Genomic DNA, 144,179 nt, shown 5'->3' with positions numbered 1-144,179 from the left:
AGTCCAATAAGGGTAGGCAGGCGGGGGTCGTTCGGGTCGATTTGGCTATATTAATCGAATCGAATAGTTTCATAATATCCTAACCCGAACCCGAAAGTAAAACCGAAATTTAATATCCGAATCCGACCAACCCGACTAACCCGATCGGATAACACTAAAAATTCAAAAAGCCCAAAAATATATCCAAACTCAAACCCGAATCCGATGACTGAACCCGAATCCGACCGAATAAGTAAATGGATAAAAAGTGACCCAAACCCGAACTATTCAAATTTGGGTTGTCGGATTCGGTCAAACCCGACCGATTCCCCGCCTTTAAATAAGGGGATATATAGGGTGCTAAAGGCAAATATAGCACCCCAACCACAAAAATGTCATTCTAATGGGTCGGCTAAAGGGTCTTAAATTTGGAAGGAGTCAAAACCCAACCAAAGTTAAGACCTTCGCTAGCAACCGCTATAATAAGTTCGGGAGACGGACGACATAGTTTTGCCGCCATCCGGTGTTAAATTTCGACTCGGGACGGTAGAAATTGTGTCGCCTGCGGTAAAAAATTCAACTTAAGTTACAAAATAATGGATGGACGGCAAAAATTATGTCGTCCAGATCATTTAGCACTTCAAAACAGAAATCGCATTGGATTGGTTTTTATCTTGGGGTGCCAAATTTGGTCAAGTGTTAAAAGACCTATGTGGCACCTTTTAGCAGCTCTCTATTGGACTTGCTCTTTATACTCGAATCGTTGAGTAATGCATATATCTAAATCTAAACTACTTTAATGTCCGGGACTCATCTCCTATTTTTTTAGTAGATTGACGATATTACCCTTTGATGCTTTAAGGAAAACGCACAACGTGCGTGCATCAATCTAGTAAGTAGTATATGCATGGGAAGCACTAGTAGCGGAGCCAGAAATTTATTCCAGGGTGAGCACTATAAGTTTTCAATAGAAACTCAATTAAACGCACACACATTTTTCTTGTTTTTCTCTTAGTATAATATTTTTAGTCTTTTTTTGCAGGCAAAATGTGAATATATTAATATTAATATAAGGTTACATGATGAGACATCATTAACATGTTACAGAATAGGATCCCACCATATTGCAAAATGAGTGAACATACTCTAGCTAAATCTAAAGTACACCTGATCAGGACTCTCGATTTTGGGTACAAAAGATGGTCGTGATCCACTCCATTCCGATGCATCTAAATCCAAAGTCGCCCCATGCTTTGTTGCCGAGTCAGCACTAAAGTTAGCTTCTCTCCAACTATGTGTTATCCTGTAGGATATAAAGTTTTGAGTGGCTCTTTCCCATCTAATCTTCAGTTTGCATGAAATATGACCATTTGCGAAAGAATGAGCAACCGATTGGGAGTCAGTTTCTAGCCATGCGCAATTGCTATCTCTGCTGCTAATACAATTGCAATGCTTTCTGCCACGTAATTGGTGACCACCCCGAGACCATGTGCCAGAATACCAAGTAAGTTGGATTGGTAATCTCTGAATGTTAAACCAGTGCCTCCTCTTCCCGAATTTCCAAGTGAACATCCATCACAATTGATTTTAATTTCTCCTTGTTTAGGCGGGTACCAGCTGACCTGTTGAATTGCACTGAGCGGCTTTGGCTTGCATTCGATATCTAAAGAGTGTAGAATATCAAGTTCGGCAGCAGTGTTGTACATGTGGTTCTTAGACAGACGCCCAGTGACTTGAATGCCCTTCCTTACCTGGTTCCTTATGTGTCCGGAGTGAATCTTAAGGCCATTGTATCTTTGACAATTTCTCATCTTCCAAATGGCTACTAGCATGCTTAGAACTGCCGTAGTCCACAACTCTCTGATCAAAGGACTTGCAAGTCTTTTTGCTTTGATAAGTCCCTTTATTTCTACCTCTCCTGTTACTAATTGCGGATTCAAATGAAATAATTGCGTATTCCCAACAAAAGTCATAGGGATGATTTTGCCTGAAGTTTGCAGTCTCACTACGCTTCTGCTAAGAGCATCCTCCGCAATAGCAAAAAGGAGAGGGGATAGTGGGTCTCCTTGCCGAAGGCCTCTGCCAGTGCCAAAAAACCCACATGGTCCACCATTTATCAAAATAGAAATCTTCGCGCTGCTGAGGATGTTCTTGATCATTTCACGGAACTTTGGGCTGAATCCAAATCTCTCCAGCACCATAAGAAGGAAATCCCAGCTTAGAGAATCAAATGCTTGAGAGATGTCCAATTTGATGACTGCGTTCCCACCCCATCTTTTTATGTGCATATCATTAATGAGTTCTGAGGCCATTGCAATTGCCGTACTTCCCGTCTTCTCCCCTCAAAAACCATGTTGCTCACAACAGATGATGTTCATGACAATAGAGGTTAGCCGGTTAGCCAAAATTTTAGTAACAATCTTAAAAAGGAAGTTACTTAAACAGAGTGGCCTATACTGACCAATCTCCTGGGCGTTTTTGCATTTCGGAATCAGTACCAGAAAATTTGCGTTCATTCCTTGCGGGATGATGTGATCAGTGAAGAATGAACTAATGGCTCGACCAACATCAGTGCTCACAGCTCCAACATTTCTGGAAGAACATGCGTTGAAAGCCATCAGGACCTGGGGAGCTTTGTGGATCCATACCCATGACTGTGTCTGTTATTTCTATCCTACTGGGTATAGCTATGAGCATGTCATTTTGTTGTTTTGTAACCGCCTGTGGGATGAGGTTCAGAAGGGGATGGCCTCAAACTTGGCTTTGTAGGCTTGCACCATGTACTCCTTGATAAGACCTTGGTCATGCAATATAGTTCCTTCAGCTGTCTTGATCTCCTCAATAAAATATTTGGACTGCTGAATTCGTGCTTTAGCCTGGAAATAAGCCGAGTTTCTATCCCCTTCGAGCTCCTCTTTGATGCATGCTCTTTGTTTCCACATAGTGGCTTCCGTGTGCATGAGGTTTGAGATGAGTTTCTCCATTTCCATTTCTTGTAAGTGCAGCTGGACATCAAAGGACTCTTGCTCTTGCTGTTTTTGGATGTCTTTGAGGGATTTGTTTGCCTGAGCAATTTTATCTCTAGTGCCCCAAGATGTATCTTTATGCCAGGCCTTTAGTGTACCCTAGAGTCTTTTGAGCTAGCGCATGACAAGATGAATTGGACCATCACACATTGGCTTACTCCAGCTTATCATTACCATATTCATAAACTGATTGTGCTCAAGCCAGATCTTTCTAAATTGAAATGGAACATTTTCCGGCTTAGTGTTTTTGTGACACCATCCCATTACTGGTGAGTGGTCAGAGAACTTGCGTTGCAATATCTTGCATCTCCAGTTAGGATTCTCTATCAGCCAGCTGTTGCTTACAAGAGCTCTGTCTATCTTTGCCAAAATCCGCTTCTTCCCTATTTGCCTATTGCACCAGGAGAAGCTATGCCCCAGAGTAGCCGTGTCCAAAAGAGCATTATTGTTTATGAAATCCACGAACTCATTCATTGCTCTTTGGTTCGAATACCTTCCACCTTTCTTCTTAGTTCTTGTGGTAATGGAGTTGAAATCGCCAATTACAAGCCAGGGAGTGTTTACTGCACCAACAACCCCAAGTTCTTCCCATAAGGCTCTTCTTTGTATATAGAAGCATTTGGCATGTACAAAAGAAATAAAGTGCTGATTCATATTTACAGTTATATGCTAATCATTAATGACAACCACATTCACTGTCATGCCATTCTTCCTATTTTGCTATCCGAGTGATTATGCGCAAAATTATTAATGTAGCCCCTGTTAATCAACCATGAAGGAGTAACAGTGGGTGCTATGAGCGGCTCTTCCAAACCGATCAAGTCTGGCTTGTACTTCAGATGATGTCTTCTAAGTATAACTTAGGAGATGTTCTTCTCATTCTGTGAACATTCCAGAATAGGACGTTCGTCATTGATTATGCTGAGTTATTTTTCCTCGCCCTTGTGGATGGAGGAGAGTACTCCTGCAACATCCATTTCGGCTTATTCTTTTTCTTTACTATCGTCTGCCATTGCTCTTCCCGGGACTCTTCATTCTCATCATCCACTAAGTCAGACCAGTTAACTGATCTCAACAGTGAATTTGCCTCATATCTTAATTTGGACTTGTTTCCGTCACCCAAGGATGTATTCTCAACATGTCCTATCAATGTCGATGATTCTAAGTCAAATCCTCTGCCATTCGAACCCTCATCTGCTTTGGCTCCCCCCGCCGAAATGTTAAGTTAATGCTCTTTTGATTCGTTCAATAGCTCCATTTTACAACCTGATCCTCTGTAAAAGAATTTGCCTTAACAGCCTCTTCATGAGTGAAGTTAGACACTATGTTGGAGGTAGGGCCATGTGCCAGTGGAGATGCAAAACTATCGCCCATAGACTTGGTGTTCACCACTTGTAATCCAACAGCCTCTTCAAGATTTGCGCAAAAGTTGGGCATTAAGATAGAAGGAGGCTCTTTATGTTGGAGCGATGCCGGCATCCCCGCTACTTCGAAAAAAGCGATGCTACTTCTGCAGGTACCTTAGCCCCATTATTTGCCATATTTTGCATCCCTCTTGCCACACTGGACTTTTCTAGAGGAGCCTCTGTTTCAGACCTTGCCTTATCGGTCATCTCACCTGTTGCTAGGTGACCTAGCACATCCTCAACTGATTTCTCTGTTCTACATCCCACCTGATCATACCCATACATTGACTTCACAACAACTGAAATCACTTTCACACCCTCAGTATAAGAAATCCCCGTCATGCCATCTGAAGTGTGGTTCTCAGGGACCCCCTCTAGGGATAAATTCACTGCTGTGGACTGCTCGTTCACACCCTCTGCATCACCTTTCGATGCTGTGTTACCCTCTTCAGATGGTAACAGCTCCTTCGCACCTGTTGCATATGATAACCTCTCCACAAAAACTATCTTGTCTACTGTAGAAAGCTCCTTTGCAGTGGATAGCGCCATTGCTTTCCCCATGTTATTCTCTGTAGATTTCCCTACTGAGAAGTGGTTTTGAGCCTCATGGGAAGCCACAATCTGATCATTGTCCTCTACCGTGTGTATCTCATCCAATTCAAGCCCCTCGAACCGGTTTTGCGTCTGAACTTCTTTGGGCTTGTCAGTGCTTTTCACTTTCCACAAAGACTCCCCTTGCTTGCTGGACTCTCCAGTGTTCTTTTTCTTTCCGTGTCTTCTTCGTCTTTTTTCTCCCACCGGTTCCAAGGGGGGGGGGGGACATCCACTACTCCCTCCTTATCCTTGTTTCCATTGTTTTTATTGTGCCTCATATCGTTTCTAAGCCTCCGGCATTCCGTTACCAAATGTCCCGCAACTTTGCAATGTGTGCACATATTTGGTAGTTTGCCCACCTCGACAGTTTGCCATAAGTTGGTAAACTTCTTCCTAACATAAATTTGATCCGGCAGCGGTTCGGATAGGTCCACATCAACCAAAATATTGGCATAGTATCCATACTCTCTGTTGAGGGTTTTCTCATCTATTTGCATAGGATACCCACTCCCCGAGCTATGGACATCAAAGCCTCCGGCTCCCAATATTCCTGACCAAGTCCAGGCAATCTAATCCAAACCAAACCATGTGATTGCTTTTGGCTGTCGGGATTGAAGTTTGTAGTCCATTGGCTGATTCTCATAGGCATTTTGTCAAAGTCCCATGAGCCTTTCGTCCAAACTCTGTTTAGATCCTCCGTGATTCGAAAATCGAAGAAACAAAAACCTTTCCCAATGGGTGTGATCAACCATTCCCCTGATGGATTCTAAATTTGTGATGCAATGACTCTAACTCTCTCCAGCGACACTTTTTTCAAATCGATCCTTCCCACCAAACAATGTTTGCAAAATGACAACCCTTTTTCATGAGCCTTCTCTGGGATAGTGATTGCTAGGTATTCCCCCATCTTTTCAGGGATTGGTAGTTCCTAAAATTCCACCGGTTGCCTAAGATGGTGCTTTGCGGCATCTGCGTAAGAAACTTTCGTATTCTCTGCTTGAACTGCGTCAGCACCCTTCTCAGAGTGGGATGACAAATTATGTTGTGACATTATGATTGTCAACATCTGATTGGGTTTCTCAAATTCATATAGGTCCACAGTTGTATGCCTTGTTAGAACACGCACTGTAAATCAGTGTGGGATTGCACCTGATAGGCAATGGAACCTGCGAAATGAGGAAGTAGAGAAGTAATACCAATTTCAAGCTTTTGGAACTCACACTGTGTTCAGCGAAGGATTTGACCCAAAAGCTTTGGATTAACTCGCCTTCCAGAACTCTCACTGTTAAGCAGTGGAGGGTTTTACTTGAAAAGGAAGGTTTAGCGAAGATGAAGAGGATAAGTTTTTTGTCTAAATTTGGTTTTAGCTAAAAGCGGCAAACTAGAGGAGTACCGAAACATTGAATTAGCTTAAGTTATCTCGCACCCTATCGCCCCACTAAAGGACCCCATTTTCAAAAAACCAAGTCCAATTCGATCTGTTTGTTGGTTTATTAATATTTTTAGTCTATCGTTTTATTTTTATTTATTTGATTTTTACTACTACTATTATGCAAACAACCAATTTTTACTTTATAATTTCAATTTTTAAAAATCAAAATCTATTATTGTTTAGGAAATGAAATTTTCAAATTTGAATTACAAAGCTTAGCTCATTATATTGTTTATTTTGTTAATTGATTTAATTTTCAATGATAAGGTGCATCTAATTGTCTATTCTCTTCTTTGCCATTTTTTTTCTCCCTGTATAAAGGGTAAATGAAATGCCATATGGCTTTGGATGGTTTGAGGAGCATGCTTACATATCTATCTAATAAAAATGCTTGGTGTGGGTCCCACAGATCCCCTATTCGACAGTTACAAATATTTCTCACAAGTTATGACATGGCAGATTCAAAGTCTTATAGGGTATGTGCAGTTTAAAATGTTAATTTGAAAGAGTACTAGATCATTGTTGATTTAGTCAACATTAAATCATGGCTGTTTTGTGGGCTGAGCTTTTATCATTTGGCTGATTAGGGTTCTTTTGGGCCTAATTTGAAACAATGCTATATACTTACCTTTAATGGTGAGACCTAAAAACACCAAATATTTTTTAGCAAACCAACACCAAACAACTCTAGTGGAAACATCAAAGAGTGAGCACCAAATGTGCCTCGCGGTTGATATTCACCTTTTTGCTTTGTTAGAGATTTGAATCTCTTCTTTGGCGAAAGTGCGAATTCAAAGATATTTTCCTTACTCATGATCTTCGTGTTCATATAGTTGGAGTAAGGATTCGAACCAACCTAAATTCTATGACCACTTATAACTTTATTTTTACTCTTTTAGGGAACTAGTGAGTAAGTTTAGCTATGATTATATTAATACTAAATACTTGGTTTTTTTTACTACAAAAATTAAAAACATTAAGTTACGTAATCATGCAACTAAGACACAATAAAATTTTACTAAAACAAAAGTGGAGAGTTAATTTTCCTCATGTGAAGATAACTTTCGTTATTTGATTTTAGTAAGTTCATTTTTATCTTCCTAGAACTCATAGACAAGTCCTAATAAAGGAAAACATGATCCCTAACATATATGACTCATCTCTAAGCTTATACATGCTAGCATGTAGAACCAAAGCAATGACTTATCTCTAAACTCATCACTTGATCCCTAACTAGACTCTACACCAACTATCATTTTGGGATAGGGTGTAGGTCTAGTTGTTCTTCCTAAACAACTTACCAAACCAAATAACAAGAATTTTCCCTCACATGAGTGTTATTAACTCCCCACAAAGGGAAAGTTAGCTCATGGTCGTCCTTGGGCTAAAAGATGACTAATATAAAATGTAAAATAGAGGGAGAGAGAACAAAAAGAAGAAAACTATCAATAAAACTCACTTGCATTTAGATTTTATTTCCACTAGAAGAAAACAAAGTTTCCTCCATTAAAACTATTACAAGCTTTTGTTCAAAACTAAAAACTAAATAATAACTAAGACTAAGGAACTAAAATAATACATGGTAAAGGAAAAGAAGTCAAGGGAGTAAATGGAGTGTCCCCCCCTTGTTTTGTTTTCTTCTCCATTCGAGAGAAATCTCATTTCCTCCCACGTGGAACATCAAACCACATTTACTTCATTTTTATCCACCACATTAAAACAAAGTGACACCTTGCATTTTTTTTTCACTATTAACACCTAATCTAATTAATTACATACAAGGTGTCAACTTTGCACCAATAATTTGTCATTTTTGTCTTGACATGCTCCATGATTGATGACTCATCAAATCTTATGCCCAAGATAGTGGGTCCACATGCATCCGATGGCATCCCGGTCTTTTGACAATTTTACAACTTTCCCCCTATGCGTAGAGTTCATCCCCCTGATTGTCTGAGCAACTCACTTGTCGCATTCGGAGTCCTGGTTCAAGAGGTAGGAGCTTCGGAAAGTTTGATTCTTCTGTGCGGATTTGGAAGAATTCATATATACGTCGTTCCCATGCTTTAACGTAGGTTTAACCAATGTTTTCATGTTTACTGCGAATACCTGCAAAAGTACGAAAATATACTTATTTCATGATTATTAAACACATAATTGACCAAATTTATATGTCTCAATCAGGTTTCATATTACAGTTTTGGGTGCTTATCACACTACCCCCAAATAGCACTTTGCTTGTCCTCAAGCAAAGAAGAGACATTAAAACGGATAAGTGGCCAAAAATGTGTAGTCCTAACTAATTCTCGTTTCCCAGAGTGCGGTTGCATTGACCATATGCAACAAGGCCTTAAACCACTAGGAATTCCCTAGTGGACGAGTTATAGCCTCGTGAGAGTTTTCCAGAGAAGATACTCACAAACTTCATTTATACTACAACGACTCAGTGATAAAACTCATTTCCTAAATTAATCTCAGATATCTATACATCTCCTTAGCAGGATTGATTTCTTTGAAACTCAAGTTAATATATAATTAAAACATCTACATATGATCATGCATGCAGTGAACTTTTCATTGAGTGTACCTAAATGGGTTCTCACAAGTATGTGTCGAAACACAATTTCACTCAAAATTTTACCACTCAGGTTTCGTTAACTCCAGTGTGTAGTGGGCACACGTTTCCTCACATCTCAATGACAGTCAGAGGAGATGAGGTCGATCAATCACGTCTACTACTTATTATCACACCTTCCTACTCCTAATTGAGCTAGAGGTTTTTATTAGGTATTGTGGGACTTAAGTGATGGTGTAGAAGACAATGGAAATAGGTAATCAAAATTGACGAGTATGAGAGAATAGGGTCTTTAAGATATTTATACTAGAGAAATCCTTGTTTTCTTTCCTACTTCTAATCTGAGTTTTCCAACCTTGCTCTTAAGCCTTTGGATATAGATATATATATATATATATATATATATATATATATATATATATATATATATATATATATATATATATATTTGTGTGTGTTAAGAACATGATTCAATTTTTCTTTCCTGAAGTAAGTAACTAACTTTTATTTGGGACAAGTCTTTCTCTTTATTTTTCTACATTTCATCCTATTTCTCATACTCATCACTTAGGTAGGTTCTTTTATTTGGCTTAATAGATGGGTAGGATTTTTTTTTTTTTTTTTTTTTTTTTTTGAAAGTGAAAAGTCTAATGAAAGGTTTAGTGGAGTGACTAGAGGTAAAATTTGTAACAGGTATGAATTTATGGCTATGTCGATCCAAAGAAGGCCTAAATTCTCGCCTAGGGTTTGGATGGTGATCAAGTAAGTAGACGCGTGATTTTCTCTATTCGAAAAAACTACTCCTCTGTGTCATCACACACATATTACTCATGTCGAGGCTTTTGGTTAGATTCTCATAGGATTGATAGTTTAAGTAACTAACCGTTGGTTCCAGAAACTCATTGCTATGTACAATCGATGATACTCAGTACATGAATGTTCATGAAAAGATGTATAAACTATTGCATACGTATTATCTTAAGTTTCTTAAAAACAAATCCTAATTCATATACTAATGTGAGATTTCTAAACAATTTTCATCATTGAAAAGGAAACAAGACTTTATCACTAAGTACCATTTTTAACAAGAAAATAAAAACTATCTACAGGCTACAATTGCCTAATTTTTGCTACAGGTTAAAAGCACCCCCAAACATAATGATGCTTAGTCCTCGAAGTATCAATAGATAAAGAAAGAAATTACCTGAGAATCGTGAGCAAAATTAGGGCTAGATTGCTGGAATAGAAAGGTTGGAGAACATAATATATTATTTAGAAAGAAACCATAAAATGTTCAATAGCACACGAAACATAGCACACAAAACATAATTATTTAGCTAGATATATGTACAATGGCAAGCTCAAATTTACCATCCTGCAGGATGTGAAGGTCTGGCGTCCTCAATAAGGAAATGAATTTCCTTATCATCGCGCCAAAAGATAATAGTCTGCCAAATTTCTGCCCATTCTTTGTCTCCAGATTTCCTCAAATGTTTCTTCATATTTTCATCCTTCGGGTAACAACGAACATGCCTCAGGTACCGAGTGGGACACTTCCATTGCCTAAACCTTAATGAACGAATGATTCTGTTTGTTGGGCACATAGAATCTACCTTGACCCAATCATGAAAAGTAGCTGCAAATTGTGGGAAATGTGTCTTCATGATTCGGCAAGCGGTTACAGGTAAAAGTATATACAAATCCTGAAAAGTGCGAGCTCGTTTTAGGTTGGAGATAACATAACCTAAGATGTTAAATAATGTATGACCTTGAGCCAGTGCACTGAATACGACCCAGGCAGCCTCATTGCAGTAGAAAAATGCCAATCTCCCATAATGTTCAGTAGTATAAACAACATCGCAGTCCCCATGTTCATGGTCATGCTTGCTAAGGGAATGGTGATGTTGCGCCATGGCACATGGCCATTTCCTTCTCGTGTAATCCCAAGACCATCACCGTAAGTTTCGTGAAACGCTTGCCACTGAAAGAAACGGTAAGAATTATGATAGATGTAATGCCATGATGCAGCCGGTTCATGATATGGAAGATCCAAAGTTAGGGCAAGTTGTTGTTCAGAAAAGATATGATGTGTGTCACCAACTAGGATTGTGAACCCGTCTAAGTTGAAACCATGTGCATGGTTGAATGCTGGTGTGTCTTCCATATTAGCATAAAAGTATGCAGCCAGACTCGGAGAATAAGTTTGGTCAGGTTGAAGAATTAGGGAAGACCACCCAATGTGTGTGATGTAGTCACAGAAGAGATGGCCATAGGTATTAGAATCCATTATAGACTGAAATGATTGCTCAAGAATGAGTTTGGGAGATATCATGTTTGATGAAGATGCAATGTTTGATGAAGATGCTATGGTGGGTGAAGTAAAGAAATGGGTAACGATACAAGTAAACTGGATGGATAAATGAGTATGTAAGAAAATAGTGTAGGAACCGTTATTTCAGAAAGACTATTTCTACAAACCGTGAACACCACGCGCAGCGGAATTAATGGGTGTCCACGATTTGTGATTGGAAAACTTACCTTTTAGAATCGGTTTAGATCTAATCTCTGAGAATCCAAGCTATGAATCCGAATAACAAATCAACCCCTTGATCTTCTGTTGTATTTCTTTAGAATAGATTGGACGTTGTGTGGACAACGATCTTCCAACCCTTTTCTTTCTCACAAAGTTAGATCCAATTTTGGATTTATCTTTCCTTGCCTCTTTTTCTAACACTGTGAATAGTGATTTTGGCCAAGAGAAAGAGTATTCTATTTATAGGCTACAACAGGGACCATGAGGAGAAATTAGGGTTGGGCCTCCCGACGGGCTTGGACTTCCCATGTTCGCCCAGAACACACGGCCCAAGTCCGACAACAAATGGCTTATTCCACTAAAGGCCATTGTTGCACTACCGCCCTAATCCCAAATTACGTGTCAGCGTTTATGGGTTCCATATTATATGCTCGTTGATCTCCCCATGTTTAAGATATTGAATGTCTGTTGATTAAGTCAAGTTATTGACAACTACATTAATCAACTTCTTATGTCCTTGAGTAGTACCACTCAATCTCATTGTCATGTCGGAATAAATCCACTTGCAGGGTTTACATGACAATCTTTTTAAGCTCCTCAAGGGGACATCATCCACCCGACTTCCTGCGGGCCACGGATTCCTTCTATAATCAATAGTACACCTTACATACAATGTCATTACCCAATTCATCGAGTTTGTTGATTCACAAATGAATCTCACTCATTGATGATTTAAAGTAATATACAATGCACATAAGTGCCCACTATTATATCTGGATTAAGAGGACAAACATCCATAATAACATAGGTGTTTGTTCTCTTATATAGTTAGTATAAGGAGAAACAACCTCACTTGGTCATGTTCAATACACACAAAGTGTACTAGTGTAATCATATAGTCAAGATAGACTAATACCAGATTATACTACAACCGTACCAATGGTTTGTCCAAATCCATTTAGGTTGTGAACGATTACTTATACTTTATAAGGTACTGATGATATGATCCTCTGTGTGTTCACACCATATCATCTACAACATAAAGTATTAGACACATACATATAACTAATAACATATATAATATGCATAACATTTGCCCATATGATTCTCATTCAAAATATAAAGAATTAGAGTTATTACAAAAGTAATGTTTTTAGTATATAACCCTATCAAAGACCCTCCTGTAATCACATGTTAAAATTATATTAGTCACAACGTAAATGATGACCATCCTAGTAAGCATTTTTTACAAAAGAAGACACAAAGATAAAAACAAAATTCATAAAAAAAAATGTAATAATATATACGATTATTTATTTATTTACTTAGTATTATTAGAAAACCATGGATTATTATGTTGATTTTGGAGACGCATATCGTGCACCAGACTGTTTAGTTCTTCAATTTGTTAGCCGAGCTACCTCTGAATTTCCCCTTGGCTGGCAGAGAATGTAGTTTGATTCTCCATTAGGATAGCGTGATTTTGCAAGGACTGAGAATGATTTTCCAAGATTTCCTCCTGTTCAACATCATGCATTGCTTGACGTTCTTGGAAATCCTTAAGAATTGTAATGATGATACTCTGACGAGCGTGTAGTTCCCGCATGCCTTGATGAAGAAATTGAATGCCTTCCATGGGATTAAAAAAATTTAGCATAGCATTTTGATCAAAGAAATGGTCAAGGTTTGAGCTTGGGTCATTCCGTTCATCTGTCAGAGTATCAGGAGTCCAAAAACCAATGGAGTAGTCTGTCTGGAGTACACTAATATGTGCTCTTTGAAGTGGTGTTTATGGAGAAATTACTGGATAACCCTAACGCATCATAATTTGCGTGACTAAAGTAGGTAGAGGTGCTAACTTTCTTGTTTTCCTGGTGATCACGTTCCAAAGGTGTTGGATTAGACAAAATTCATCCCTTTGAGTCTGCAAAATCCAAAGTAGGTGAAGTTGAGACTTTGTGACTTATGATTGGTGAGATGTACCTACCACATTGTGTCCCAACCAGTGGAGCACAACTCGTTGATTATGTTTCAAAGAGCATTGAAGAACAACGTGATGTCTATTTCCAACTTCGCCATGAGATACAGTAGCTCTTAGTAAAGTTTTAACGGAATCAAATGATGACTCTGGAAAAAGGAACTCCTGGGTATTCATTGGGATTTGAAGTATGTCGGAGATAATTTCCCTAGTCAATTCCAATTGTCGTCCATAGGCATTGAAGTAGAATTTTCCGTTCTCAGGTCTATATATTGGTAGAACATCAAAACCAATTCTCGGGAATACCAGCAGCGGAATGATATAGAAGAGGCATCCATCTTCAACGAATAATTTCGGTGTCAAAATAAGGAGAAAACTGGCCATCTTCAAAAACTTTTAGGTAGTCTTTGTCAGGCATTATTTTTCTTGGTTGATCCATTTGGTAGTATTACGGAGGGAAGGATAGTGAAGAATGTTTGAAATGAGAATGGCTGAAAAGAAGAGATTTATAGCCAATCTATGACTCTGTACCAATCTGGATTCCAAGTGTAGTTAATGACCCATGTGATTATGAACAGCAACAATGGGGATCCATAATAAGTCTTGTCATGTCAGATTTCCAAAAACAATTAATGAGATGTTTCAATGTTAGAAAATGTTAGGAAAACACGGAGGAAAGTTAGACTTACACGTAATTAGACTTGATGACCATACCTCAGTAATAGAATATGGATAGAATAATCGAGCTGCGTGTGTGACAAGTGTTATGCGTACCGTGTAGCGTGCGCGATCTTCTCTGAACACCATGAATATCGATTTAATTATTTTTGTGAGTTTTGGATGGTATTTTCTTTGTTATTGTTTTATTTTATTTTATTTTTTTTTTTTATTTATTTTTTTTAGAGGAAAAGACAACTAATACACACAAATATTTAATACGGAACTTCTCCATTTAATACGTAACTCGTACAAATGTGTGAGAATTATTTAACACGCCATATTATTATATAAAACGACAGATGGAAAGAGAGATGTCGATTACATAGATCTAGATGTACTGGATCATGTTATGCATGAGTGACAGCATAACAATGATAAACATTGTTATCACGAATACTGTGATAGCCCATTCGCGTTGCTCCTTTTCCCATTGCTCGATTGGATTCATTATGTTCAAGAAAAATGAGAATTTGTGAAGAGGAATTTGTGAAGGGTGAGAGAAGGGGATGAGTGAAAGTGGAAAAGGAGAGTTGTATTTATAATTAGAATTCTAACCGTTGGGCATCTAACCGTTTGGATCAGTCTGTTGGGTTCTGACCGTTGGGCTTTGAGAGTAAGCCCAGTGCATCAAGGAACAAACTAATATATTAAGAAGTACAATAATTGCATAACATAAATAATTTCTCATTCAAACCGTCTGGAGATACAAAATTATGAGAAATCAAACGATATATAATTTTTTATCACTAGAATCATAAAAATGCAATGCATAAGGGAAATAAATGACATAGTCATTTCTAAGCCAAGGAAAAAAAAACAGCTATTGGGAATCCTCTGGGTTAGCAGAAGATGAACCCGGGTTTCTACGTCGTCGGCCACGATGAACTTCTGGCTGAGCTGACTAGTCTGGAATGTGGCCTATAGACTGTAGCAGTTGATCTTGGAATTGCCGCTGATTTTCCATCATCATTCTCTGGAAATGGCATTGGCAATTGCGCATTTCTTGCTGGAAGTCATTTTGGGAAGTAAGCATCTCTTTCTGACGAAGAAACATCCTGCGCATGCTAGTGTTCATATGTCTCAAAGCTTCCATGGGAGTGCTGATTCGGCGCATGATATCTTCATTAAAATAGTTGGGTGGTGAAGGAGGAGGAGGAGGTACATTATCAAGCTCAATATCATTTCTAGCTACTGGGTCCCAGTGGTCCAGAACACAAGTCTTGAAAATTCCAAAATTCTCGAAAGACCTTGTTGGAATGAAAGGAGTAGCAAACTGAAATCCTAAGTTAACCATAAGCTGAGTAACAAGTACAGCAAGAGGAGTTGACTTGTTAGACGCAGTCGTAAGAACATGTCCCAGGAAATGGACCATACAGAAAGTATTCTTTTTCTCCTGGAGGATCCACAGCAGGTGCAAGAATGTCTTGTTCACGTCAGACGTCTTTGAAGTTCCAATGACGTTGTAAGCCAGCCATTGAGTGACGGCTAGTTGGTTTTGTCTGAGCGAGTGCTGGTACACGCAGTTCAAGCCATTATTGTACTCTCCCTCGAAAAGTGTGTCAAACATTAAGTCCATCGTAGTCGGATACTCTGACAACAATAGGGTTGAACTATCTGAGTTTATCGGAATCTGTGTTGTATTCGATATTAACTCCAGCGTGAGTTCACGTTCCAACCCATCCGCCGTAATCCAAAATTCATCACCCCGAAAACCACCATTGTTGTAAAACTTTAAAACTAAATCTTCCGAGTAATTAGCCGGCACTTTGTGCAACAGATACTCTCACTCCCTATTTGCAATTTCTTCATCGAAAAAGGGATGAAACATGCCTAAATCGAATAGATTTTGAAAATTCCTCTCAACTGTGATTCGGCGGCGTGCTGCCATAGAGAGGTCTAGGCGTCTAGCTGTTTTTCTGAGGGTGGAAATTGGTTGGAGTGATGGAGGAGATGGTGCTGGAGCAAGGGGGTTTGAATTGGTGGAGTTGTGCCCGCGTGCACTGGTGAAATGTATGCTTGGAATGCTACGTGCGCGAGGGAATTTTATGGGGGACCAAGATCCGGATTTTGGGGGGGAAGAAATGTGAGGGGCTGACGCGTGGGATGCCCCGTGTGTGGGTTTTTGTGACCGGACGCATGATTTTGGGTCAGGTCTAATTTTTGGCCCAGGCCCATATGATTTCCAGAAATTCCCCTTATGTCCCAAAATTTCAAACGTGGAATTTCGATTCATTTTAACTCCAAATTGAACGGATGAGATATCAAAACGATCGGCATTAAAAATGCCATCCACTAGATTATGACAAAATGACATTCAAACCTTTTTATTTTTATTTAGGGGGGTGAATCTTGTAGAAACATAACACAACCCCCTTTTTTTATAAATTTAATATACAAATGTACAAGTCGAGAGGAACGTGTCAACAACATCGGCAGTCCCACACAAAAAAACAAAACACCACAAACAGCTTAAATTAGGCAATTTTCATGTCGGCTCTGGGGTGAACCCAATCCAGCCAGACTGTGGCTTAACCTTTATGTTTTGGGGGCCTAGGGTTCAGGACGGTAACATCCCTGACCAATGTGCAATAGTCTAATAATAATATTACCCTTAGTACATATGGTATAGCCTCAAACCGCCCCGAAATACAGTCACATAGAAAACCAATCGGGGTTGGCCTAGGTGGAATCCATTGCCCGCACGAACTAGGAAATATCTGATGTTGCATATCACGACTCTCTTTGGGTAACATGCTTGGTGCTAAGGGAAAAATAAAAACGAGTATATACATGTTGAGTCTTTTTACATCAGATCCTCAAGACGAATGTGAGTCTTTTAACGTCAGATCCTCAAGACTAATCCCAACCTGTGGGAACAACGGGGCGACAATGAAGTTTATCTTGCTGCTGCGGTGTTAGACAATAATATACCTTATACCGGCTCATCTCGGATAATAGATCAAGACCTGGACAAAAGCGTTGTTGACAATTCATACACCACCCCATCCTTCGCGCACATCGCTTTCGAGCAAAAGTACTACGACCATTATCTATCCGAGATGGGTGAGATTTACACCAAATAATGAGTTTGAGTTCGCGAGGAAGAGAATAGAAAAGGGAGAAGAAGGAAGGAGTTGAAATTTTTTGTACCCATTGTTTTCCAGGAGGCACGTTTGCTCGATTATCAGAAGACATTTATACTCAGTTCTGAAGTAGAGTTTTTGTGGACTAAGGTTCCGGCTCTTGCAACCACACACTCTAGGGATTATTAGAAAAGAAAATAGAAGAGGGCCTGGCTACCCTAATGGCGTACTTTTCATGTTTAAATCACATGGAAAGAAGTACACCAGCGAATCTATTAGTCTGTGTAGACTGGATCTTTGAGAAGAGTCTCTTTGACATCTGGAGAGCGCAACTCATGATAATGTTTAAGGCGTTGGCCATTTACTTGAAATTCGCTGTCATCATTTACGTTTTTCAAAGAGATAGCCCCATAAGGGGTGATAGCAGAGACAGTGAAAGGACCAAACCATCGAGTTTTTAATTTTCCTAGAAAAATGTGTAATATTGAGTTGTACAACAAAACTTTTTGACCCACTTTAAAATCTTTTCTCAATATGTGCTTGTCATGCACTCTTTTCATGTTGGCTTTATAGGATTTCGAGAGATCATAGGCATAACTCCGAATTTCCTCAAGCTCATTTAACTACAATTTTCTCTTTGCGCTTGCCGCGTTAGTATTATAATTGAGGCTTTTGATGGCCCATAGAGCACAGTGCTCAAGTTCAACCGGCAGATGACAAGGTTTTCCAAAAACGAGGTGATAAGTAGACATCCCTATAAGTGTCTTAAAAGCTGTTCTGTATGCCCACAAGGCATCAGATAATCATAGAGACCAGTCTTTTCTAGATGGATTAACAGTTTTTTCCAAAATGGATTTGATTTCTCTATTAGAGACTTCTACTTGGCCACTGGTTTGAGGATGATACGGAGTTGCCACTTTGTGCGTGACTCCATATTTCTTTACTAATGATTCAAAAAATTTATTACAAAAATGTTTTCCCCCATCACTAATTATAGCTTTTGGAACACCAAATCGAGAGAAAATATTTTCTTTTAAAACAAACGACCGTTTTATGATCATTAGCACGACATGTCAATGCCTCAATCCATTTTGACACGTAGTCAACTGCTACTAGTATGTATAGGAAGCCATGAGAATTTGGAAATGGACCCATGAAGTCGATGCCCCATACATCAGAGATTTCCACTATTAAAATGGGATTTAAGGGCATCATATTGCGTTGAGTAATCGTCGCCCTAGTCTGCCGGCAGCAACATTGCATGCTTTGCAATGCTCATGTGCATCTCTAAACAATGTTGGCCAATAAAATCCACATTGTAAAACCTTGGCCGCAGTTTTCTTACCACTAAAATGACCACCATAATATTGTTCATGGCAGAAGGATAATATGTCAGTGTGTTCCCAGTCGGGAATGCAACGGCGGATTAGTTGGTCAGAACAATACTTGAAGAGGTAGGGATCATCCCAGAAATAAAATTTCACAGTGGATAAAAACTTTTTTCGGTCATTACGAGACCAAGATGAAGGGACTTCCTCTGTAACTAAGTAATTTACAATGTCAGCGTACCAAGGGGACGAAAAAATAGAATATAAGTGTTCATCCGGAAAGGAATCACAGATAGGTTCGGTATCAGTATCAACATCACTGACAAGTCTTGATAAATGGTCGACAACCACATTTTCGCAACCTTTTTTATCTCTAATTTCTAGAGTAAACTCTTGCAAAAGGAGAATCCTATCAGATCAACCTTTGTTTTGCATCTTTTTTGCTAATAGGTAACGAAGCGCCGCATGGTCAGTGTAGACAATTGTGGAAGAACCTACTAGGTAAGGAAGAAACTTATCTAAGGCATATACAACGGCGAGAAACTCTTTCTCAGTGGTGGTATAGTTACGTTGAGCTTCATTAAGGGTTTTACTCGCGTAGTAAATGATAATTGGCTTATCTTCTCGGCGTTGCCCTAGTACAGCTCCAATAGCATAGTCGCTCGCGTCACACATTAATTCAAAAGGTTTAGACCAATCAGGTGGTTAAATTATGAGAGAGGTAGTTAAGGCGGATTTTAAAGTGTCAAAAGCTTGTTTGCAATTGAAACTGAATTCAAAAGCGGCATCTTTAAGTAGGAGATTGGTTAAAGGTCGAGCAACCTTTGAGAAATCTTGAATAAATCTCCTATAGAAACCTGCGTGTCCTAAGAATGTGCGAATGTCGCGAACTATTTTTGGTATAGGAAGTGAAGCAATTTTTTCTATTTTAGCTTTGTCGACTTCGATTCCGTCCTTTGAAACGATATGTCCTAAAACTATTCCTTTTGTAACCATGAAATGGCATTTTTCCCAATTAAGAACAAGGTTTTTCTCTTCACAATGTGTAAAGACCTTTTCAAGATTTGATAGACAGCTATCGAAAGAATCTCCATATATTGAGAAGTCGTCCATGAATACTTCCATCAAACGTTCAACCATATCACTGAAAATGTGAAGCATGCAGCGTTGGAAAGTACCAGGTGCATTGCAAAGGGCGAAAGGCATTCGTTTATATGTAAATGTACCAAATAGACAAGTGAACGTGGTCTTTTCTTGATCAGCAAGGTCTATAGCTATCTGAAAATAACTTGAATAACCATCAAGAAAATAGTAATATGCATGACCGGCTAAACGTTCGAGCATCTGATCGATGAAGGGAAGTGGGAAATGATCTTTACGAGTGACTGCATTAAGTTTGCGATAGTCAATGCATATTTGCCATTTCACTGGAATACGAGCGGAAATGCATTCATCTTTATCATTTCGCACAACTGTAATACCAGATTTCTTGGGAACCACGTATGCGGGACTCACCCAAACACTATTAGAGATAGGGTAAATAATACCCGCATCGAGTAATTTTAAAACTTCCTCTCATACCACATCTTTCATGGTAAGGTTTAGTCGACACTGCAGTTCACGCGACGTCTTAGCATTTTCTTCAAGGTGTATACGATGGGTGCACACAGTAGGTTCAATGCCTTTAATGTCATCGAGGGACCATCCAATAGCAGAACGATGTTGTTGAATGACATTAATTAAACGAGCTTCCTAATCATCAGTCAATTGTGAAGAAATGATAACTGGGTGACGACCATTTGGATCAAGTTGTACGTATTTTAATTCCGAAGAAAGAGGTTTTAAGTCAGGGGTGGGCGGAGTGGGTATTAAAGATTCTTGAGGAAAGTCATCGTCCATGGAGTAAACAGATTGATGTTCATCCAAGTTACTAGACATCACAATTGTAAGATCAAATAATGGTATTGACTCTAATAACTCATTTACTTCTTGTGTATAATCACCGTCCTCAAACTCAGATTCGCTAAAGGAAAGAAATTGGTATACTTCATCTTCAGGAAAAGAGTTTGTTAAATACTCTTGCGTAATGTTGTCAACCCTGTTCACCTCACCATCAATGTCAGGCTCTGGAATTTGTTTCATCAACTTGAACACATTCACCTCGACCGATAAATTTCTGAAGGACATGGTCATTGAACCATCCCAACAGTTAATAAGAGCATTAGCAGTTGCTAGGAACGGACGTCCTAAGATGATAGGAATGGAATCACATGCAACTTCTGTATCCAAAATAATAAAGTCTACAGGATAGTAAAAGTCTTAGACTTTTACAAGTACGTTTTCCACAATTCCTTTTGGATACTTAATGGAACGATCGGATAACTGTAGAGTCATGGTGGTAGGTTTAAGCTCATGAAGACCTAGTTGTTTAAATAAGTAATATGGAAGTAAGTTCACACTAGCTTTTAGGTCTAGTAGCGCAGTAGCCGTATATTTGTCACCTAAGGTGCATGGAACCGTTGGTCTACCAGGGTCCTTGTATTTGACTATACCATTGTGTTCGGTGATGGATGGAAACTGTTCGGTGAGGAACACTTGTTGAGGAACATTAGTTCTCCTTTTTGTGGTGCACATATCTTTCAGAAATTTTGCATATTTTGGCAATAGTTTTATGGCATCGAGAAAAGGTAAGTTGATTGTCAAATTCTGAAAAGTTTCTCAAATTTCAGCAAAATTCTCATCAGGTTTATTCTTTGCCAAGCGTGCAGAAAACAATGCCTTAGGGCGGAATTTGGCAAAGGGGTCCACTTGCTTGTTTCCTAAATTCTCAGATGTTGACTTTGTTGGATCTGGTGAATCCTTCGTAGGTTCATTATTATAAATAGATTCATTGGAACCTTCGGATTCCTTTGGTTGATTATCTGGCATACGTATTTGATTGTCTACAGTTTTTCCAGATCGTAGAGTAGTGATTTCATGCACCTCACCTTGGTTGGGGGTGCCTGAACCAGGTGCATTGGTGAGTTCAAAGGCTGTGTTTGCTGGTTTAGGGTTTAGAACTGCTTGTCTAGAAAACACGCATTTCTGACTCTTTTCTTGCGCCAATTGTTGAAGTGATTGTTGGATAGACATTAAAATTTAGGATTGTTGGTTCATGTAAGCTAAGAAAGTCTCGTTTGTCCTATCCGTAACGGGTGGCGCAGGTTGTGCAATAGGTAGTAGTTCACGATTATTGCTGAGAAGTTGTTGATTATAGTTGGGATATGGATTAGCTGGAACAAGGCTGTTGTTGGTTTGATAGTTAGCATTGGAATTATTTTGAAATTGACCTTGTTGGTATTGCTGATTATTTCCTTGGCGGTATGGAATAAAGTTGTTGGTTGGTCGAACAGGTGGGTGAGCGAAACCTGGAGGAGCCCCCATCTGTTGGTTATTTTGGTGCCAAACGAAATTCGGATGCTGTCTCCAAGGTGCATTAGGAATGTTGAATGCACATGCCTCCTCCGATTGTTGAGTAGGGGAAGCATATAACAAGGGACAATATGCATCAGGATGGTCATGACTAAGACAAAGAACACATAGGGAGGTGTCAACGTTCATGACCTGTTTTGGTAGTTGATCGTTTACTTGAACTGCAAGGGCATCTACTTTTTTAGTTAGGGATTCTATCAAATTTTTTTAATTCGGGATCGGGTTTTACCTTAAAAATAGATGTAGCCTTTGTAACAGTGTCCTTTGATGACCTAGACGACTCAGTGTTACCCCAGTGTGTACCTTTTTTCGCTTGTTTTTCAAGAAAAGTATAAGCTTCAGTAGCTCCTTTGTCCATGAAGCAACCGCCGTTCATTATATCAAGAGTTTCTTTTTTATGATCAGAAAGACCATTAAAGAATGAATGAACAAAGACAGCTTTGTCTAGTTGGTGATGAGGACATTCTAAAAGAAGATCAGTAAAACGACTCCATGCTTCCGTAAAGGATTCATGAGGATTTTGACGAAAGAAGTGAATTTTCTGAAGCATTTTAGTTGTTTTCTTCTGAGTGTAAAATTGAAGCATGAAAGCTTGAACTAGTTTATTCCATGTGTCTATGGATTGTGGTTGTTGTCCTGCTAGCCAAATTGACGCTTTCTCCGCTAAAGTGAATGGAAACAGCCGAAGCAAGAGTTGTTCCTTAGAGGCGGCTGGATGGTGAAATGTTGTGGCCACTTGTTGAAGCCTACGAAGATGATTGTACGGTTTTTCGTGATCCAAACCATGATACACAGGTAACAAACTAAAAACGTTTGGCGGAATTCGAAAATCACCGACAATGTCCTCAAGTTTGATGCAGGAAGAAGGTCCTTCCTGTAATGCAATATAGAAGTCCAACAGAGGCTTCTCAGCTGGTGGAGGATCGTCGGCCATAACGACAGAAGTTAATGGCGACGAAGGATATTGATGAAGGTAATTAACAGAAGAAGAACAATTTTTAGGTGAGAACTTACGCAATTGCTTATCGTATTTTTTTCGACGATAGGTATGTTCAAATTCTTTAGTGGAACCAGACCGTAATCTCATGTAAGCATAAAATTAGATCTAATTAACAGAAGGAATTTATTATTACTTAAATTTTATTATTATCTTTAAGCATTAGAGTTGAAAAACGTAGGCCTAAGCTGCTGCTAACGTAGCAGTGAAGCTAGGAATACGTGTGTATAAACCAACAGCCAGGTCACAAGAGAGATATGAGGGAGGCTTTTCGTGCAAGCACGGTTCTAATTAAGTAACCTCAATCTTTCAAGTTTCCTAGACACCGTTGGAATATGATTATGATTAAGATTTATGGAATTAAAATTTATGCAAGGGCTTAATTAATTTTATTTTTTTTATTTTTTATGCAAGGGTGAAAATACAAACATGCAAATATGATCTACTCATACAATACTAGATGCAGTAGCATGTGAAGATACTCTACTCATTCGTATAGCTATACGAATAGGCAAGGTTGTGTCATCGATAAATACTTTCATACGTATAGACAAATATACATCAGTAATACGTATATGTATGTTAATTTGTAAATTGATATTATGTAGACGTATATCAACAGTAACAGGCAAATTTGAATCACTCATATGTTTCGAAATACATTAGCATACGAATATAGTATACGCATATAAATACGACAATGCTAAAACTAAACATACAACGTATTATACATAAACTAAAATATGACTCTTGTATGGCATAATAAATCTATTTCGACAATACTCATTGAGATTGCGAGTGTCATATAGAGAGCAGCTTCACCCCGTAGGGTTTAGAAACAACTTATCCAACTCAGATTTTAACCCTCGTTGGAATGTTCTCCTCTTTCTTGACAAAATCGAAGTATTATACAAGACGTGTACTTATACGTAGAGAAATACTAAACATGCAACAATAGACACTTATACGTAGAAAGACATATAACCATGCAAAACGGTACCATTTATATGTATATATACATTGATATGCAATTCATGCCCAATTAAACGGATATAAATATTTACAGGTGTATGAACATGATTCATGCATATTTCTAGGCTAATACGTAAATAATAATCCATAAACTAATTCATAATAACTACGTACATGGCATTCATGCAAAAAAAAAAAAAAAAAAAAAAAACACACACACACACACACGCACACACACACACACACACTAAAAATTTGGAACCTGTAGCTTCCCGCTAGTCCGCCAAATAAATGAAACAGACGTTTCAATCCATCGACGTGATTAATCCCAGAAGATATTTGAATTTTCTGTTACAGTTCCAGAGAGTTAGGCCTGGATATGGATCAGGATTTATCAGTGGATGTTGGAGGTAGAATAGGAGCAGGAAAAGAGAAAATACACCCATGACGCTGGTTACTGCAATCCAAGTCCAATACAGATAAGACATGGCGTGTCGATTATGCCACAATGAGTTCAAATTTTCACAGAAACCTTAGAATCTTGTGTAGTTTACTTTTCCAGTCCTAACTTTTTATCCCTGGAAGTACAACAAAAAAATCGAGAGAGGTCAGGTCTTTTTCGCGACAAAAATCAAGAAATAAAACAAAAACGTAGAAACCGCAAAAATGAAGGAAAGATAAGAGTAGGGGTTCCCCTTTTGAGCAATTTCCAATCTGCAGCACCAGTCTTTGGTCTTTAGAATGGCAGCGGCGCCATTTTGATATTCATTATTTTGCTTTGTTAGAGATTTGAATCTCTTCTTTGGCGAAAGTGCGAATTCAAATATATTTTTCTTACTCACGATCTTCGTGTTCATATAGTTGGAGTAAGGATTTGAACCAACCTAAATTCTAGGACCACTTACAACTTTATTCCTACTCTTTTAGGGAACTAGTGAGTAAGTTTAGCTATGATTATATTGATACTAAATATTTGGTTTCTTTACTATACAAAAATTAAAAACATTAAGTTACGTAATCATGCAACTAAGACACAATAAAATTTTACTAAAACAAAAGTGGAGAGTTAATTTTCCTCATGTGAAGATAACTTTTGTTATTTGATTTTAGTAAGTTCATTTTTATCTTCCTAAAACTCATGGACAAGTCCTAATAAAAGAAAACATGATCCCTAATATGTATGACTCATCTCTAAGCTCATACATGCTAGCATGTAGAACCAAAGCAATGACTTATCTCTAAACTCATCACTTGATCCCTAACTAGACTCTACACCAACTATCATTTTGGGATAGGGTGTAGGCCTAGTTGTTCTTCCTAAACAACTTACCAAACCAAATAACAAGAATTTTCCCTCACATGAGTGTTATTAACTCCCCACAAAGGGAAAGTTAGCTCATGCCTCATGGTCCTTGGGTTAAAAGATGACTAATGTAAAATGTTAAATAGATGGAGAAAGAACAAAAAGAAGAAAACTATCTGTAAAACTCACTTGCATTTAGATTTTATTTTCACTAGAAGAAAACAAAGTTTCCTCCATTAAAACTATTACAAGCTCTTGTTCAAAACTAAAAACTAAATAATAACTAAGACTAAGGAACTAAAATAATACATGGTAAAGGAAAAAAGTCAAGGGAGTAAATGGGGTGTCCCCCCCTTGTTTTGTTTTCTTCTCCATTCGAGAGAAATATCATTTCCTCCCACGTGAAACATCAAACTATATTTACTTCATTTTTACCCACCACATTAAAACAAAGTGACACCTTGCCTTTTTTTTCACTATTAACACCTAATCTAATTAATTACATGCAAGGTGTCAACTTTGCACCAATAATTTGTCATTTTTGTCTTCACATGCTCCATGATTAATGACTCATCCAATCTTGCGATCCCGCATAGTGGGTCCACGTGCAGTCCAGTGGCGGTCCGGTCTTCTGGCAATTTTACAACTTCCAGCCTATGAGTAGAGTTCATCACCCTGATTGTCTGAGCAGCTCACTTGTCGCATTCAGAGTCCTGGTTCAAGAGGTAGGAGCTTTGGAAGTTTGATGCTTCTGTGCGGATTTGGAAGAATTCATATATACGTCGTTCCCCGTGTTTTAATGCAGGTTTAACCAATGTTTTCATGTTTACTGCAAATACCTGCAAAATTATGAAAATATACTTATTTCATGATTATTAAACACATAATTGACCAAATTTATATGTCTCAATGGGGTTTCATATTACAGTTTTGGGTGCTTATCAGCGATGTTTCCAAAACCGCGCCAAATAAGGCCCAACATAGCCGCTGCTTTTGAAACACCGCGAGAGAAAAGCCCACAATAAAGGCTTGTTTTTGTTAAGAAATGAGAAAGTGATTTTGCACACGCGGTGTTGGAAAAACTGCACAGTTTCGTACATTTGGTTAAGCACCAAAGCAAACACCAAATTTGAGCCGATTTGCTGTTTGGTTTGGTATTAAAGAGATCTCGCTATTAAAGATGGAAAACACCAAATTTTCAAGAATTTGAAAATTTGGTGTTTGGTGCTCAAGAGGTCTCACCATTATAGATGCTCTTATATAATATAACAAGCTTACAATAGCAATACCAAATGACTATCTTTCTCTTTGGTTGAAATGCCTGTACAACCCATGTCCGCTGGTTAGAGACTAACTAATAAACTGAGAAACGAATAAACGAAGACTAATCAAGCAAAAGTAAAACAACTCGTCACACAGTAAGGTCCCAAAATTTTCAACTTCCCAGGCTGTATTCATGCAAGATCTAATTAATTAGCTATTGAATCTTTAAATATAATGTTTTTTTTTAACAATAGCTATGGGTTAGGCAGACCCCTACCTGCATTCCTTAATCAAAATCTTACATAGATTGTTCCTTTTATATCCTCAATGATTTTAGACAATTGTTCCTATAGAGGGGGTATAAAATACAAAATCTTTAAATAGAACGTAGTAACATAATATCCCATCCTCGTCATCACGATACCCATAATAACTCGGGTTAATCCTTTTAAAAATATCATACCTAGACCTCCTCTTCCTCAACTCAGGCGACTTCTCAAACAACTATCTAACACCAGGCAACTTCTTCGCAACACCAAAATACGGATACCCAGGACCTCTACCACTAGGATTGGGAATATCAACAATATTCCCATCCAAATCAGTCATCTTCACAGAATGCCTAGTATAATTCTGACCACCCAAGTCAATAATCCAACGCTCCCAATGCCTAGTATAATTTGGGTCGGGTCGGATTTGGGTCAAACCCAACCCGATTCCCTGTCCTAAATTGGGGGCTATATGGGGTGCTAAAGGCAAATATAGCACCCCAACCACAAAAATGTCATTCTAATGGGGATGCTAAAAGGGTCTTAAATTTTGAAGGAGTCAAAAACCTAACCAAAGTTAAGAACTTCGTTAGCAGCTGCTTTAATAAGTTTGGGAGACGGACGGCATTGTTTCTGCCATCCGTGTATTAAATTTCGACGGACAGTAGAAACTGTGTCGTCCGTCTAAAAAATTTCAACTAAGTTAGAAAATAATGAATGGACGGCAGAAACTATGTCATCCGTATCATTTAGCACTTCAAAATAGAAAACGCGGTTGGATTGGTTTTTTTATTTTGGTATGCCAAATTTGGTTAGGCAAGCTAAAAGGCCTATGTGGCACCTTTTAGCAGCTCTCCATTCGACTTGCTCTTATACGCCCCCGGAAGCGTTGAGTAATGCATATATCTAAATCTAAACTACTTTAATGTCGGGACTCATCTCCTGTTTTTTAGTAGATTGACGATATTACCCTTTGATACTTTAAGCAAAACGCACAACGTGCGTGCATCAATCTAGTAAGTAGTATATACATGGGAAGCACTAGTGGCGGAGCCAGAAATTTATTCCAGGGTGAGCACTATAAGTCTTCAATAGAAACTCATTTAAACACACACACATTTTTCTTATTTTTCTGTTAGTATAATATTTTTAGTCCATCGTTTTATGTTTATTTATTTGATTTTTATTACTACTTTTATGCAAACAAACAATTTTTACTTTATAATTTCAATTTTTAAAAATCAAAATCTATTATAGTTTTGGAAATGAAATTTTCAAATTTGAATTACAAAGCTTAGCTCATTATATTGTTTATTTTGTTAATTGATTTAATTTTCAATGATAAGGTGCATCTAATTGTCTATTCTCTTCTTTGCCATTTTTTTTTTCTCCCTGTATAAAAGGTAAATGAAATGTCATATGGCTTTTGATGGTTTGAGGAGCATGCATGCTTACATATCTATCTAATAAAAATGTTTGGTGTGGGGCCCACAGATCCCCCATTCGACAGTTACAAATATTTCTCACAAGTTATGACATGGCAAATTCAAAGTCTTATAGGGTATGTGCAGTTTAAAATGTTAATTTGAAAGAATACTAGATCATTGTTGATTTAGTCAACATTAAATCATGGCTGTTTTGTGGGCTGGACTTTTATCATTTGGCTTATTAGGATTCTTTTGGGCCTAATTTGAAACAATGCTATATACTTACCTTTAATGGTGAGACCTAAAACACCAAATATTTTTGAGCAAACCAACACCAAACAACTTTAGTGGAAACATCAAAGAGTGAGCACCAAATGTGCCTCGAGGTGTTTCCAAAACCGCGCCAAATAAAGCCCAACACAGTCGCTGCTTTCGAAACACCGCAAGAGAAAAGCCCACAATAAAGGCTTGTTTTTGTTCAAAAATGAGAAAGTGTTTTTGCCCACGCGGTGTTGGAAAAACCGTGAGGTTTCGTACATTTGGTTAAGCACCAAAGCAAACACCAAATTCCAGCCGATTTGGTGTTTTGTTTGATGTTTTTTTGGTTTGGTATTAAAGAGATCTCGCTATTAAAGATGGAAAACACCAAATTTTCAAGAATTTGAAAATTTGGTGTTTGGTGCTCAAGAGGTCTCACAATTATAGATGCTCTTATATAATATAACAAGCTTACAATAGCAATACCAAATGACTATCTTTCTCTTCGGTTGAAATACCTGTACAACCCATGTCCGCTGGTTAGAGACTAACTAATAAACTGAGAAACGAATAAACGAAGACTGATCAAGCAAAAGTAAAACAACTCATCACACAATAAGGTCCCAAAGTTTTCAACTTCCCAGGCTGTATTCATGCAAGATCTAATTAATTAGCTATTGAATCTTTAAATAGAATGTTTTTTTTTTAACAATAGCTATGGGTTAGGTAGACCCCTACCTGCATTCCTTAATCAAAATCTTACATAGATTGTTCCTTTTATATCCTCAATGACTTTAGACAATTGTTCATATAGAGGGGGTATAAAATACAAAATCTTTAAATAGAATGTAGTAACATAATATCCCATCCTCGTCATCACGATACCCATAATAACTCGCGTCAATCCTTTTAAAAATATCATACCTAGACCTCCTCTTCCTCAACTCAGGCGGCTTCTCAAACAACTCTCTAACACCGGGAAACTTCTTCGCAGCACCAAAATACCGATACCCAGGACCTCTACCACTAGGATTGGGAACATCAACAATATTCCCATCCAAATTTGTCATCTTCGTAGAATGCCTAGTATAATTCTGACCCCCAAGTCAATAATCCAATGCTCCCAATGCCCTTTCTCTCTAATAAGTTTATTAATCTCGTCATTAAGGTCGCGAAGTCGATGCTGCTCAATGCCCAACTAATAAGTTTATTATCGTTTTGAATGTCGTTTTGAATGCGTGACTTTCCGACCAATTTCACGCATTATCTTCTGCCTCCATTTATCAGCATCGGAAAGATCACGGCATTCGAAATCGAGAAAAGGGCGGCGTTCTTTAGGTTTCTTATTCTCTTCATTCTTTGCTGTTATGTATCTATTTAACATAGATTGTGCTTTCTCTTCGTTTCGTGCCATCTTTGATTAGTTTCTAAACAACGTCTCCAATTAACCCTAAAATTAGAATTATTGTGATTCAATAAATAATCTTATAAACAAAAAGTGGCGAGAGAGAGAGAGAGGTGTGTCTTACTTGCGTCTATGAAGCTCTAGTGTGGTCTGTTGATTAAAACGCTCTTTATACCACGTTTATTGTTTTCAGTTACTTATTTTCTTAAGTCCGAGGTCCACAGTCCAAAGACCCAAGTCCAAAGTCCAAATTCCAACGTCCGTATAATCGTACATTTTAGTCAAGTTACCTTACTCACGTGGGTTTGGTAGGATAGGTCATGTACGGGATCGTCCAAACCTTAGGACTCGGAAAATGTTCACAACTGGAATTACAACTCTTGGTGAGTAGGATTTTAGGTTTTTTAGTTGGTTTTAATTAAATTAACGGTAATGCAAATAATGTAAATTACTACGGTGATTATATGTAGGTAAACAAAAATAGAGAAATAGGGAGAGTTAATCATACTCATGCGAGGAATCATTTTTAACGGTTTATATTACCACATCACTACATCTCTAATTCGTCTCGTGTTCGGAGACGACGTCGAGTATTGATTCCTAGCGCATGCCCACATCTCTGAGAAGCATCACACTAGCATAAGGAGTTGAACTAATATTTCATCTCTGGAATATCATTTCAGCTCCTGGCTCGATTTCACATCAGCTGGACAAATTGGAGAGTCATGCGACGACACCATTAGTCGTCGTCGCGAGACATTTTGAGTCGCGCTACCGAGGCTGATGCGAGCATCAACACTCCAAATTTGTACAGTCTCAGTCATTTTGGGATCGGATGTCTAATCTATGCCTAATTCCTAAGTAGCGATTCTAGAATATTAATGAGTCAATCCGGATTCTCACACGAGCAGCATAACCCTCCCCCTGAGGGGGGGGATTAGCTCATGGTCATTAAAGGAATAATAAAACTTGCTGTAGACATTAAGTAAATAAATCCAGGACAGGAATTAAACTAGAAAAGAAATGACTGTTATTAAGGGTAAAATGACTTACAGTATTTAAGCTTGCTTTGGAATGAAAATGACGGAATGTAAGTGTTGAATTAAAACTAACTACTGCTAAGCAGAAGCTAGAGCATAAAATGTTGAAGGAAGAATAATGAAGGCTACCCCCTCATTTATATAGGCGGAAGACCCTTTATGTGAAATCCAAACATTTAATCAGGTTTGTATGTTAGCTAATTGAAACGTTCAAAACTTTGAGAATCAAAGTTTTGTTTTACCTGTTTTAAATTTTGTCCTTTAGCTTTATAAGGTTTTGTCTTTATATGTTTTAGTTTTGTCTTTTAGCCCAATTCAATTCAAACATTGAATTGGTACGTGTCTTTCTCATTGCAAGGTGGCACAAATTTGTGACCATTACTTGCCACCTGCCTATGCTGACTCATCATACCTTTTGGGCCCTGCAGAGTGGGTCCACTTAGTATGTTCAGTGGCGGCGCCAAATTTGGCGTTTTTACAACTTTCGTCTTTCGTGGCGTTTTGCATGTCAATCGTCGCTCGGCGGTTCACTAGCCAACGTCGACACCCCGATTTATCCGATTTGAGCTTCGGAAGTTTGCTGCTTCTTTATATGTGGACCCATTCTGCACTGGTTTTGTTCTTTTAGAAACTTCGGCTCTAATTAGGCTCTGTTAGGCTTCACTGGGGTTGAGTGGGAAACTTCAAATATTCTAGTATTCCCGTACTTCATGCATGTTTTATCATTCTATTCATTTTAAATGCGGAAACCTGCAAAAGTACGAAAATATAATTATTACATGATTATTAAACACATAATCAATCAAAATGCTATGTGTCTCGGGGTTTAATATTACAGTTTTGGGTGCTTATCATCTGTGAAGCTTGAAACAACTATCTATTCCCAACTGGTCAATTCGTTGGTGTGAGGATGAAGATGTAATAGAGATTTTTTGACCGAATATCGGTGTGATATATACCGTCATTGTTGATACTTTTCTTCTCCGGATGTGAAAAGCCAAGTATGTAGATGTCGTAAACCCTTATAGAGTTTCGGGCCCAGCCCACAGTGAAAATTCAAAGCGCTTGAAAGCAAGTCCAATAAGGGTAGGGCAGGGAACGGGTCGGGTTTGGGTCGGATATGACTATATCCGAATCCGAATCCGAATAGTTTCATAATATCCGAACCCGAACCCGATTAAAACCGAAATTTAATATCCGAATCCGACCCGAACCCAACTAACCCGATCGGATAAGACTTAAAATTTAAAAAAATCCCAAAATATATATCCGAACCCGAATTCGACAGACCCGAACCCAAATCCAACCGAATAAGTAAACGGATTAAAAAATAGACCCAAACCCGAACTATTCGGATTCGGGTCGGGTTGGATTTGGGTCCAACCCGACCAAATTCCCTACCCTAAATTGGGGGCTATATGGGGTGCTAAAGGCAAATATAGCACCCCAACCACAAAAATGTCATTCTAATGGGGCTGCTAAAAGGGTCTTAAATTTTGAAGGAGTCAAAAACCTAACCAAAGTTAAGAACTTCGTTAGCGGCTGCTTTAATAAGTTCGGGAGACGGACGGTATTGTTTCTGCCGTCCGTGTGTTAAATTTCGACGGACGGTAGAAACTGTGTCATCCATCTAAAAAAATTTCAACTAAGTTAGAAAATAATGGATGGACGGCAGAAACTATGTCGTCCGTATCATTTAGCACTTCAAAACAGAAAACGCGGTTGGATTGGTTTTTTGATTTTGGGGTGCCAAATTTGGTTGGACAAGCTAAAAGGCCTATGTGGCACCTTTTAGTAGCCCAATTTAGCAACTCTCCATTGGACTTGCTCTTATACGCCCCCAGAAGCGTTAAGTAATGCATATATCTAAATCTAAACTACTTTAATGTCCGGGACTCATCTCCTGTTTTTTAGTAGATTGACAATATTACCTCTTTGATGCTTTAAGCAAAACGCACAACGTGCGTGCATCATTCTAGTAAGCAGTATATATATGGGAAGCACTAGTGGCGGATACATAAATTTATTCCAGGGTGAGCACTATAATTTTTCAATAGAAACTCAATTAAACACACACACATTTTTCTTGTTTTTCTCTTAGTATAATATTTTTAATCTTTTTTTGCAAGCAAAATGTGAATATATTAATATTAATATAAGGTTACATGATGAGACATCATTAACATGTTACAGAATAGGATCCCACCATATTGCAAAATGAGTGAACATACTCTAACTAAATCTAAAGTACACCTGATCAGGACTCTCGATTTTGGGTACAAAAGATGGTCGTGATCACTCCATTCCGATGCATCTGCTAAATCCAAAGTTGCCCCATGCTTTGTTGCCGAGTTAGCACTATAGTTAGCTTCTCTCCAACTATGTGTTATCCTTTAGGATATCAAGTTTTGAGTGGCTCTTTCCTATCTAGTCTTCAGTTTCCATGAAATGTGACCATTTGCGAAAGGATGAGCAATCGATTGGGAGTCAGTTTCTATCCATATTACCCTCCAGCCATGCGTAATTGCTATCTCTGCTGCTAATACAATCGCAATGCTTTCTGCCTCATAATTGGTGACCACCCCGAGACCTTGTGACAGAATACCAAGTAAGTTGGATAGGTAATCTCTGAATGTTAAACCAGCGCCTCCTCTTCCCGGATTTCCAAGTGAACATCATCGCAATTGATTTTAATTTCTCCTTGTTCAGGCGGGTACCAGCTGACTTGTTGAATTGCACTGAGCGGCTTTGGCTTGCATTCGATATCTAAAGAGTGTAGAATATCAAGTTCGGCAGCAGTGTTGTACATGTGGCTCTTAAACAGACACCCAGTGACTTGAATGCCCTTCCTTACCTGGTTCCTTATGTGTCCGGAGCTGAATCTTGTGTCATTGTATCTTTGACAATTTCTCATCTTCCAAATGGCTACTAGCATGCTTAGAACTGCCGCAGTCCACAACAACTATCTCGATCAAAGGACTTGCAAGTCTTTTTGCTTTGATAAGTTCCTTTATGTCTACCTCTCCTATTACTAATTGCGGATTCAAATGAAATAATTGAAGAATCCATTCCCAAAGTGCTTGAGTGGTGGGATAGCTCCATAACAAATGGTCGTAACTCTCCTCCTCTTCTTTGCATCCATCACACCTGGAAACAATCGGAATGCATTTACTTTTCACCTTATCATCCGTCGGGATGATTCTTTGCAAGATTTTCCATGCTATTCCAGCTGTCCTGGGGTGCACATAGCTGTTCCAAATGATTGTTCCCCACCAAACAGCTACCCCCTTCTCTCTGATGGTGAGGAAGGCATAGGACAGTGAGAATTTGCCTTCCTTATCCGGTTTCCAAATTCTACTATCCTCAATTCCGGTACTTGGAGGTAGCAGAGAGTTTAGATCCATCCCTAGAAGAGCGAAAATATTGATCAAACTATCAGGAAAGCTCCATTGATTGTTCACTATCAAGTCTCAAACTTTTGAAGAATGATTGCTCCAGTCAAAATGTGGATGCAGGGCTATTGCCGAGTTTGGACCAGCCCAATCATCTCTCTAGACGTCTAGAGATCTACCTAATCCAATAGACCAGCCCATATGCCCTTTCATTTCTTCCAACGCCCATTTCAGCCCTTTCCAAATGGATGAGCATTTGTGGCTAGCCAACCACCTTCCGTGCTTCAATTTGTATTTCTACACCATATACTACGACCACTGGTTGTCCATCGTGATCATTTGCCATGCCAGTTTCATGAGCAGTGCAAGGTTCAACTCCTTTAGTGGTCTAAGGCCTAGTCCCCCTTCTGCCTTTAGCTTGCACACTTTCGCCCATTTTAGCGTGATAGTCGTTCTTACTACTGGGTTTCCAGACCAGATGAAGTTTCTGATAGCTTTTTCCCTTTCCTTTATGCTTTGTCTCGGCCATTTGTAGATTCTAATGTTGTACACTAGTATGCTGTTCAGTATAGTCTGTGCAAGAACCACTCTCCTCTGAAATGAAAGTAACTTTCCTGCCCATCCACTTGATCTCTTTTTTATCTTGTCAACTAGAATTTGCATGCTGGATTGTGTGACACGACCTTTGAATAACGGGACCCCCAGGTATACTTTAGGCAAGGAGCCTTCCTTCATGTCAAAAATTGCTTCCACCTTTCTTCTTTTGGTGTCTGTCAAGCTTCTGAGGAACAACTTACCTTTTTCCCTATTTATGAAGTTGTCCAGCCGCTAGTTGGTAGTCATTTAGGCAATTTCTCAAGAATCTGAGTCCTTTTAAACTTCCATTTGCAAATAGGATGATGTCGTCCGCAAATAGAAGATGTGATGGAGAATATGTATTCCCAACAAAAAGCCATAGGGATGGTTTTGCCTGAAGTTTGCAGTCTCACTACGCTTCTGCTAAGAGCATCCTCCGCAATAGCAAAAAGGAGCGGGGATAGTGGGTCTCCTTGTCGAAGGCCTCTGCCAGTGCCAAAAACCCACATGGTCCACCATTTATCAAAATAGAAATCTTTGCGCTACTGAGGATGTTCTTGATCGTTTCACGGAACTTTGGGCTGAATCCAAATCTCTCCAGCACCATAAGAAGGAAATCCCAGCTTAGAGAATCAAATGCTTAAGAGATGTCCAATTTGATGACTGCGTTCCCACCCCATCTTTTTATGTGCATATCATTAATGACTTCTAAGGCCATTGCAATTGCCATACTTCCTGTTCTCCCCTTCAAAAAACCATGTTGCTCTCAACAGATGATGTTCATGACAATAGAGGTTAGCCGGTTAGCCAAAATTTTAGTAACAATCTTAAAAAGGAAGTTACTTAAATAGAGTGGCCTATACTGACCAATCTCCCGGGCGTTTTTGCATTTCGGAATCAGCACCAGAAAATTTGCGTTCATTCCTTGCTGGATGATGTGATCAGTGAAGAATGAACTAATGGCTCGACAAACATCAGCGCTCACATAGCTCCAACATTTTTGGAAGAACATGCGTTGAAAGCCATCAGGACCTGGGGAGCTTTGTGGATCCATACCCATGGCTGTGTCTATTATTTCTATCCTATTAGGTATAGCTATGAGCTTGTCATTTTGTTGTTCTGTAACTGCCTGTGGGATGAGGTTCAGAAGCTCCTGGTTTTGCAGTACCGGGATGGCCTCAAACTTGGCTTTGTAGGCTTGCACCATGTACTCCTATATAAGACCTTGGTCATGCAATATAGTTCCTGCAGCTGTCTTGATCTAGTCAATAAAATATTTGGACTGCCGAAATTCGTGCTTTAGCCTGGAAATAAGCCGAGTTTCTATCCCCTTCAAGCTCCCCTTTGATGCATGCTCTTTGTTTCCACATAGTGGCTTCCGTGTGCATGAGGTTTGAGATGAGTTTCTCCGTTTCCATTTCTTGTAAGTGCAGCTGGACATCAAAGGATTCCTGCTCTTGCTGTTTTTGGATGTCTTTAAGGGATTTGTTTGCCTGAGCAATTTTATCTCTAGTGCCCCAGTATGTATCTTTATGCCAGGCCTTTAGAGTACCCTTGAGTCTTTTGAGCTTGCGCATGACAAGACGATTTGGACCATCACACATTGGCTAACTCCAGCTTATCTTTACCATATTCATAAACTAATTGTGCTCAAGCCAGATCTTTCTAAACCGAAATGGAACATTTTCCGGCTTAGTGTTTTTGTGACACCATCCCATTACTGGTGAGTGGTCAGAGAACTTGCGTTGCAATATCTTGCATCTCTAGTTAGGATTCTCTATCAGCCAGCTGTTGCTTACAAGAGCTTTGTCTATCTTTGCCAAAATCCGCTTCTTCCCTATTTGCCTATTGCACCAGGAGAAGCTATGCCCCAGAGTAGCCGTGTCCAAAAGAGCATTATTGTTTATGAAATCCACGAACTCATTCATTGCTCTTTGGTTCGGATACCTTCCACCTTTCTTCTCAGTTCTTGTGGTAATGGAGTTGAAATTACCAATTACAAGCCAGGGAGTGTTTAGTGCACCAACAACCCCAAGTTCTTCCCATAAGGCTCTTCTTTGTATATAGAAGCATTTGGCATGTACAAAAGAAATAAAGTGCTGATTCATATTTCCAGTTATATGTTGATCATTAATGACAACCACATTCACTGCCATGCCATTCTTCCAAAAAACCCAGATATTTCCTATTTTGCTATCCGAGTGGTTATGCGCAAAATTATTATTGTAGCCCCTGTTAATCAGCCATGAAGGAGTAACAGTGGGTACTATGAGAGGCTCTGCCAAGCCGATCAAGTCTGGCTTGTACTTCTGTATGATGTCTTCTAAGTATAACTTAGGAGATGTACTTCTCATTCCGTGAACATTCCAAAATAGGACTTTCGTCATTGATTATGCTGAGTTATTTTTCCTCGCCCTTGTGGATGGAGGAGAGTACTCCTGCAACATCTATTTCGGCTTATTCTTTTTCTTTACTATCGTTTGCCATTGCTCTTCCCCAGACTCTTCATTCTCATCATTCGCTAAGTCAGACCAGTTAACTGATCTCAACAGTGAATTTGCCTCACATATTAATTTGGACCTGTTTCCGTCACCCAAGGATGTATTCTCAACATGTCCTGTCGATGTCGATGATTCTGAGTCAAATCCTCTGCCATTCGAACACTCACCTGCTTTGCGCTCCTCTTGCTGAGCTATTAAGTTAACAGCTCTTTGATTCGGTTCAGCGCTCCATTTTACAACCTGATCCTCTGTAAAAGAATTTGCCTCAAAAGCCTCTTCATGAGTGAAGTTAGACACTATGTTGGAGGTAGGGCCATGTGCCGGCGGAGATGCAAAACTCTTGCCCATAGACTTGGTGTTCACCACTTGTAATCCGACAACCTCTTCAAGATTTGCGCGAAAGTTGGGCGCTAAGATAGATGGAGGCTCTTTATGCTGGAGCGATGCCGGCATCCCCGCTACTTTCGAAAAAAGCAATGCTGCTTCCGCAGGTACCTTATCCCCATTATCTGCCATATTTTGCATCCCTCTTGCCACACTAGACTCTTCCAGAGGACCCTCTGTTTCAGACCTTGCCTTATCGGTCATCTCACATGTTGCTTGGTGACCTAGCACATCCTCAACTGATTTCTCAGTTCTACATCCCACCTGATCATACCCATACATTGACTTCGCAACAGCTGAAATCACTTTCGCACCCTCAGTATAAGAAATCCCCGTCATGCCATCTGAAGTGTGGTTCTCAGGGACCCCCTCTACGGATAAATTCACTGTTGTGGACTGCTCGTTCACACCCTCTGCATCACCTTTCGATGCTGTGTTACCCTCTTCAGATGGTAACAGCTCCTTCGCACTTGTTGCATATGATAACCTCTCCACATAAACTATCTTGTCTGCTGTAGAAAGCTCCTTTGCAGTGGATAGCACCACTGCTTTCCCCATGTTATTCTCCATAGATTTCCCTGCTGAGAAGTGGTCCGGAGCCTTATGGGAAGCCACAATCTAATCATTGTCCACTACTCCCTCCTTATCCTTGTTTCCATTGTCCTCTACCGTTTCTAAGCCTCTCATCCCTTACCAAATGTCCCTCGAACTTTGCAATGTGTGCACATTTTTGGTAGTTTTTCCGAACTGATAGTTTGGGCTTGTTGGTAAACTTCATCCCACAAAGACTCCCCTTGCTTGATTGGACTCAACCAAAATGTTCATTTTCTCTTTGAGGGTTTCTTCATCTTTTTTCTCCCACCCAAGCTATGGACATCAAAACCTCCTCCCCCAATATATTATCCTTGTTTCCATTGTTTTATTGTGATTCTCATAGGCATTTTGTCAAAGTCCCTCCGGCCCAATTCCGTTTAGACCATTAGAAAATGTGAAAACCCAATGGGTGTGATCAACCATTTGGCAAATTTGTGATGCAATTTTGGTAGTTTTCCAAAGAACACTTTTTCAAATCGATCCTTGCAAACAATGTTTGCAAAATGACAAACTTTTTCATCGCGGGATAAATTCCGGGATCCCCGTCTTTTTAGGGATAGTAGTTCCACATCAACCAAAATGGTTGGCATAGTATCCATACTCTGTTGAGAGTGGGGACAAATTATTTCTCATATATTTGCATATTGGGATCTCAAATTCATATAGGTCCATGGTTGTATGCTATGGACATCAAAACCTCCGGCTCCCAATATTCGACCAAGTCAGGGTAATCTAATCCAAACCAAACCATGGGATTGCTTTTTGGGCTAAGTAAAACATCGGGGATTGAAGTTTGTAGTCCACTTTCACTATAAATACACATACCATAATTGGCACTCTTTTTTTTCAAAGTCCTTTGTAATTTAGCCTTTACACCCAAACTTCCAATAACTTGTTTTATTAACAAAAAGATCCTTAGCGACCTGAAGATTAGAAAATCTAATAAAAATAAACTTTATTCCTTTGATCATCAAGGGTGTGATCAACCATTTCCTCACTTATGGATTATAAATTTTTTGATTCACATGACTCTAAAACTAAAGATTTCCTTCCACACCATTTTTCAAAATCGATCCTTCCTAAAACAATGTTTGAAAAAAATTTGTAACAACCCTTTTTCATGTTCAAAAGCCAATATTTTCATTTCCATGGGATAATGATTTAAATTAGAAGGGTATATTATATTTTTTGAAGGGATTATAGAAATAATTTATGTTCAAATAGTTTAAAATTCCACCGGTTGCAAAACTATTATGTTTGGTGCTTTATATATATTACGGCATCCTTTAAAATGATAATATAATTATTTGTCTATGTATTTCAATGTTAAATGTAATTTTAGTGAGGTTTGTACAAAGAAGAATAAATTCGAACTACCGAGTGGGATGACAAATTATGTTGTGACATTATGATTTGTCGACATCTAATTGGGTTTCTCAAATTCATATAGGTCCATGGTTATATATATTATATAACACGCCGTAAATCAATGTAAAGGATTTCACGATAGGCAATGGAACTTGTGACCCGCCCGAAATGAGGAAGTAGAGAAGTAATACCAATATTCAAAGGGCTTTAAATGTTTGGAACTCACACGATAGGCAATGGAACCTGCGAAATGAGGAAGTAGAGAAGTAATACCTATTTCAAGCTTTTGGAACTCACACTGTGTTCAGCGAAAGATTTGACCCAAAAGCTTTGGATTAACCCGCATTCCAGAACTCTCACTGTTAAGCAGTAGAAGGTTTTACCTTAAAAGGAAGGTTTAGTGAAGATGAAGAGGATAAGTTTTTTGTCTAAATTTGGTTTTAGCTAAAAGCGGCAAACTAGAAGAGTACCGAAGCAAGGAATTAGCTTAAGTTATCTCGCACCCTATCGCCCTACTAAAGGACCACATTTTCAAAAAACCAAGTCCAATTCGATCTGTTTGTTGGTTTATTAATATTTTTAGTCCATCGTTTTCATTTTATTTATTTCATTTTTATTACTACTGTTATGCAAACAACCAATTTTTACTTTATAATTTCAATTTTTAAAAATCAAAATCTATTATAGTTTAGGAAATGAAATTTTCAAATTTGAATTACAAAGCTTAGCTCATTATATTGTTTATTTTGTTAATTGATTTAATTTTCAATGATAAGGTGCATCTAATTGTCTATTCTCTTCTTTGCCATTTTTTTTCTCCCTATATAAAAGGTAAATGAAATGCCATATGGCTTTTGATGGTTTGAGGAGCATGCTTACATATCTATCTAATAAAAATGCTTGGTGTGGGGCCCACAGATCCCCCATTCGATAGTTACAAATATTTCTCACAAGTTATGACATGGCAGATTCAAAGTCTTATAGGGTATGTGCAGTTTAAAATGTTAATTTGAAAGAATACTAGATCATTGTTGATTTAGTCAACATTAATTCATGGCTGTTTTGTGGGTTGGGCTTTTATCATTTGGCTGACGAGGGTTCTTTTGGGCCTAATTTGAAACAATGCAATATACTTACCTTTAATGGTGAGACCTAAAAACACCAAATATTTTTGAGCAAACCAACACCAACCAACTTTAGTGGAAACATCAAAGAGTGAGCACCAAATGTGCCTCGCAATGTTTTCAAAACCGCGCCAAATAAAGCCCAACACAGCCGCTGCTTTCGAAACACCGCGAGAGAAATGCCCACAATAAAGGCTTATTTTTGTTCAAAAATGAGAAAGTGTTTTTGCCCACGCGGTGTTGAAAAAACCGCGCGGTTTCGTACATTTGGTTAAGCACCAAAGCAAACACCAAATTCCAACCGATTTGGTGTTTGGTTTGATGTTTTTTTGGTTTAGTATTAAAGAGATCTCGCCATTAAAGATGGAAAACACCAAATTTTCAAGAATTTGAAATTTTGGTGTTTGGTGCTCAAGAGGTCTCACAATTATAGATGCTCTTATATAATATAACAAGCTTACAATAGCAATACCAAATGACTATCTTTCTCTTCGGTTGAAATACCTGTACAACCCATGTCCGCTGGTTAGAGACTAACTAATAAACTGAGAAAAGAATAAATGAAGACTGATCAAGCAAAAGTAAAACAACTCGTCACGCAGTAAGGTCCCAAAGTTTTCAACTTCCCAGGTTGTATTCATGCAAGATCTAATTAATTAGCTATTGACTCTTTAAATAGAACGTTTTTGTTTAACAATAGCTGTGGGTTAGGCAGACCCCTACCTGTATTCCTTAATCAAAATCTTACATAGATTGTTCCTTTTATATCCTCAATGATTTTAGACAATTGTTCATATAGAGGGGGTATAAAATACAAAATCTTTAAATAGAATGTAGTAACATAATATCCCATCCTCGTCATCACGATACCCAAAATAACTCGCGTCAATCCTTTTAAAAATATCATACCTAGACCTCCTCTTCCTCAACTCAGGTGGCTTCTCAAACAACTCTCTAACACCGGACAACTTCTTCGCAGCACCAAAATACCGATACCCAGGACCTCTACCACTAGGATTGGGAACATCAACAATATTCCCATCCAAATCAGTCATCTTCGCAGAATGCCTAGTATAATTCTGACCACCCAAGTCAATAATCTGACGCTCCCAATGCCCTTTCTCTCTAATAAGTTTATTAATCTCGTCATTAAGGTCACGAAGTCGATGCTCACCCAACCCCTCGTTTTGAATGTCAACGACTTTCCGACCAATTTCACGCATTATCTGCTGCCTCCATTTATCAAAGATCGAAAGATCCGCGACATTCGGGGCGAAAAAAGGCGTTTTTTAGGTTTCTTATTCTCTTCGTTCTTTTCTTTGTTATGTATCTATTTAACATAGATCGTGCTTTCTCTTCGTTTCGTGCCACCTTTGATTAGTTTCTAAACAACATCTCAAATTAACCCTAAAATTAGAATTATTGTGATTCAATAAATAATCTTATAAACAAAAAGTGACGAGACAGAGAGAGGTGTGTCTTACTTGCGTCTATGAAGCTCTAGTGTGGTCTGTGAAGCTTGAAACAACTATTTATTCCCAACTGGTCAATTCGTGGGTGTGAGGATGAAGATGTAATAGAGATTTTTTGACTGAATATCGGTGTGATATATATCGTCGATGTTGATACTTTTCTTCTCCGGATGTGAAAAGCCAAGTATGTAGATGTCGTAGACCCTTATGGAGTTTCGGGCCCAGCCCACAGTGAAATTCTAAGCGCTTGAGAGCAAGTCCAAAAAAAGGTAGGGCAGGGAACGGGTCGGATATGGCTATATCCGAATCCTAATCGAATAGTTTCATAATATCCGAACCCGAACCCGATTAAAACTGAAATTTAATATCCGAATCTAACCCAAACCCGAACCTAACCCGACTAACCCGATCGGATAACACTAAAAATTTAAAAAAAACCCAAAAAATATATCCGAACCCGAACCCGAATCCGCCCCGAATAAGTAAACGGATAAAAAAATCGACCCGAACCCGAACTATTGAATCGGATCAAACCCGACCCGATTCCCTACCCTAAATTGGGGGCTATATGGGGTGTTAAAGGCAAATATAGCACCCCAACCACAAAAATGTCATTCTAATGGGGCTGCTAAAGGGGTCTTAAATTTGGAAGGAGTCAAAAACCCAACCAAAGTTAAGACCTTTGCTAGCAGGCTTAGTAGCTGCTATAATAAGTTTGGGAGACGGATGGCATAGTTTCTGCCGTCCGTGTGTTAAATTTCAACGGACGGTAGAAACTGTGTCGTCCGTCTAAAAAAATTCAAGTTAAGTTACAAAATAATGGATGGACGGCAGAAACTATGTCGTCCGTATCATTTAACACTTCAAAATAGAAAACGCGGTCGGATTGGTTTTTTGATTTTGGGGTGCCAAATTTGGTTGGGCAAGCTAAAAGGCGTATGTGGCACCTTTTAGCAACCCAATTTATCAACTCTCCATTGGACTTGCTCTTATACGCCCCCGGAAGCGTTGAGTAATGCATATATCTAAATCTAAACTACTTTGATGTCCAGGACTCATCTCCTGTGTTTTAGTAGATTCACGATATTACCCTTTAATGCTTTAAGCAAAACGCACAACGTGCGTGCATCAATCTAGTAAGTAGTATATACATGGGAAGCACTAGTGGCGGAGCCAGAAATTTATTCCAGGGTGAGCACTATAAGTTTTCAATATAAGCTCAATTAAACGCACACACATTTTTCTTGTTTTTCTCTTAGTATAATATTTTTAATCCATCGTTTTATTTTTATTTATTTGATTTTTATTACTGCTGTTATGCAAACAAACAATTTTTACTTTATAATTTCAATTTTTAAAAATCAAAATCTATTATAGTTTAGGAAATGAAATTTTCAAATTTGAATTACAAAGCTTAGTTCATTATATTGTTTATTTTGTTAATTGATTTAATTTTCAATGATAAGGTGCATCTAATTGTCTATTCTCTTCTTTGCCATTTTTTTTTCTCCCTGTATAAAAGGTAAATGAAATGTCATATGGCTTTCGATGGTTTGAGGAGCATGTTTACATATATATCTAAAAAAAATGCTTGGTGTGGGGCCCACAGATCCCCCATTCGACAGTTACAAATATTTGTCACAAGTTATGACATGGTAGATTCAAAGTCTTATAGGGTATGTGCAGTTTAAAATGTTAATTTGAAAGAATACTAGATCATTATTGATTTAGTCAACATTAAATCATGGCTGTTTTGTGGGCTGGGCTTTTATCATTTGGCTGATTAGGGTTCTTTTGGGCCTAATTTGAAACAATGCTATATACTTACCTTTAATGGTGAGACCTAAAAACACCAAATATTTTTGAGCAAACCAACACCAAACAACTTTAGTGGAAACATCAAAGAGTGAGAACCAAATGTGCCTCGCGGTGTTTCCAAAACCAGCCAAATAAAAGCCAACCACGGTATTTGCTTCGAAACACATGAGAAAAGCCCACAATAAAGGCTTGTTTTTGGTCAGAAATGAGAAAGTGTTTTTGCCCACGTGGTGTTGGAAAAACCACGCGGTTTTGTACATTTGGTTAAGCACCAAAGCAAACACCAAATTCCCACCGATTTGGTGTTTGGTTTGATGTTTTTTTGGTTTGGTATTAAAGAGATCTCGCCATTAAAGATGAAAAACACCAAATTTTTATGAATTTGAAAATTTGGTGTTTGGTGCTCAAGAGGTCTCACCATTATAGATTCTTTTATATAATATAACAAGCTTACAATAGCAATACCAAATGACTATCTTTCTCTTCGGTTAAAATACCTGTACAACCCATGTCCGCTGGTTAGAGACTAACTAATAAACTGATAAACGAATAAACGAAGACTGATCAAGCAAAAGTAAAACAACTCGCCACACAATAAGGTCCCAAAGTTTTCAACTTTCCAGGCTGTATTCATGCAATATCTAATTAGCTATTGAATCTTTAAATAGAACGTTTTTTTTAACAATAGCTATGGGTTAGGCAGACCCCTACCAGCATTCCTTAATCAAAATCTTACATAGATTGTTCCTTTTATATCCTTAATGATTTTAGACAATTGTTCATATTGAAGGGGTATAAAATACAAAATCTTTAAATAGAACGTAGTAACATAATATCCTATCCTCGTCATCACGATGCCCATAATAACTCGCGTCAATCCTTTTAAAAATATCATACCTAGACCTCTTCCTCAACTCAGGTGGCTTCTCAAACAACTCTCTAACACCGGGCAACTTCTTCGCAGCACCAAAATACCGATACCCAGGATCTCTACCACTAGGATTGGGAACATCAACAATATTCTCATCCAAATCAGTCATCTTCGCAGAATGCCTAGTATAATTCTGACCACCCAAGTCAATAATCCGACGCTCCTAATGCCCTTTCTCTCTAATAAGTTTATTAATCTCATCATTAAGGTCGCGAAGTCGATGCTCACCCAACCCCTAGTTTTGAATGTCAGCAACTTTACGACCAATTTCACGCATTATATGCTGCCTCCATTTATCAACATCGGAAAGATTACGGCATTTAGAAGCGAGAAAAGGGCGGAGTTCTTTAGGTTTCTTATTATTTTCGTTCTTTGTTGTTATGTATCTATTTAACATAGACTGTGCTTTCTCTTCGTTTCGTGCCATCTTTGATTAGTTTCTAAACAACGTCTCCAATTAACCCTAAAATTAGAATTATTGTAATTCAATAAATAATCTTATAAATAAAAAGTGACGAGAGAGAGAAAGAGGTGTGTCTTACTTGCGACTATGAAGCTCTAGTGTGGTCTGTGAAGATTGAAACAACTATCTATTCCCAACTGGTCAATTCGTGGGTGTGAGGATGAAGATGTAATAGAGATTTTTTTATCGAATATCGGTGTGATATATACCGTCGTTGTTGATAGTTTTCTTCTCCGGATGTGAAAAGCCAAGTATGTAGATGCCGTAGACCCTTATGGAGTTTCGGGCCCAGCCCACAGTGAAAATTATAAGCGCTTGAGGGCAAGTCCAATAATGGTAGGGTAGGGAACGGGTCGGGTTCGGGTCGGATATGGCTATATCCGAATCCGAATAGTTTGATAATATCCAAACCCGAACCCGATTAAAACTGAAATTTAATATCCGAATCCAACCCGAACCCAAACTGAACCCGACTAACCCGATCCGATAACACTAAAAATTCAAAAAAAGCACAAAAAATATATCCGAACCCGAACCTGAATCCGACAGACCCGAACCCGAACTATTCGGATTCGGGTCAAACCCAACCTGATTCCCTGCCCTAAATAGGGGGCTATATGGGGTACTAAAGCCAAATATAGCACCCCAACCACAAAAATGTCATTCTAATGGGGCTGCTAAAAGGGTCTTAAATTTGGAAGGAGTCAAAAACCGAAACCAAAGTTAAGACCTTAGCTAGCAGCTGCTATAATAAGTTCAGGAGACGGACGGCATAATTTCTACCGTCCGTCGATCTGTTACATTTCGACGGACGGTAGAAACTATGTCGTCCGTCTAAAAAAATTTCAACTTAAGTTCCAAAATAATGGATGGACGGCAGAAACTATGTCATCCGTATCATTTAGCACTTCAAAACAGAAAACGCGGTTGGATTGGTTTTTTTATTTTGGGGTGCCAAATTTGGTTGGGCAAGCTAAAAGGCCTATGTGGCACCTTTTAGCATCCCAATTTAGCAGCTCTCCATTGGACTTGCTCTTATACGCCCCCGGAAGCGTTGTGTAATGCATATATCTAAATCTAAACTACTTTAATGTCCGGGACTCATCTCCTATTTTTTAGTAGATTGATGATATTATCCTTAATTCTTTAACCAAAACGCACAACGTGCGTGCATCAATCTAGTAAGTAGTACATACATGGGAAGCACTAGTGGCGGAGCCAGAAATTTATTCTAGGGTGAGCACTATAAGTTTTTAATACAAACTCAATTAAACGCACACATTTTTCTTGTTTTTCACTTAGTATAATATTTTTAGTCCATCGTTTTATTTTTATTTTTTTTATTTTATTACTACTCTTATGCAAACAAACAATTTTTACTTTATAATTTCAATTTTTAAAAATCAAAATCAATTATAGTTTAGGAAATGAAATTTTCAAATTTGAATTACAAAGTTTAGCTCATTATATTGTTTATTTTGTTAATTGATTTAATTTTCAATGATAAGGTGCATCTAATTGTCTATTCTCTTCTTTGCCATTTTTTTTTTTCTTCCTGTATAAAAGGTAAATGAAATGCCATATGACTTTTGATGGTTTGAGGAGCATGCTTACATATCAATCTAATAAAAATGCTTGGTGTGGGTCCCACAGATCCCCCATTCGATAGTTACAAATATTTCTCACAAGTTATGACATGGCAGATTCAAAGTGTTATGGGGTATGTGCAGTTTAAAATGTTAATTTGAAAGAATACTAGATCATTGTTGATTTAGTCAACATTAAATCATGGTTGTTTGTGGGCTGGGCTTTTATCACTTGGCTGATTAGGGTTACTTTTGGGCCTAATTTAAAACAATGTCATATACTTACCTTTAATGGTGAGACCTAAAAACACCAAATATTTTTTAGCAAACCAACACCAAACAACTTTAGAGGAAACATCAAAGAGTGAGCACCAAATGTGCCTCGCGGTGTTTCCAAAATCGCTCCAAATAAAGCCCAACACAGCCGCTGCTTTCGAAACACCGCGAGAGAAAAGCCCACAATAAAGGCTTGGTTTTGTTTAGAAATGAGAAAGTGTTTTTGCCCACGCAGTGTTGGAAAAACCACAGCGGTTTCGTACATTTGGTTAAGCACCAAAGCAAACACCAAATTCCAGCCGATTTGGTGTTCGGTTTGATGTTTTTGGTTTGGTATTAAAGAGATCTCGCCATTAAAGATGGAAAACACCAAATTTTAAAGAATTTGAAAATTTGGTGTTTGGTGCTTAAGAGGTCTCACCATTATAGATGCTCTAATATAATATAACAAGCTTACAATAGCAATACCAAATGACTATCTTTCTCTTCGGTTGAAATACATGTACAACCCATGTCCGCTGGTTAAAGACTAACTAATAAACTGAGAACCGAATAAACGAAGACTAATCAAGCAAAAGCAAAACAACTCGTCACACAGTAAGGTCCCAAAGTTTTCAACTTCCCAGGTTGTATTCATGCAAGATCTAATTAGCAATTGAATCTTTAAATAGAACGTTTTTTTTTTAATAATAGCTATGGGTTAGGCAGACCCCTACCTGCATTCCTTAATCAAAAACTTACATATATTGTTCATTTTATATCCCCAATGATTTTAGACAATTGTTCATATAGAGGGGGTATAAAATACAAAATCTTTAAATAGAACGTAGTAACATAATATCCCATCAGCGTCATCACGATACCCATAATAACTCGCGTCAATCCTTTCAAAAATATCATACCTAGACCTCCTCTTCCTCAACTCAAGCGACTTCTCAAACAACTCTCTAACACCGGACAACTTCTTCGCAGCACCAAAATACCGATACCCAGGACCTCTACCACTAGGATTGGGAACATCAACAATATTCCCATCCAAATCAGTCATCTTCGCAGAATGCCTAGTATAATTCTGACCACCCAAGTCAATAATCCGACGCTCCCAATGCCCTTTCTCTCTAATAAGTTTGTTAATCTCGTCATTAAGGTCGCGAAGTCGATGCTCATCCAACCCCTCGTTTTGAATGTCAGCGGCTGTCCTACCAATTTCACGCATTATCTGTTGCCTCCATTTATCGGCATCGGAAAGATCACGGCATTCGGAAGCGAGAAAAGGGCGGCGTTCTTTAGGTTTCTTATTCTCTTCGTTCTTTGCTGTTATGTATCTATTTAACATAGACTGTGCTTTCTCTTCATTTCGTGCCATCTTTGATTAGTTTCTTAACAACGTCTCCAATTAACCCTAAAATTAGAATTATTGTGATTCAATAAATAATCTTATAAACAAAAAGTGACGAGAAAGAAAGAGGTGTGTCTTACTTGCGACTATGAAGCTCTAGTGTGGTCTGTGAAGCTTGAAACAACTATCTATTCCCAACTGGTCAATTCGTGGGTGTGAGGATGAAGATGTAATAGAGATTTTTTTACCGAATATCGGTATGATATATGCCGTCGCTATTTGTTGATACTTTTCTTCTCCGGATGTGAAAAGCCAAGTATGTAGATGCCGTAGACCCTTATGGAGTTTCGGGCCCAGCCCACAGTGAAAATTCTAAGCGCTTGAGAGCATGTCCAATAAGGGTAGGGCAGGGAACGGGTCGGATTCGGGTCGGATATGGCTATATCCGAATCTGAATAGTTTGATAATATCCGAACGTACACGAACCCGATTAAAATCGAAATTTAATATCCGAATCCAATCTGAACCCGAACCAAACCCAACTAACCCAATCGGATAACACTAAAAATTCAAAAAAAGCCCAAAAAATATATCCGAACCCGAATCCGACAGATCAGAACCCGAATCCGCCTTCCGGCCCTCACGCAGTAAGTTAATGGATAAAAATTGACAAATGATGAAGTCCCCGAACCATATGGGGTATTTTGTAACTATTCGATTCGAAGTAAACCCAAAATCGATTATGGGTCAAACCCGAGGGAATAAATTATAACATCTAAATAAATGGGCTATATGGGTGCTAAAGGTAAATATAAGCACCCCAACCACAAAATGTCATTCTAATGGGGTCTAAAAGGGTCTTAAATTTGGAAGAGTCAAAACCCAACCAAAGTTAAGACATTCATGAGGGCTAGCAACCGCTATAATAAGTGAGAGACGGACAACATAATTTCTACCGTCCGTCGAATTTAAATTTCGGCCGGACGGTAGAAACTTTGTCGTCCGCCTAAAAAAAATTCAACTTAAGTTACAAAATAATTGATAAATTTGGAAACTATATGTCGTCCGGTATCATTTAGCACATCAAAAAGAAAACGGTTGGATTGGTTTTTGATTTTGGGGTGCATAAATTTGGGGGCAAGCTAAAAGGCTGCATATGTGGCGTCTAAAAATTTCAAATTTAGCAAAATCTCTATTGGACTTGCTCTTATACTTCCCTAGAAGTGTTGAGTAATCTAAATCTAAACTACTTTAATGTTTGATTTTGGGACTCATCTCCCCGTGTTTTAGTAGATTGACGATATTACCCTTTGATGCTTTTAAGCAAAATCTAAATCTAAACATTAATGCATCAATCTAGTAAGTAGTATATACATGGGAAGCACTAGTGCATCAATCTAGTAAGTAAATTTATTCCGTGGTGAGCACTATAAGTTTTCAATACAAACTCAATTAAACGCACACACATTTTTCTTGTTTTTCTCTTAGTATAATATTTTTAGTCCATCGTTTTATTTTTATTTATTTGATTTTTATTACTACTGTTATGCAAACAAACAATTTTTACTTTATAATTTCAATTTTTAAAAATCAAAATCTATTATAGTTTAGGAAATGAAATTTTCAAATTTGAATTACAAAGCTTAGCTCATTATATTGTTTATTTTGTTAATTGATTTAATTTTCAATGATAAGGTGCATCTAATTGTCTATTATCTTCTTTGCCATTTTTTTTTTTCCCTGTATAAAAGGTAAATGAAATGTCATATGGCTTTTGATGGTTTGAGGAGCATGCTTACATATCTATCTAATAAAAACGCTTGGTGTGGGTCCCACTGATCCCCCATTCGCCAGTTACAAATATTTCTCACAAGTTATGACATGGTAGATTCAAAGTCTTATAGGGTATGTGCAGTTTAAAATGTTAATTTGAAAGAATACTATATCATTGTTGATTTAGTCAACATTAAATCATGGCTGTTTTGTTAAATTTTGGGCTTTTATCATTTGGCTGATTAGGGTTCTTTTGGGCCTAATTTGAAACAATGCTATATACTTACCTTTAATGGTGAGACCTAAAAACACCAAATATTTTTGAGCAAACCAACATCAAACAACTTTAGTGGAAACATCTAAGAGTGAGCACCAAATGTGCTTCGCGGTGTTTCCAAAACCGCGCCAAAGAAAACCCAACACAGCCGCTGCTTTCATAACACCGCGAGAGAAAAGCCCATAATAAAGGCTTGTTTTTGTTCAGAAATGAGAAAGTGTTTTTACCCACGCAGTATTGGAAAAACCGCGCGGTTTCGTACATTTAATTAAGCACCAAAGCAAACACCAAATTCCAGCCGATTTGGTGTTTGGTTTGATGTTTTCTTGGTTTGGTATTAAAGAGATCTCGCCATTAAAGATGGAAAACACCAAATTTTCAAGAATTTGAAAATTTGGTGGTGTTTGGTGCTCAAGAGGTCTCACCATTATATATGCTCTTATATAATAAAACAAGCTTACAATAGCAATACCAAATGACTATCTTTCTCTTCGGTTGAAATACCTGTACAACCCATGTCTAGCTGGTTAGAGACTAACTAATAAATTGAGAAACGAATAAACGAAGACTGATCAAGCAAAAGTAAAACAACTCGTTACACAGTAAGGTCCCAAAGTTTTTCATGCAAGATCTAATTAGCTATTGAATCTTTAAATAGAACATTTTTTTTTAACAATAGCTATGGGTTAGGCAGACCCCTACCTGCATTCCTTAATCAAAATCTTACATAAATTGTTCCTTTTATATCCTCAATGATTTTAGACAATTATTCATATAGAGGGGGTATAAAATACAAAATCTTTAAATAGAAAGTAGTAACATAATATGAATGACGAGAGTGACCAACTAGCGACCTGAGGAGGACATTTGCTACTGCCCATAAGCATTTTGAATCAAATATTTCTACCATATACAGAGCATTCACAATTAGAGGCTCCCATCTAATCTAGTATAAATACTTGGATGGTTTCCCAAACAGCACGATAAGTAAAATATGCAACGATTAGAAAAACAGAAATGAGGACATGTCTTTTTCTATGGACAAGGATATATCAAATATACCACTACAATAAACAAAGAGGTGTTTCTTTGCAGTCTACAAGTGCAGAAAAGTGTAAGTTGGAAAACATATTTGAGAAGCAATTACGCTCAACATGTATCTTAAACAAAGGCAAAACAATAACCATGAAATATCACCATCCAAATTAGTATCCTGTTCCTGCTCCATAGATGAGACGTGGGATGGAACACAAAAGTAGACTGCCACCTCATCACTTTATTCTTCTTTGCTGTAAAGTAAAAATCAAGATAAATATTACTGGTACAGGTGAAGTTACTACTGACCACTGAGAGAGACTGCATCAGTATTACAGAAAACATATGGAATGTCTACTTGTAGGGGAAAGCATCAAAGGTTTGAATACCAGAAACATGCCACACCAATAGAGTAAGTAATTTTAAAAGGAATTACATTTCCAAACTCGACCAAAATCATCACATTGCTTTATACATTCAGTACAGAAATGAAATCAACAACACCGTCAAGATATCTTATCCAATTCAGATTACCAGAGGCCCTATTCTAGGATCGACTGATCAAGTTATTGCAGTTGTTGCGCACTTTATCATCAACTTCTGAGGGAAAGAAGATGGCAAGCGATTATATTGTAGCCTCAAGTTCTCAACAATAGCATTAGCAAAGTTGATAAAGATTTTGGTACCATAATATCTTGATCACTATTTTATAAAAAGATTACAGTATTCGTTATGATTTACACTGGTCACCTAGTGGTTTTTCAAAAGTTTCTTCTCAGCAGCTACACTGAATCCAAGTGACTATTGGCATTTTCTTCCTTTTCTGCTGTGTCACAATGCCTTCGTTTCCAGATTTATATTCTATATCCGTTTGTCAACTTTTTTGTTTTTTATTCCCCCACTTAGAAACCAAGCATTATGTTTCCAGTGACACTTTCTAGAGAGAGTAACAATATGAAGAAGCAGTAAACTTTCATATATAGTAAGAGATTTATGCTGTAGAGCTGTCAGCTTTTTAGTCAAGAACCCCATCAAGCACTACGCCTATTTCAGTGACGAATCAGCTACTCCTTAAAAAGTGTTTGAGGTTAAAGCATGCAATCGGCGTGTCATTTGTAATATGCAAAACCAACTTAGTCCATCATGATTACTATTACAAGTTACTTATTTTTCTTTACTTCTTGTTATTTAAATTGCTAACCTTGCAAACTTTCCTCAGCCATCACACTTGCTAGGCTCTCCCATTTCCTCCAGCTATATATCTGAGCGCAAATAAACAAAAATGATAAGCAAAGCATCCTTAATATGAGAAAAGGAACAGACCCTGTGAATGCAATTACTAAAAATAGTACTTTACATGTGGAAATGTAAGTTGTACCTTAATCATAGCCAGACCAACTGCGACACAACTATACAATACATGAGTAATCCCAAGAACAAACAGAAAACGATGAAACTGTTCCAGAGCTCCTTGGGAAACAAATGGTTCGCAACCCTGCAAGAAGAAACTAGTAAACCAAGCGAAACTTGCTTAATTGAATCAACGACCAGCTACAGTAGAAGGAAGTTAATAGTTACCTCACTGCAGAGATGGGGTGGCAAATGCTTGGGAGCAAGGGTTGTAGCCGTATGATTTGAACTAGATAACTTTGAATTGGTAATAAAGAAATGTTCAATAAGGCCAAAATCCACCTCTGAACAGAGATAGAATCGACTATTGAAAAGAGAAGAATCAATGCAAATCTCAGAAATCGATTTTGCCCATTGTCCCAACATTAAAGATATAAGTCCAAGCAACATCAGCTCTGAAACCCAAGCAAAACAAGTTTCAACTTTCTCTACTAAAACTTCTTAAGAGTAATCTACATAAAATAAAATCAAGGATGAGTAATCTACCTTCCTTGATCTTCTCCAATGAAGCGAGGAGCTTTTCTCCTAGTCTTCTTCAACCACTACAGTACAATGGGAATATAGAAATTCAACAAAGCTAACACCAAACAACAAAATTCTCGAAATGGAATATCTTTAAATGGTCATAGTCCTCAGTTTCCAGTACTAGAACAAAAAAACAGAATAATTTACCTTTCCAAAACGATATATGGATCGCTCAACAAACAGACAGAGAAACACCATGAAAGTGGTGACAGATGCAACAGACCAAGTGGGACTGTGAGAGTTTCAGCTAAAGACCTCCCTTGCATTACCAACATTTGGTTGCTCTCCATTTCTTCCACACTCTTCCACTCCAGTGTACTAAAGATGCATGAAAAGAAGTTTTATTTTCTTCTTTCTGTACCTCAAACACTGGAGTTTCTTGGTGGGTTCTTACTCAATTGTCAAAAGTTCATATTATTATATTCTCCAGATGCATTGGAGTTGTTTTCATTATATGAGACTAGATTGATGCACGCACGTTGTGCGTTTTGCTTAAAGCATCAAAGGGTAATATCGTCAATCTACTAAAACACAGGGGGTAACATAGTCAAAACAAAAAATGACCAAGAATTTTAGAGATACATAAAAAAATATTTTTTCACTGTTGCGGGACTGTAGATGAGAGTCCCGGACATTAACGTAGTTTAGATAATGAGAAAACCCACAACAATATGAATACCAACTAATAAACAATATGATGCTCACAGATATCCACGCAAGAATATTTTTTAGTATTAAATTATTAGAGAAGTGGACAAGAACCTGAGAAACCGCCATGGCAAAAGATCTAATATTGTGATTTGCCCATGTTTTACATCTGACGTGTTACTTAATACTAGTATTATAATAGTACTAAAATGAAGCATGTTTGGTGGTAGTTTGAAGGAAACCAAACATGGGTTTGGGAAATGAGGGACTAGTAGAGTTAGAGGCAAAGAGAGAAAAAACTAAAGGAAGCTCATTAAGTTTAGTGTGTAAAAATCATACCATCCTAAACTTTATCAAGAAAGCCATTCGCTCCTAGGTCCTCAGACAAGATCTTCATCCAGGTCCTCATGTCCTTGTGAAATCCTTAACAATTTCACCGAGTGCTGCCAAGTTAGTTGTTGTGGCAATAAATCAATCTACTACCAATAGTCTCTGCAAGAACAAGAACCATCTCTGAAACGATGGAACCGTATATGGTCCCGAAGAATGATCTCTCTTCCGTCTACCCGCGAAACAAATTTCATTGTTGTATGACAATCTTGGCAAACCCTCAAGTTCTTCATGATCTTTATTGGAGCTGATTGTGGTAAGCTGATAATGCCAAGAGCCAAAGCCAACTTCTCACTGTGGTAATTTGCAACAAAGTCCTTCTGTTCCTGCTGAGAAGCACTGAAACCAGGCTTCTTTTCTACATAACCTATTTTCTTGATCTTCTCCAACATTTCTCCTAACGTTTTGTATATAAGAGGGCTCTTTGAGTGGGACCTATCACCAACAAGAAAAGAATGAACAGTTGCCCCAATTTGAATCCAACTTAGGCCAGGCTCCTTCTTCACACCTCGCTCTTTCATCAGGTCTCTGATTTCTGTGGCAGGCAACTGTATGCCAGCATCTGAGTAGATGTTGTAGAGTAACACATAAGATGCAGCAGCTTGAGGTTTGAGCTCAATTACTCGCTTTGCAACACGTTCTCCAGTGACGGAGGCCCCATGGACTTGACAAGCACTGAGTAAGGCTCGCCACATCACAGCATCATTCTCAAAGCCGGACTGCATAATGAATTTCTCAGCATCATCCAGTCTTCCAGCACGACCAAGGAGGTCAACTACACTCGCACAATGCTTCACGTTTGGATTTAGCCCGTGATCATTTTTCATGCTTTCAAAGTACCTATAGCCATCGACACATGAAAGGGCGTGTCAGTTATTTTAAAATGAAGCTTATGCTAAGAAAATCTTGAAATAATGCGCTTTAGTTTTGTAATCATGACAATAAATTATTCCTCCCAGAAACAATACAACCTTTTGTTTGTTCTTATTGTCATTAGCTAATATTAGTAGAACTGGAATTTTGAGATTAGAAAACTTGTAACATAAGATTCACCTGAGTCCTTCCTCCACGAGGCCTCCATGGCTACATGCGGTAAGAACTCCAAGAAAAGTTATTTGGTTTGGTGCAACACCACAGCCATTCATTTCCTTGAAGAGACTGAGAGCTTCACTTGCACAACCGTGCTGTGCACGGCTTGAGATCATCACAGACCAAGTTACGATATCATAGTTCTCTGTCTCCTTGAATGTCAGATTGGCAGCATCAATATCCCCAGATTTTGCATACATACATATCAGCGAAGTACCAACAATCACAAAGCACCCAAGTCCAGTTTTAACAGCATGACCTTGTATCTGCTCACCTGATCTTGAAGCAGCCAAGTTTGCACAAGCACTCAAAGCACAAGATATAGTGAATTAGTCAAGCTTTCTTCCAGATACCAGAAGTTCGCTAAAGAGACTCAATGCTAGCTCAAACTGTGAGTTTCGAACACAACCTGCCATCAGTGATGTCCACGAAACTATATCTAGTTTTGGGGTTGAGTGAAAACATCTGAGTCCACCCTCAATGCAACCAGATAGAGAATACAGATCAAAAAGAGCACTCCCAATGAACTCATCCGATTGGAGATTGCTCTTAAGGATTTGAGCATGAATTTGTTTCCCATATTCCGATGCATCAAGAGCACTACAAGCTTTGAGAATACTTGAGAATGTAAACTTTGAGGGCTTAATTCCCTCTTTTCGCATTTGAGAAAAGAGATGCAGCACTTCATCTGCATATTCTTCAGACACTTCAGTTTCTGACTGGAAAAATCCAGCGATCATTGCGGTAAACATGACAACATTTCGATCAGGCATGAGCTTAAAAATCTTGATTGCATTCTCCAGACCACCATTTTTCGCATACATGTCAAGTAATGCAGTCCCTACAACAACATCAAAATCCAGCCCAAGTTTGACTGCACAACCGTGAACAACTCTTCCAAATTCCCCTGAACCACTAAAGCATGCAGAGCATGCCTTTAAGACACTACCTAGCGCAAAACAATTCAACTTCAATCCAGACTTGTGCATTTTCACCAAAACTCCTAATGTTCTTTCGCTAAACCCACTTCTAACATATGCAGCAATCAACGAGTTCCAAGAAACATCATCTACATTATCCGAACTCTCAAACACAAGTCTAGCATTATCGACCTTACCACATTTTGAGTACATATCAATAAGTGAATTAACTAAAAATTCGTGTACACTCAATCCACTAACAAAAATTAATCCATGTACTATTTCTCCTAACTTAACATCCCGCATTTGAGCACATACACCCAATGCGCTCGCATAAGAAAACTTATCCAACGTTACATCAGCAACTCTAGAATCGTGAAACACTTCCATCGCCTTTCCATGAAACCCCATCTGACGATACCCAGAAACTAACAAATTCCACGAAACAACATCTCGTTTCGACATACGATCAAACAATCTCTGCCCAGAATCGAAACAGCCACATTTGGAATACATATTGAGAAGATTGTTTAACAAGTAAAGACATGGGTGTAATGACGTCTTGATCACGTGTGCGTGTACTAGTTTTCCACTGATCAACGACCCGATTTTAATTGAGGATTTGAGGATGTCAGTGCAAGTAGGCAAGTAGCAGAGTTTAAAGGAAATTGGATTGGAGGATTTTGATGGCCGAAGTAATGTGGTGAAACTAGATGACTGAGAATTTCTGTTTCAACATTCGAAGTTTCAAACTTGAACAAAAGAGGGTTGTTGTCAACTTCTTTAACGGTATTTTATGCGGCTAACTAACCCTCGAAATATCGGCATGAGTATTCAGTGTCGTCACCATTTCTTATATTTCAACAGATATTGTGATATGATTGGGATATTTCACAGCCATTCTACTATGAAATATGAAGGTCGCCATACTAGCATGCATATAAGATTTTGCATTTTTGCGGAAGGAAGTAAATCGGATTATTATAGCAAGTATCCTAACCACTGTAAAACTGTCTTTTATATATCAGCTACAACATTTTCATAAACTTGGACGAGTAGAAAGTTGTATGCCCAACTTGTTGTTGTTGACCATGGTTACCACAAAAGCCGCACAAAGAAGAAGAAAAGAATTGGAGGACATGGACATCCCTGAAATCGTCATATCTGGCATTCTTTCCAGATTACGATTTAAGTGTGGTGCAAGTCTCAGTACAATCTCCTTAACCTATGGAATAATGATATCGGGGGAGGACGGTGGGATAGTAATATAGGTGGAGACGGTAGTTTCATCTATAAGGCCTTATTAAATCTTTGAGGAATTGGAAATTTTGACATGCACTTGGCTTATGCTTGGCATCATCGGCTAGTCAAACACCTCGCCCCCGCACTTTCACGTTTTAAAACATTCCTGGGTGAGATTAATGTATACAACGACACCGATGATAAATAGAGACAAGAACAACATGAATTTGAGAGACTTCTTAAGGACAGAACTGATAACAAGTTTTCCCGTTCCTCCATTGCAAGTGTCCCTATTGGTCGGAACTCAAATTGCAGAAGAGTCAAACTCAACTATTAACCAAGAATTTAATACAACCAATGGGGAAGGCGTAGGATAATGGATCATACCCAGTCAACAAGTTTCATGAAGACGCAAAAGCGGTACTTGTAGATTACAAATACATCGGAGAGCTGATATACAGGTACAACAACAATGGATAAGATTACCCTAATATTTTAGCTTGTCCTGGGTAAGATAGCCACAAAATGTTTTTTTTTTCTTTCCTTTTTTTTTTTTTCTTTTGATTGATTGATAACAAAATAGATGCTTTCCCATGAGCAGAGCAAGCACTTGTGCTTTGGGAGGTCGAAAATCAAATTTACGTCCTGGTTTCTTTGGTTGTCTTCTTCCTCCCTCGAGCTACAGATCCGCTGTGAATCCAGTGCGATGCGACGTGAGTGCTTCCACTGGTCACCAATCTACTATTCTTACTGGTGACAAAAGCCTTGATTACATTTTATATGAGCCAAGTGTTTTACCTGATCAAATCTGTACGTGTTAGAAAGGTGAAAACAAACACCCAATAGTGTATAAACAGAGGCCGGAGGATGTGTTACTTGAAAGATCGACAACTGTCAGTGAACCAAGGGCAGTATTCCCCACTGGTGCAAGAAACCCTCTCCTGTGGTCACTTCCCAGACTAATAAGACAAGCACTGCTAACATGGCTGCTCTACCATTCCATGTTTCAGCACTTTTGGTCCAACCCCATTCCCACATTGTCACAGGTGGTGGTAGCTCCCTGCGCTGTGAATCATATGTTGCTAGCAACTCTTCCACACTACCAAGAGGAACAAGAGACTGCAAAACGCATGTCCAAATCACAGTTAGTAAGGCTGTCAAAGGAAGGTGAGAAAGACCTCGTGAACTAGTATAGCTCTTTATTGACAAAAGGTCAAGGAAAACCTAACTAGCTTTTGATTCAGGCTTCATTGCAAGGTAAGAAAGCATACCTGACGAGCTTCGAGATTTGAGACTGCCATTGCTCCAACATATGGGAGACTTTCAATTACAGCATCTGCCAAATCTGAAATGAAGGTGGGCTCACATCCTAGGGCAGGAACACGACCCCATTCTTTTATACCAGATTTTAGAGCCAACTCTTTGTACTCGACATCTATTTCTTCAAGAGTTTCAATGTGCTCACTAACAAAGCTGCATATCAAGTAACAAATGTGTGAAACAAAAGCATTTTAAAGACATTAAATAACATTCGATAAAATGAGATATTTGGTTCACTGAAAAAAATATTTCACTTCCATACTCTATACTTAACAATATGAGACAACATGAATGATAGAGTGGTCACAGAATTCTATACCTAATAGGAACAGCAAGAAGACTTTTTACCCCATTTTGTCCTAACTCAATAATTGTAGCATCCGTATAAGGCTTCAACCATTCCACAGGCCCAACTCTGCTCTGTACATACACCGAAAGCCTAGTTAATGATAACTGATAACAAGGAAAGCATTGGTTGTGTTGACACAACATGAATGATACATGAAAAGCCAAGCATGGCCGATATTGGAAGATGCACAGAAAATTGAAAGAGTAACTGGGTATATGAGAGATGACAATCTCCATATTGGAAAATCTTTCTTGCTCGAATTGAGCAATCCATGTTTGCATACCTTGCAGTGTCACCACATAATGTAAAAAACTCTCAGTATATTTGGTTTGGTTTATTAGACTTCTCATGGTTGCATTCCCCTACTTTATTTTTGTGTCTAGGTCGACAAAGGGCTCAGAAAACAGTGTGATCATAGATCTTATGTATTGGGAATTTCAGATGTGGTGCTATCGACATATTCCTCACGCTGTTTAAAAAAAAATATATGTTTCTTATATCAAGCAGATGCAGAGAAGGAAAAGAAAAAATAAATGTTAAAGTAGAGCTATCAAAAGCGATGTTCAATTAAGGATAGAAAAGCTTTCGTATTCTTCATAATCCGAAAAGAATGGACTGCGAAGTATGGAATAGTATGGACGCTGAGAGTTGAGACTACTTTTTTTCATAGAATTACAAATAGACTTCTTTTTCATCCTCGAGTAACTATATAGCATCACCAGAGACTTCCAATAAAGCGTCACCAGACTGAGAATCCATCCATATTTCTAAATAAAATAAAATTGAGCAGGTACCTGATAAGCAAGAGTATTTCCTCTCTTCTCTAATTCTTCCATTATCAAATCCACACATTCTTCCATCTCTGCTTTGTAAGGGTCACCTGCTTCTTCCACATAAGCAAGTGGCACTCCATGAGCACTAAAAAATATCATCACCTGCAATTTTTTTTTTGGTAAGGTTCAATATAAAGGAAAAAACGAAGAATAAAAAGACCTTCAATAACTAGTACAGCTGTACCAATTACTTTTTGCTACTTGAGATTTTAAGGTGAAAAAAAAAAAAAAAAGTGAGTGTAAGTAACAGATTCAGATTAAGTTCTATGGAAGTAGACAATGCCATTTGGGAAACTAAATTGACAGCTAGTCCGACAATGGCACACCAACGGTAAGTCAGTACCGCAAAAGATAAATAAATAAAAGAAATAAACCTTTTCAGGGTATTGAAATTTTTCCAGCTCCTTTTCGGTTAAATTTGCCATTGCCTTAATGTATCCTTCGCGTTGGTACCAGGAAGGTATAACTGTGTGCTGCATGTTCACCAAATACTCGTCCTCCCTAACAAACCATTATAACATTCTCAAATGAGATACAAGTGATGTAGCTTGTCAATGATCACATTAGTACAGATGTGTGTCTGTATGTATATTTTGTTCTATAAAATTCTTTTTGATCGATTATATAATGTATGCTAATTTACCGGAAAATACTCTCCAAAAGCCTAAGGCTGGACCCGCTAGTTGATATTGAGAATTGCGGATAAAGAGGAAGGACTACGGGCTTTGTTATTCCATCCCTTTTTATCTAAAATAAAAACGACAACAAAAAATAAATAGAGATTAAATATTAACAAATAAATCCTTCTAAACCGTTGAATTCCAAAGAACTCGAAGCATAGAAGTGAGGCTTGACCCCGTACAATTGGGAGAGATCACTACATGCCAGATTCACGGATGACAGATGCAATGCAAAGATTCAGTAATACATATTTAGTTAATTACAAGAAATCCACTATTGTTAACTTAGATCATACACACATCTCTACACTATATGATAGCCGGGTTATCAGAAACCACACTTCTCAACCGAATAGGCTATTTCTAATCTCTCATGTTTTACAATTTAGAAACACCTCCCTCAATTATTCTAATCAGCTCCCTCCGTTTTAAGTAATTTACAAAAAACTCCCTCACCTCACTGAAATTAGAATTAGCTTTCATATTAAAATAATTTAGAAAACCTCATTCACGTCACTGAAATTATAATCAACCCCTCCTAATGTTTTTATATTGTTTTTTAAAGATGTTAGAGCGATAGGTTTAAATATTTGAAAAAAACCGATGTGTAGCACGGTTCGCATACTTGTTTATCATCTATGGCAATTCAGACAACCCTCGCTCACCAAGCCAACCTTCTCTTTGCCATCTCCTTAATTTCCTATTGGCCACTTCAACTCGATCAAAAACCTTACAGGCACACTTAGTTGGTTATCCTGTTGGAGTTGTTGCCAATGACTAGGCTTGAGACCGGCCAGTATATTTACCCACTCATGTATCATCAGAGAAATTATACACCCACAGTGACACTTTCCTATATGACTCACATGCCACATTCCTAAAACTTAACAATGAACAATACAAAAAGAAATGATAACTTCCAGAGTTCCAGACGTACCCCATAAAATATACTTTTTGTTTGCTTGGTCATCATAAGATAGCTTATAGCTTATCAAAGGCATTATAGGATGAAACATTAGGATATTATTTCATGTCATCATGCATGGTCTAGGACCTTAGCTCAGTTAAGTACATAAGAAACTATATTCCAGTGAAAGTGCAACCTGCTCAATAGCTTCTTCGGTGAAAGGATGCCAGTAACGCATTCCAACATATACCTTCGCTGGGACATTCTTTACGCAAAGAGCTTTCCTCAATTCTTCAGCCTTAAGCCAAAGAAAAAAGACAGCCAAATAAGGAAAAATACAGTATAAAAGTCATACACTTAATGAGAAGGTGCAATACTAATCCAATATAAATTTAACTTATTAAGTTGATAACAACTTCAGGTATAGTACTTTCCATCTGTGTAACACTTGTTTTTTGCTCGTAGCTGGTCATCAAATTCAACTAAAGAAACATAGGAAATATCGAATGATACTGTGTGTCTCTGTTAAGTGATAAATAAAAAAACCCTCGGTTTAAGATACACATATAATAAATTGACGAGTTAAGCTGATGTCAAATAAAGATCCTCTCATGATTCTTGCCTCAGATGTTTCAATGTCACAGTATCTCATAGAAATAACTAGGGGTTTTTTTACTTAACCCCCGAAAACTATGTAGCGTTTTGACTAACCCCCCATTTAAAAAATCATTTGACTCTCAGATGCTTCAATGTCACGTATCTCACAGAAATAACTAGGGGTTTTTTTACTTAACCCCCCAAAACTATGTAGCGTTTTGACTTAACCCCCCATTTAAAAAATCATTTGACTTAACCCCCCAGTCCGGGTTGATATTTTATTTATTGACAACATTGCCCTTCTTCTTCATCAACAACCATGAAATAAATCTCTACTACCAAACAAAAAGAAATTGTGATAAATTTCAAAACAGGTTATGTACCGCACTAACCCCAAATCAACTCAAAAATTGAATCCTCATCTTGTAATTGGTGCACAAAACCTTTTTCTTAGAGGGAACATACTATTTTTATTTATTTATTTATTGTTATATCTTTGCGAAAAACATAAAACATGGAATTATAAGGTTTGTTTATATTTATTGTGTGTATGAGTTGGCTTTTACCTTTAATTGTGTCTTGTTTTGGGGATTGGATCGCCATTTATTGGGAATTAATTTTCGTAGTTGATGACTTGATGAAGAAGAAGAGCAATATTGGCATAATGTAAAATATTAACCTGGACCGGGGGGCTAAGTCAAATGATTTTAAAAATGGGGGTTTAAGTCAAAACGCTACATAGTTTTGGGGGGTTAAGTCCCCAAATAACTACCATTAACATTTGAAAAGTCGTATATCAAAGCATCCTATAATGCATCTTCAACAAATTAGACATGTTGAATGAACAAAAATTTAGCATGCGAACAACAAAAATAGAAATGTAGAGCTATCATTTGAATGAACTGAGTTCGTGCAGGATAAGAGCCTTAGAGTGACTCCTGACCGGGAAATGCGTAACAAAAATGAAATAATGCAAATGGAAGCACATAAATCATGCCTGATCATCATTTATCCGTCGAAGAGGAGAACCACCGCCTATAGAAGCATAGCCTTCTTTACTCTTGGGTGCCCTAAACACAGATATGAATTGCGCCAAGGGACTCTGAAGAAATCGAAACATTCTTGGCAACCGAATAATATCCTGTCAACCATAAGAAAATAGAATCTTATCTTTCGAACTCTTTGAAGGAGGAGGAGGCTCTTCTTCATCAGGAACCTCTTCTACATTACACTCCTGCAACAATGTTCATTTCAAGGTATCAGTGATAGGCATTCAGACCGATAAGGCGATAATATAAGGAAAAACCTCTTCCAGTAGCCTTCATATATGCCAAAGGAAACGATATTAAGCACATTCATTAAACTACATTCAAAATTATCTCAGAAATATGAAAGTATACCTCCAAAGTGATGACACCACGGAAGTGCCTTTCCTCTTGCTTTTTCGTATACCCAAGCTGCAATGAATTTTGATGTCAAAACAGATCAAAATATTACCACATATATAGAAACTTAAATTACAGCAACAACACGAGCGATAATTATACCATCGTCAAAAGTTGGCAAAACAGCTCAACAATGATGGATGCAAATATCGGTGAAATGAATAAAGACACTAATATGTATGGTCTAAACATATTGGATAGAGTGAAATTTTGTTGCAGATCATTTTGCACCAGTCAGAGACATTGTGAGATCAAACTTCAGAAAGGGTCAACAAAGCAACGCTCAAAGAGAAATTTGGACTTCTGATCCAGCGACAAGCTTTTGTTGACAGGTCCAAACAATCTCACAAGAGCTAAAGTTCTAATAACAATAAAAGTCACAAGAACTCAACTTCTAAAAAACAAAAATCACAAGAGCTTAACACTTTAACAGAACTTCATTTTTCCCCAAGTGGCCAAGCCATAAACCACATTAGAGTCCTACATCCTATCCACGTCTAAGATATAATCTGATCTTCACCACAGATTTCTGACTCACATATCTTAACTGAAATTTTTTATTCCTCTTTCTATCCTTATAGAAGATAAAATCAATGTTTCCAGTATAATCTGTTAACAAACAATAAAATCAATCTAGAATTATTGTTTTCTTATAATACAATATAATCTGTAGCACCAAAATTCGATGTGAGCTCAAATCCATTGCCAATTTTTGTGTTGTAAAATGAATGCGGTGGACAGTGACAAAACAGATCAGAATCTAATGCATATAAACCAAGCGTGTGGTTCAGCCGTTCAGTAATACATTTACATATACACGTTGTGAAGGACTGCCAATCGCCCTTTACATAATTCACACCTAAATACCAAGTCCACTATACTATCTCTAATAAATTCATGTCAAACCAAAAAAGGCACTGATGATGGCATTGGTATCATCATTCCTTGAAACTGTTTTTAATAGGTCTAGCACTTAAGACAAACAAAACTAACCTTTATGCCTACCTAGTAATTAACAGCATAGGTTTCACAATTTTCTTCTTCTTCTCCCTTTCTTTTCAAACTTCCACTACAGTTAGAGGAGTACTAGAGCAGAAAATGTGGACGGGGGAAGAAGAGGAGGGACAGACTGGAACAGATGACGAGGAGGAAGACGACATTTAAGTCAACTGGTACTGGTAGGTTAGTGTATTAATGGGCAGGGGTTGTTAGGTGCTTTTGTTCTTGCTTAGCTACTAGTTTGGGATTGTAGTTTACTGTTTCCAGTTGCTTGTTTTTCTTGGCTATCTTGTAATCATGGAGGGTGTATCAGGGATGATGGGGGTAGGGTCTTGTTCCTGAAATTTAGTGGCTAATAATTCAAGTCTATGTAACCCCTTTTGATTATATTAATATACTGTCTCTTGCATATCAAGCAAAAGTACAATCACATACCTTGCCACTTTTCTCATTTAAAACAAACCATCGCCTACTCCAGCCATTAGTTTTTGCACTTTTCTTCAACAAAAATCCTGGAAAATCCACTTCGAAGATCAATGAAATGTTTAATGCAAATTTAACAAATAAAAAAAGCTCTTGCTACATCTTCCAATTAACATTATAGCAATGTTAACGTGTACTTGTAAGGGTTATTGTGTGTATGTACTGTGTACTGTGTGTGTGTGTGTGTGTGTGTGTGTGTGTGTGTGTGTGTGTGTGTGTGTGTGTGTGAGAGAGAGAGAGAGAGGTTGCCTTGATCGATTAGTTGTTCAAGGTTGCCTGTTACTAGAAGTAATGTCTGTGTGCTTAATTACTACAAATTTCCATGTAAACACATTCAACATAACATACTAAACAGTTCTCCACATACCAGCTGTCCCCACCGGGCCCAGCGATTTTTAAAGCAGAACCCTCCTGGCCATCCTTGTCACTTGATTTATCTTTCAAAGATTTCAGGCTTCCCCCACTTTGTGGGGGGTCCTGTTTGTGGACTAGTTGCCTACAAAAATAAAAAATAAAAATAAAAAAGTAAGTCCTCAACAAGACATAACCAAACTCATGCAGCTTGCAGGGGAACTAAGTTCCATAGAAAGCAAGAACATCATAATATCACATACTCTATTTAGTATAGTCTGCTCTGCCTCATTTCCTTTTCTGGAAGCCCGGTTTTTCACTTCTTCTTCACGCCGCTGCCTATCCATCCTAAACTCAGATGACCGCAAAGGATCACAAAAGAGCAACATTAAAGCATAAATAATAATAAGAGTTGGCGAGATCTGACTTATTTTATCTAATTTCAAAACCAGATTGGTTCTCTGGTGGACGTGTTTCCTCCATGTCACGCCAATCTTTCAGTATTTTCAAGATGTGACCGATTCATTAGATTACTATCAATTAGATAAACGGTTCAATTTCCACCTAATTAATTTCTAAGAATAAAATATATCATAATTCAATTATGACAAAAAATTACAAGTACTCGCTGCCAATCAATTTAGCGGAAACAAATCAACAATTAAAAGGCCAACTTCACATATACCAGAAAGAGAGCACCATCCACATTAAAATGTAATCAAACAATAATGTATCAAGCTTACCTCCTCTGTACTAAACGAATGAAATGTTGTGGAGGAACAAAAGCCCTTTCCATATCTACCAGTGCAACAACCATCTTCTTAGCCTCGTTCTTAAATCCATCTAATGCAGCACTTGCAATTGTCACAACCTGTTGCATAGAAACGTTGCAACGGTAAGACTAAAGATGTAATGCTGTAAAATAACCTTTGTAAAAGTCCTACAAATGAAAATATAGAAATGATCAAAAATCCCAGCCAAGCCAAGGCGTCATTACCTCTCTTTTAAAAGGTGGATACCTTCCAAGACCAGGTGTAGCATTTGCAGAAGCAGAAACTATATCTACCAGGACCCGGTGGACCTGGTATATAAATCACTACAATTTAGTATAGCACACAAACGAGGGGAAAACAAAACAAAATGCGAGCTGCAGGTATACAGAAAACAGGAATCATGAATGTCTATTGCAAATCTTGGAAAGTATAAAATAATCTGTAACACAGTCACCTATTATAAAGATGTGAACAAACTTTGGAAAAACGAACTAAGCTTCAAGGTGCTTTGCCTCTGTGAGGCTTGAGGTAAGCCTGAGAGGCGCTAGAGACTTGAGCCATAATAATCATAATCATAATCATAATCATAATCATAATCATAATCATAATCATGATAATACTACTACTACTACTACTACTAATAATAATAATAATAATAATAATAACAATAAATAAATAAAATGAGAGAGAGAGAGAGAGAGAGATGGGGTTTGATGAAGTTTGTGATTTCTAATAGAACGAGGTGTTTCGATGCTGAAAACATAACCTATTAATAGGGAGTTCTAAATCTTCAATGAAGTTATTATGAGGTATTAAGTCGTCAAGAAAAATGAAAACATATATAGGAAATATAAAAACATGCAAGGATTAAGCCACAAGGTACTAAACTCATAAAAGATTTAAGGTGTGCATGAGGTTTAAGCCTCACTGCGTTTTTTTAACCCTTGGAAACGACATACATACGTTTCTTAATTAGCAAAAATTATTACGATAAAAATGGAAAACACAAAAGTACATCACTTAATGCATGGCAGCACTAATTTTGACAAACTCCATGGAGCAGGAATTAAAAAAAAAGAACAAGGAAAATGAAATTGAACCAAACGATTAAATTTTTTTTATATAACGTGGAGGGCCTTGCAGAAAAACTGTAGAACACATAAAGCAGATTGCAGCCAGCATGCAATGTTTAGATACAACTCATACAAGGGTTATAATGAAATTATGATATCCAGTGTGCACAATTCAACTATTCAAAGAGTGTGAAGCGGATAACAATATAAATGAAAGAATATAGCTAGGTAGTACAACATTACCTCATCCACGCAAAGACGTGATGGCTCCTTAGCCAGTTCAAGAACACCTTTTATTAGAGATCTCAAACCCTTTTCCGGAGATATAAGGTACGGTTGGTAACCATCAGCTTCAAGCACAATCTAGTGAAGCATTAATAGCATAGATCAGAACCTCAAAATAATATAAGAATGAAGAACATCAAAGATGTAAAAGAGCACAAGCACAAAGAGAGATACCCTTTTAACATTGTTGATGTCGAAATGTCTGTCTAAGGGAAGTTGTTTGATCCTATTAGGAAAATTTCCCTCAAAGCTTGCAACGACTTTCCAACCACTACCCTGTAAAGAAAACTTGTTAACAACGAAAAACTGAAAGTAGAAGGATGTGCTTTTTTCTTACAAAGAACTCTTCTTATGCAACAAGCAATAATCCAAGTAAAGTCTCATTCGAATATTATAATATGGTCTAATTGAAAAGATGAAACGAGAACTGGCAGGAGTCAAGGTTGATAACTCACTGGTCGTGCTGGAATAGGAGGTGGTTCAAAGGGTCTTAAGGGGTATTTGCTGGTTGTTTCCTTTGTTCTCTTAAGACTTGGGTGGAGTTCTGTTTGGGTGTATGGGGCCTGGAGTCTTCTGGGATTAGTTTCTTCTCAATGCATTAAAGAGTTGATGTAATTGCTTTAAAAGGTTATACATAAATAGTTACGTGCAACGCAAGTGTGAGAATGCAGAAGCCAACCACCAAGGAATACAGGTTTTGCACCCAAAAACGATCTAACAACTCAATAGACTGATCAAACTTTGATTGCAACACAGAAGTTGGGAGAACAAGTCAAGTTAGTACTTCAGGTTTAAGGATAAAAAAGGTGGATTCAATAACAAGAAGCATTGCCCTTTTGCACATTACATCTTGTTGTGTCACATTTAAATGCAATTAAATACATTTAAATTTGTTAGGTTAAATCCATTTAAAAGTCAATAAATGCTTGTCAGGATTTCCCATTATAAAATATTTTTTTCCTGTTTTATTTTTCTTTGGGCTTCAATTTTTCCACTTTCTGTATACGTGATAACACGTACCTCACCAGTAGCAAAATGTGCTAGAAATCTATCTTCGAACTCGCGACAAAGCTCCAGAGCGATGGCTCTTGTACCCTCAGCACTCTGTACCATTTGTTCACCAAGCCTTACTAACTCATCCTCAAGGACCTCAACTACTTGAGACTTACCCTGCAATCTGAGCAATAGAATGGAATAGAAATGTTAGGACCTTACACAAGTAAAACAAAAAGCCTAAAAGCCACCAATGAGATTGAACAGACAAATTAGAGCCCCTCGTCACCTTATTATCAGCATTTAGCATCATTGCATATTCCGTTCAATATACTTATATACTATACCATAACCAGATACTATGTAAAGGGAAAAAAATGAAAAACACTTGTTCATGTCAAGGCACAATATAAATAAGGTCATGTTTTTTTTATGGTCTCTCCTTTATCTTCCTTGTTTCTTTAGTGATGCCATTGTGATGTAGGTTTCCCTAACATGCTAGGTATTTCTTTTGTGATTAATCTAACGAATTTTGTTCCAACACAAATTAAGTGATATACACGACTGAATGTTACTGATCGAAACAGCAAATGCATTACCCAGAAAGGAGATTCGGGAGCCTGACTTTCATTCGTTTCCGTATCTGGCGAGCAAGCGTCTCAACCAAAGCTAATCTTCCAAGCTTGCTTTGAGGCGCTCCAGTCAGTATAGATTTTAGACTTTCACTCTCAGCACGCCAAGCAGTTTCCAAAGAGTTCTCTGAACCAACAGATCCAGATTGTGCTGAAGCTATAGATACAGATTGACCAATCAGAGCAACCCAAGGGATATCTGAAGTACTCCTTGGTCCCTGATTCAACAATAGAGCCTGAACAGCAGCAAGAGTTTTCTGGTCCGTAGCTGCTTGATCTATTTTGTTGATGACACCAATGGTTCGGGTACCTTTAATTGACATGAAAATCAGAACCACCTAATTATTAGAAAGATAAGAAAGAGTTTCGTGCGGAAGTAGTTTGGAAACCAACCATCTGCATCATATTCCTTGGCCAGTTTGAGGGCACGTAATGTGGAAATTTCAGGCGCCTGGGAAGCAGGCACTATAATTAACAGTATCGCATCATTGTGTTCAGTATAGTCACTGAGCTGAAGCCATGACCAATCAGGCAATCCAATAAAAAAATATATATATATATTGACGAGCAAGACATGTCCAAGTAAAACAACTTACTTAGCATGAAAGAACACATCAAGCAGCATCCTTAAAAACAAGGATGAACAAAAAAAAAATGCCACTCACCAATGCGTCATCCATGATCCTCTGATCCAGACCAGGTAAATCAATTAATTTCAGAGGTGGAGCTGCATAGAAGGTCATAATAGAAGCAGTTTAGATTATGATGTTACAACAACAACAACCAAAAAAAAATGTGCATAACTTTAAATGACAGGAAACGTGTCTACATAATATGGTAGTGTATGTTTGTGCAAAAAGCGTTCATAGTTAGTGTTCTTCAGGCAATAATGAGGCGGCGGGGACATAAGAGTATTCTCTTAAGTGTGTTAGCCATGAGATTCAATTTTGTGTCACTGCCTATCATTAGTTTATTTCCACACTACAGATTACAAAAGAAATTACAAAGCAAATTAGATTACAAACCTGTACTGGTACGTAACTTTAAATAAATTTCATCAGCGCGACCCCTGCCAGAGCCACCCTTGCTTAGCCTGTCTTGTAGAGAATGTCGAAGCGCACCTATCACACACCAAAAGTATTTGTGAGGAACAAGATTGGATTTGTAATTTTATCTGCAGGGTAGACTAATAAGCAAGTGATAGATGAGGGAAATAAAAAACGTAGAATCTCAACCAGCAGCACTATGGTAGATCGATTTGTTAAGAAGACTCACTTGCAGAAACTTGCTGGCTTTTACTATCAATTTGCAACACTATTTGCTTGCTGCTGAGAGAACCATCTCTTTGCAAATCAATGCTGATGGGAGCTCGAGTTGCACCATTTTCTCCCGTTGGCTGAAGAATGGACACATTTCAAAACCGCCAAATGAGAAGAGAACAAAGTGGCTAGAGGTATGAGTTATGATGTTGAACGCAAAAGAATAGAGTTGGTGTGGGCTACTTACCAAAACAGGATGACCAATTAAACTATTTAAAACCGCTGATTTACCTGCACCCTGACAATATCAAAGCACAAGCAGTCAGCAACCTAACATCTCCATAAGTGTACACTACGAACTCCAACATATATATATATATAACACATTGGAAGAGGTCATGTCGATAAAACATTCTAATGTGCAAGGCATCCAACAATCGTATAAGAAATCTATAAAACAATTAACCCCGATTGATTTATGGCGAGACTAATTAACGCATTAAACATAATGTCTACTCTGAACCTACATTTTGCATCCGAAAAGAAGTAAACTACCAGCAACAAACGATCTAACAATATAAAAGATCTAATAGCAAAACAAAGTGAAGCACGCTTATAATTGAAGGAGTTACAAGCACTGAAGCAACTCATCGAATGTTCAATTCAGCTACCTAACATAGTTACTGATAGCACAGTAGATGGTAGATTCAGAAATTTACTTTCTGATCCAAACCCTAGCTATAAAAAAATAGTGGCAGATCGATTGATAAAAAAACACGGATCAAATATAAATAGATAGATTTACAGAGGAGGAGATGAAGACTCACAACATTGCCAAGGGAAACAACGTTGAGAAAAGTGGACGGCTTCTTTGTAGAAGAAGATGAGTCATCCAAATCTTCGTCAGCTAAAAGTGAAGCCGCCTGGACCATCGAATCTGATAACTGGATCAGCTCATCTATCGCATCCATCGTTGCTCGATCTATACAATTATTATCTTTCTATCGATCGTTTGATTTGTTACGAACAAACCCTAAAACTGGATCTGGATCGAGATGGTGATTTAGAAATTAAATTTTAGGGATTTTGAAACGCGTAAGAGAAAGGGAGTGTGTGTGACCAAAAAATAAGTAACCCTCTCTCTCTCTCTGAATGAATGAATCCTTTCTTCTTTCTTTCTTTGTTTTTGTGACCAAGTCTACGTGTGCATAATAACTCCTCCCACTTTTCTGTTGAGTGAAAAGTGAATGTCTCACCTCATTTTGCTTCTGGTAACTCTTATTTAACGACAAAAATTAGGTACAACTATGGAATTAATTAGGTTCATCTTAGTCATTTTATTTTTACTTTGATTTTTAGCATAACATTATTACGTTCAGAAATCTTCTGTCGAACCACATGTAGCTTGTTCATAAAGAGAAGATATTGCTCGATAATAGTTGGTAGTGCAGTCACACAACAAAAGCAAAGTAGATAGGGGGAAAAAACAGAAAACAGAAGCCTGCCTCTTCCGTGCAAACCTGATTAAATTTTGAACAAAAGACAGTAAATAGATCACATCAAGTGTGTGTAGCAAGCACGCAGCGGAGGCAATCTCTTTCATGCATTAGATGAAAAGCCTTGTTGATCTCTCCAAGAGTCAAATTGTGGGTTATGTACTCATCAACCTTTATTTCCTGCCATAAGCAGCCAAAAGAAAGATTACAAAACAGTGAACCATTAGGAAATAATCATATTTACAACTAGGTCATGATCATGGAGATTCATAGTACCTTCTTCATATGCTTCTCAACAAGCCAAGGTACTTGAGAACGGCTTTTGAAACCACCAAAGGCTGTTCCCTTCCAAACACGTCCTGTCACAAGCTGAAAAGGGCGCGTCAATATCTCCTCGCCTGATGCCACAACCCCCACAATAACTGATGTTCCCCAGCCCTGAAGAATTTTTTATGTTCATCAGGTAGGATTTGCTAATGATGAAACACATACAAGCTTAATGCAACACAGAATAACTTAGATGAGGACAGGGGGGGGGGGGGAAGAAGATAAAACATCACCTTATGACAGCACTCGAGAGCTTCCCTCATGACAGAGACGTTCCCTATGCATTCGAAACTGTAATCAACTCCACCATCGGTAAGGTCAACAAGGACCTGTTGTATCGGTTTGTCATGGTCTTTGGATTCACGAATTCAGTGACTCCAAAATCCTTTGCTGCAAAGTACAGTCAAAATGAGATGAAAACAGAAAAAGTGCATGCACATCTAAATATCTAATTAATAATTTCCTTAAGGAGATGAGGTAACACTTCCACTCTTCAAACTTAAACAGATGTTCTGTAAATTGACTAAATTCTAAAAAGAAATGGAATAGAAAGCTGGACAGCTAATTGACGCCTCACCACTGGATGGAATTCAAGTACACACATAAAAACTTTCTTCTTAACTTGAAGAAGCTGAGAAGTAGTAGTATATGTAGTTGGATATAGATTATTGATTTACATCTTCTTGCGTGGAGACAAACTCTGAGAGTTGGAAGGATGCAAACATCAAACAGAGAGACTGAGAAAGAAGTTCCATTTCTTTCAAAACCGTGAACACCTTTTCCCTCTCATTAATCAACTAAAAAGCAGTACTCCTTCCTCACCAAACCACCACAGATGCCAAACGTATTCTCTTCTAAGTACACACATGTCGGCACTACAGAGCCCTTATCATGGCAGTTTCAGAAGCCAGGTGTCCTGACAATGCACAAAGAAATGAGGACATGCACGTGACCTGCATGTTCTGCTATTTGGTGTATGACGCATGCACGCGTTGTGTGGTGGGTCACAAGGCTGCTTACAACTTAGAAGGGTCCTAGCCTCCACGATAAATAAGAGGCCCAAAGTATATATGAGACAAACTTTTCATCAGTCACAAAAGTCTCTTCCTTGGTTCCTGTCTTACGGTGTGTCTTCCCTTTTCTCTCAACAGCCTTCTTGATTCTTTGCTGTATTCACTATCCTTACAAAGTGTTCCCAAATAAAATATTTTTAGGGAATGAAATTTTTTGCAAAAGGCTATCGATGGGGGCATTGGACCATCAACCACATTTCCCAACACCAAAAATCGACAAGATCAATGGGTAGTGACGAAATGGAATAATCTAAAGGCAGGTTTCCTTGTGGGCGATGGGTGCTATACTACTATAATATGTCGTGAATCTAAGGCACCTCTTGGTATGTGTTTATAGGCCACGAAAAGGTCAAAATCTTTCAGTATGTCAAACACACGTCATGATAAAGAGCTTAGAAGGAGATGCAAGGAAGGTCTTTCCAGTGAGTATGTAAAAATGCACCAAAGATAATTAGAAGAAAACAAAAAATGTCAACATTACTAGATGCAGAGTGTTAGAGGTGGAAATGGATATGGAGGATGAAGGGGTTAAAAAATTTATATTTAGATAAATTTGGTGAGGAAGGAAATGAAGAGCGCACCTAAGTTAGTAGTAACCTGGTGAGGAAGATAAGTGTCACTAAAATAGTCTAATTAGCCCCCTACATATAATAAATGCTAGTAGACACGCTAATGTAAGCTTGTTGTTTGTTTTAAATTATGCAAATGTATTCACGGTTACTCCTCCATCATATTGGGTGTGTTGTGCTTCGAGACAGGAGTCGTCAAGTAACAAACACCTATCCTATTCATTATAGCTGTTACAGAGGTAGGCACCTGATATTCAATTTTCCTACTTTTGTTGTACTCGTAGGTTTTCTCGAATCTCGACCTACTTTTGTTGTAACAACCACCTATCCTATTCGTTTTAAATCATATAAGGTTTTTTTTTACTGGAATTATTCACTTTACGGATTGAAAAAAAAAAAACAAAACAAACAAACAAACAAACAAAAGGTTCAACCTAGGGCGAGTCATCCACCATAACCATCTTATGGAAACTTATTTGTTTCCAAATAGGAGCCATAAGTTTTTGTTAAGGGAAGGGCGTCAATCCCTTCCAAAAACATAAAAATATGCATTGATCTCCGTACCAAACAGACCATGTTGAACAACTCAGCCATTGTACTCAATTATCAGCTCCAGTTCACTTTCTATAATGTGTCTAAAATTACCCTGAAAGTAGCGAGTGAACGAGGTTAGGAGATATTTAACAGTTCAAGAAGTAAGATATTTGTGGATTGTGAACAAGGAAGGTAATACGGCAATACACAGCATTCCCTCCTAGTTTCTGGTCTTGTGAATGAAATATGTTCAGGTTGAGGTAGCTGAAAATTGAAAAGCATGTATTCAGTTCTGTTATATGAGCATTCTAGGGGTGGCCAAATTCATTGCAGCACTGATCATAGTCGGGATTTTTTATTCAGATCAAGCTCCTGATGAATATTATTTCAAGCAGTGATAAATGTGATAAAATAGAGTCATAGATGTAGTGATGTACCAATATCAGACTTCTTGCTGTCAATGTCAACACCAATGATACGTGAAGCACCAGCTGCTTTTGCACCTTCTGCAACCTATTGGATTAAAAACAAACAAAGAAATAAAGAATAAATAACACTAACTATAGCCTGTGTAGTATTAGAAGGTAATATGAAACAGTGTTTTGACTTACTGCAAGACCAACGGTGCCAAGACCAAATACAGCCACAATGGAACCTGCTTCAACCTTTGCTGTGTTCCATACAGCCCCAAGACCTAAAAATAAAAACGCCAAATTTGAATATTGATTTTGATTCCATGAATAGGAAGAGAAAGACATGTGATACAGAGCAATCAGAGTTCGAGACATTAACATTGAAATACAGGGGCATAAAACAAAATAAAGCAAAATAAAATTTATTACTCGGTATTCTCAGAAAACACTGAAGTTTCACACTTGGCAACATTTTAAGAAAGTGTGTCAGGGTAGAAAGTCTCGCCAATGGGAACACCATAACCAAGTTCTTGGCTAGCACTCCAAGTGCTCACGCATAGCTATTCAGAAAATGCATTTCGACATTCATCTATCATTTCTTCTCTTCTTTTAGCTTTAAACTATGAAATAACTTAAAAGTTACCCTACCCAAATACTTTCAGTTTACCCCTAACGCCTTCAGATAGAAAATTTCATATTTTCCAATAACGTGTAGCATTAACGTGTTTACCAACATATACATATGTAATTGTTTGTTTTGGCTATGCATAATACTGAAGTATGGTCCCAACAGACTAGTTTTTCTGTATGCCAAACGACAATATACAAGAATTATATTGGAGGTAAAAAAGAAGACTATCTATATATCCAAAGTAAACAAATTAGAACTGGACAGAAGGCTCACTAGTAGGAACACCACATCCAAGTAAGCATACTTTATCTAGCAGTGCTTCTGGGGAAATTTTTGCTAACACTTACATCATGTACAACTGTGTATTGCCTAAATGTCGATGTTCCCATGAAATGATAGATAGTGGTTCCCTTTACTGAGAAACGACTCTTGCGATCAGTCATCATAACACCAGCACCAGTGGCTGCACGGACTTTTCCACAAAGATTTGTCTTTCCGGACTTGCAAAACTTACATTCCCTGCACTTGGCTTGATAACAAGGTATAACATGGTCACCAGCTTTAACTTCAGTTACTCCTTCACCAACACTCTCAACAATCCTGTGCAAGTAAATATACCACAAATCATCCTCGGCATTCAAATAGCAGAAATGAACTGTTAGTCAACATAGCAAATAATACTTGCCCTGTAGCCTCGTGACCAAGAATACACGGAAAGAGACCCTCAGGATCCTGCAAAACAAATGAAACTAAATCAATATGCGAAGTACAAAATATATAAATTAAGAGCTATATGATTGAAAACTGGTGATACTGTATCGAGTGAATCAGATTTTGTTCTCTGAAGTATATGCTTGTCAATTCCTCCTATCATGAAAGTTTCCACATAGATCTATGCTTCTTAGGTATTCTATTATATTTATGTTTTGCCTATTAGATTCTCCTTTAGGAATAAGAGTGCATTTGAAAAATGGGGAGTAGTCGGGACTCCCACAATGCCATACTATAAGAAAAAATCAATTGATATAACATGGGCATGTGCAACGTAAACCAATAATTGCCCCATTTAGAAGTGTACAGAATGATAATGTATGCAATGACCTCTTGACAGCATAGACAATGCTGAACAATTCACCCATTGCACCCACTTATTAACACCAGTTCGCATTCTATAGTTGAACTACTCTGAAAGTAATCAAAGAGGAACTCAACACAGCCCCTCACTCTCCTACAGCCAAGTTGTTTCTTACTCGAGTTGTTCCCTCGACGGGGTCCAATGTGAATCGAAAATCATCTCCGGATGACTTAATAATCCCTCTTAACTCGTTTATTCATTACAATTGTTTCTTCAGTTTCTTACAAAGTATTTCACTATTCTAAAAAATAAAGAATGTTATCAACAAACAACAAATTAAATCTCCTAAATCATCCACTTCCTCACTATTCTATCAATCTCCCTACTATCGCATCCATATTCCATCTAATTAAATGCTAAAACTTGTAAGTTAAAATATCATAATGTTACCATGCCATTAACAAACAGATAACCAAATCTCTAAAAGCCCTATCAAATAAAATAGTCCTACTTTTACAAGTTTGAGGAACAAGGAAAAAAATTTATACCTTGCCACTCCAGGTATAAACATCAGTATGACAAAGAGCAGTAAAGAGTATCTTGATTGGTACTTCTCCAGCTTGTGGTGGTGCCACCTGTACATCTTCTATCACTAACGGCTTGTTTGCTTCCCAAGCCACCGCAGCTTTTCAAATAAACACGAAATCAAAACCATAAATAAAAAAATAAAGATACTCAAAGTAAGATTATGATGAAAAAGGAGATGTGCATGTTTTACCCAAGTAATGACTTGACCTTCGAAAGCCATGAATGGAGAATGATCAGTTGTGAGGAAATGACGATGGGGCTGAAATATGTTGGGCTTTATTACTAGCTGCAATCTAAGGAGCGACTGAGTTTGTCACATTCTACAACTCTAAATCTTTCCCATATAACTTTCACAAAATCTGCCGTCTTCTTCTTTGTATTTTCTAGGTCTGTGTTTTGGAGTGGGTTAGAGAGACGAGAGTGAGAGATTAGTCCGTAAACATACAGGAGAGATTGGGAGAGGTTGGAGGCAAAGATAGGGGTAAATGAGAAAAGAGGGGGGGTACGGTCAGACACAAAGTAAAGGTTATTTGGGGGTACGGACAGACATAGGGGAGAGTGACACGTGTGAAGTGGTTTTTTGTGAGAGTTTTGATGAATAGCGACCTCAAGAGTTCGCTACGCTCACAGATTAAAACAATATCTGGAATTGGTTTCCTTCAAATGTAAGAAACCAAAAGTTTCCCAGTAAATTGAAAGAAGTCGACTGTCCACAAGAGCGAATACTTGGACTTTCACATTGAATTTTGGGATGATTCAAACAATAAATTTTCACCTAGTGTCAACATAGGGTCCATAATAGTAAGCCCGCCAAGTGCTCGCTAAGCATGACCAACAGGGCTAGCCGACTTGAGGTTACCCGGTACAGATTGAATATTCCCCACTTGAGTTGTTCGGCCCAAGGTGGGTTCTACAATAAACACTATATATGTATAGATCCAAGCTGTGAGCGTCAGGTACTCACCAAGTAATGCTAATGCATGTGCCCGTAAATACGAGTAATTGACTACCAATAAAGCAAAAGTGTAACTGCAATGCACCAAAAATTTGTTAGGGCACAAACACCAAATATATAGATGACAATGCTCACAAAAAAAAATATATGACAGTGCATACACATCAATATGGCATTTCCCAGTCTTAATTTCATCATCTAATACGTGCATCTCAAGATGTTGAAAAGATTGGAAGCCAGAAGAAGCAATGTTACTAATATTCATAAGTACAATCATGTTATATCCAACATAACATTGAACTCCAAGAGATATGACAACTAAAACACGGCAGTTATATGTTTTTCCTCGATTCATCAGTGAAGAAATTACACAAAAAGTTAAACAAAGCAAAAAGATAAACGATCCAATGGACTTAACAGAACTTCAGCTCCATGGCTTCATCAATTTGGCATTATCTGTGAACAACAGCACATCAGCTTCTATTCAAATTAGCAGGATTGCTCTCCCTCTTTTGTATTGACCTTTGACTTTTTAATTCACGTCTACTGCAAGATAAGAGATAAATATTCATGTTTCTGTCCGCAATGCTAAAGAGACGAGAAAGATTTCTATTCCATAATCCATTAGGTCAACAGTTCATATCTTGGAATTGTTATGAGGCGACCCGTACCCCTACACTGCCCGTTACCTCAAAATTAATATGTTAGAAGGCAATATAATGGAGAAGATGTTAGGATTCTTAAACAACTAAAGGCTTGCATATAAACCGCCCACAAAAACAGGGTGGGAGGCCCAAGACCGACAAGCAATCTCAACACAAGGTTGGATCTATTTCATAAAGGAATTGTTACCAGTTTAAGATTAAATTAAAGTTCAGAAGTTTCAAAAGAAGGACAACTAGTAAAGAGTCAGGATATGATTGCTGTAGCAAAATCCTAAAATCTGTACTTTATGCAACCCCTTTTTAACAACACAAAATTATAAACCAAGGTGAACGAAGGGACTTGACCAAATGATACAATTATCTACTAATACAGTGCTTTCCAAAACAGTTCAATCATTAGATAAATACAGAGCAGAACACTTTAACTGTTGTCAGTTTGATACTTTGATATATATTTATAAGCCCCAGACAATGTGAAGATGAACCACATCGTTTTAACAGTATACAAACATATGGTGAGTGTCGAAAAGATTATGAACTCAAAAACATATAGTTTTCTGGAAAAAGGTCAGAAAGAGAAGATATGTTCAATCCGAACTCCAGACTACCTTAATTTAGTGTTGTTCCAGAAGTTTGCAAGGAAATCTTCAAACTTTTTACAAAAGGCTCATGCACACTTAACTTTTAAAAAGAAACATATACCCCCCTCATGGTAGTCTTAGCAACTCATTTCTATAGAACTATAGAAGTAGAAACAGTATAAGCTTCTCTGTTTGGACTTAGTATAAGTCATATGCAACAAATGAGAGCAATTAAAATATGTAACAGACAGATAAAGATAGTTCTTAATTCTCGAAATGCAAAATTTGTTCAACGGGATCATTATTAAGCGATGAAGACAATACAATGACTGAAACAACTAAACAAATTATTAAAAAGATATTCTTTAGAGTGCAGGCAAGTACCTAAAATGGATCAACTGAATAACTATCGCTGAATATTAAGCATGGCCTTCGCCTCACTCTGCTCTACCATGAGAGTGTCACTAGTGTATTTGCTCAACAGCTCCTGCTTCTTCTTCGCGCCAAAACCATCTTCTCAATCTCCCTTTCATCAGGAAGCGGTACATGTACAACAAACTCTTGTTCTTTCTGATTCTCTTCCTCTTTCACCTTCCTCTCCTCCTCCACAACATCTTCCTCTTCTTCAAACAATATATTGGCAGCATTAGCAACTTTCCGACCAATTTCACGCATTATCAGCGACTTTCCGACCAATTTCACGCATTATCTGCTGCCTCCATTTATCAGCATCGGAAAGATCACGGCATTCGGAAGTGAGAAAAGGGCGGCGTTCTTTAGGTTTCTTATTCTCTTCGTTCTTTGCTGTTATGTATCTATTTAACATAGACTGTGCTTTCTCTTCGTTTCGTGCCATCTTTGATTAGTTTCTAAACAACGTCTCCAATTAACCCTAAAATTAGAATTATTGTGATTCAATAAATAATCTTATAAACAAAAAGTGACGAGAGGGAGAGAGGTGTGTCTTACTTGCGTCTATGAAGCTCTTGTGTGGTCTGTGAAGCTTGAAACAACTATCTATTCCCAACTGGTCAATTCGTGGGTGTGAGGATGAAGATGTAATAGAGATTTTTTTACCGAATATCGGTGTGATATATACCGTCGCTGTTGATACTTTTCTTCTCCGGATGTGAAAAGCCAAGTATGTAGATGGCGTAGACCCTTATGGAGTTTCGGGCCTTGCCCACAGTGAAAATTCTAAGCGCTTGAGAGCAAGTCCAACAAGGGTAGGGTAGGGAACGGGTCGGGTTTGGGTAGGATATGGCTATATCCGAATACGAATCCGAATAGTTTCATAATATCCTAACTCGATCCCGATTAAAACCGAAATTTAATATCCAAATCCGACCTGAACCCGATCGGATAACACTAAAAATTCAAAAAAAGCCCAAAAAATATATCCGAACCCGAATCCGACCCGAATAAGTAAATGGATAAAAAAATCAACCTAAACCCGAACTATTCGGATTTGGGTCGGATCGGATTCGAGTCAAACCCGACCCAATTCCCTGCCCTAAATAGAGGGTTATATAAGGTGCTAAAGGCAAATATAACACCCCAACCACAAAAATGTCATTCTAATGGGGCTACTAAAAGGGTCTTAAATTTGGAAGGAGTCAAAAACCCAACCAAAGTTAAGACCTTCGTTAGCCGCTGTTATAATAAGTTCGGGAGACGAACGACATTGTTTCTGCCGTCCATGCATTAAATTTCGACGGACAGTAGAAATTGTGTCATCCGTCTAAAAAAATTTAAACTTAAGTTACAAAATAATGGATGGATGGCAGAAACTATGTCGTCCGTATCATTTAGCACTTTAAAACAGAAAACGCGGTTGGATTGGTTTTTTGATTTTGGGGTGCCAAATTTGGTTGGGCAAGCTAAAAGGCCTATGTGGCACCTTTTAGCAGCTCTCCATTGGACTTGCTCTTATACTCCCCCGGAAGTGTTGAGTAATGCATATATCTAATTCTAAACTACTTTAATGTATGGGACTCATCTCCTGTTTTTTAGTAGATTGACGATATTACCCTTTGATGCTTTAAGCAAAACACACAACATGCGTGCATCAATCTAGTAAGTAGTATATACATGGGAAGCACTAGTGGCGGAGCCAGAAATTTATTCCAGGGTGAGCACAATAAGTTTTCAATAGAAACTCAATTAAATGCACACATTTTTCTTGTTTTTCTCTTAGTATAATATTTTTAGTCCATCGTTTTATTTTTATTTATTCAATTTTTATTACTACTGTTATGCAAACAAACAATTTTTACTTTATAACTTCAATTTTTAAAAATCAAAATCTATTATAGTTTAAGAAATGAAATTTTCAAATTTGAATTACAAAGCTTAGCTCATTATATTGTTTATTTTGTAAATTGATTTAATTTTCAATAGTAAGGTGCATCTAATTGTCTATTCTCTTATTTGCCATTTTTTTTTCTCCTTGTATAAAAGGTAAATGAAATGTCATATGGCTTTTGATGGTTTGAGGAGCATGCTTACATATCTATCTAATAAAAATGTTTGGTGTGGGGCCCATGATTCCACATTAAATGATTACAAATATTTCTCACAAGTTATGACATGGCGATTCAAAGTCTTATAAGATATGCGAGTTTAAAATGTTAATTTGAAAGAATACTAGATCATTGTTGATTTAGTCAACATTAAATCATGGTACATTTTATTTTGTGGGCTTTTTTATCATTTTGGTGATTAGGGTTCTTTTGGGCCTAATTTGAAACAATGTTATATACTTACCTTTAATGGTGAGACCTAAAACCACCAAATATTTTTGAGCAAACCAACACCAAACAACTTTAGTTGAAACATCAAAGAGTGAGCACCAAATGTGCCTCCCGGTATTTCCAAAATAGCGCCAAATAAATCTCAACACAACCGCTGCTTTCGAAACACTGCGAGAGAAAAGGCCACAATAAAGGCTTGATTTTGTTCAGAAATGAGAAAGTGTGTTTTTCCCACGTGGTGTTGGAAAAACCACGCGATTTCGTACATTTGGTTAAGCACCAAAGCAAACACCAAATTCCAGCCAATTTAGTGCTTGGTTTGATGTTTTTTTGGTTTGGTATTAAAGAGATCTCGCCATTAAAGATGGAAAACACCAAATAATTTGAAAATTTGCTGTTTGGTGCTCAAGAGGTCTCACCATTATAGATGCTCTTATATAATATAACAAGCTTACAATAGCAATACCAAATGACTATCTTTCTCTTCAGTTAAAATACATGTACAACCCATGTCCGCTGGTTAGAGACTAACTAATAAACTGAGAAACGAATAAACGAAGACTGATCAAGCAAAAGCAAAACAACTCGTCACACAGTAAGGTCCCAAAGTTTTCAACTTTCCAGGCTGTATTCATTCAAGATCTAATTAGCTATTGAATCTTTAAATAGAACGTTTTTTTTTAACAATAGCTATGGGTTAGGCAGACCCCTACCTGCATTCCTTAATCAAAATCTTACATAGATTGTTCCTTTTATATCCTCAATGATTTTAGACAATTGTTCATATAGAGGGGGTATAAAATACAAAATCTTTAAATAGAACGTAGTAACATAATATCTCATCCTCGTCATCACGATGCCCATAATAACTCGCGTCAATCCTTTTAAAAATATCATACCTAGACCTCTTCCTCAACTCAGGTGGCTTCTCAAACAACTCTCTAACACCGGGCAACTTCTTCGCAGCCCAAAATACCGATACCCAGGATCTCTACCACTAGGATTGGGAACATCAACAATATTCACATCCAAATCAGTCATCTTCGCAGAATGCCTAGTATAATTCTGACCACCCAAGTAAATAATCCGACGCTCCTAATGCCCTTTCTCTCTAATAAGTTTATTAATATCATCATTAAGGTCGCGAAGTCGATGCTCACCCAACCCCTCGTTTTGAATGTCAGCGACTTTATGACCAATTTCACGCATTATCTGCTACCTCCATTTATCAGCATTGGAAAGATTACGACATTCGAAAGCGAGAAAAGGGCGGCGTTCTTTAGGTTTCTTATTCTCTTCGTTCTTTGTTGTTATGTATCTATTTAACATAGACTGTGCTTTCTCTTCGTTTCGTGCCATCTTTGATTAGTTTCTAAACAACGTCTCGAATTAACCCTAAAATTAGAATTATTGTAATTCAATAAATAATCTTATAAATAAAAAGTGACGAGAGAGAGAGAGGTGTGTCTTACTTGCGTCTATGAAGCTCTAGTGTGGTATGTGAAGCTTGAAACAACTATCTATTCCCAACTGGTCAATTTGTGGGTGTGAGGATGAAGATGTAATAGAGATTTTTTTATCGAATATCGGTGTGATATATACCGTCACTGTTGATAGTTTTCTTCTCCGGATGTGAAAAGCCAAGTATGTAGATGTCGTAGACCCTTATGGAGTTTCAGGCCCAACCCACAGTGAAAATTATAAGCGCTTGAGGGCAAGTCCAATAATGGTAGGGTAGGGAACGGGTCGGGTTCGGGTCGGATATGGCTATATCCGAATCCAAATCCGAATAGTTTGATAATATCCGAACCCGAACCCGATTAAAACCTAAATTTAATATCCGAATCCGACCCGAACCCAAATCGAACCCGACTAACCCGATCGGATAACACTAAAAATTTAAAAAAAAACAAAAAAATATATCCGAACCCGAACCCAAATCCAACCCGAATAGTTAAACATATAAAAAAATTGACCCGAACCCGAACTATTCGGATTCGGGTCAAATCCAACCTGATTCCCTGCCCTAAATAGGGGGCTATATGGGGTACTAAAGGCAAATATAGCACCCTAACCACAAAAATGTCATTCTAATGGGGCTGCTAAAAGGGTCTTAAACTTGGAAGGAGTCAAAAACCGAACCAAAGTTAAGACCTTCGCTAGCAGCTGCTATAATAAGTTCGGGAGACGGACGACATAATTTCTACCGTCCGTCTGTTAAATTTCGACGGACGGTAGAAACTATGTCATCCGTCTAAAAAAATTTAAACTTAAGTTACAAAATAATGGATGGACGGCAGAAACTATGTTGTCCGTATCATTTAGCACTTCAAAACAGAAAACGCGGTTGGATTGGTTTTTTGATTTTGGGGTGCCAAATTTGGTTGGGCAAGCTAAAAGGCCTATGTGACACCTTTTAACAGCCCAATTTAGCAGCTCTCCATTGGACTTGCTCTTATACTCCCCCGGAAGCGTTGAGTAATGCATATATCTAAATCTAAACTACTTTAATGTCCGGGACTCATCTCCTATTTTTCAGTAGATTGACGATATTACCCTTTGATGCTTTAAGCAAAACGCACAATGTGTGTGCATCAATCTAGTAAGTAGTACATACATGGGAAGCACTAGTGGCGGAGCCAGAAATTTATTCTAGGGTGAGCACTATAAGTTTTCAATACAAACTCAATTAAACGCACGCGTTTTTCTTGTTTTTCACTTAGTATAATATTTTTAGTCCATCGTTTTATTTTTATTTATTTGATTTTTATTACTACTGTTATGCAAACAAACAATTTTTACTTTATAATTTCAATTTTTAAAAATCAAAATCTATTACAGTTTAGGAAATGAAATTTTCAAATTTGAATTACAAAGCTTAGCTCATTATATTGTTTATTTTGTTAATTGATTTAATTTTCAAATATAAGGTGCATCTAATTGTCTATTCTCTTCTTTGCCATTTTTTTTTCTCCCTGTATAAAAGGTAAATGAAATACCATATGATATGGTTTGAGGAGCATGCTTACATATCAATCTAATAAAAATTCTTGGTGTGGGGCCCATAGATCCCCTATTCGACAATTACAAATATTTCTCACAAGTTATGACATGGTAGATTCAAAGTGTTATAGGGTATGTACAGTTTAAAATGTTAATTTGAAATAATACTAGATCATTGTTGATTTAGTCAACATTAAATCATGGCTGTTTGTGGGCTGGGCTTTTATCACTTGGCTTATTAGGGTTCTTTTGGGCCTAATTTGCAACAATGCCATATACTTAACTTTAATGGTGAGACCTAAAAACACCAAATATTTTTGAGCAAACCAACACCAAACAACTTTAGTGGAAACATCAAAGAGTGAGCACCAAATGTGCCTCGCTGTGTTTCCAAAACCGCGCCAAATAAAGCCCAACACAGCCGCTGCTTTCAAAACACCGCGAGAGAAAAGCCCACAATAAAGGCTTGTTTTTGTTCAGAAATGAGAAAGTGGTTTTGCCCACGCGGTGTTGGAAAAACCACGCAGTTTCATACATTTGGTTAAGCACCAAAGCAAACACCAAATTTCAGCCGATTTGGTGTTTGGTTTGATGTTTTTTTGGTTTGGTATTAAAGATGGAAAACACCAAATTTTCAAAAATTTGAAAATTTGGTGTTTAGTGCTCAAGAGGTCTCACCATTATAAATGCTCTTATATAATATAACAAGCTTACAATAGCAATACCAAATGACTATCTTTCTCTTCGGTTGAAATACATGTACAACCCATGTCCGCTGGTTAGAGACTAACTAATAAACTGATAAACGAATAAACGAAGACTAAGCAAGCAAAAGCAAAACAACTCGCCACACAGTAAGGTCCCAAAGTTTTCAACTTCCCAGGCTGTATTCATGCAAGATCTAATTAGCAATTGAATCTTTAAATAGAACGTTTTTTTTTTTAACAATAGCTATGGGTTAGGCAGACCCCTACCTGCATTCCTTAATCAAAAAGTTACATAGATTGTTCTTTTTATATCCCCAATGATTTTAGACAATTGTTCATACAGAGGGGGTATAAAATACAAAATCTTTAAATAGAACGTAGTAACATAATATCTCATCCTCGTCATCATGATACCCATAATAACTCGCGTTAATCCTTTTAAAAATATCATACCTAGACCTCCTCTTCCTCAACTCTAGCGACTTCTCAAACAACTCTCTAACACCGGGCAACTTCTTCGCAGCACCGAAATACTGATACCCAGGACCTCTACCACTAGGATTGGGTTGTACAGGTATTTCAATGTCACTGTGACTTTATTCCCCAGGTATTATGGATTGGGTTGAAATACCTCTACCACCAGGTTTCAATGTCACCGTGACTTTATTCCCCAGTTCAAAACAAGGTGAAACCTTTCACCGAGATAGTGACTGACTTGTTAACTTCGGACGGGATGTTGGATTCTGTCTGAATTACAAAACTCACCAGACGTAATCCAACATCCTGTCTCGCTATATATTTTTTTTCCAGACGGAATCAAATATCCCGTCCGGAGTCCTAACGACTAGTTCACCAACGGGCATAAAGGTAAAAAACGGTCAAAATAAAAAACTTTGGTATATATACAATATTTGTTTCATTTGAAAGTGCACAACGCACTTTCCATAGGTGTACTTCCTACATTCAACCAACACGCAATACGATATAATTACAACTAATTTTTTTTTTAAAATAGTACGACAAATTCAAACTAATTACACAACAACAAACTTGATAAAAACTAACATAAATAATAATAATTAACATAAAGAAAAATCTAAAACTTACTTGAGACTCCGCCACTCGATTTGCTATGTGTCGGACAGATGTTGACGCTAATGGTGGGTGTTCCTCGATTTCACAACGCGGTGGAAAATTGAACCCGAGTTCAATTTCGTCCTCCTCGCCCATATTATGCGCTCTTGACGACGATCATTTTTCCCCCTTTTTTGTAGAAATTTTGACATTTCCGAACCATCGGGAATGCTCTTCATGTGGTGAGGTTGGTGGGGATGCATTGGGGGGTAGAGAAGTCATTAGGAATGGAAGTTTGTGATAAAAGGTTGTTAATGGAGGCTAGAAAATCGCAATGGAGGCTGGGAAGAAAGTGAAAATGGAGCATGTTCGCGTCTGTTCATAACAAGTCATTAGACGGGATGTTACATCCCGTCTCAATCAAAAACCTCCAGACGGAATCTAACATCCCGTCCGAGATATTTTATTCACCTTTGTATTGCACAACTTCACCTTGTTTTTCACCGTTTTGGTGAAAAGGGGGTGAATAAGTGCTGAGGTGGCGGTGAATAAGGGGAGGATTATTTTCACTTGCATTGCAAATGCTCTAAGAAACCAAAAGTTTCCCAGTAAATTGAAAGAAGTCGACTGTCCACAAGATTTTGTATACTTGGACTTTCACATTGAATTTTGGGATGATTCAGACAGTAAATTTTCACCTAGTGTCAACATAGGGTCCATAATCGTAAGCCTACCAAGTGCTCGCTCAGCATGACCAACAGGGCTAGCCGACTTGAGGTTACCCGGTATAGATTGAATATTCCCCACTTGAGTTGTTCGGCCCAAGGTGGGTTCTACAATAAACACTATATATGAATAGATCCAAGTTGTGAGCGTCGGGTACTCACCAAGTAATGCTAATGCATGTGCCCCTAAATACGAGTAATTGACTACCAATAAAGCAAAAGTGTAACTGCAATGCACCAAAAATTTGTTAGGGCACAAACACCAAATATATAGATGGCAATGCATACACATCAATATGGCATTTCCCAGTCTTAATTTCATCATCTAATACGTGCATCTCAGGATGTTGAAAAGATAGGAAGCCAGAAGAAGCAATGTTACTAATATTCATAAGTACAATCATGTTATATCCAACATAACATTGAACTCCAAGAGATATGACAACTAAAACACGGTAGTTATATGTTTTTCCTCGATTCATTAGTGGAGAAATTACACAAAAAGTTAAACAAAGCAAAAAGATAAACGATCCAATGGACTTCACGGAACTTGACTCCATGGCTTCATCGGTTTGGCATTATCGTGAACAATAAAGAAGACATCGGCTTCTATTCAAATTAGCAGGATTGCTCTCCCTCTTTTGTATTGACCTTTGACTTTTTAATTGGCGTCTCTGCAAGATAAGAGATAAATATTCATGTTTTAAATGCGCAATGCTAAATAGACGAGAAAGATTTCTATTCCATAATGCATTAGGTCAAGCGGTTCATATCTTGGAATTGTTATGAGGCTGACCCGTACCCTACTGCGCCCGTTACCTCAAAATTAATATGTTAGAAGGCAATATAATAGAGAAGATGTTAGGATTCTTAAACAACTAAAGGCTTGCATATAAACCGCCCACAAAAACAGGGTGGGAGGCCCAAGACCGACAAGCAATCTCAACACAAGGTTGGATCTATTTCATAAAGGAATTGTTACCAGTTTAAGATTAAATTAAAGTTCAGAAGTTTCAAAAGAAGGACAACTAGTAAAGAGCCAAGATATGATTGCTGTAGCAAAATCCTAAAATATGTACTTTATGCAACCCCTTTTTAACAACACAAAATTATAAACCAAGGTGAACGAAGGGACTTGACCAAATGATACAATTATCTACTAATACAGCGCTTTCCAAAACAGTTCAATCATTAGATAAATACAGAGCAGAACACTTTAACTGTTGTCAGTTTGATACTTTGATATATATTTATAAGCCCCAGACAATGTGAAGATGAACCACGTTTTAACAGTATACAAACATATGGTGAGTGTCGAAAAGATTATGAACTCAAAAACATATAGTTTTCTGGAAAAAGGTCAAAAAGAGAAGATATGTTCAATCCGAAATCCAGATTGCCTTAATTTAGTTTTGTTCCAGAAGTTTGCAAGGAAATCTTCAAACTTTTTACAAAAGGCTCATGCACACTTAACTTTTAAAAAGAAACAGATATCCCCCTCGTGGTAGTCTTAGCAACTCATTTCTATAGAACTATAGAAGTAGAAACAGTATAAGCTTCTTCTATGTTTGGACTTAGTATAAGTCATATGCAACAAATGAGAGCAATTAAAATATGTAATAGATAGATAAAGATAGTTCTTAATTCTCGAAATGCAAAATTTGTTCAACTGGATCATTATTGAGCGATGAAGACAATACAATGACTGAAACAACTAAACAAATTATTAAAAAGATATTCGTTAGAGTGCAGGCAAGTACCTGAAATGGATCAACTGAATAACTATTGCTGAATATTAAGTATGGCCTTCGCCCCACTCTGCTCTACCATGAGAGTGTCGCTAGTGTATTTGTTCAACAGCTCCTGCTTCTTTTTCGCCAAAACCATCTTCTCAATCTCCCTTTCATCAGGAAGTGGTACATGTACAACAAACTCTTGCTCTTTCTGATTATCTTCCTCTTTCGCCTTCCTCTCCTCCTCCACAACATCTTCCTCTTCTTCAAACAATATATTGGTAGCATTAGCAACTTCCCCACTCTTAACCGCTCTCTTAGCCTATAGCTTGATATTTTCCATCCTCGCCATTCCTTCACGGCCCTTAAAGACGATCTTAGCTTCAAAGAAGTCCTTCAAGTTTCTCAAGAATCCCATCCTCGTTATCCACGATACCCATAATAACTTCGCATCAATCAATCCTTTTAAAAATATCATACCTAGACCTCCTCTTCCTCAACTCAGACGGCTTCTCAAACAACTCTCTAACACCGGGCAACTTCTTCGCAGCACCAAAATACCTATACCCAGGACTAGGGCTGGCAGTGGGTTGGATTGGTCCGGATATATGCAAATCCAAAACCGATCCGCTTTTCAACAATACAAACCCAAAATCGGACCCGACCCAAACAGATATTTGAGTTAGAGAACCATAACCGAACCGAAAACTTTTTTTTTATTTCGGATCCGATCCGTTCCGAACCAATAAGCTCAATTTCAACTCGGTGAACCGAGTTTTTTATAATTGGATCCTAATTTTCGTTATATAAATATTAAATATTTTTTTTTGCTAAACACAAAAACAAGATACACAAATCCAAAAGGCATAATGAATTATTTGAAATCCAAATTTGTAAGGGAGGATTTTCCTTTAGATAGAAACCATATTTTTATTATGTAAAAAAATATTGTAATATTACATATGTATTTTGCATATCTTATTTTGGAACTTTAAATATTACAATGCTGCATAAGGTAATAAAAATATATGGTGGAGGAAAATTAGGAATAATAAGACTAAAAATTTTAATCGGATCAGGCCTATAACGGTTCGGTACATACTTAATCCAGAACCAATCCAATAAGAGTCCGGTTCTGATTTTCAAGACCCAGAACCGGTCCAATATGCTAACTACCTGATCCAGACCCGTTTTTATTGGTTCGGACCGGATCGGGTATCAGTTCTTACCCGACCCATTGCCAGCCCTACCCAGGACCTCTACCACTAGGATTAGGAACATCAACAATATTCCCATCCAAATCAGTCATCTTCACAGAATGCCTAGTATAATTCTGACCACCCAAGTCGATAATCCGACGCTCCCAATGCCCTTTCTCTCCAATAAGTTTATTAATCTCGTCATTAAGGTCACGAAGTCGATGTTCACCCAACCCCTTGTTTTGAATGTCAGCGACTTTCCGACCAATTTCACGCATTATTTGCTGCCTCCATTTATCAACATTGGAAAGATCACGACATTCAGAAGCGAGAAATGGGCGGCATTCTTTAGGTTTCTTATTCTCTTCGTTCTTTGCTGTTATGTATCTGTTTAACATAGACTATGTTTTATCTTCGTTTCGTGCCATCGTTGATTAGTTTCTAAACAACGTCTCTAATTAACCCTAAAATTAGAATTACTGTGATTCAATAAATAATCTTATAAACAAAAAGTGACGAGAGAGAGAGAGAGAGGTGTGTCTTACTTGCATCTATGAAGCTCTAGTATGGTCTGTGAAGCTTGAAACAACTATCGAGGATGAAGATGTAATAGAGATTTTTGACTGAATATCGGTGTGATATATACCGTCGCTGTTGATACTTTTCTTCTCCGGATGTGAAAAGCCAAGTGTAGATGCCGTAGACCCTTATGGAGTTTTGGGCACTACAACGAATATGACATATGACATCACTAATTTTAGATCACTTTCAGCGAAGTGATGTCATATGAAAACGAACTATGACATAACTTTTCTCAGCATGTGATGTAATAATTATCACAATCTTTTTTTAACATCACTTATTTGAAAGGCTGATGTAGTAGAGTTGTACAACATCATTTTAATAAGTGATGTCGTGATAGTGATATAGTAACACTTTTTTACGTCACTCGCCGTGTCACTTATAAAGTAATGTAATATCTATGTATTCAACATCATTTTAAAGGTGTTATCACTCACCGTGTCACTTATAAAGTGATGTAATATCTATCTATTCAACATCACTTTAAAAGTAACTTTGCCAAGTATTCAAAATCACTTATAATATGACTTACAAAAGTGTTATTATTAATATACCTAATACCTCTTAATTAAGTTAATTAGTTAGAAAAAGGTCATCGAAAAAATTAGGTTAAATAGAAATGAAATTGGCGCACGCTTAGTTTGCTAGACGGGTTTCCTAAAACAGTCAAGTCTGTGATATAATAAATAAACCAAAGTAGTTAAAACTTTATTGACAGTTTTTAGACTACTTTATCGAATTGACGTCAAATTGGTTTCAAATTAAAACCAACCAAAGCAATTCCACGTTTGATAAATATACTATGCTGCAATTAGATGATCAATTGAGAGCTAAAAGAGAAAGGACTAGCAGTTGGTCGTGGACTGTGGTGGTGTTTTGATAGAACGGCATACGGGGTATTTTAGTTTTTAGGGCGGGGAGGTTATCAACTTGAACTTGAGGGGGTGAGAATATTAGCCCCTTACTAAACCCATAGAAAAAAAAGCCCGGGTCAATTAAACCAAAATGTCACGACCCATTTTTTTTTCTCTCAAGGGTTTTGGTTCAAGAATATCCATGGACAGCGGCTATGCCCTTTTTCTTCTTCCTGCTTAATCTCTCTCTAGTCTCCTCGACCACCTTTTGTTTTCTCATTCTCCCATCCCTCAGGTAACCAAAATTACTCAATATTTTCCATCTTTTTAACATGGTTGCCTTGTTCTACTAATTTATCAACAACTAAAACATCTCCTTCATTGAGATACAGGAAACCATCGAGGCTGAGTTTAGTTCGGGGCACATTTAGAGCTCAAGCGTCTAATATTAGTATTGGGTCTGGGGGATTTGATGGAAGAGAGGAAAACAACAACCAGAAGGGCACTCTTCCTGCTAAAGATATATCTAAACCGTAAGTCCAATTTCTAAGTTTTACTTTTGCGTTTGTTGGCTTTCCATTTGGAAATCGACTCATACAATGGAGAACCACATGTTCATAAGAGCATTTGCAATGCAGGTGATAATTCCCCCCCCCCCCTCTATCACCGCCACCTCATCACTTATTCACTCTCTTTTCACTAACCCGGTGAAAAACAAGGTGAAGCTGTGCAATGCAAAGGTGATAAAAAATATCTCGGACGGGATGTTGGATTCCGTCTAGACGTAAAAATTGAAAAAACACTCCGGACGGAATGAGACATCATATCGCGTCTGAAATTTAAAAAAACCCGAAAAAAGTCGAAAAATCATGCGAGACGGAATCTAACATCCCGTCCGAAAAAAAAACCCATTTTTTTATAAAAAAAAACACACACGAGACGGAATCCAACATCCCGTCCGAAGTTAACAAGTCAGTGAAAAATTCGGTGGAAGGTTTCACCTTGTTTTGAACTGGGGAAAACTATCACCGAGTTTATCACCCTGCATTGCACAACACTTTTGGACCCAACTAGGTGATAGTTTTCACAAACCCCCCTCTATCACCTGCATTGCAAATGCTCTAACAATGGATAAGTTTTACTAATTGGACACTGTTCCATATACCTTTTCCCTGAACAAAATTGTACTTCATGTATGTATGCCAGCTTAAGCGTGTCATATGTTTGCTAGTGGGAATCAATTTTTTTTGTACTTAAATTAACCTTACTCAGACACACTAATGTTTTTGCAGGGAGAAGCCTCTCATACAAGTTCCATATTTTGTTTCCATAGTTATTGTATTACTTGGATGTGCTCTAGCATTTTCGCTGATTGCTTTTGCAAAAGGGAGTCCTTCATCAATCTTAAAAGCAATTGCAAAGTCAGGTTTCACTGCCGCATTCACATTGATTTTTGTTTCTGAAATCGGGGACAAGACATTTTTTATTGCCGCATTGTTACCTACACAAACCCTCATTTACATATTCATGTACATTAAAAACAAATCCTTCTGGTTTTCATTGAAGAAACATACTTCCATTCAAGTACCATTGTCTTAGTTTCTTGATGTTGTTTGAAGCTTTCCACTTCTTCTTTAGGGATTTCAGCTTCAACAATTTAACTGGACAAATCCCAAGCTCCCTTTTCAATCTGAATTCCCTCTCTTATTTGTAAGAAACAGATAAATAGGATTACTTTTTTACCCCTTTGTGCTGACTGGGATCTCATGTTATTTATTTACCCTCTAATTGTTGCAATGGGCAGGATTCTTGGAAACAATAGCTTTCTCGGTATCATTCCTCCCCGCAATTAGCGAGGTTTCTCGCGATGAGAAGGCTTATCAATCGCGTAAGTCCTTGTTCTTATTCTTATTAAGACAATAAGGAATCTTGTCTATGCCCTATGGTTCCTTGATTGCATTTACAAAGATAATTTCAATTTACTTGCGGGGAGTATTCATACTTTTCATCCTTTATTATTTGTATCAGATGCATAATTACCTTGCATATATTGTTATGTGTAGAGATTTGTCATAGAACAAATTGTATGGAAGTTTACCATCTTGGTGGTTCGAGTCAAGTCTCAACTGTATGTCTGATGATGCAAAGAACCTGTTTCTGTGACTTAAATTTCTATTCCTAGACATGATGCCTTTCTTTTTAGTATATATATTTCCCATCTATTTTATCATAGATCAGCATAAAGTTCCGTCTTCTTCTTGTTTTCTTACATTACCAGTGGTCTCTAGCTATATGTCTTCCTTTCGAAATATATATTTCCTAATTCATACAACAAATATATATTCTATACTACCAGCCGCAGTTAAACAATTGCTCTAGGTGTTGTACAGTCTCCTTGGAGTGTGGCTGGCGAAGCAATTGCTGAGCACCTAATTGCAACTTTTGTGGCTATTCTGGGAGATGCGTTTCTTGCCAAGTACATATCTGAAAAACTGGTTGGCTATATAGGCGGAGGGTTATTTATCTGAAGAACATGAGGGGTATTTGCTTTGAGGTATGTGATGTCATGCTCCATGCTGATGCCATTCACAGAGGTGGTGGTCAGGTCATTCCAACAACAAGGAGAGTCATCTTTGCTTCACAGATTACTGCCAAGCCAAGGCTATTGGAGCCTGTTTACATGGTCGAGATCTAGGCCCCAGAGCAGGCACTTGGTGGCATTTATGGTGTTTTGAATCAGAAACATGGGCATGTCTTTGAGGAGATGCAGAGGCCAAGTACTCCATTAGTCCATTATATAACATCAAAGCGTACTCGCTAGTCATTGAGTCATTTGGGTTCTCCGGTCCACTCAGAGCTGCAACATCCGGACAGGCCTTCCCACAGTGTGTGTTTGATCATTGGGACATGACGTCCTCAGACCCTTTGGAGGCTGGGTCGCAAGCAAGCAGCAACCCTTGTGTCTGAAATTCATATGAGGAAGGGCTTGAAGGAGCAAATGATACCTCTCTCCAAATTTGAGGACAAGCTATAAGGTGTTAATTATCAAGTTGGGGTTTTCCCATCGTACTTTTGGTTGTCATGCGATATGTTCTTATTATGATTTTGACACTGTGTTGACTGCTCTACACACTTATGTTTCCGACTTTCATGTTTTAAGGTTTACTTGTGGTTATTTGGATTCGGTTATTTTAAGGTTTACCTCATAACTGTTTAAATGTGATTTTAAAATACATTTCATTTTTATTTGATGATAAATGACCAGGAAAATGGTATTATATTGGGATTATATTGGCAATTTTGTTTTTTTTTTATTATTATTTTTTATTTTGATAAATGGGACATCACTTTTAAAGTGATTTATAGAGTTATTTCACATCACTTTACAAGTAATTTAGAATCTAAATGAAAAGTGATGTTAAATGTTATAACTTCAGTTGTGGACATCGATTAAAAAGTGATGCAAAGTTATAAGATTACTTGTGGACATCAATTAAAAAGTGATGTGAAGTAACATCACTTGTGGACATCGTTTAAAAAGTGATGTGGAAAACTCTAACTTTTCACGTCGCCACCATTCACAACACTCTCAAAAGTGATGTCTTATACTTTTGACATCACTTTTTAAGTGATGGGAAATGCCATTTATGTTGTAGTGGGGCCCAGCCCACAGTGAAAATTCTAAGCGTTTGAGGCGGCTAAAAAGCTAATACGCTTAAGCAAGTCCAAGGGGGGTTATACGGGCTGCTAAGAGCATTTGCAATGCAGGGGGTTTTGGGGGGTTTGTGACTATAGTCACCGGGTTGGGACCAAAAAGGCTGTGCAATGCAAGGGGTGAAAAACCCGTGACTTTTATTCCCAGTTCAAAACAAGGTGAAACCTTCCACCGAAATAGTGACTAACTTGTTAAATTCGGACGGGATGTTAGATTCCGTCTAGATCCAAGGTGTATTCTCCAACATTTCATCTCAATCGCCAATCGATGTGAGCTCAAATCCATGTGATTTTCGGAGCAAAAAACAAATTGGTTCCACTTGCATCATCAATGAAAACTATTATATGAACTTGATGTCCACGAAAGGAGATATCACAATTCGATAGTTTAGAAAAAAAATAGGTTAAATTCAATTCCACTATCAAGCCAGCACACTACGCAGTAGGGGTATGCAGATAACCATCAAAACCGTTCAAACCGAACCAAGTGAGTTGGGCTGGTTATCTGTCTTTAATCAGTTCGGTTAGGTTAAAAAAATTAGAAAACTAATAGGCTTGGTTTGGTTAACGGTTTGTAGAACTAAAAACCAAATATAACTGAACCGAACCATATATACCAAAATTACTAAAAAAATTACTAAAGTAGATTTTTTACTTATAACCTACTAAAATATTCTTCAATCATTTTTGGTTCGGTGGTTTCGGTTAAAGTCAGTCAGATTAGTTGTGGAAATAGGTCGGCTTGGTTTCGGGTAAGTTAACTATTTATTTTTTGCTAACCGGATTCCCAAGTCAGTTTACGCTCACCTTGACTAATCCCGGGGCTTTGGTTGGAAATTCGATTGGGTTACTACCTTGCCAGTGGCACTGAGGAGAATCAAACTAGTGACCAATGAAAAGCAAACCCAAGCTTGGACCAGTTGTACTACCCCTCAAGGTTGTAGGTTAATTATAGAGTGACGGTTCAGTTCGATTTTAGTAACACCTATAAACCTATAAAATCGGTTCGGATATCAGTTTTAGCCCAAAAACAAACCGAACCAGCTCTTGCACACCCCTATGGTTGTAAAACGGGTTTGGCCAAGCCGGTTGTCCCTCAAACCATGAAGCCCGTATGGTTTGAGGGTCGGGCTGGGCTGGCCCTCTAATGTAGTGAGAGCGGGTAGGGTTGTCAATGGTTTTTGGTAACCCGATAACCGATCCGAACCAAACCAATAAAAATGGTTTGGGTTTGGAAATTTAGTTTGCCCGCCACCGAACCAAAACCAACCCAATCTTTAGTTTCAAATTTGCCCTCCACCAAGTCGATATGAACCTGAACCGATAAGATGACATTTTAGTAATATTTATGATTAATTTTGTATAGGCTACAATTAATTGATTTGATTTAGGATTTAGTTGAATTTATAGTTTCGGTTTGTAATATATCTTATCGGTTAGGTTTGATTTCAGATGAAATATAATATTATCGGTTCGGTTTCAGGTACCCAATTATCTTATCGGTTTGGTTTTGGATTTTCCAAAATTCGACCCAAAATGATCCATTGACAGTCCTAAGGCGGCCCTATGAGGGCCAATGCTAAAATTATAAAGCCCTAACCCTCACCTCAGCCCTCTCCTTAAAGAATTGAGAGTCGGGTTAGAGGACCGGTTTGATTATTCTCTTAAACTTTTTATTTATAGTATAATCTTGTTAAATTGATTCGCAATAAATTAATTATCATATTTAAATAATAGTTTTTTTCAATATCGACTTTGGCTAAAGTACTTAATTAATAATTTGGCAAAAATTTGTAAGATAATAAAATTCAAAAGTTCGTTCTTAGGTTCTATGTGTCAATGTAGTCCATGAATCAATAAAAAATGTATATGAGACAAAAAATACAATGTGGTGTTGTAGGTTATAGGATAATTGTGTTTGATTAGTTGAAGTTGATTAAAAACTTCATTATCATATACCAATGATTATATCACATTACTTTGATTTATATTTTATTCTTGCTTATACATAGAGAAGTGACCCGAGTTCATATCCCGACAATGGAATTGTTACTTTAAACTAGATTTTTCATGTAACGTTGAAGGAGCCTACACAAGGCACTTGATTTTTCATTTTTGTATTTATACAATTACGTTTTTACAAAATCTAAATAAAATTACATAGAAAAATTGTGAGGGTCTCAATGCGGGCTTTGTGAGGGCTTTTGAGAGTCAAGTTGAGGGCCACCCTCATGCTTTTATATCTAGGCCCTAGCCCTCTCCTCAAAATGTGAGGGCCGGACCGGCCCTCAAATTGTATTAGGGCTTTAATTTGAAGGTTTTTCGACCCATGGGCCGGGCCGAGGGTTTGAGTGTTTTTTTTACACCCCTAATAGGACTATTGTTTGAAGCCCTGTTGCTATGAGGGAGCAATGGAGCATGAACTTTCGAGCAGATTAGGTTGGCCCAGAGAGCCAGACTATAGCTAGAAGACTTTATTAGGCTGGGCTATCAAAGAATTACATATGGCTTACACCTTAACCTGAAGTCGAAGCCCACTAATTAATCTCATGTTATCGGCGGTAACTGCTGATACCCAATCAAAAGTTACAAGTATGCCTGCTAGGAAGGGACTGGACCTGCCCAAATTGCAACAGTAAATTCAAAATTTCAAATTAAACCATTGAAATTCTTTTTTCTTCCAAAAGAATGGACGTACAAGAGAAACAATCTTTGAATGATCGTAATTTTAGGAGAAAATCAGCATATAAATGCTGAAGACGCGTGAAGTATGTAAAACATTTATGCCTATGTATCAATCTATCATTCTATCAACTCACAACATGCATGAAGAGGCACGAAGCATATTTTCGTCATCTTAATTCTTGATCCTCCAATCCTCCATTGTGCTATGAGTTTATGGCAGAAATGTCTTGGAAAACAATACGACCACACTTGTTCAAGTACACATGACACACCATGGGTCTTCAAATTGTGAAGCCCTCGTTAGTCGTTAGTTTGAGTGAGGGCATCAATGGGGGGTGTAAAATACCTCCACTTAGGCTCCACGTAGGTGCCATTAGAATTTTACACCTCTAATTGTATACTATTGTATAACTTATAAATATCCACACTCCTAATGGAGAAGTGTAAAAAAAATAGATTTTAAACTCGGACATTCCTTTTAATTTAAAGTGACGTCCGAGTTAAAAAATTACTTTAGAATTAGAAAGAGACGTTACTCCAAGTGACGTCCGAAAATTATTTCACTCAGACATCAGTTCGAGTGTCGCCTGGACTTTTTATTAACTAATAACGAGAGGGAGAATTCCCCACCCTCTCTATTAACTAATACACTATTACCTATGGTATACACTCCCCATTGGAAATGCCCTTATGGGTTTGCCAAACCTTTATGTGCATTGTGGGATGGGCCGGGACAGCACTGCTGAGCTTATATGAAAGTCTATTTATGGTTCAAGGCAATCACGCATATGGGAAAGATTTTTCTCTCTGCGTTCATGAACACAAAGCTTGTAATTTGTTATTGCAGCAAACAGCTTAAACTATGGAGTTTATCTCTTAAAGCTTGTTGCTTAATACAGTTAGCATGCTCGCTCTTCGCTGCTTGCTTCATTTTCTTGAGCTTTTACATGAGGATTTTGTATATTATATTGATAGTTCTTTTTTTGGACGAAACTAGTTAGGATTAAAATGCCTTAAGCTGAAGCTAGTTTTTATGAAGGTGCTACCTGTGCAGTTGTATTAGATAAAAATCGAACACGAATAGATTAAAATAGTCTAACATCAAAAAGATAAAACCCATATTGATGAGTCATTCTCACAATGCATGATTTAAAAACATTCACTAACTTATTAACTGATCCAAGCATTTATCCATAGATCTTCAGCCTCCATATCAAACAACCAACCACAAAATCACCACCTTCGTGGTCAATCCACTTTACCTGTTTCAAAAACGTAAATTCATACTCTTTGTGTGAATCCAGTTTGTACCCTTTAACCTCACACCTCCAATCTCCTCTGTCTCTTCTCGAAAATGAGACTCTCTCTCTTTTGAACCTTTCAAATTTAAACCCATTTTTAGGCTGCCCCCTCGTACCCCGACTTCGGGGGGGATCAAGTTCTCTCTCTTTTCTTAAGTTATCTCCTCTGAAGAAGTAACTATCTCCGTCGTCAAGCGCGTTAGATACTTCTTCCTCTCATACTCCTTCTTCTCCTACCCTTTCCACTTCTATGCTCTGTTTCCTCGGCCGTTTCTCTAACCATTGCTTTCTTAGGTCTCCCTACTCTCATTTTCACTACAGTAGCCATTTTCTCTTGCGTCCCCACAGACGGCACCAAAATGTATACACTGTTATTACAACCTATAAGATCACTTGTCTCTTCTCCTTACCTCTTCTCTCTCTCTCTCTCCTCCTCTTTTTTTTTTTTTTTTTTTTTTCTATTCTCATCTCCTTTTCTTCTTCTCGTAACCGCTCTCTCTCTTTCTAACTGTCCACCTCTCGCATTATTTATCGCAGATTGGATAATGTACACCTGACTCCGGTTTCACTATCTTGCATCTTTTTGAGTCACTAAATCCCTCCTTGCCACTATGTCTCTCTGGAGTCCACGTCCCTTTAATGTTTCGCAGACTGGATCCGATGCTCTCTCTCCCTGGTACCTTATGTTACCTCCGTCCATGAGACGTGTCATCCTGATAGTCATGAATTTGGCCGATACACTCTTCTCCATGACTTTTCAGTTAGGATAAAATTGTTGTACAATGTCAACTATTGCCAAATGCATCTAGAAGCCAGTTTGCCAAATTAAGGAATCATCGACCGAAATAACTTGTCTCCAGGTTAATAAAAATAGTTATTGATACTGCAGTTGGGTCTCCTTTCAGTCTTTCACTACAGAATCTACTCAGCGTATCTAAAGAAAATCATCAATTAGACAGTTTATCAGGTTGAGAACCATCGACCGCAATGTAGTTGAAGACTCGAAGCCCGCTCAACCAATGAAGCCATACAGTTCAAGCTGTTGCTATTTCTTGAATTTAAACTCGGTAAACTAGATGCACTCGGATAAGCATACTGATTTTCAGATATCCGTATGTTTCCACCACAGTACTATCCCATCAGCATTGATCCAAAAGAAAAGGATATCAAAACAGAACCTAACTACATTTGGCCGCACCTCTACCTACCATTGCACCATAGACAATTCCTCTCCATTTCAAACAACTAGTCACAAACTCACTAATCTTAGGCATCACTCGTCACATGGCGGTATAGGGTAGTCCTTGGTTAAGCAACCATAACAAAAACCGTTTCCTAACGAGTTCTTTAAGTTTTCCATGGATAAGAAAGCCAGTGAATCACATCCTATTAACTGCCTGATTTCTTCAACAGTCTTCCCAGTCGCTATTAACTCCTCGGAGCTCTGTATGTCCACTCCATAATAACATGCCGAGATGGCAGGTGGGCACGCAATCCTCAAGTGCACTTCCACAGCGCCAGTTTCTCTGATCATTCTGACAAGTTTCGACGCATTTGTACCCCTCACAATTGAGTCATCCACAACCACCACTCTCTTCCCTTCCAAGACCGCTTTAATTGGAGCATGCTTATGCTTCACCCCAGAGTCTCTACTCTTCTGTGTAGGCTTAATAAAAGTCCTACTGGAATTCGCTCGGCGTCTTAGTCCTATTTCGTATGGGACTCCAGCCTTAGATGCAACCAGAATCTAGAATTGGTATAACAATGTCGCAGTCGACTGGGTATTCAGTAGCTAGTATCTCCCCAGCTTGTTTTCTGAATTCGTAAACAGAATGATCATAGACAACAGACTCGGGCTGTGAGAAGCATATAAGCTCAAAGGTGCAAAAACTTGTTTTGCCTTTGGGGGACAAGCAAAACGACTGTATATTGTTTTTGTCAACTACTATGACTTCTCCTGGTTTCATCCATCAATTCAAAAGCACAGGTCTCTGATGCGAAAACAACCGACCCATTACTCCTCCGTCCGATAACTAAAGGCCTAAAACCACGTGGATCACACACTGCAACCAATTTGTCTTCTGTAAGAAGCACCATTGAAAAAGCCCCCTCAAGCTGTTCACAAGCATCTATAATCCTAGGAATCAAACTAGTTTCTTTGGACAATGCAATCAAGTGAAGAACAACCTCAGTATCGGAGCTGGCTTCGAAAATACATCCATTTTGTTGCATCATTTTTTTGAGTTTATTATAATTCACAAGATTACCATTGTGGGCAACAGCAACAGCACCAAACTTACATTCAGCACGTAAAGGCTGTACGTTTTCACGTGTGGAGGTGCCAGTAGTAGAGTACCTAACATGCCCGATTCCCACCTCTCCAGGAAGTTCATTGAGTTCTGATTCATTGAAGACCTGCGAAACTAGACCAATATCTTTGACAGGTTTAAGAACTTTACCATTATGAGAAGTAACGATACCTGCGCCTTCTTGGCCTCGATGTTGTATGGCATGAAGACCGAGGCAGCAAAGGCGGGAGGCAGCAGGGTCGCCATACACAGCCACAACACCACATTCCTCATTGAACTTTCTTTCCTCATAGTCACCTTGAATGCTTTTCACACTACCATCATCTTGGTACGTTGCAATGACAGCATTATTCAAAGTTGAGTGTAGATTGAAGGCGTGGTTATGAATGGACAATGAGAGAGATTGAAGAAGTGGGGTCTTAGGAGAAGAGACTTTTTGGAAAGACGAACGCTTTATCTAACTACTTTAAAGAAAACTGTCTCATGAACAGTGATATTTTTCTCTTATACCCCTGAACATATTTGGTTATTACAATTATTATTAAAAGGTAAATACGTAAATAAGATATGTTATGGAAGGGTAAGACCGGTATTTGACCGGTAAAATTTAGACGTTTCCCCCTTGATTTAGCACATTATCCTCAGTTTTGCAAATATTTACAATATTGCCACTGTCCAAAAAGCTGACACGTGGACTCCTCTTTTCGAAATTGAAACATTGCCCTCATTTTTTGTGAACAATTACAGCATTACCACTGCCCAAAAAAACTGCCCGCTCACGTGGCGTAGCCACGTGTCAGTTTGCTAGTAGAAAATAATGGATTTATAGAAGATAAAGAAAGATGGGTTTTTACTAGAGACTAGCCATTTGGCCCGGCCTATGGCCGGACTTGCTGCATAGATAGCTAATTACTCAAAAACCTAAAGTCCACTTGAATAAATAATATATGTATATTGATAGCAAATGATTCATTCGATATTTTGTTTGAAGGGTTTATGTTTTTCTAATATTTTTGAAGGGATTGCAAGCTCTCAAACCTTGATCTAGTAAGTGTAAATCGTACATATATCTTTTCTGGCTGATACATCAGCAGTAGTGAAAGACAAATCGATGTCAATTTCAAATCTAGATGAGAGTCCTACCTTAGCTTTCTCAACTGCTTGACGAAGCATTTGGACAGCTAACTTGGCGATTATATTGTAGCATCAATCCCATGAATGCATTTGAACTCACTCACCAAATACTCCACTATGACATTGTCAAAGTCCTCCCCACCCAAGAAAGGATCGTGTACAATGTTGACCGACCGATCGATAGCCAAAAGAGTCGATTTCTTGAGAGCTCAATCTTCAGGAACACATTTTATAGTCTGTTTGATATGCAGATAAATTGGATTTTCAGTCCCAATTAATGTATGGATGAGTTGTCTGCCAAGTTTTGTGAGTGTAAATCCGGATATCAATCTTAGAATTATATCGAACCACTACTTGTATCTAAAATTGACTTCTTCCAAGGTCCACTCAACAGAAGATCATTTAGAGGACCAATGGAGTAGGGAATAACATACAAAGAACTATTCAAGGGAAACTGAGCAAGTGGGCATATAAGTGATATGCCACAGATTGCTCTTAAAAAACAAATGGCTAACGACATTTCAATTATGTAATGCGGATACTCCTACATACTAATGCATCATAATAGTTATAAATAAGAATCGAGATCCTATTTTAATCATTAAACAAACTAAACAGAAGTTAATACACAATTGTTTGTGTTGTGACGACAATCAATGATTTAATGACATTTATTTACATTCGGAGTTCTATACATAGAAATAATGAAAATCGATGAAACTTCGTAATGACTCTTTAGTTACCTAGATGTATATACAATTTTACAATTTATAAAAGATATATTTGAGAGCAGAATCCCAAGTCTCAACACACATTTTACAATGAAACATTCAATACAAAAGCAGTGTATAATCTCCTATATTGTGACTATGTCTTTGTAACTGTCCCATACCTGTAGCACAATTACTATGAATTAGTTGGATTACAAAGTAAGATAACCATGATTATTTACTGACACATCTACAAAAGTGTGCATGTTAGTGTGATTATCAACTCTATATCCAATCACAACATTACAAATCAAGTCACAGTAATTCCTATTCCATTCCATAGCTCAAAGTATTAGAAAACCTTAATCTTTGATTCATCACAGATGTGGACGTTAGGTCAATATCTAAATTTCTCCACAAAGTTACTGACGGATCAAGTCTATAAAGAGTTAATTATTTAATTAGGATTATTTAATTGAATAAAGTCGGAGGTCATGTGGTACTCATACTTCACCAACTGGGCAAAAGTCAATTTTTAGTAATATACTGTACATATATCTCTTCTTTGGACATAGAAAATACTATATTTGGAAAATTAAGTTTTGTCGATGAGTTGATCCATGTGGCTACCTTAAACTCATCTCAGTTGATTATTAAAATATGCAGAGAAACAAGAGGCATTAGAGTGGTATAGCTCGATGTGGAGGGTCACAAACCTGAAATTGGGCTGAAAAATCACGAAAAAATTCTGCTTGTGCGGAATTTTCTAACTGAAAAGCTCAAAGCCATTTTGTTTTTGATGTCTTATCAAAATGGGGTTTGGCCTGCATATGATGATCTATAATCTTCAAAAATCTTTGTTTAGTCTGGGTATAGTTCCAACCCTTCATAGGTGTTTTTAGTATGTTCTATGTCCTTCGAAAAGTTATGAGTGCGTTTGTAACTTTTTTACAATTGCGTGCAAGCACATTTTAGTTTTTTTGGAACCGAAAAAGGAAGATGTGAGTATGTAACATACTGGTTCATGCTGAGCATCTATATTATACTTGAATATTTTTATTGTTGTAGTATGCATTTTCTCAATACTTCTATTTGATGACAATCAAATCTACATTTATGTTTTATGATGCATGCACATATTGCAATTTTAGAATCAAAATCATCTCGCGACAACTAATTTTTTTTACGGTGACTATTAAAAAAATTAAAAATTAAAAAAAACCCACGGCAGCCACCTTCCGTGGGATATAGGATCTCGCGGCAACCCGATGCCGTGGATTGTGCAATCCCGCGGTAGGTGCTTGCCGTTAGTGTTTTTTGTGTATTTAATGGAGGGGTGCTAGTACCGTTGAATTGGTCAAAGGGGTGCAAGTCCCATTTATGGGGGTGCCAATACCGTGGCCCTTCTGTAATAGCTCCAGTTATTAAGTCATTTGGCATTGTTTTAGGATTCCCCAAAAGAAATGAAACTGTGAGTTCTAAATACAATTAATTATTTATTTCATTTTATATTTCATTTTCAGTATAGATTAGAAGTTTAGAACACGCTTGATGGAAGCCTTGTTGTGTACCCAAAGGCTCATTTGGTTTTGAGTACACCAACACTCGTGACTTCGTGAGACATCGACATTTGAGTCTCTTGGGACTCTCTAGATAGGGATTGCTGATTTGACCGGACTTCGGGTACCTAGCCTTCGGACCATGGGCTGGTTCCAAAGACTCGGCTTTAAAGTCCCTGACCTAGTTTTGTAAGCTAAGAAATGGCTAAGCAATGGCCTTGCCTGAATGAAAACTTCCTTGCAGTATAGACAGTAGTAGACTATCAAAATGTAAAAAAAGCCAAGAACACAATTTCTTGTGTGTCAATAATAATGTAAATAAGATGAAAAACTATCGTGCTGAACAAACAAAAGCCAAGCAACAACATTCACGTATTGTTACTTCAATTCACATAGCAATATAGCAATATTGTTGAAATAGACGGATCCAATTTCAGGTACCAAGATCTTCTTTCTCCATCAATAAAGGTTAGCAATTACTCGTTCAGACCACTGGAATGGACTGCAATTTCATGATTTCTGGCCGGTATATGTCTTGCAACTCCAATCCTGATCTTAATCAGTTGTCTACTGGACCACGGCAAGAACCACAATCTCATCTTTGGTGGTGCAACTGCCATAGGCCCTCTTATTTGTCTCCCTGCCGTTTTTTTCAACGTAGCATGGATTTTCCCACCATACATTGCAGCAATTGTGGCCGCAAGTGTAGTCTGTAATGCCTCCCACACTCGTCAATATCATCAACTAAATATCATCAACTACTGGGATTGGACCATGATTTCTCTTGTAGAAGAAATCCACAGGAGTCACATATGAGGAAATAAATATAATTGAATTAAGAATGAAAAACCAAAGAAAAAGCAAAAACCGGGCGTTTCGCTTTGTTGTTCTTATAATTTGAAATCAAGGGTTTCTTGAGTTAATACTTTGGAGGAGGGGCAGAGGGAGAAAAGAGAAATAAGGATAATAGAGTATTTCATTTTTTTACTGCCGAATTTTTGGAAAAGCTGAGGTGTCCTACTAAGAGAAAAAAAGGGGCTGACGTGTCTTAAAGTTTCATCCCCTTAGTTTCCGAACTTGATATCCATAGTTTCCATAAGTTAAGCAGTAACTTTATAAAGAAACCAATCAGAAAATAATCAATTATTCAAAAATAAGAAAATGCTCAGAAGAAATTAAGTATAACAAAACAAAATGGATCACAGAAGAAGCCAAAGCACATTCATTCACAAGTTACCTTTTCATTTCCTGCCCTGAGAGCTAACTTATCAATAAGATAAGTAGCAACTGCCACTTGCCGCTTCACAACATCTTTGTTCGTGAAATCCTTGGCGTAATTTACTCTTATATTTTCAATGTATTCCTGCACAGATATCGATTAATGTACAGTTATTACCACATATGCACACAAACAGTACTCAAGAACAAACATAAAAAACAATACATGGAAATGAGTTGAGAATTTACTTTCAGCAGCCTAGCCTTCTCATATTTTTCCTTGTCACTTTGGCCTTTTAATGAACTGCTAGCTGCCAAGAATACATACTTGAATTCTTTTGGATTGATAGGGTCATTCCAAAATGCTAACCATGTAACGGTATTGTCATGCTTTACTTCTTTCCACCTGCAAGGCACCCCAAATAAATTAACCCTTGGAAGGATAACAGAATAAATCCTCATTCACACCTCAAAACACAAAATAAGTGCAATCTTAATGCAATTGGATTCAGGAACCTTTCACCAGGTATTGAGCACTACGGAACTGGAGCACCTTTTCCTATATTGATGGTAATATCTCTTGGATGAATGCGCTTTTTCAGTTTTCCTATTTGAAAGCATAAAAACTAATAAGACTACATATAATAACCTCTATGATAAAAATAAACTTTATTAATAGCCATTCTAAGCTTTTAATCGCATGCTTTTCTAAAAATCAATCATTTTATAAACAGCAAAGTATATAACCTTGGGATGCTCTCCACGGCCATGGAACAGTCCCGGTGGTTCAACTCTAAAGTTTCCAACCTGAGATTGAGAATGTCACATCCATTAAAAAAAAATGTAATCCTTGAATAAATTAGCATGTACCTAAAATTACATATGCATATAAAAAAAAACGTTTTCAGCGGAAAAACTAAACACCACCCCCACCCTTTTTTTTTTGGTAAAATGCAAGTACTCTAGGTGCATGTATGCTATTACAAACGAAAACCATAATCAGCCGCTCATGGCCATCCATAATGGGGACTATGTACTATGCAACAAAGCACAACCCCTAAACAACACCAACTCTAGAGAATTGTGTATGCTTTTTATCATTCTACGTTCCCAATTTCCCCAAACCACGACTTCGATATACACCATCATCTTAATTCTTTCTAATCAGAGTTTATATATGACTCAAACTGAGACCTATTTTATTAGAAAGAATTAAGTGCAATTACCAGCATAAAATTCATGTTACATTTAAATAAATATCTAAGAGCTTATATACGTCAAAGTCAAAGGTAACCTTCTCTTTGACACCGTCAACAATAGCCCACATATACTTCTCTTCTTGCTTCATCTTTTCTTCTTTCATGAGCTTTTTCTCCTGCAAAAGTCATGAATGTTAGTCAAATCAAAACAACATTGAACAATAAGACGCCAACATCTGATTTTTGTATTACTTAGCACAGTGCACAGTTCAGAGGATACATCAGTTGGAATTCAGAACTTAGCATTTCAAGATTCGACTACCCGCATTAAAAAAGTGTAGGTTGCCACATTCAAACAAAAAACCACGACTTTTTTTACTAAGTGCAGAATATTTTTTGGTAACGTAGCGAAGAAAACAGATAACACATGCAAAAATGTCCAATGACCAATCTTGAATCCCAAATACCCAAGATTGGAAATATATTAATACTGTGACGCTAAGATTAGAAGAGGAAAACATTTTAGAATAAAAAAAAAAAAATGGTGAAATTTAGTGCTAGCTGCTGTTCAAGACTCGAGACAGGGCTAAACTAATCGAGCCGTGAATTCTTTAACTAAACCAATTGGATTACCCAAGACCAGCTGATCGAAACAGAGTAATTGCGGCAAGTTTAAACATTCTAAAAAATAGGCAACCATTTTCCGCAGATAGCAAGTAAACCCGAGTGCGAAATTGAAGTCGCCGTTAACGAAAAGCTGTTTTCCAACTTTCAAAACCTCAAATGATGTATCCTCTGAACTGTACACTGTACACCCTCTACAAACTGTATAACAAAGACGACAACATTTGATCTTTGGATTACTTTTACTTCTTTCCCTTTCTAATGGCTGCATTTTGGTTCTTCAGTTTTATTTTGGAGAACTATACACTGTACACCCTCAACAAACTGTATAATAAAGACGGCAACATCTGATTTTTGAATTACTTTAACTTCTTCCCCTGAACCAATGACCACTCTAACCCCTGAACCAATCCCAAATACCCAAGTTTAAACATTCTAAAAAACAGGGCTAAACTAATCGAGCCGCGAATTCTTTAACTGAACCAACTGAATTACCCAAGACCAGCTGACCAGCTGATCGAAACAGAGTAACTGTGGCAAGTTTAAACATTCTAAAAAACAGGCAACCATTTTCCGCAGAAAGCAAGTAAACCCGAGTGCGAAATCAAAGTCGCCGTTAACGAAGAGTTTTTTCCAACGTTCAAAACCTCAAATGGTGTATCTTCTGAACTGTACGTTGTACACCCGCTACAAACTGTATAATAAAGACGCCGACATTTGATTTTTGTATTACTTTGACTTCTTCACATTTCTGACGGCTGCATTTTGGTCATTCAGTTTTATTTTGGAGAACTATACACTGTACACCCTATACAAAATGTATAATAAAGACGCCAACATCTGATTTTTGTATTACTTTTACTTCTTTCCCTTAACCAATGACCAATCTCGAATCCCAAATACCCAAGATTGGAAATATATTAATATTGTGACGCTAAGATTAGAAGAGGAAAACATTTTAGAATTAAAAAAAAAATGGTGAAATTTAGTGCTAGCTGCTGTTCAAGACTCGAGACCGGGCTAAACTAATCAAGTCGTGAATTCTGTAACTGAACCAACTGAATTACCCAAGACCAGATGACCAACTGATCCAAACAGAGTAATCGTGGCAAGTTTAAACATTACTAAAAAATAGGCAACCATTTTCCGCAGAAAGCAAGTAAACCCGAGTGCGACACTGGAGTCGCCGTTAGCGAAAAGATTTTTCCAACGTTCAAAACCGCAAATGATGTATCCTCTGAACTGTGCACTGTACACCCTATACAAACTGTATAATAAAGACGCCAACATCTGATTTTTGTATTGCTTTTACTTCTTTCCCTTTCCGATGGCTGCATTTTGGTTTTTCAGTTTTATCTTGAAGAACTATACACTGTACACCCTCTACAAACTGTATGATAAAGACGCCAACATATGATTTTTGGATTACTTTTACTTCTTTCCATTTCTGATGGCTGCATTTGGGTTCTTCAGTTTTATTTTGACGTCTTGTGTTCCCTTTCTGATGGACGCATTTTGGTTCTTCAGTTTTATTTCGACGTCTTGTGGTACGACTCAAAAATATATTAAACCACCATGAAAACCTAAACGCATCGCAGCACTAAACATACCGCAAGTTATGAAAACTACCATGAAAACATCAGTGTGTGTTAGGGCAGCACTAAACATACCGCAAGATATGAAAACGACCATGAAAACGTCAATGTATGTTAGCATTTACAAATGGTATTGGTTACGATTTTAGATATCGGCAGCAGCGCTTAACATATCTCACAAACACCTTAACCCAAACTGAGCCACGCATAAATGACTAAACTGTAAACACCTTAACCCAAACTGAGCCATGCATAAACGACTAAACTGTCAAAATGTTTTGCTACATATTTAGTTACCTCAATTGGAATTCAGAACACATGGGCAATCAACATAAAATGGCGTAAATGTTACATGCATCATATTATTGTGGACCAATTTCAGTAAAAAAATATAGCACGCAATAGCAAATTTGGTAAGGGTCTGAAATCGAAAACTAATTGAAAGGAAAGCAAATTGAATCATGTAAAGAACCTGTTGGAATCCTGGCAGTAAGAGTTCGGTTAGCCGAGGCCGAAAATCTAGAGCGAGAAACAAACAGAGAACATGAATTGTTAAATGAACAATTAGAAAAGATGGATGGTGATGTAAAGAAATAGGCATTAGTAATAGAAAAGCACCTCTTTGAACAATGCCGAAACTGGAGCGAGAGTTTAGCTTAATTGTGAGAGGGCTTAACGATCCAGTTTTTATCTTGAGAGTAGAGGAGCAACGTAAAGGGAAAAATCATTCTTTGTTTTAATAGCAACAAGTATTGGTTATTTTGGAAGGCCAAATGAGAGAGAGGAGTTACAGTATCTGTGAAATTAGTCGTTGAGGATAGGCATTTTTATGAGGATGTGAAATTAGTCGTTGTGAAATTAACTCATGCCGTTTCTTTAAGAGCTTGAAAGGTGGGAGCGCTAGACTATACTATTAGTGGAAGATGAAGTTGGATCGTTTGCTCACTCAATTTAATTTATCGTGCTAGAGTGTAGTGTGGTTGAAGCCCAAGCCCATTCAAATTAGATTATGAAGTCAGTGTTTAGAATGTATATATTTGAGAAAGAAAACTCATAAATTACTCGTTAACTTTGTTTTAAATGCAATAAATAGGAAAGAGCCAAATGGGAAAGAAGAGCAATTTGATTTATGTCCATTATTTTTTTAGTAATCGAAAATTTGATAATATCATGCATTGCAATGAATTTGCATTAAAAGAATTCCCTCATCAATTAATAAGGGCCAATGAAATTAAATTGATAATATTAAGAGTCAATTCTCTCATCAATTAATAAGGGCCAATGAAATTAAATTGATAATATTAAGAATCCAATGTACAACCAATACATGAATGCATTGAATTTATAACATTGAATTCATTAAATAAATCTGTTTAAATGCCTTTGAGAATTAGAATCGGTTTCAAAATGATATAAGTCATACACGTGTCTCTCTTCAGATCCCTATGCACACCTAACTCAGATCCCCACGCGATCCCGACCTCTCTTTATCCTGCCATTGTGTTTTATTATAATAGATATATATATTGATTGGTTAAGATATTAAAATAGGTTTATACAGAGCTTCTTTATAGCTTACACTACTTACTTTTGCGGTATTAAAGACTACATTCTCACAATCAGGAAGATGCTGATTGACCAAGGAAGCAAGTTATAGTGCTTGTTACTGAACACAACTTTGGCAGCAGACTTGGAATTGTAGTTCGCGAGAAAGGCTGCACAACCTCCGGAGAATACACTTTCCTGAAATATATATATGATTGATTAAGACAACTGAGTTACCAAGATAGAACAGGTGGAAAACTTCGTGATATTAGAAAAATTGTTACCTGTTGGAAGCTTCCTAAAGAAGTAGTAACGGGGTCGACAAAAATTAAAGCACCCTCACAGAGCTTAATAGCCCATATGAAGATTTTTCAGATGCCCAAATTTAGGTTGCCTTACCAAACCTGCAAGTCGTGAAGTTTAAAGCAATCAAAACCAAAAAAATTCATGAGCAACCAATGCATGCAGACTTCTCGGAAGAATCTTATCTCACCATATTCATCTATGGGAGCATCATAATCATAACTGGTGGTAACAAAAGGACCTCCGGGAGTTCATCCGAACACTCCAATATCCTGCTTAAATTGCTATTTCAAGCCAATAGAGGTAGAAATCTGAATACAAAACCCATTCTCCAAATCATTCTCAAAGTGTACTGAAACGTAAAATTGAACTGATGCCCACACCATAATGCAATTAAAACAAAAACGAAAAACAATGAAAAAAATAGAAAGACAGAAAGAACAGACTAAATCCCGATCCTTACCAACTGACAAAGCTATTTGTATGAAACACAGATGGATAATACAACTTAGAATTCTTCTTTACGTTTCCAATCAGCTGTGACTCTTGGCTCTTCAGATCATAAAGGACCACAGATTTCACATTCCTCGACTACTGCTTGACTGGCCTAATACAAAGCTCCTGCCTGCGTAGGCCCTTTCTTTAACTAACCGGCCTAAGAGCCTCTCCTCTGCCCCACGTGGAGGGTAGCTTTCCATCTCATGTAGTTGCTTCAATGTCGACTTTGAGCAGTGGTTTTTTCACTCGATCCGTAAACCTTCCCCTTATAGCTCGTTATCACAGCACTTAAATCTCTTGTCCAGAACCCGACATTGCATTTTAGAACTCTTACTTGATTGAGTTGCCCAATGGACGACTGCTTCCTCCTCCGATTGCTTCTTGAATGTGGTTGCGTCATACCGAGTCTTACCAAGAACTCCTTAAAGTGGTCTCCTGGGTCTTGTGAACTGGTTTGATAGTGAAGCACTGAGCCGTCTCTTGCCTTGCTACAGGCACGCTAAGGCCCCTTCTCTCATAACTCCTTTGAATGAAATGCGGAATCTCCTATTGAAAACTTCTGTCAGGCTTAGACCGCACTGCTCATTTGCTAACTTCCTACGCTTGAGGTTTAGCAAGTCATGATCATGGATATCGCTCATGGAAACAAATAAGATGTTTAAATTAAAATTTTGCATGAAGCTATCAAAAGAATTGAAAAAAGGGTATAGAAAGAGGTTTTTAACTTGAAAAGTCATGTGGTCTCTCCATTGAAGCAGCTCTTAAAGCTGCTAAAAAAGTTCACTTTGAGAGCACAACTAATCCTGACTCAGTTTTGAAGCTCTTCCAAAAATATGAATTTACCAATACTCAAATCACATTTATGATCAGTAAATTCCCTGTGGTTCTGTTGTCCAATCCAGACCAAACCCTTGAACCCAAAATTCAATATCTCAAACAGGTTGGTTTTTCTGACACTGACATATGCCAATTCCTTACAAAATGCTGTAACATTTTACATTCCAGTTTAGAATACACAATCATCCCGTGTTTCCAACTGCTCAAGACGTTACTGCCAAGAGAAGAGAATGTTAATGATAATTTTAGTGACGCGGTCAAAGAAGTTCTTGAAATAGGTTTTGATCCTTCCAGCAAAATGTTTGTCTATGCTGTTCGTGATGTGTCAAGTGTGTGTAAGGCTAAGCGAGAAGTGAAAATGGGAATTTTTAGAAGTTTTGGCTGGTCAGATGAGGAAATTCGTTTGGCGATTAGACAGCAACCTAAGTGCATAGCTATTTCAGAGGAAAAGCTTAGGATTGGATTAGATTTTTTTATGAACGGAAAGAATTGGGAGGCTGAACGTCTTGCCAAAAACTCAACCGTACTTCCAAGCTATCTGGTCATGTTCACATTAGCGGGTCAAAGAGCATTGGCAGTTCTTGCCGGAACTCTTTGTTGTTCTGGAAATTCAAAACTTCATAACATTCCTAATGTTTCTGACATTAGAACTATGATATTAGTTCTCGAATCATTAGGGGTTGAAGTCGATGTATATAATGGAGAGGTAACGGTTGATACCCAAGCCATGTGATTTTCTTTCGTCCAATTCGATGATATAAAAATTCCAGGTTTTAAGAATGGAGATAAGATTTAAGAATGAGGTTTTTATCGACTTATCTATTTTGGGTTTTTATCTATTTTGGACTACGAACAATTGAAATTGCCAAAAAAAGGGCGTAGAATTCATTTTTTTATGTAAAATATGATGTGTCAGTCTGAGAGAAAAAAGGGGGGCTGACGTGGGTCACTGGGAGCATTCTCAACTACTCAGTATTAATGGTCTTTGATGGCATGTGGGAAGAGAAATGAGTAGTAGCCATTGAAAGAGCAACACCTACCGAACAGAAGCAAAAGAGTGCAGAAATGACTTGAGATCTTTACAACGTAAACGAGCTTTCTTTCCTCGTATAGATGCACTTTCCTTTCAAATAGAAAGACAAACCAGACCCTGTCTTTGTGGAGTGATTTTTTGCTCCAAGCTGGATTTGCTCCAAGAGTTCCAAAGGAACAGGAACCAACCAAGTGTCCACTGAAAAGGGTCAACAGTTATCAAATTTCCACCTTAATATATGCTTCCTAATTTACCCCCACCTTAAAAAAAATAAAAGAAAAAAACTTAACCAATTACAAAATCTAGTTTTTGGTCTTAATTGTTGGAAAAAAAAAATAAAAAACTTGAATAGCTGAACTAGTGACACTTCTTTCAAACTAAAAAAGATAAAAAAAATCTTTAGCTAATGATGGGAAAAACTCCTATATATTTTACAATGAGATTTTTTTAATTCTTTTTCTTTTTATTTATTTCTATTTTTAGTGGGGGCAAATCAGAAAAAATTTTTTCTAAAGAAGGAATTTGATAACTGTCAATCTCTTTTTAGTAGACATGTGGCTGGTTCCTGTTTCGCTTGGAGCTCTTGGAGCAAATCCCGCTGGGAGCAAAAAATCACTCTTTGTGAGCAAACTTCCGGGTTTTTCCTTTATTTTTAAAAAAATTCCTTATTTTCTTCGGTTCCTATTATTGACACCCCCAAATTGTGTTGGCCAGACCCCAAATAAGCCCAGCCCAATTTGGAATCTGCAATTGTGTTAGGCACTACACACTGTCTTGTCCACCCTACACCAAAAAAACCCAACTTGAAATAAAACCAGTTATAACTAGTTTCCTTCTTCTCCTCCAGCCACTATGCCACAAAAACTTCTAGAAATTGTATACTCTTGAAACATTTTCTCTTCCATGAGGCATATTCTTATCTAAGATAAGATGGCATCTCCATATCTACAAGTATTTATCTGAAACTCAACTATAAACAACTATTTTTTAAAAAAAAAAATTATGACATAGAATCTCAATTATTTACGTCAAATCAAAATTATTATAGCACATGCTATTTGTGTATTAGAAAATAGACTTGAGAGTTTTGAAAATGAGAAGGGAGAAAAAAATGCAAAGAAGTTGAATCTTTTAGGATGAAGGGCAATAAAAAATTGTAATAGGCTGCATTAATATGGTTGGGCATATTAATGGGCATAAAAGAAAAGGTATTTGCTACGGGCATAAAAGAAAATAGTGGGGTCTTAGGATTTAGTTACTATACCCACAAAACAACAGCCCACAACACTACAGGAAGGTTACTTCTGATATCATGGTTCACAAGGCACCGTAAAGTCTAAGAATTCTCAGTTGGATTTTACTTCAAGCTGAGGGAAAGTCACACAAATCAATCTTCTTGAACTAATGGAACCACAAAGCTACACAAATTTGAAATGAAGAATTCCCAGATGTTTAAGAGGTAAGGGAGATCCATATAGAATACAGGAGGACGAAAACATAAGAAGAAAATACAAAGAGGAAAAACAACTAAAAAATACAGCATTAGGCGATGCGATCCTACAAAGCCATGACAATTAGATAGTCAACTCAAAATTAAGCTTGCCAAAAGGCTAATGATTTGGATTTTCTACATTTCAAATGTGACAGTACTGCAATATACTTACTGTCAGATGCTTTCCCAGTTGTCGATAGTATCTAGGCTTAACTAGTATTTTGTGTGTGTGTGTGTGTGTGTGGGGGTGGTTAATACTAGTTAACCCTATTATCTATCCAATTAAGAGTCAAGTTGTCCCAGCTTTTCAAGAATCAGCGTCTCCTGTTTAGCGTCTATATGATATATCGTCAAGAATCGTCAAAGCAATAAATGACATATTACAGGAAATCAGGAATTACTAAAGGCACCGTAGTATGACGTTAAAATGATTAGGATACATTCGTGATCTGGGTTTTCTGTGAAGTTGAGGCAAAGCATTCCCGACACTGTCCACGATAGCAGAGGTTGTCATGGATGATTCAATGGAAAAACAAAGCTACAAATCCAATCGAAGTGACCTCATGTCTGAACATAAGTCTTGCATGCGCTGGAAACATTCCAAAGTTAACTAGTGGGTTAAAGGTTAAAAATGGAGGGGTGGTGGTTAAACTAGTTAAATTATCTATCCAATTAAGAGTCAAGTTGTCCCAGCTTTTCAAGAATCAGCGTCTCCTGTTTAGCGTCTATATGATATATCGTCAAGAATCGTCAAAGCAATAAATGACATATTACAGGAAATCAGGAATTACTAAAAGTGAGTATGACGTTAAAATGATTAGGATACATTCGTGATCTGGGTTTCAAATGTGAAGTTGGAGTGCAAAGCATTCCCGACACTGTCCACGATAGCAGAGGTTGTCATGGATGATTCAATGCATAAAATGGCAGCTATTGCATCCAATCGAGTGACCTCATGTCTGAACATAAGTCTTGCATGCGCTGGAAACATTCCAAGTGTTAACTAGTGGGTTAAAGGTTAAAAATGTAAGGGGGGGGGGGGGGGGTGGGGTGGTTAATACTAGTTAACCCTATTATCTATCCAATTAAGAGTCAAGTTGTCCCAGCTTTTCAAGAATCAGCGTCTCCTGTTTAGCGTCTATATGATATATCGTCAAGAATCGTCAAAGCAATAAATGACATATTACAGGAAATCAGGAATTACTAAACTGAGTAGTGAGTATGACGTTAAAATGATTAGGATACATTCGTGATCTGGGTTTTCTGTGAAGTTGGAGTGCAAAGCATTCCCGACACTGTCCACGATAGCAGAGGTTGTCATGGATGATTCAATGCATAAAATGGCAGCTATTGCATCCAATCGAGTGACCTCATGTCTGAACATAAGTCTTGCATGCGCTGGAAACATTCCAAGTGTTAACTAGTGGGTTAAAGGTTAAAAATGTAGTGACATATGCTTACCCTGGGCTAACCGGATCAAACTTTCAAGCATGCGCACAGTTGTCCTTGCTGCACAGTTACAAAATTCCTCAGAGATGAAAGCTTCCCACATAAAAGCAATCCTCAATTTGAAAGTCCTCTTGCATAAAGCAAAAGGTCCAAACCTGCATTGTCAGTTGCTGATCTTCGCTGGAGCTGATAATAGCTTGAAATTATTCTTTCTGCCTCCTTTGTTAGTATAGGTTTAAAGCGTTGTTTTACATAATGAATATACCTGCAATAATATATTTCAAAGCCCACACTATTGATTCAGTAGGTGTTAGAGATAAACAGAAAATGCTGCATTTGTTGTAGGGGATCGAGAGACACACCACATACTAATGAAAATGGTAGGTGGTCAATTATGTAATAAAACTTGTTAGGAATACCAATCGCTAGATTTCTAAATATCGATTGGAATTCCAAACAAGTTTTGTTACATCAGGCATGTGCCAACTCCTACTCAAATTTTACCAAAAAAATGATTTCTAAATAGCTGTCTAGGGCAACCGCCTAGGAACTTGCGTTAGGCATGTGCCATCTCCTACCCAAGAAGGAAAATTATAGTACACATTCATCCCTGACACTTCGTAAACAAGAAACCATCATTGCACTAGGTCTCTCGGCTATCCTCTTTATAGTATCTTGTACACACAAAAAGGTCTCTCGGCTTTCCAGGCAGCCATTTAAATCTTGCATTTGGCAGCCATCTGTCATAAAGCTCAACTTGTATAGGTTTGCAGCATTGTTCAAATGTCTTGCTTTGGATCCACGTGTGTAAGTCAACGGGGAGGGGGGCATTGAGGAGAAGCCCACTATTTTATCTAGTCCTAAAATCTCTTCGTGTCTTTTTTTAACAATATGGATTCCTAAGAACTATTTCTGAGTTGTTGAATTCTTTATTTGACTGGAATTTTGTAGTCTATTTTTCGGTCGTAATGGTATAAAAGCATCTGAGTGGACCTTCCCTCTACTGCCTATAATTTCAGTAGGATGCTTAGTTGATACATATGCATGATTTATGAACCAACAAAACTCACACATAGATATGAAATGCTATGGGAAATTTTCCAACAATCAAACGATGACCTGCTACTCTGCTAGTAAACCTCGCACGACTATTCAGATAGTAGGTTTATTAAACAAAGTAGTCCAAACATTTGGGAAATCTACATTTTAAGCTGTCAAGAAATTCTTACCTCCTGAGGTCAGTTAGTGACCAGACACTTTTTAAGTCTTCGCTTCTCTTCCCTTTTTCTGGTTCTTCTTGCTTAATTTGTTGCACCCAAAAACCAATAAATAAATAGATCAATGCAGGGTTTCTTGAAAGCTTAAAGATGCTACAGGGATCCATTAAAAATACAGTAACACATTTACCTCAGCAAGGATGTGAGATGAAACAATTTTGTCCCATTCCGGGTTCTTTGTGTCCAAGAGAACTAGGACAATATCAAATCTGCTCAGCAAGGGACCAGAGAGTGTTGTATTGACCGATAAAGCTAGACTAGGTTAAGATAAATGAGTAGACAAAATGAAATTCTAAACGATTGATGCCTTATCATAGATGGTTAATGTTACCTTCAATATTAAAAGGTAAAGGAGAAATAAAGCATTTTTTACGTCCTTCAAAAGCATATATGAGGAAAACTATGCAATTAGAGAAAATTATGTAAATTGTAAACACATCATCTATGTGAAAATGATACATTGATTTGGATCATATTGTCCTTTTGGGTTCGTTGCACCAAAGACGATCGTTCTAGTACTAAGAGTCGTTACAAGACCAGCCTGAAAGAAAAATTGAACATCAGTCATGGACTCATGGTAACAAGTTTTCACAAGCACTCAAATCTGCCGCATAACACAAGCATATTGTCCTTTTCAGATGATTTAAATATGTAAATAAAGAAATAAAGATCTCCTAATATGGACTTATGGAGTGAGTGAAGTTTTGGAGTGGAAAAAGTATAAGAAAGAGAAAAAGAGATCAGTTCGGAATGAACTGTTCTTGCTCTAACCCACTATTTATTATGTCTTAACAAATATATTTACACCCACAGGTACACCACTTAACAACCACACAATGCTACTCACACCCATTACTAAAAACACCCAAAATAATAAAAACAATACTCTCACACTCCCCCTCAAGCTGGAGCATAGAGATCAAACATGCCCAGCTTGGCACACATCCGAGAAAAGAGAGCTCTCAACAATGGCTTGGTAAGAATATCACCCAACTCGTCACACGATTTGACATGCGGAGTGACAACCTCTTTGCTCAGCACAAGATCCCAAATGAAGTGGCAATCAACCTCAATATGCTTTGTACACTCATGAAAGACAGGGTTATTAGCAATAAAGATGGCGGCTTGATTGTCACAAAACATTTGCATAGAGTTAGAAGAGCTAACACCCATCTCTTCCAAAAATGAGCGCACCCATTTCATCTCGCATGCGGTATGGGCTATAGCTCTATATTCCGCCTCAGCACTAGAACGAGCAACAACACTTTGTTTCTTACTTTGCCATGTCACGAGATTCTCCCCAACAAAGGTACAATAGCCAAAGGTAGACTACCTATCTGTAGAACTACCTACCCAATCAGCATCAGAATACCCACGGATCTCAAGGGATGGTGAGGGTCGATAAAGGAGGCCCTTGCCAGGTGCACCTTTTAAGTATTGAAGAATGCGAAAAATAGCATCCTAGTGTGGGTAGTAGGGCAGGGAATCAGGTCGGGCTTGACCCGAATCCGAATAGTTTGGGTTCGGGTTGATTTTCATATCCGTTTATTTATTCCGGTCGGGGTCGGGCCTATCGGGTTTGGGTTCGGATATTTTTTTGGGCTTTTTTTGTATTTTTAGTGTTATCCGATTGGGTTCGGGTTCGGGTTCGGTTCGAAATTGTCAAACTATTCGGGTTCGGATTCGGATATAGCCATATCCGACCCGAACCCGACCTGTTCCTTGCCCTAGTGGGTAGCGAGGGGCATGCATAAACCGGCTGACAACACTAACAGCAAAAGTAATATCTTGACGCGTTACGGTAAGATAAATCAACTTCCCAACAAGTCTTCTATAACGACTAATATCAAGAAAAGGATCACCATGTTTTGCATCAAGTTTCACAGCAGAATCCATAGGAGTATCAAATAGTCGTGAGCCAAGTGTGCCCATCTCTGAAAGTAGATCCATCACATACTTCCGTTGACATAAACATATACCTTCTTTCAATCGTACAAGTTCAATACCGAGAAAGTAACGAAGAGCGCCTAGATCCTTGGTATGAAATTGTTTTCCCAAGTAAACTTTAAGGTCTGCAATACCAACAACATCATTCCCAGATAAAATAATATCATCCACATACACAATAAGAACAATAATCCCAGCGGAAGAGCGTCGAGTAAAAACTAAATGGTCAGAGCTAGAGCGCTGAAATCCATACTTAATAACAACAAAACTAAACTTATCAAACCAAGCTTGTGGGGACTGCTTGAGCCCATAGAGAGCTTTCTTCAAATGGCATACTTTATGTTTATTACCAGATATAAACCCCGGTGGTTGATCCATATAAACCTCCACATGCAAATCTCCATGTAGAAAGACATTTTTAATGTCCAACTGATACAAAGGCCAATCACGACTAACTGCTACTGCAATAAGTATTCTCACAGAGTTAAGTCGAGCAACAGGTGGAAATGTCTCCATGTAATCAACACCATAGGTTTGAGTAAAACCTTTTGCCACCAACCACGCCTTGAGGAGCTCCACAGAACCATCTGGGTGATACTTAATGGTGAACACCCATCTACAACCAACTGTTTTCTTTCCGGAAGGAAGAAATCTGAGATCCCATGTCTGATTTGTATAAAGAGCACGCATTTCTTTTTCCATGGCTAGTTTCCAGCCCGGAGATAGTAAGGCTTGCTGGTATGAACGAGGAATGGAAACAATAGACAAAGACAAGGCAAAAGATCGCAAAGGAGGGGAAATTCTATGGAATGAAACAAAATTGTAAATAGGGTGTTCTGTACATAAACGTTTACCCTTACGAACTGCAATTGGCAAACTAGGACTAGCAGAAGGAGGTGGAGTAGGTGTAGCAACCTCAAGTGAAGAAGGTGATTGTGTAGGATCGGGTGCACAATGTATCACTGATCTTCCCTTCAAGCGCCGATATACCTGCAAAGGTTTTGCAATAATAGGTGGAGGTTTAAAAGAAAGTGGAGTTGGGATTGTAGGAGATGTAGGACTAGAACGAGCAGATGTTGAACTAGAAGGAGCAGGTTGACCAACTTCAGTTGGAGAAGGTGATTGTGTCAGAGCTGGTGCACAAGGCATTACTGAACTGTCCTTTGAGCGCCTATATACCTGCAAAGGTTTTTCAATAGTAGATGGGGATTTAAAAGGAAGTGGAATAGGGATGGTAGGAGATGGATGTAAGGCAAACTCCCCCTCACAAGAAGCAACTAAATCTAGATCGAGTTGTTTTCCAAAAGGAGTGAAGAATGAAGTAGACTCTAAAAAAATAACGTCCGCACTCATATAATATCAACGAGTCTTTGGACTATAGCACCTATATTCCTTCTGTGTACGAGAATATCCAACAAATACACATTTAATAGCACGGGGGGGACAACTTATCTCGACCAAGACCAAGAAGATAGACAAAAGACACACAACCAAACACCCGAGGAGGGAGACTAAAGGAAGACACACCAGGATAAAGAATCGAAAAAGGAACTTGATTGTTTAAAACAGATGATGGCACGCGGTTTATTAAATGACAAGCTATAAGAACATCATCTACCCAAAACAACTTAGGTACATGCATGTTAACCATAAAGGTACGAGTCACATCTAACAAGTGGCGTAATTTGCGCTCAATAACACCATTCTGTTGAGAAGTTCTTGGACAAGTTGTTTGATGGATTATACCATGGCAAGCACAAAAAGTTTGCATACAAGTCTGAGTGTATTTAGTAGCATTATCAGAACGAAATATTTTAATATGCTTATCAAATTGTGTAACAATTTCATTATAGAAAGTAGTGAAAACTTTAGGCAACTCAGAACAATCTTTCATTAAATATAACCAAGTCATCCGAGAGCAATCATCAACAAAAACCACAAAATACAAGAAATTACTCAAACTTTTAACTCTTGTAGGACCCCAGATGTCTATATGGACTACATCAAATACCCCTAATTGACGCTTTTCTAAACAGCGGGGAAAACTACTACGATGATGCTTGCCTAACTAGCAAGCTTCACATTCCAAAACACTTACAGGACTCAAACTAGGAATAACATGACGTAACTTAGCAATAGATGGATGACCCAATCGATAATGCCACTGAAGTGGGGATATTGTAGAACTTAAGACCGACGCAGAAACATTTGTGTCAACATCCAAAAAATATAGGCCATCTCTCTCATGCCCCGAACCAATCACCTTCTTCGTCTAAAGGTCCTGAAATATACAAAAAGCTATGATGCACGGATACGACACTTTATGCCTTGTACCCGTGTGACACGGGTACGATACCGATACGAGTACGGGATACAGGTCGGGTATGGCACATATACTTCCCTCAGGAAAAAGAAAAAGAAAAAGAAGAAAAAAGGGATAGGAGGAAAGAAAGAAGAAGATAAACAGGTGCTTTCATCTGCAAATCTGGAAGAAGAAGACGAAGTTGTTGTCAACTGGCAACTGGTGCTTGCAGATCTGGAAGAAGAAGAAGAGAAACGTGTAAAGTGAAACATAAAGATGCCCACATGACCAGATTATATTCAGCCCACTTGTTTAAGTTATAATGAGCCCATTTGTTTAAGTTATATTAAGCCCACTTGTTTAAGTTAGCTTTCAAGCCCATAAAATTAATTAAAGCCTATATAACAGATCTGGACATTGGCCCATTACAAATAATTAAAGTCTGTAGAACAGATCTGGACATTGATACATAATTACCAACTTTAAGGCACATTCAACAGATGGTTCAATATGAAAAATCAACATGTAGTTGTTATTTTAAATAAAAATAATATTATTTACATAAAAAATAGTCGTATCCGACTACCGTACCCGTATCCTAATTTTAAAAAATTCCGTATCGTACCCCGTATCCGTGTCCTCGTGTCTGTACTCGTACCCGTATCCGTGCATCATAGACAAGAAGTAGGAGAGAAACTCACTGAGCACTGTAATGCCTTTGTAAGTTGACTAACAGATAACAAATTAAAAGGAAATTGTGGAACATATAGAGCGGACGATAGAGACATGGATGTGGTAGGATTAACATCACCTTGGCCAAGCACCGGTCGCAAGGAACCATCAGCCAAGGTAATACTAGACTTAGCGGAATGAAAATGATGAAAAAGAGAAGGTATACCAGACATGTGGGCACTAGCTCCCAAGTCAATGACCCAAGAGGTAGATGGGTGCTGGACAATTCACGCTGAATTACCTGAACTAGCAACAGTAGCTGTAGGTATAGAAGAAGATGCACGCATTGAACCAAGCATCTGGATGATTTGGTCAATTTGAACAGAGACATCGGGAGATGCGCTGATTTCAGAAGTAGTTACACCTCTCGAGGCAGTGGCAAAAGGAGGAGTAACACATGAAACTTGATTGACATATGCAAGTTTTCCATGCTTGTCCCAACAATAGTCCTCTGTATGTCCAATCTTCCCACAAAAATTACATTTCCGATCCTCACGAGGAGCTGAACCCCGACCACTAGGAAAAAAATTGCACCATGGCCGCCACCATGACTACCACTACGGTTTTCAGCACTAGAAATCAAGGCAGAAGCCTCAGAAGGGGCTGATGGAGTTGAATGCTCAACAGATGCACGAGATAATCAAGAAAATGCATTGGATGATGTAGGCAGTTTTTCTCCATCCTATATCTGATCTTTAAACACTTTATACTCTGGATCAAGCCCATATAGCAATAAAGCCACGTGGAACTCCTCCCTCTGAGCCTTTTGTACCTCAACATCCCCACTGAAAGGTTGATATAAAATAAGTTCCTCCTATAAACCCTTAAGAGTACTATAATACTCAACTAAAGGTCTACCAGCTTGTTTTGTGGCAAACATCTTCTCGAATATCTCGTAAATGCGAGAGATGTTTTTCTCTTGAGAATAAGAATCCTGGAGAGACAACCAGATCTTCTTTAAGCTATCAAGAAACTGAACATTGGACACTAGTTGTGGTTCCATACTATGCCACAACCAAGTCATCACTCAACCAATCCTCATAGTTACTATTTGTTTTAGGTGGGGGTCATCTTCTAAATACTTCGACTTTCTCTTGGCTCGCAAATACACCTTTACGTACAGCATGTGCCCATGGTAGATAATTCTTGCCATTAAGTTTCATGGAGGTTATTTGTTTGGCCATGTCATCATTCACATGGTATAAATTAGCTTTCTCACCATTACCGTTATCTGTCATAGACGAAGCTGCCTTACCAATCTTCAATGGATCAGCCATTAAGTGAAACAAATTTCTGAACTTGCTACCAAGAACCAAACACTAGAGTTTTCTCAAGCACTAGGAGTGCAGAAAAATCACAACACTTGCTAGGGACTTCTCAAACACCAACTGTGCAGGAAGAGAAACCAAAGAACACCAGTCACAAAGAAAAGTTCCTCGCCACACAACACACTTAGGAACACTACAGGAGCGGAGCTTCAAACAAGGCACACTTGCCTTTGACTATCAACATAAAATAGGAGAGTAAAGTACCATAACTTCAACAAGACATCCCACCCAACATACATATAAACATCAGCTCACACGCATAAATAGCTGCACACCTTCACAATCACCACAACACCCTAGATTTACATCTAGGGTTCACACACCAAAGATCAACCCTTTTTAGGTTTTCTTTACCACAAACTTTTGTCAAACCAGACCAAAAAAAAAAAAAAAAAAAAATGAATGGAAGGAGTTAGATCTGAACAAGAGCTAGAGTTGCTCTGATACCAAGTGAAGTTTTGGAGTGGAAAAAGTATAAGAACGATAAAGAGAAATCAGCCCAGAATGAACTGTTTTTGCTCTAGCCGACTAGCCCACTATTTATTATGTATTAACAAGTATATTTACACTCACAGGTACACCACTTAACAACCACACAATGCTACTCACACCCATTACTAAAAACACCCAAAATAATAAAAACAATACTCTCACAGAGTGCGTAGTGGCCCACCCAAAAATGGAAATGGCGGGTTAAGAAGGAAAAACAGATAATGAGAGAGGAAAAAAAAGTGGCAACGGATGATTGGGAAGTGTGCCGGAGAGAGCGTTTCTTGTGTTGTACTGTTTTGTTTCCAAAATATTCAATGTCATAACTTTTGATCCACAAGCAGTTTTCGACAAGAGTTGTGTCTTTCAGAATGTTCTTAGTGAGACTTTTCCAATGAGGACACATGTTCAATCAATGCCCAAGACATGCCTTTGAGGTAGGGCAGGAGGCCATGATTGTCACAAGGCACGGGTAACCACTAGTATTTAGTATTTAATATGACTGATAATAAAACAATATATCTTATTTGAGATTTGAGATTTAGCATATCTTGCAACCTTGCCATAGAAACAAATATGAGCAATAGAAGATACCTTGGCGATACTTATCGTTTGTTGTTCCATAGCTTCATGTATGGTAGCCCTGTCATGCTCTCTCATGCTAGAAGACCATGAAATCTCATATTAATAAAGCACTGCTATGTTGGAAAACAGTAGTAGAAATTGATTGTTCACATCCTGTAAGATGGACGGTTATATGTGCAAAAGCTCCCCGTCACTATCTTGCCAATAGGATAACCGCAATAATTGTCATGTATCAAATAAACAATATATAACACAACAAACATTTATTATAGAGAATGCAAAACAACATAACAGAAGTCTCTGACTTCCTTTCTTCGTTCTTATCTTATATGAAGGCGGTGAACTAAAGTAGTTTGTCATAACCAACATGACTTGTTTGTTTCTTCGTCCCAGTAGTTATACAAGCAGATTAGCAGATGTGAAGAATTCTTTCTTTAAGAACACTTCAATTTAAGTAATCATTTTCCACCCTGACTTCCAATTGTTACCAATAAACAGGAAAGTATACAGGCTCAAGGCAGGGGGGTGGTGGTAAACCTTGCCAATAAGACAGACACATTGCAGTAAGACCATTCTAATTGTGTGCGGATGGCATCACTGTGAAAACCAAAGAAAACACAAATGACGCTCAGAACAAATTGGTTTTCTACAACTTTTACTGTTATGTTATACTTCTACTTTATACAATTATTGTTATGGTTCTCTATGACAACGAATTATATACCACAGTATTGAGGCGGTGTGAGCATAACCTCAAACACATGCACTATAATGGAGTAACTCTAGTATACCTCATACATAAGAGAAACACTAGCTCACATTACTTCCATAAATTTGCAAATAGTTTCAAATTAGATGCCTATCGAATTCCAGATAAATGGCACAATTCAACAAGATACTAATCAAATTCATCTATACAACCAGATTCCAGATACCTATCAAATTCGTCTATACAACAAAGTCCACCATCTGCCAAGACAAGGGCTCCAGCCTCCAGCATCCATTCACCTGAAAATTTTCTAATGTTTGAGATACTGGCCTTTAGATACTAAAAACCTTGATGGAATTTCCAAAGATACACATTTCATTAAACTAATGAGGCCAAAGAAAATAATTTCCCCTCAGGATGACAATTAACAATAGAAAATAAACTAAGTCAAACTCTACCCCTTCAGGCTTCATTCATGTTTTTTGTCCACTACTACTGAAAGCAGAGTGCTGTTAAAAACACATCAGATGATTGACAAGGAAACCAAATGTCTGATTCTGCATTTTTTCTAACATAAAAAACGGTCTTTTGAGGGGAAGCACATCAAATGTTGAAGCTACAACCACAAGCTTAAAACTTAAAACAAAAAAGGGACCAACAGAACTTTACCTCCATCTTTGACTGCAGTAACAGTTAATCCAGCACTTGTGCTTCCCAACCCAGTAGTAATGACAGATCGATTGCACAATTTAGCAGAGAATTTCAAGAACTGAGACTTTCCAGTACCTGCAATATTAACGAAAAACAAGTCAAGCTCCAAAAACTTACATTGGATTACACCGATTACAGATTACAGAAATCTATTGAAATTTAAAATCTTTCCAAATTTTGAACTACTTAAATGCCTCTAGTGTTTATTCCTTAACAATAAAGTGTTTATTCCTTAACAATAATGAACTACCTGGATCGCCAACTAGAAGCAGATGTGACTCCCCTCGAACTTTCGTCCCAGAAGCGTCAACATGTTGTACACCACCAATTAGTGTTAAGGCGACTAAAGGTTGAAGGAGGAGACCATGAAATGGTAGATGAATTGAATGTCTCAAAGTCAGTACAGAAAGAGATAAATTGTGTATCAAAACTCAAAAGAAGACACAGAACACACCATCTTATGTATTGCAGAATGCAGATTATTTTTATTCATCAAAAAGCAAATATTATCCATGACATTTAAAAAAAAAAAAAATTGAAGGGAGGGAATACTAGGTCTATGTTTCATAAATATAAATATAATTATACCTGCAAGTTTAACTGTAAAAAGTCCAAAAACTTGAGGGCATATTCCTCGCAGAATGACATTTCTTCCTGAAAGAATTTACAAAGCTTCAAATTAGACTAAAATGATATATGTTGACAATTGAGAAAATTGTATATTTGTATATGCTACTACAAAGAGAAAATACAAATATCAAAGAACATCTTAGAAAATATACCTTTCCAAAAAGATGTTATTTAAGCATAAAAAATAATAAATAATAAACATAATCTTAATAATATTGGGAAAAAAAAACAAAAAACAAAAAAAAACTAGGATTAGAACTAAAAGTTGGCGCAATACATAGAACAAATAAAGTGCTAGCTAAAGATACCTTTCAACGGAGCATATTTGTGCTCTGACCAGAAATCCTTGAATTTATTTTCAAGATCATCAGGAATATCTATCTCTGATTTAAGTTCATTGGTTCTCCTGCAAAAGAAATTCACATAGAGCACAACAGTCTTAGTGTCAGAGTACACCTTAATTGTTGTTGCTGCTATTGTTTTTGTATTGTCTTTATTGGTAAAAGTCAATTTATTAATATATCAAAGTAACAACGTTACAAAAAGTCGATCTCGCAGCAACAAGCTACTTGACCTGCTAAGTACCCCCATCCCCATCCTCAATCACAAAGTCACAATCCATTACCAGAAATTGGACGAGGAAAAAACGATCTGGACATTGAAGGATAAGAAAATTAAGAGAATAGAGTTTATGGCATGTGACTCATTGTATGCTTTCTACTTATGATCTCTTGATTCTAGTGCATATTCTGTTTTACTGCTCACAATTGGTAGCGTGGGTTTTCCCAAGACTGGGTCTTGCCGTGTAAAATAGTTGCCAATTTATATTTCTGCACTTTGGTTTCTGCAATTAAGTAAATCTAGGCCCATGCAATCAAAATGAATTGTTTAAACTACCACGAAAACTCAAAGGGTTCTATATACTTCTCAACATACAGAGTTATTTGACATACCTCACATAGTTAGCGACTAATGTAGGATCAAGGTCACATCGAACATCCTTCAAGTCTGAAGACCATTTTGCCGTCAAAATCCCTGTAACTATTACACTATCTGCATAAATGAAAAATCAACAAACCTTCTAAAATATGCACATACATAGCAAGAGGCTGATATTTGAACTTTCATATTAGTTCAAGTGCAAGAGCCACACATGACACAAGCAAACAGAAAACAGAGTTACATTAAAATTGTGGTGACAAACTGTTCAATCATTATTGCCCATTTGATCACCACCGAACTCATTGTTCATGTAATTATGAGCTGTTGCCTTATAGATTTAAAAAAAAATAGATGTTTAATTGAATGCATAAGGTGCTAGTGGTAAACCTTGTCCAATTTGAGGGGAAGAAAAGAGGGCGAAAGGTTTGTTAACAGTGGCAGACGACAAGAAAGTGCTCATTATATACAAAGTTTTAGTAGAAGTTTGGATTGTCTCAGTCCAGAAATGCAGGCTCTAAAGAATAATATTATCAGGAGTCAGGACTTCATATTTAGAAGGTTGCGCTCAAACTGCATGATTGGGGCACTGATGACTGTTGGGAACCTTCCTCACCAAGGCTTGTGCACATAGAGGTTTAGCTTTTAGCAACAAAATGCATACGGTTCACAGAAATACTACACATCACATAAATATCAGATAAAGGTACGGGAAGCTACAATACCTCCAGCTTTAACAATGTCAACAAGGTCATCTTTCAGAATGACAGGCATCGAACGAGGTATTGACCCAACACTCAAAACCTGTGTGCTCTCTTGAATTTTTATTTCTTGATAATCATGGCATACGATACTGCCTTCTACAAACTGAAAACTTGTACCTTCACATGCTCTAGACCTCTGTTACACAAGCAAAATTTTTTTTAACAAAGTATAAAGTAATGCGTACTGGAACACCATGAGAGATAAGAAACAAAAATACGTCTGTGTGAGCATTTTTCTTCATTGCAGTTTACGTGAGACAATGTCTATCATTATCATGATAAATCCATAATAGACTTCTTAAAACTTCACTCGTCCACATAGATGCATACGAGCAATAACAGACTCTGCGGACCTCACACCTCAACCTTTCACACATACTTTACGCAAGGGGTAATGATCACAATGATGCATTATTTTGGTGTATGAGTATGTATGTCTCTACGAGAATGGCAAAAAGTAAACCTGCGAAGGGCAAGAAGTTGGATGCCGTATAGAATTTCCAGTTTCCAGCTCAGGATAAACTTTAAACCTGAACAAGAGCATTGTGAACAAAGTCAATTTTGTTCCGAAACATAGACTAATGCACGTCTAGAAAATTGACACTAATTTGTTACCTAGTTCGTGCCATAAAAACATTTCACAACCAATCTATATTATCTCCTTTTATTTTATTTTTTGGTTACTGATGATTTAATATTACGTTTCCATGTGATATTATGAGACACTTGGGCACTAATTTTCTTTTCAGTATATCATTAATTAAACTACGACATTTAGCACTACACCAATGGCCCATCAAAAGCTTCCGTTAATTTCGTATATTGAACGGAGTATATAGTTACATGAAACCGTATCCTTGGAATTTGCAGCAACAAAAGAGAACAGGCCTAATGAATCTGCAAAAATTATAAAGCTAATAATAATGAAAGGGAAAAGCAAAACCCACTTGTGTTTGCATTTACGGCACTCGTATTCGCGTTCCCCTTCAATCATCTTAATAGTGCCAGACCTAATCACAGTCCCTTTTAGCGTAAGAAGTATTCCTCTATGCTTAACTCTAACACGCCCAATCCCTGGAAACGATTCTACAAAACACACTTCAAATATCTTAATTAAAAACAATTAAAAAAAAAAAAAAAAAGACAAAGGACAAGTGAACTAGTAGTAGTAAACCTGGGCATTCCAAGGGGGACCCACTGATATTAATTCGAACATGAACAAATTCCTTACGACATGCATTTCCAATAATATTGTTGTAATCTTGCAAAACAATGTTCTAAAAAGAATATCTCAAAGTTAGATCATACAATAAATAAATATGAAAGTTTTGAAGGGGAATTAACAACCTGAGCATTTATAGCAGCGGAATCGAAGAGTGGTAAGAAGTCAGTAGGATTGGTGAAGAGATGGTGAGCTAGAAATGGATTGTACTCCGTTAACTCTGCAAAACTAGAAAGAGAAGACCAAAAAAAAAAAAAAAAAATGAGTGGGAAGAAAGTGTTTGAAGAAATGTATGTGTGGAGAGAAAATAGTGGTTTTGCTTACTCTATGTGAATAGGGTAATGAAGTAATGGGTCTTTCAAGAGAACGAGGGAGTGTATGTGTTCACGCTGATGGGTTAGTAGAAACCGGGCGAATGCGGTGACCGGATCCGTGTCCATTTTCGTAATGTGACCTAACTTCAGCTAACAGTGATTGGGATTTTGGCGGGAGAAAGAAAAGAGGCTTGACCCATGGGTCAAAGCCCGTTGGACTTTAATGGCCTTGCGGTTGTAAACCATTTTCACATGTTTACGAAGTACGAATTCAACATTGTGTACCGACTAGATTATCGAAGAAAAAAAAAACATGGGCACCGACTAGACTACCGAGTATTTCAGTACAATCCGACGAATTTTCTCCCATGCTTCTTGCTCTCATGTCTCATGCATCTCTGCCGCCCCCCATGTGTCCATGGATTGTACTTGTTTTGGCTTAGAAGCTTGGGAAACGTTAATATATAATTTCGATGTGCAGAATGCCAAAACCCTGAGTAAATAATCACATTTAAGTATGGACTAGCTTGTAGGTCACCGACTACTTTTAAAAATATTTAAATTTTTTTTTAGAAAATTGGGGATACCGTTTTAGTCGCTAACCCGTTTTAATTTTCTAATAAATTGTTTTAAATGAAGTGTTATAATTTGTTTTAATAGGAAAGAAATTCCCGTTATAATAGGAGATGAATTCCCATTGTAAAAAAAAATATTCTCGTTTTTCAAATATGAGAAAAATTCCCGTTTTAATAGGAGATAACGTTAAATTTTAAAGCTTTAATATTAAGATATAGATAAATGTCTAGCTCTTTTCATTACATTTTTGCATACACTAAGCATAATGATGTTATAGTATCTCTAGGTGGTGGTAGTATCACCTGTTTGAAAAAAATATCCTCAAATTTTGACCAACTCAAGATGGAGGCAAATATCGGACGCAAATCAGTATGTAGAGTCTACCCGGCGTGCCATTACCACTGTCGCGCGACATTACCATTGTCGTGTGCTATGATTAAATAAACGTTGCATGACAATCGGACTATTATCATTTCACACATTTATTTTCAATATAGGTTCTCTGGTTCTAAAAAAAATAGATTCCGACGATGAGATGGGGTGGTGATAGTGAGAAAAATCAAAACAGTGGTAATAGTGCATTGGTTTGGAGCAATCCCATGAGTGATCTAGATGATGAACTAGGAATTTTTGGAGTTGGAAACCAGGGAGGTGAGCCAGACAATCCATTGCTGCTTCAATATCAGCAAGTCAATTTTGAATTTCCTGCATAGCCTATGGATTTCAGCCATCTTAGATCGGTGTCTAATATGTGGCATGATAAGTATGTATCAAAAGTTGTTCTTGAACAACAATTATGTATTTTAATTTTATATATTAGTAGTAGTGTTTAACTTTAGTAGTTAATACGTTTATTTTTATTTTTATTTTTGTAATTTTAGTTTCATTTTGCGTACATCAGATATATGTGTTATGTATAGGGTTCAATGCACTCCACATGCGCTTAAGACGTGGTAGGATGATATTAAAAAAAGTCGGTGCACTTGACCGTGTTAGAGATGCAATTCTAGCGACTCCCTTCGGTCATCTAGTTGATATACCTTACCATAAGACTGACATTCAGAGAGTTATCAATGGTTTAGTTGAGAGATGGTGGGATAGTACACATATTTTTCACTTCCCTCAGGGAGAGTTGGGCTTCACTCCACTAGATTTTTGTATGATGTCTGGTTTGAGTATAGGATTAGGTAATCCATTTGAGATGTAGCAGTAAATTCTAGAGTTGTGCCCAAATGATGACTTTCTTCCCTTGTCTGACCGAGGAGTCATATGATAATGCTGGTGTTAAGATTTCTGGCATCAAGGCTTCATACATTACGCCATTGACTAATGATGATGGGTTGCAATTTTTAATAAACTATTTGTCACTTGATTCTGAAGATAGTCAAGCACATATCGATGAGTATGTAATAGCTTTATGTATGTATTTGATGGGCATCTTGTTTATTTCTTTTGGCCATTCTACGATTAATGTGGGGTATCTAGCCAACTTTGAGCATTTACATGAGTTGGGCGGTATTGATTTTGGTGGAGCCATATACTGTAATTTGTTGTGTTGTTTAGATAGGGCTTCTTGGCAGATTGGTGTTGTCACGTACTAGTCCCTAGCTTGGAGGGTTTATCATTCTCTTAGAGGTATGGTTTTATGAGTATTTTCATGCTGCAAATCTTATTCTCACAGAGTACACCGATGAGAGGCCTAGGCTCAGGGATTGACACGGACCTCTTCGAGCTCGTCTGACTAGTGAGATCAGTCATAACATAACTTATGTCTGAACCCAGATCGAACTTAGCACACATGCTTATATTGTTTGGAGGCCTTGGCGGACATCTGTGCACGTCGACGTGAATGACTGCAAATATACATTGTTCATTTCTCGTAGGAGGATGGTATTCACTTGCAGGAGTGATATAGAGTGGTATTTAGGGGATATATATTATAGGCAGCTCACACCATGCTTTGATATCCCCCGATCCGCCTGCCCATAAGGACATGACCTTACATAAAGTCATCAAAAGAAACATTTATTGGAGTAGTTGGCCAGTAGCTTTTGACCTAGTTACATTGCAGACTTTTAAGCAGTATTACCGTTATTCGTTTAAGGTATCTATTTGTCATTTGCTCTCAGTTGTGGGTCGTACAGGCAACATTCATACGGTTAACAGAATGGGCGTCAGACATGAATATCAAATTGGCCGACCATCACGATAACGTTTAGAAGGACTGAACACACATTTGTTCAGTATAACACCCAGATTAGAGTGGCCTTGGGTTTTCAGTTTGAGTGGTCCGAGTGGCAAGACGATTTACCATCTCATTCTTTCTATTGATGACAATCGCGTTATACAGTTAGAGCTTGACATTAGACATCTACCTTTGGTAATTATTTTTATTGGCTTTGGTTTATTTTTGTTTATTATGAAAATGTCATAAATTATTAATGAATAATTATTTCAGGATGAGTTGCGCAGTAGATATGAGACAACCATTCGTGTAAATGATGACATGTGCTCCTCAGTATTCGCCTACAGTGCTGAAAGAGATAAACTTCTTTCCTAGGCTCATGTAGATTATGACGATTTGCAACGCCAGGTTGATGAGTTACATACTCAGCGTGATCGCACTACGGTACATCATGAGAGTTCATCACATGGACAGGCGGAGAGTTTAGCACAAGGACAGTCGAGGAGGGGTTCATGGCAGAGGAGGCATATGTAGGAAGTGATGACTTGATGATTTATAATATTAAGTTTGTATGACTATTATTATTATTATGTTGTGTGATTTAGAATTGTTCATTTGATCATTTTGACAAGTTCTATTTTACTTTATTTGATAAATTTGATTTAGCAAATGAATTTCAACTTTTATTAATAGAACAACAATTAATACATGATTGCAAAAACATAAAATAAAAATAAATAAATAAAAAACAACTATTACATATCACCCTTATTACATACTACTATAATTACTCTAGTTATCAAGTCAGTCATCATTTTCTTCATAATTGGCTCATTCGTCCTCGGAAGCTTCATTTGTATTACTTGATCCAACCCTTCATATTTAGCTGCAATTGCTTATTGTTTTAGCTCTAAAACTCTTCATGCATGAGGATTGAGTTTGTCGAGTGACATTGCCAACAATCTAGTCTAATTTTTCTCCTCTTTAACACGGAGTTTTTCTTGCTTCAAAAATAACTTTTTTTGTGTCTTATTTTGCTTCAATTTCATCATAGCTTGAAATTACCCATCTAGAATCTCTTTTCTATGTCTTCGGCTTTCTTTAAAAGCATGAACAAATTCATCTATATTTTTAGTAGTGGATGCAACATTGCCCTCGACAGTATAAACAATTTTCTTATTCTTCTCGATTTCTTTGCTCTGCTTCCTACCAATCGACCTCTCCAAGAAACCTTCGGTATTACTAGGGTCGTATTCCGAGTATAGTGAAGGTGAAGGGTTAGAGTGAGGCGTTGAAGGGGTTGATGGTGAAGAATTGAAGCCTTCAAGATCTCTGAATCTTGCTTTATTCTTTGGTCTTAGAGCAAGTATTTCGTTGCGTAACTGAGTTCTTTGCCACTTTGGCATATCTTTGACTAGACTATAACAATTTTGCCATATCCATGGTTTCCCAATAGTAGCCCCATAAGTTGTTGCCGCGTCTTGTAAGCTACGTTTATAAAAAAAAACAAAACCAAAACCAATATCAAGTAGTATATAGTAAAAACATAAAGAAAATTAAGTATAAATTAAACAACTTTGACGAATCTTACAATGTCCTCGCGTCCCCCCCCCCCCCCCCCCGATTTGGAGGTTGTTCTTCAAGCTTTATTAGTATGACATGATATTTGTTCAAGAACGGTAAAATAATCGATCAACGTTGTGAGACTCCCTTCCACTTACAGTTTTGGTTAAAACCTTGAATTTGATTAATCCTACCCATAATTTGTTCCGAATAAACTTGTCCCGATTGATCATTTCATATTATAGGATTTTCTCCAATCTCAATCCACGCTCTAGTAAGAGCAATATTTTATTCATTTGTCAAACTTAGACCCCTACCTTGTTTTGGTTGTGACATTGAGAGTGTTGTGTGTGAAATGGTTGAGTTGTTTGATTAGAATGTTTGAGTTAAGTGTATGTAAAACGAATAAGGAAATGAGTGTAGATATACGGATGTAGAATTCAAGCCGTTTTTTGGCCATTTTTTTTCCCCGTTGGAGCACGCGACAGTGATATTGTCACGCTACAGTAAGAATGTCGGGTGACATTAGTAATAGCGCGGTGTGCTGGTAAAAAAAAAACATTATCACTGTCGCGCCACATCCGCATTCAAAATCACAAATTTGCATCCACAGATGTGGCTAGACAGGTGATAACTCTAGATTTGCCTCCACCTAAAGATGGGTTTTCACGAAATTTCAAATTGTGGAGACAAATTTGGAGGTGATATTAGCACCTAGAGATGCTCTTACATTTGAAAGCATTTTTAAGAAAACAAATGCTACAACTTCTACTACTTTTTATGATCAAAATGCAATATAATTATATTATACCTATACTCATATCAAAGTAACATAGACTCTAATTATAAATAAAATATTTCTAGTATCTATAGATGGATCTATGGGGTGTGTGTAGGGTGGTCAAACCTCATAAGATTAGAAAAAATCTACTACTACATAACTAATCGTTTGGAAAAATCTTCAAACTATAAAGACTCGCACCCCCCAATTTTTTTTTGCAAACTTCCACTACCGCACCCCCAAAAATTTTCACAACCACAACGAAATTATAATCAACAAAAAAATTGTTATAGAAAAAAAATAAAAAACATTGTTGTTGTTATTTTTTTTTTCTTTTTTTTTCCACACAAAAATATTATTTATTTTGAATAAAAAACTATTAAAAATGGATAAATGTGTCTTTGAATGTTTAATGAGTTTAGGAGACTAAGACAAATAGCCAAAAACCCAAAATCCAACCGGTTAATTTGTATAATTCTAATCACCTCTGACAAACCCACAATCTCTCTCCCATTTTTTTCACTCTCAATTCTCAAACACGAGTGCGTGCTGAAGACCTCAAACAAAAAATAAATAAATAAATTAGCATTTTTTTTTTCGCATGTCGCACCTGACATAGACTCATGGCTCCGTCCCTGCTAGTATGAATGGACTTAGATTGTTGATTAGGTGCAGCGATATATTTAATTTAATTGAACACGTGAAATGGCACATACATTCTCAATATCGACAAAAGTCCATGACACCACACATGGAATATAACTTGATTTTTAGTTACTACTAACGCATCTGGACAAATTGATCGATCAAACGCGGACCACCATGCGAGAGTGAAAGTTATTATCTCAAATACTTAACTCCGTCTACCTTGAATAGCCCATAAACTTACCAAAGTATGCCGACATGGCGACACCTAGACAAATATACATAATTTCTGTTAATATTAAAAGATTATATCGAAAATTCAGATGACAATGGTCCCATTTCATCAACCCCATTGATTTTGGTCTGTCGTTTAGAAGACATTTTCACATGTATCAATTCTATTATTTACTTAATTTATTAAGATAAGTTGGAAAGTAGGATAACATCTTCTCATCCCCATAATCTTATTAGAGTCGTAGAAGCACCGAAATGAGAGGTGAGAAGCTTCTGTGAACACTCGTGTGCAAGAGTTGTTATTTTGTGTCTCAAGACAAAATTCTTTCCACGTGCACCGCCGCCCAACAACAAAAGGTCGATCTTTTATTCTAACGTCACACGTACTCAACTCGTCCGAGTCAAAATTTAGTAGGTCCCCGCCTACTTCAGCTTCCTTGAATCTACACCGTTCCATACTCAGTTTGTTTTCTTGACATTGGAATTTTGTGAAGTATCATGGAAACAGGTATATCGGCATACAGTTGGTACTCATTCCGAGTTAACTCATCTCAATTCCTCTTGGACATAAAACCACAATGTTTAATAATATATAAAATTAAGAAAGTGTTAATTTTTGGTATCCAACAAAATATTAATTCTTGGTGTCAAAGTGTCAAAATTATATGATTGCTTACTATGGCTCCAGAGTCTAGACATAGTGGAAACAAATTCAATTTTATTACTTAAATTATGTGATAAAATGTATACATTTTTTTAAGGGTATTTTGCATTTTGGTCCTACTATTAATAGCAAATTTAGGGTTTGATTCACAATTAATCGTTTATTGCAGTTTGGTCTTAAATTGACCGAGGTCCCTACACGTGAAACTAATCAACGGTCATCACTTAACTGGTATTTTGCAGTTTGGTCCTAGTGATAATAGTGATATTAGGGTTTGGTCCACAATTAATCATTTATTGCATTTTGGTCTCGTCAGTCCATCTAAAATTTTGTAATACTATATTTACCCTTAAAATCATTAGCCATAATTTAATCATTTGATTTTAATCAACGGCTCGTCTTACACCATGTGTATCTCAACTAACCGAGTCCCAAACTTACATTTTATATTTTTCATATTTTACTACCATAACCATCACCACCTTCTCCTCCACTACTCAATTATCACCTCATTCATCACCATTCCACCATCACCATCATCTAGCTTTCTCAACTTTATACGAAGATAAAAATCATTTGTACTATTGAACTTAAAACACTATAAGACTACAAAAATTAATTTTGAATTTAAAAAAAAAAAAGATTGGGTATTTGAAATTTCAACTTAAACTCCCTAATAAATGAGACAAAAATTTTAACAACTCTTATCTTAACTTGGAAAAAAAAAATTGAGTAGTTGATTGTGTTAATGACGGCCATTGCTGTTAGATAGTCGTGGTGGTGACGATTCAAATTATTGTTATAGAGAGTGGAAGTGGTGGTGGAGCGGTATTCAAGAAAAAAATGTTAATTGTTTAAAACCGTTGGATTAAATGAATGAGATGATGTCATGTGTAGTTTTTAGTAATTGGTCCCACTTTTAATAGCAATATTTGCAGTTTGGTCCCACTTTTAATAGCAATATTTGCAGTTTGATCCTAAAATAAGTCAGACATTATGGGCATTTTAGAAAATATATAGATGGAATAGACGTGGGCCGTTCAGTCAACTCACGGTCAACACACTTTAACGACAATTTTGGACCAAAGTGCAATAAACAATTAATTGTGGACCAAACTCTAAATTCACTATTAATAGTAGGACCAAAATAAAAAGACCCCTTTTTTTTTAATGAGTGTACTTATCGTTAATTCAGGAGAAGTGGAAATTGTGGGTGGGAATATTTTGAGTTATTATTGTCGTCGTCGTTGTTGTTGTTGTTATGATTAATATTTTTAGCACTGTACCACCAGGTTTTGGGTTCGATATCAACTTATCTCAAGGACAGTTTTTTTAGTGCCTTAAAGCCTAGTTGCTTGGTGTAAGCACTGAGCAACACAATTATATTTTATTTTCATTTTCGTTCAGCACACAGCACACAAGCAATATCTACACTATATGATAGCCGGATCTTTAGGAGGAAAATTTCTCAACCGAACTGTGTATTTGTAATCTCTCTATTTTATGATTTTAGAACCACCTCCCTTAATTATTCTAATCAGCTCCTTCCTTTTTAAATAATTTACCAAAAACTCTCTCACTTTATTGAAATTAGAATTAGATTCATATTATTTAAAATAATTTAGAAAACCTCATTCACGTCACTCAAATTATATTCAACCCCTCCTAATGTTTTTATATTATTTTTTAGATTATAACTAGAATTCAAAAAATCATACTATCAGAGAGATGTTAGAGCGATAGGTTTAAAAATTTGAAAAAATACCGATGCGTAGCACGGTTCGCATACTCGTATACAATTATACAATGAGGTATTATCCAACAAAATAATAACAATTTATAATTTATTTTTTCTTGTAATTATCCAATTTTTAATATTTGAATCGTCCATATCACTCATTAGACTCAGCCTATTCGAATCAGACTCGGTCATGTCACAGTGCATAGTTAGTCAAAAAATGACTTTTAAAAATGAAGTATCGTCGAAAGACGTAAACCTCATGTAAATACCCATGAGTCTATAAATATATGAGTTAATAAAGCGGAAAGGAAACCAAGAGGGAAAAAGATATCAGATCACCGAGGGTGCAAAGTTCAAAGTTGAGTTCATTCAAGCTTCAAAAGATCAAATTCATGGGGTGGTCAGAAACAGATATAAGATGCAAGAAACACCCAAAGCAAAGGCAATCACCAGGAGTATGTTCAGCTTGTCTAAGAGAGAGACTCGCACAACTTACTTCACGTAATAATAAGATCACTACAGCTTCTTCATGTTCTTCTTCTTTATCTTCTTCTGCTTATTCTTCAGTTTCTTCTTCTTATATTTCTTCACCAGTTCATTATCGTGTCGGTTCAACATCCATGAAGGGTCCTATTTCTTTCTTGATTAAAGACGATGATGGACTTGTGAGAAGTAAGTCGATGGCTTTTATTGCAAGAACAAGAGTAGACGACATGGTTGTTGAGAGAAGGAATAAGAAGAAGAAAAGTAGCTTCTGGTCTAGATTGATTCATGGAACAAGTGGAAAAAGAAAGTACGTTAAAGAGATCTTGAAGCATTCCAAGACTATGAAGGAAACACAAGCATAAACCAGTTGATTTAATGGAAGTTATGTGTTTCTCTTATAAGTTCTTACGATCTCGTATACATTCATTTCATGTATAGATTTAGTTTTACAAGTATAGAAATGGTGGTGATGGTAAAAAAATGCATACCTTATGTACACTGGTCATTTATAGATTATTTGGAACTTGACTATGTATTTCCTCCACCTAGCTAGTAAGATGTTCTTGTTTCATGATCGGAAATCTATTGAATTTGATTCTTGAGACCAGTTTCTTTTTCTTTTTCTTTTTCACTGTGAGAAATTATGGTTTAGCGCGTATTTTATATTTAACAAGAAGGTCCTGACTCCTGCGTAAACGCACTGTTGGGAATTGAAACTTCACATTTCACTATCACCATTCAAGCATGATTCTCGAAAAAAAAACGACCCATTCAAGCATACTCATGGAACAGAATTCAGATAGTTTCTACACTAATTCTGCGAATAGATCACCAGTCATGTTCTGGTAGTCAGGGTAGGACAAGACAAGTCTTATTCCAATCTTCCTTCTATAGCTGAGTACGCGTAATTTACTCGGAATATACCAGAATAAGTGAACATAGGAATTTACTCGGAATATACATGAGTACGCGTAATTCCTATAGCTCAAAGTCAAAATCTGGAAAAACCGAAAAAGATATAATATTTCCGTTTAGATAAATGACAACGAAAAATCAAGTAAATAGAAAAGTCCCTCATTTGATTTTAAAAAATATTTTATTTTAAACTTATACGAAAATACAGCACATAACAAGGCAATTTATCCATTTGCTAGCTAACAAAGTCCACCCCCCCCCCCCCCAGCCAATTAGGATAATTTCCCATCTATTGGGGGTGGTAATACTAGTTAACCTAAGGGTGAAAATAAGCTGTAGTTGTAGAAAGTGCAAGAACTGTGTGTCTGATTATCGAAACAAAAACAAAAAAATCCTGTGTTGTCTGACTTCTGAGAAACGATGCGACCATAACATCTCAACAATTATTCAGATACTACAAAGTTTTAAATGCAGTGAAAATTAGACCAAGTCCAGAATCCAGGCGTTACTGTCAAAGTGCATGTTCATAACAAAGTGAGCCTTTGAACTTGCACTAAACCAATCGGGGGATATTAGAAGCAATACAATGACGTAAATGCCATTAGAGAGAAACCCATTCGACTGATGAAGAAAATCACTGAACCTCAACTTTCAAATCCAGAAAGGTAACAAATGCTGAGTTACATTTTTTTGTAATGGTAATTATACAACAAAAATTTTCTACAATGTCTCATTTTGTTCGTCGCTGATGTAGTTTCTATGCTGTCTTTCCATACATATACTTCTTGATGGTCGATAATTTCGGATAGCACAGTTTCCTCGTCTGCAGATCGTATTACCAATGAATGTTGTGAAGCTGGAGAACCCTTCCTGGCTCATGTAAGGTTAGTGGGTTTACAAGACTGAAGTTGATACCCAGATGCCAATTTTCGCTCGGCCTCAAGTAACTTTGTTTAATTTGAACAGACCTAGCATTAGCTGGTAGCTCCAAAATCTAAATCCATGTCGCCATCATCGTCACTACTGATATCCCCATGGTTTACAGCAGGCTGCTTTTTCAATCTCTGGAATATATTATCCAGGGACTCAGACGAGGAGACCTGAGACATAAGTTTTGAATCCTGAGCAGGGCTGAGGGGAATGAACTTCTTAGCCCCCATATTAGCCTTGAAACTCTGAAAACCAGTTTTCATTGATGCCCATGTAGAGGCTAATCCAGAAGATGGCCCGCCTATTACGTTTGTAGAACTGTACTGGTTTGGCGAGGTGCTTGGTTTAAGCAGTGAGACTGTAGCTGAGGTTATGTTCTTCTCTGTTGGTTTACTGTTGGATGCCTGTCTACTTTGCTGTTCTCTTATGGCCGCATATTTGTTTCCAATATCTTCTCTGCTAGTGCCATATTTTCGGGCAACTTCTTTTGAAGGTTTTGACTGACTACCTTTTCCACTCTCCTTGGATACACTGGTTGTTGCTTTCATTTCAAGAACACCCTTGTCCTGCAAAACATTTTAAGGTTTAAAATAGGACACTCATATATACTCTAAGAAAGAAATTGTGCTTTCATCGACTTTCAGTAACAAGGCATAGAATACATACTATATCACTGCGTCCGGCCTCAACATCTATGCTTGCATCGTTAAAATTCCTTGCCAAAGGAATAACATGCTCACCAACATTACGCCCTTGCTCAAGCCAAGATCTTTCTGGAAAAAAGAAGAGCCAATGAACACATAAAACTCAATAGCCAATTAATGATAGTAGTCATAGCAGCCAATAGCACATTACGATAAGAATGTGAATAAACTCAACATGCCTAGGAGCGCATTTGTCAAGAAGCTTGAATTTATAGCAAAAAACCGGATCTCACTAGAAGAGATGTGCAAGTATATATGTACTAAATAATCCAGACAAAGGAGTATTATTAACCTTTCTGCAAGATAATGATGCCAGAGGGATCAAAACCATCCATGTCAACAGCTTCACTTTGGAAGGTAAATCTCTTCCAGCTTCCAAAAAAATTTATAACCCGGTCAAAGAAGTTGCTTGCAACTAATAGGGTATATATAACCATAATGAGGGGATAGATTTTATTAAACCCTTGCCCGAAGAAAGGAACAGCATCGTCAATATTCCCCATTCTCTGCACGTATAAACACTGTGTTACAGCATTTAAAGGAACATTTAAAGTGCATTGACATATAAATAGACCAAATACAATTTGATAGTTCCATATAGCTGCTTGCAATAGCAAATTGGACATGTCATGTTGCAGCACTAGAAGGCCAGTAGCAAGAACTGGTATAGGCGATCACTTGAACAGGATAATTACTAAGGTTTAGAGGTCAAGAAAGAAGAAAAATTGCACGCTTGTACAGGCTCCATGAAAGTCAAAGAGGCCAGGCATGCAGATGCATGATGATGTGCCAAGCTGATGAGACAATGGCATATCCTTAGCACATGCATCTGCAATGGAAAATCAGTCTTTTCACAGATTCACCCTTGCCTACAGATAAGATGAATTTTGTTT

General features: G+C 37.6%; 7 protein-coding genes, 3 long non-coding RNA genes and 9 pseudogenes across 24 annotated transcripts in view; 1 reads left to right on the top strand and 18 right to left on the bottom strand.

Moving 5' to 3' along the window:
• Nucleotides 1-29,420: 29,420 nt before the first annotated feature.
• LOC147501978 (uncharacterized) lies at nucleotides 29,421-30,058 on the bottom strand (annotated as a pseudogene).
• A 6,732-nt stretch (nucleotides 30,059-36,790) lies between these two features.
• LOC147501977 (uncharacterized) lies at nucleotides 36,791-37,414 on the bottom strand. The gene has a single exon (XM_086604427.1). The coding sequence runs from the start codon at nucleotides 37,412-37,414 to the stop codon at nucleotides 36,791-36,793; it is 624 nt and encodes a 207-aa protein (XP_086460553.1).
• A 4,375-nt stretch (nucleotides 37,415-41,789) lies between these two features.
• Nucleotides 41,790-44,798, bottom strand: LOC147501976 (uncharacterized; annotated as a pseudogene).
• Nucleotides 44,799-45,067: 269 nt separating this feature from the next.
• On the bottom strand, nucleotides 45,068-45,923 carry LOC147501975 (uncharacterized; annotated as a pseudogene). Its single transcript, XR_015220896.1, has 2 exons — nucleotides 45,762-45,923; nucleotides 45,068-45,682 (listed from the first exon to the last, which is right to left on the bottom strand). The product of XR_015220896.1 is annotated as an uncharacterized LOC147501975 (transcript).
• A 2,405-nt stretch (nucleotides 45,924-48,328) lies between these two features.
• Nucleotides 48,329-49,017, bottom strand: LOC147501974 (uncharacterized; annotated as a pseudogene). The gene has a single exon (XR_015220895.1). The product of XR_015220895.1 is annotated as an uncharacterized LOC147501974 (transcript).
• Nucleotides 49,018-52,094: 3,077 nt separating this feature from the next.
• Nucleotides 52,095-54,193, bottom strand: LOC147501973 (MLO-like protein 4). The gene is made up of 6 exons (XM_086604426.1): nucleotides 54,089-54,193; nucleotides 53,865-53,920; nucleotides 53,547-53,682; nucleotides 53,347-53,463; nucleotides 53,170-53,230; nucleotides 52,095-52,222 (listed from the first exon to the last, which is right to left on the bottom strand). Exons 1-6 carry the CDS (start codon nucleotides 54,191-54,193, stop codon nucleotides 52,095-52,097), a joined length of 603 nt encoding a protein of 200 aa, XP_086460552.1.
• Nucleotides 54,194-54,784: 591 nt separating this feature from the next.
• LOC147501972 (pentatricopeptide repeat-containing protein At3g13880 pseudogene) lies at nucleotides 54,785-57,778 on the bottom strand (annotated as a pseudogene). The gene is made up of 3 exons (XR_015220894.1): nucleotides 57,762-57,778; nucleotides 55,995-57,677; nucleotides 54,785-55,781 (listed from the first exon to the last, which is right to left on the bottom strand). The product of XR_015220894.1 is annotated as a pentatricopeptide repeat-containing protein At3g13880 pseudogene (transcript).
• A 747-nt stretch (nucleotides 57,779-58,525) lies between these two features.
• Nucleotides 58,526-64,014, bottom strand: LOC147501971 (ferrochelatase-2, chloroplastic-like). 2 transcript variants are annotated; one of them, XM_086606961.1, is made up of 8 exons: nucleotides 63,876-64,014; nucleotides 62,478-62,579; nucleotides 61,069-61,195; nucleotides 60,656-60,796; nucleotides 59,832-59,932; nucleotides 59,464-59,665; nucleotides 59,069-59,311; nucleotides 58,526-58,990 (listed from the first exon to the last, which is right to left on the bottom strand). In XM_086606961.1, the coding sequence occupies exons 2-7, from the start codon at nucleotides 62,543-62,545 to the stop codon at nucleotides 59,087-59,089; spliced, it is 864 nt and encodes a 287-aa protein (XP_086463087.1). In that variant the 5' UTR covers nucleotides 62,546-62,579; nucleotides 63,876-64,014; the 3' UTR covers nucleotides 58,526-58,990; nucleotides 59,069-59,086. The 2 variants fall into 2 exon arrangements, with proteins under 2 accessions (XP_086463087.1, XP_086463086.1); XM_086606960.1 differs by having other exon boundaries at nucleotides 58,526-59,311.
• LOC147501970 (dynamin-2B-like) lies at nucleotides 63,974-72,703 on the bottom strand. The gene is given in 18 exon segments (XM_086606962.1): nucleotides 63,974-64,112; nucleotides 64,279-64,335; nucleotides 65,758-65,846; nucleotides 66,177-66,286; nucleotides 66,288-66,301; nucleotides 66,420-66,504; nucleotides 66,900-67,027; nucleotides 67,154-67,237; nucleotides 68,246-68,365; nucleotides 68,462-68,563; nucleotides 69,308-69,464; nucleotides 69,880-70,222; nucleotides 70,306-70,423; nucleotides 70,578-70,639; nucleotides 70,938-71,033; nucleotides 71,188-71,308; nucleotides 71,419-71,469; nucleotides 71,999-72,703. Coding segments are annotated over 18 exon segments (1,971 nt in total). The 5' UTR covers nucleotides 72,143-72,703; the 3' UTR covers nucleotides 63,974-64,022.
• LOC147501969 (alcohol dehydrogenase class-3-like) lies at nucleotides 72,556-79,377 on the bottom strand (annotated as a pseudogene). Its single transcript, XR_015221536.1, has 10 exons — nucleotides 79,251-79,377; nucleotides 78,842-78,907; nucleotides 77,838-77,974; nucleotides 76,900-76,946; nucleotides 76,488-76,814; nucleotides 75,782-75,864; nucleotides 75,608-75,683; nucleotides 73,228-73,384; nucleotides 72,944-73,105; nucleotides 72,556-72,847 (listed from the first exon to the last, which is right to left on the bottom strand). The product of XR_015221536.1 is annotated as an alcohol dehydrogenase class-3-like (transcript).
• LOC147501967 (uncharacterized) lies at nucleotides 79,058-91,700 on the bottom strand (annotated as a pseudogene). Its single transcript, XR_015221538.1, has 3 exons — nucleotides 91,324-91,700; nucleotides 90,101-90,646; nucleotides 79,058-79,375 (listed from the first exon to the last, which is right to left on the bottom strand). The product of XR_015221538.1 is annotated as an uncharacterized LOC147501967 (transcript).
• On the bottom strand, nucleotides 83,613-84,502 carry LOC147501968 (uncharacterized; annotated as a pseudogene).
• Nucleotides 91,701-100,210: 8,510 nt separating the features above from the next.
• Nucleotides 100,211-103,890, bottom strand: LOC147501966 (amidophosphoribosyltransferase 2, chloroplastic pseudogene; annotated as a pseudogene). Its single transcript, XR_015220893.1, has 2 exons — nucleotides 103,861-103,890; nucleotides 100,211-103,174 (listed from the first exon to the last, which is right to left on the bottom strand). The product of XR_015220893.1 is annotated as an amidophosphoribosyltransferase 2, chloroplastic pseudogene (transcript).
• Nucleotides 103,891-107,205: 3,315 nt separating this feature from the next.
• On the bottom strand, nucleotides 107,206-107,946 carry LOC147501965 (uncharacterized). Its single transcript, XR_015219911.1, has 3 exons — nucleotides 107,855-107,946; nucleotides 107,588-107,744; nucleotides 107,206-107,483 (listed from the first exon to the last, which is right to left on the bottom strand). It is a non-coding gene; the product is annotated as an uncharacterized LOC147501965 (long non-coding RNA).
• Nucleotides 107,947-108,085: 139 nt separating this feature from the next.
• Nucleotides 108,086-111,412, bottom strand: LOC147501964 (uncharacterized). The gene is made up of 4 exons (XR_015220862.1): nucleotides 111,375-111,412; nucleotides 111,229-111,275; nucleotides 108,633-108,713; nucleotides 108,086-108,145 (listed from the first exon to the last, which is right to left on the bottom strand). It is a non-coding gene; the product is annotated as an uncharacterized LOC147501964 (long non-coding RNA).
• A 592-nt stretch (nucleotides 111,413-112,004) lies between these two features.
• Nucleotides 112,005-116,854, bottom strand: LOC147501963 (uncharacterized). 2 transcript variants are annotated; one of them, XR_015221535.1, is made up of 5 exons: nucleotides 113,068-116,854; nucleotides 112,795-112,915; nucleotides 112,586-112,705; nucleotides 112,345-112,499; nucleotides 112,005-112,248 (listed from the first exon to the last, which is right to left on the bottom strand). It is a non-coding gene; the product is annotated as an uncharacterized LOC147501963 (long non-coding RNA). The 2 variants fall into 2 exon arrangements; XR_015221534.1 differs by having other exon boundaries at nucleotides 112,005-112,499.
• A 674-nt stretch (nucleotides 116,855-117,528) lies between these two features.
• On the bottom strand, nucleotides 117,529-132,298 carry MCM9 (minichromosome maintenance 9). 6 transcript variants are annotated; one of them, XM_086606954.1, is made up of 20 exons: nucleotides 131,873-132,297; nucleotides 131,674-131,776; nucleotides 131,501-131,603; nucleotides 131,274-131,424; nucleotides 130,790-130,856; nucleotides 130,288-130,462; nucleotides 129,577-129,676; nucleotides 128,932-129,029; nucleotides 128,582-128,647; nucleotides 128,244-128,336; nucleotides 127,952-128,068; nucleotides 127,509-127,581; nucleotides 126,583-126,649; nucleotides 119,650-119,731; nucleotides 119,321-119,442; nucleotides 119,143-119,213; nucleotides 118,069-118,178; nucleotides 117,926-117,973; nucleotides 117,710-117,862; nucleotides 117,529-117,602 (listed from the first exon to the last, which is right to left on the bottom strand). In XM_086606954.1, the coding sequence occupies exons 1-20, from the start codon at nucleotides 131,986-131,988 to the stop codon at nucleotides 117,550-117,552; spliced, it is 1,968 nt and encodes a 655-aa protein (XP_086463080.1). In that variant the 5' UTR covers nucleotides 131,989-132,297; the 3' UTR covers nucleotides 117,529-117,549. The 6 variants fall into 6 exon arrangements, with proteins under 6 accessions (XP_086463080.1, XP_086463084.1, XP_086463079.1 ...); XM_086606958.1 differs by having other exon boundaries at nucleotides 131,274-131,412; XM_086606953.1 differs by having other exon boundaries at nucleotides 117,572-117,862; nucleotides 131,873-132,298.
• Nucleotides 132,299-140,552: 8,254 nt separating this feature from the next.
• On the top strand, nucleotides 140,553-141,233 carry LOC147501961 (uncharacterized). The gene has a single exon (XM_086606952.1). It carries the CDS (start codon nucleotides 140,644-140,646, stop codon nucleotides 141,097-141,099), a length of 456 nt encoding a protein of 151 aa, XP_086463078.1. The 5' UTR covers nucleotides 140,553-140,643; the 3' UTR covers nucleotides 141,100-141,233.
• A 1,020-nt stretch (nucleotides 141,234-142,253) lies between these two features.
• The window catches only part of LOC147501960 (LMBR1-like membrane protein), an 18,995-nt gene continuing 17,069 nt past the window's right edge, over nucleotides 142,254-144,179 (bottom strand). For both annotated transcript variants that reach the window (XM_086606949.1, XM_086606950.1), the window contains exons 12-14: nucleotides 143,579-143,792; nucleotides 143,249-143,355; nucleotides 142,254-143,148 (exon numbers count right to left, since the gene is read on the bottom strand). In XM_086606949.1, coding sequence (XP_086463075.1) covers nucleotides 142,627-143,148; nucleotides 143,249-143,355; nucleotides 143,579-143,792 — 843 coding nt within the window. In that variant the 3' untranslated portion in view covers nucleotides 142,254-142,626. The remainder of the gene's footprint in view (nucleotides 143,149-143,248; nucleotides 143,356-143,578; nucleotides 143,793-144,179) is intronic.

Source organism: Coptis chinensis, chromosome 4 (genome assembly GCF_015680905.1).
Source record: "Coptis chinensis isolate HL-2020 chromosome 4, ASM1568090v1, whole genome shotgun sequence".
NCBI classification, from domain to species: Eukaryota; Viridiplantae; Streptophyta; class Magnoliopsida; order Ranunculales; family Ranunculaceae; genus Coptis; species Coptis chinensis.
Note: the sequence above shows the minus strand (reverse complement) of the source record. Positions and strands in the feature narration are given on the sequence as shown.

Coding starts and splice junctions, on each gene's coding strand:
- LOC147501973 (XM_086604426.1), bottom strand. CDS start 54,193: ATGGAGAGCAACCAAATGTTGGTAATGCAAGGGAGGTCTTTAGCTGAA. Junction 53,464..53,546: donor CACCCCATCTCTGCAGTGAG/GTAACTATTAAC, acceptor TTCTTCTTGCAG/GGTTGCGAACCATTTGTTTC. Junction 53,231..53,346: donor TTGGTCTGGCTATGATTAAG/GTACAACTTACA, acceptor ATTTGCGCTCAG/ATATATAGCTGGAGGAAATG.
- LOC147501961 (XM_086606952.1), top strand. CDS start 140,644: ATGGGGTGGTCAGAAACAGATATAAGATGCAAGAAACACCCAAAGCAA.
- MCM9 (XM_086606953.1), bottom strand. CDS start 131,988: ATGGACACGGATCCGGTCACCGCATTCGCCCGGTTTCTACTAACCCAT. Junction 131,604..131,673: donor CCGCTGCTATAAATGCTCAG/GTTGTTAATTCC, acceptor TATTCTTTTTAG/AACATTGTTTTGCAAGATTA. Junction 127,582..127,951: donor TACTGCAGTCAAAGATGGAG/GTAAAGTTCTGT, acceptor GAAAATTTTCAG/GTGAATGGATGCTGGAGGCT.
- LOC147501977 (XM_086604427.1), bottom strand. CDS start 37,414: ATGACGAAAGTCCTATTTTGGAATGTTCACGGAATGAGAAGTACATCT.
- LOC147501971 (XM_086606960.1), bottom strand. CDS start 62,545: ATGTCCCAGCGAAGGTATATGTTGGAATGCGTTACTGGCATCCTTTCA. Junction 60,797..61,068: donor AATTTCAATACCCTGAAAAG/GTTTATTTCTTT, acceptor AAAAAATTGCAG/GTGATGATATTTTTTAGTGC. Junction 59,933..60,655: donor GAAATACTCTTGCTTATCAG/GTACCTGCTCAA, acceptor GTGTATGTACAG/AGCAGAGTTGGGCCTGTGGA.